The sequence below is a fragment of the Fundulus heteroclitus genome, chromosome 12 (genome assembly GCF_011125445.2).
Source record: "Fundulus heteroclitus isolate FHET01 chromosome 12, MU-UCD_Fhet_4.1, whole genome shotgun sequence".
NCBI classification, from domain to species: domain Eukaryota; kingdom Metazoa; phylum Chordata; class Actinopteri; order Cyprinodontiformes; family Fundulidae; genus Fundulus; species Fundulus heteroclitus.
In genome coordinates this window covers 28,024,317-28,168,495 of record NC_046372.1, presented here as the reverse complement: position 1 = coordinate 28,168,495, position 144,179 = coordinate 28,024,317, and the positions used below count along the sequence as shown (strand labels likewise).

At 41.5% G+C, this 144,179-nt stretch overlaps 3 protein-coding genes and 1 long non-coding RNA gene across 4 annotated transcripts; 3 read left to right on the top strand and 1 right to left on the bottom strand.

Moving 5' to 3' along the window:
• The first annotated feature begins 7,817 nt into the window (after positions 1–7,817).
• Positions 7,818–9,626, top strand: LOC118564943. The gene is made up of 2 exons (XR_004932099.1): positions 7,818–8,191; positions 9,557–9,626. It is a non-coding gene; the product is annotated as an uncharacterized LOC118564943 (long non-coding RNA).
• A 31,562-nt stretch (positions 9,627–41,188) lies between these two features.
• Positions 41,189–95,615, top strand: hs3st1l2 (heparan sulfate (glucosamine) 3-O-sulfotransferase 1-like 2). The gene is made up of 3 exons (XM_012879808.3): positions 41,189–41,444; positions 91,217–91,672; positions 94,337–95,615. Exons 2-3 carry the CDS (start codon positions 91,364–91,366, stop codon positions 95,000–95,002), a joined length of 975 nt encoding a protein of 324 aa, XP_012735262.2. The 5' UTR covers positions 41,189–41,444; positions 91,217–91,363; the 3' UTR covers positions 95,003–95,615.
• Positions 95,616–105,769: 10,154 nt separating this feature from the next.
• LOC105938165 (histone H2A.V) lies at positions 105,770–109,113 on the bottom strand. The gene is made up of 5 exons (XM_012879812.3): positions 108,973–109,113; positions 107,370–107,447; positions 107,115–107,228; positions 106,905–107,034; positions 105,770–106,777 (listed from the first exon to the last, which is right to left on the bottom strand). The coding sequence occupies exons 1-5, from the start codon at positions 108,973–108,975 to the stop codon at positions 106,716–106,718; spliced, it is 387 nt and encodes a 128-aa protein (XP_012735266.1). The 5' UTR covers positions 108,976–109,113; the 3' UTR covers positions 105,770–106,715.
• A 1,294-nt stretch (positions 109,114–110,407) lies between these two features.
• LOC105938164 (transcriptional activator protein Pur-beta) lies at positions 110,408–111,554 on the top strand. Its single transcript, XM_012879810.3, has one exon. It carries the CDS (start codon positions 110,448–110,450, stop codon positions 111,357–111,359), a length of 912 nt encoding a protein of 303 aa, XP_012735264.1. The 5' UTR covers positions 110,408–110,447; the 3' UTR covers positions 111,360–111,554.
• Positions 111,555–144,179: the final 32,625 nt, after the last annotated feature.

The window sequence follows — 144,179 nt, the reverse complement described above, 5'->3', positions numbered from 1 at the left end:
CATACAAAGCTGGCAGTAGACATCCTCCTTAGGCAGTACTGTATGTTAAGACTATTGAAATCTTTCCAGTTCAGCCATTATTTTGCATGAAGTTAAATGGTTACTTGCAATGTTTTGTAATGATTTTTGTAAAACTCTAATTTATATGGACCTTATCTGTAAATACACATATATCATTACACTCCGAGTTTGTGGAAAAATCATGTCATAATAATATCAATGATGGCTTCACCCATATCTATGTCTCTCTATTGTTCTCAGTGAGTTGAATTAAAAAAAAGGAACAAATCTGCTGTTTTTGCTCGAGGTCAATAATAAAACTAAATATATTTAAAAATATCCACCCATGTGCACACGTGTGGATACCAGTCACCATGTTGGATTGTATAATCACATGCTTGGATGTGGAGACACAGAAGCCTTTGTGCAGCTGATTGTCACCAAATCTTTGGATCATTTTTATGTTTTTATGATGTAAAGCACCATGAACCGCCTTTCTGCTGAAATATGTTATACACATAAATTTGACATGACTTGATCAACAGCATGTGCACCTGTTGAGCAACAAGTTCTTATACATCCTCTTGTATCTGATCCTTGCTTTTTTTTTTACAGAACTGGGCTGAAAGTAAAAGAACTGCCAAAGACAGAAATGTTACAAATAAAATATATTTTTTTAAACTTTTCTGAGAAGTAAATCCTTTCAGTGATGAAATTTACTATTTTTTTACATGTTTTTGTTTGTTTTCATTAATATTTAAAGAACTCATGATGTTTGACAACAAAACACCCTGGATACTCAGGCTGCACCATGTTAGGAAAACATGCAATATGTAATTATATAGCTTAATGTTTTCATAATGATATGGTTTGTGATAAATAATAAAATAATCCAAAATAATTCCAATGAACCCTAAATGAGTTGCCTATTCAGCAACTCAAAACAAAACACATTATTATTTCAATCAAGGTTTTATTTCAGCGCTTGGATGCGTGGTACTTAGACAGTTAGTTAACATTTATTGCAGTTTTGTATTATGTTCATTGTGCATTAAGGATACATTTATCATATACTTTACAGCTCGACGTGATACTAAACATGTGAGTAGCAACTAATAAATCCACTTTAAGATGAGCAGAACAAATATTCAAGCAATGCTTGGAAGTTTGTTGTGAGAAATTTGATTTTAATCATGTTGAAAATATTCACATCTTTAATGTAACTTCATGAATATGACTGTGGCTTCCTCCCACAGTCCAAAAACATGATTGTTAGGTTAATTGGCTTCTCTAAATTGTCCTTCGGTGTGCGTGAATGGTTGTTTGTCCTGTCTGTCTCTGTGTTGCCCTGCGACAGACTGGCGACCTGTCCAGGTGAACCCCGCCTCTCGCCCAGTGAACACTGGAGATAGGCACCAGCACCCCCCGTGACCCCATGAGGGATTAAGCGGGTCAGAAAATGGATGGATGGATGAATTTAAATCATATGAAAATGCAATTCTTACAGCAAGTTCCGAATAAACTGGAGGTATCTTAACAGCACAATTGCAGAGGCGTGTCTCAAAGCCCTGAGAACCTGAGCTACTGGTGATGCTGTTGTGATAGCTGAGCTAATGCAGCATCCTGTCATTTTGCTGTGTTTCCTGTAATGAATTGTAAAGGAAGAACCCAAATGTTAGCCGGACACAGAGCTGATGCTTAAAAAGGGGTTTATTAACAAAAAATCCAGGAGGCAAAAAGAGCTGGCTTTCAGGCAGGCAAAAGAACAAACTCCAAAAACAGGCGAACAGAAAACTGAACGGGCAAAACTGACAGGCAGGCTAAACTAGAACAGACAAGGGTGAAGTGCTCTTACCGAGTAGATTGCACGTGAAGATAACACAAGACGTCCTGGCAACAAACAGAAAACTAAAGCGGGCTTAAATAGGCGAACGGAACAGGAGAGCAGGGCGGGACTAATTAACCAAAACAGGTGGAAATGATAAAAGGAGCATACAGACTAATAGACAATAAACCTAAGGTAGAAAACAAGACAAAGACTAAACAGACACGAGCTGAAATAAAAACTAATAAAGACTAAGACAGGCTAAGCATAAATCCAATACAAAACAAGAAAAACAGAAATAAATCCTAAGACAGAAAAGTGGCTAAACTGAAAAAATAACCTGAACCACAACAGAACGTTACAGTTTCCCTCTGAATCTCTAATGTGTATGTGTGCTGAGGATCACTGAATGAGGAGAAGGGGGGGGGGGGGAATCACAGAACATTAGGAGGATTACATTGACCATGCTGACATCACCATGTTAGCTAATAAACAAGAGGGGGATACACAAGCTGTCCTCAAATCCTCTCCGGGCTCAGAGTGAATAAAACGCAAACGGGCCGAATAGATCTCTGCATACGGAGAAGTTACGTTTCCAGGTCAAACTATTAACATCTGCATGCATAAATCTGCTGGTATTTAGTTTATCTCTTTCAATAAAAGTTCACAGTGTTGAGCTCAAAAGTAACATATACCTTCATTATTATGACTTTTGACAAAATAAAGTCTTTGTGGAAACAGACATTTTAATCAACAGCTAGATTTGAGGGTTTTAAGGCCGTCTGGTAAGATCCTCATTTTTATGGTGTTGCTGCTTTTTTATTCTTGTTTACATTTGTTTACCAACCTGTTCCCCCCCACCCAACACCTGCTCCAGCCTTTTCCATTTGTTTCCAGGCAGATTGTCTTTATTGTCAAAATAATCTGTATATCGTCTTTTACTCAGAAAGTTATCACTTTGAGCCACATTCCTGCTGAGTATTGCTGTGTTTGTGGACAAGAAATTGGAAGCAGCAAAAAAGTTACTTTGACTAACAGCCTCATCTTCACTCTGCCTGTTATGTCAACCTGGGCTTTAATGTTTGCATTTTTCCTTTTTTCTTCCCATTAGGTTTTCTCTTGCAGTATTTGTCACTTTTTCTCTTTACCATGAATCTCTTTCATTTCTCCAAACTGTTTGAATTTCAGTTTTCTTTCCTCTTTTCTCATGTTTTATTGATTTCCCTCGTTGGTTCTTTTGTCTGCTTGTTTTCCAGACAGATTTTGTCGTGCCTTTTTTTAACTGTTTCCTATTAATTATTAGATAAATTAATTTCCCCTTCTGTCCCTTATTGTCTTTCTTCTTTTTCCTGTTCTCCTTCCATCATTGTTTTATCTCAACACAACTAAATGTCTCTTCCGATTTTCATTTGAATCTCTTCCATCTTTTTCCAACTTCTTACCCTCCCTCCTTTCAGTTTTTCCTTCCCTCTTGTCCTCCCCCACCCCGGAGGCTCAGAGGGACGTCATCGTGGAGCATCTCCAAGCCCAGGGCTCCAGACACAACACACCTGAAGCTCTCTGCAGGGATGGAGAGGCAGACAAAGAACAGTGTTAGCAACAATTATACGGACACAGGTCATTAACAACCTTATGAGCTATTCTGTTGATTTAAGGGATACATTATCGTTCCCTTTAAGTTGGAACATTTTTTTTTTGCAATCTTACTTGTATTTTTAGTAGTTTGGTAAAAACACCATGGAGACAGTAAAACAGCACCTCTTTTAACATTATTGAAAGAGAGGAAAAGAAATGGCCACATTAACTTTGCTGTTTTACCTGTTTTGACTTGGATAGAGTGAATAATATTTGATTATTGCCATTTCAAAGATTATACAGAATATAGCTATAAACTACCAGAAACTAAAGCATTCCACTTTGGATAAACATCATAGTTTAAAGTTAAAGTTGGTCAAAGCTGGAAGTATGAAGTACGTTTGCATGCAGATGAACATATTACAAAATGTAATATATAACCACCTGGCCATGCTGACTGCTTCTACAAACCTTTGTACCGGTATCATGATAGGATGCAAACTATGTAGAAAGCTGTTAATTTAGTTTTATACTACAACAAAATGTTAGCTTCTGGCCCAAGCATCTGGAGCCAATGGAAAACCACAACAGGGACGGCTAATCCTGAGGTGCAGAGTACAAACAAGTGGCCAACTCTCCAATGAATCATTAACTACGGACAAGCAGAAAGTTCGTCCAGTTATCAGCTGGTTTCAACGTGTATCTTGACTGCACACTAATATTCCTACAGGTGGTCCAGTTCAACAGGCGTAAATCACAAAGATTAAAGTAGGAGAGGTAGGTGAAAAGTATTATTATCAGCATATACTGAATTATTAAGTCTTAAAATGAGTGGTGGTTCAATGCTCTGGCTTTTAACAGCTATATGCCTTGTTCCATCAACAGGACCGAGCTCCTGGACTGAGATGCCAACAAAATGTCAATGAACCCACTAACAGCCTGTGGAAAGGTGTGGGAGCGATTCCAGCTTCCTCCTGGAGACACTTAACCTACCAAGACCTGGGTATTGCTCTATTTGGGTTTGAGAGTGTGATTGGGTGAATGTGGATCAAGTGTTAACCGCTTTCAGTGGTTAGTTGGGCTAGAAAAGCGCTTAGAAACATTCATTTATCGTTTTGTGGAGCCAAGACAGAGGAAACTGTTGAAAGACACATTAAGAACAAGAATACAAAATACAAAAGTGGAAACAAAGATCTGGTAAAAAAAAAACTGTAGACAACCTCAGATTATTTCTATGCATTGATGATCAGATGATGATCCTTTGTGAGAGGAGAGAAGAATGACAGCCCAATGCAAACAAAGCAGGGACAGACTGAGAAATAAAACAATGCAACATAAGATACTATAAAGAGAGGCAAAGCTATTAAAATCTACTGAGAACAACAAAGATTTATAGACCAAGAAATAACAAGTCTCTCTGGGGCTTTTGTTTAAAATCTTTCCGGCTTTCTTTTTCTTCATACATCCAAGGACATATAGGTCATAAAAATCATTATCTTTTTATGTCTTTTTATATTGTTTTATGTCCATGAAGATCTATGTTGTGGATCAAAAAGGTAAAAAGAGAAACACTGAAATAAAAGCTGTAAGTTGGTCTAAAATCTAAAGAATGAGTTTGCTCACTAGACAGCTGGGTATTGATCAGCTCTATGTTTCGGATCCTCATAATGAACTTCCTTCACCAACTGAAAAAAAGTTTATTTATCAAATAATGAGCATCTACTTTGGGGTAAAATCTGGGATTGAATATTAGGTCAGTATCAAAACAAAAATAAATGGTAGAGGTGCATTGTGAAAGGGTTTGTGTTACACCAGTTGTGATTCTTGCAGGAAGGCCATTCTGGGCGACCTCCTGATGATTTCTGGACATATTTATATTGTGATGCCAAATCTATAAGGTTTCTAATTTTATGTGAACCAGACAGTTAGTGTGCACTCAGTATAGAATCCTAGATGGTGAGTCTGATGATGACAAACCCTCAATGTGCTGGAGGAAATAAAGGCTCAGTTAAACAAATTACAGCAGGATTTGACTTAAAGTTCAAGTAGAAAAATGTGGCAATAAATGGATAGAATATTATGATGCAAAGTCCTTCTTTCATGTACATTTTTGAGAAATAATTTATTTATTGATCATTTAATGTTGTCTTGATTTTCAGGTGTGTGGTTTTTTATTTCTTTATAATTCTGTTTTTCCCTGTTTATATTCCACAGGAGGCTGCCATTTTTGGCGCATGCATTTGTTGATTGGGTTGGTCAATTATTTGCATTGTTCCTGTTAGATTTGTTAATTATGTCTTTCCTGTTCAGCACACTTGTGCCTTCAGCTCATTTGTCTCCATTAGTCTCAGCTGCTCCTCATCTCCACCTGATTGCTCTCACCTGTTGCTGCCTTACCTTTCTCCACGCACTCCTCTGTATTCAAGCTTCCTGGTTTTCAATATTCATTGCTGGGTTCTTCTGTTTATTTCACGCTTCCTGTTGCTCTGTCTGATTTTTCAGTTTGTTTTTCTCATGCCTGTTGCTTTTTGAAGCTTTTATTTAATTCTCACTTTCATTATGTGACTTCTGAATTCCTGTCTGTGCTTTGGTCCTGTTGAAGCCCCACAAAACATAACTATTTCCTTCCTCTCAGCTAACCACTAAAATAATGAAAATGTCATCAGATGTCTGCAGCTGACTTTGCTAAAACCTAAAACCCTGTCTTCATAAATGTGACAGGTGGTGGTTTGCCCTCATTTGTTTACAGCTGAAGCTGAAAAGATTCTCCATGGTGCAAACATGTTCTTAACCACATCTCTTGTCATCGGCACGTTTTGTGTTTCCTGACATCAGTCCTATGAGGACGCTACAATTCTGCAGAGTAATCAAAAACCAGTGCAGAGTCTCAACCACAGTCTGTCGAGTTCAGTTTGTTTATGATAGTACAGCATTGGTTGATTCTGCTCTTAGCAGAGAGGAAAGCATCAGGATTTTCCCTCAAATGGCTTTCTGACTGCTCAGTTTTGCTTTTTGAACATTTAATTTTTTCCACTTTAAGCCACAGTCTCATTTACAGTGGTTGACGAGGTTAATTTAGGAAAACTGGAACATTCTTTTAAAGGTGGCAGTGTTATCATAAAAATTAACATATGTAGAAGATTTTAGGAAGATTAGGCAGTAATTTAGTGGGACATCCATCAACACAACCTTGGTGATGACGAATACAGTAGGAATAAAAATATGTTTTGTATGCAGCACATTTGCTACCTCACTTCTGACTTAATGGGGACATGCAAAATCCATGTTTTTAGCCATTAAATATATTTTGTTGTGTACTTAGAGTCTCTAGGAATGTAAAAAATGTTTATTTAGTTTGTTGATTGCTATGCAACTATCTTTCTATTTTGTTTTGGGGGATATTTTTCAGATGTTCAGTTGTCTATGTTCAACTATAGACCTGTTTTCGGCCTCCCCTGGTTCTTTTATCTCATAATGTGGTGTTTGTATTGTAGACTTCTTTAATGTTAAAAAGACTCTTCAAACCGTAACTATATTTTTCCATATTTAATCTAAAAGGCAGAGGATTATTTAAAGATTCAGTAATGCAACCAGTCTCTGAGAACCTGTCATGATGCAGCCTGAAACTGCATTCTTAGCAGTCCCTGCCTCCTCCTTCCCAGCACAGCCTGATTAGAAGCACCTGTCAGGCTGCAATTATCTCATTACTGGTTCCACCTGTTCACACCCCTTCTTAAGCTCACCTCAGTTTGTTCCTGGTTGCTGGCTTGTAAACATCAGTCTATCCAACAGCGTGCCTGTCTGCTCCCGTCCTCCCGGCTTGGTTCCCGTTTGTCCTGTTTCTGTTTGCTGCGCTGCTGGACTCTGTACCTCAGTTCCCATCTTAATGGACTCTGGATTTACTCCCGGTTCTGTAGCAGCGCAGCTTTCCGGTCTCGTGGTCAGTCTCTCGGCTCTGCTCCTGCCAGCCAGCTCCTGCATCCTTCATCTCCGCCTGGTAACAGACTCTGGTACTTCATGTCAACATCATCCACTTCTTGCAATAAACTCTCTTAAAACCAGCTCTGTGTGTGCATGCTGTGTCCGGGTTCATCCAAGACAAAATCATGACAGAACGTCGTTAGTTACATTAAATACCAAGCATGTGTCCACCCATTTAGGGCGTTCCTAGTATAATATCAGCATTCCGTTTATCCCATTAGTGGAGAAATGCAGACGTCCTTGCTGACACATAACAGTCATTCTGTCCAGTCTGAGTATGTCAGACACTTTGCCTTCAGAGTCCGTTAATCTGTAATTTCCATGGCAACCAATTTTGCAGTTCAGTCTCGGTAATCTCAAAATCTCTTACATCTATTTCCTTTTTTTTAACAATTATCTCACAGTATTTACTGCTGAGCTACTTAACGAGATCAAGGACTTCCAGATGAAAAATTATGCAAATCCTCTATTTTTATGGGGGATTTCTTGGCCTCTATTTGGTACTCCAAGCTGTAGGATGTCAATGCTGTAAGTGGATAAGTGAAACTTTTTGATTGTTGGATGCATTAACCCACACAATTCATCACACTGTCCCATTGCTTGCTAGGGGGTGGAGTGGAAAGCTTTGCAACCTGGAGGGGTGTGGGCAGAGCCATAGAGATAAAAAGAGTCGCGACACTCCCATTGGACTGCGTTGTACGCTGTTTGCCGCCTACTTCCGGGGTATGCAGCCTCGCATAGTTCCAAAAAGCCATTCTATGGCGTCGGACATCATTCACTTCCATTGCTGACTGTCGAGTAACTTCTGAGGTAAGTTGATTAAATAGCTACCTGTTTTGAATTGTCAACTGTCTATATTGTATCATAGGCCATTTGTGATGCTTATACTGATCTTTTGTTGTATGTACACAGCGTAATTATATATATATTTTTTATCTTGGTAGACGACCGATTGCCTGCTAGTTTGTTAGCTTGACTTGCCTTCTGTGAAGGTAACGTTATATCCAGGGGTAAATTGATTAAATAGCTACCTATTTTGAACTGTCAACTGTCTATATTTTATCAGAGGTCCTTTATGATGCATATACTGATCTTTATTTGTATGTACACAGCGTAATTATATATATGTTTTATCTTGGTAAACCACCGATTGCCTGCTAGTTTGTTAGCTTGACTTTGCCCTCTGTAAAGGTAGCACTAACGTTATATCCAGGCGTAAATTGATTAAATAGCTACCTCTTTTGAATTGTCAACTCTGTATATTATATAAATAGGCCCTTTATGGTGCATATGCTTATATTTATTTGTATGTGCACAGTGCAATTTATAAATATATTCTTAACTTGGTAGACAACCGATTTTCAGTCATTGCCTGCTACTTTTATCTCGATTTTGCCAGCTGTGAAGAAGGTATCGCTACACCAGAAATTACGAAGTTCATTAGTGAATCTCTGACATCTTTTATTAAGTAAGTTATTGATGTTAGATTACTAGGATCATCAAGGTTGACTAGGACGTTTTTTTAGGTTGTATCTGCTGAACCTGGCGGTGGTAGCCAGTCAGCTGAGTACTGTGTATCTGATGCTAGTAGAAATAAGGTTTGTTACTCAGACAGTAGTGTGACTAATTTGTTCCCCAAACACTGCTGCTGCAGGCGGCTGCTGCTGGAGGCGATGACTGCTTGAGCTGACTGATGTTGCCGAAGGATGGTGATGGCGGCTCCTGCTTGTGACCGCTGCTGATAATGTTGGCCTCTGCTGGTGCTGGCCATGGCTGCTGGTGGCGACTGCTGACTGCTGGAATAAGAGGAGACTGGAGGCTGTGGAGACTGCGGACAGGGTGCCGGGAATGGAGTGGCCGAGTACATCCATGGCAACCAGTAAGGTGTTCGGCAGTGGCCTAGATGGTATGACCTTAGGTGAGGCGGTCTGCTGTGTGGAAATCGCCTTCTTGGTCTGACTCTTGCTGCCAAGGTACCCCTTATTACGGCTGTTTGCCTTCCTCTCAGCTCCGATGCACTTAAGGAACTGCCCTACAGTGGCAGCCCGTAGTGCATAGTGGAACTCCACGGGTGTCGGGACTGAGTTCCTCTGACGTATGCAAGAAAAAGTGTTTTTGTAGGCAGTCCAGAATGAACTGGCTTGAATGAACATATTTGTGCCCCTGTCTCAACAGATCTTGCTGGACCAGCAGTATCGTTGTTGTGGCCATCACAGGTTTCAGTGGAGCGCCCCCCCCCCCCCCCCCCCAAAAAAAATGGTTACGATACCTGTTCTTAACGCCTGTTTACACATTTGTTGTTCTTGTTCACACATACTGTACGTATGTTTGTTGATATTATTCATGCTTGTTCCCATTTTTTTTGTTCCACACTGTTCATTTTTATCTTATGCCAGGTACCTTTATTATTAATGTTGTCCTTCCTTTCAGCCCTGATGCACTCTGAAGCCTGATGTATGTGGAGGATTTTTTTAAAAATGTATTTATAATATTCCTCCCTGTTCCTTCACTTTGTCCTTGTTTTTCCAGTTAGATACACACATTTACACACACACACACACATCTTGTTGTCTCACTCATTATTTTTTATTAAACAATATTTGAATCATTCATCCAAGGTTAATGAGTTATTATTTAATATATTTGATTCTTTGTGCATGGCTTAGTATTAAAATTATCATTGTTGTGTGGCCAACTCCTGCCTCATCAGAAAAAGTGGGTGTAAATGCTGAATGGACTGTTTTTTCTCAAAAAAGCACAAAGCAACAACGGAGTCCAATGTGAGTGTTGCCTGTCACTGTTCTCTATCACTCTCTCTGCAGCTAACCTTACTCTTACTCTGTGCATTAATCCAGAGACGTAGAGAAAAATCTTAATAGCTCTGCACTTGCCTATAGACCCAAACATATAAGCATAATGCTTTTGATAATATGTGAATGGCTTAATATTAAAATTATATTCTTAGTCTTAACATGATCATGTTTCACGTTGTGGTCTGGGGGTGTCCACTTATCAGAAGTGAGCTAGCTGCTAGGCGAATGCTGAATGGACCACGACAGACCTAACGCTACCACGAAGGTAAGCTAATGGCTGAATGGGAATTTATAAGCAAAATCACGGTAATCAATAATACAGCCCAGTCGCCAAAAAATGAAAATCATGAGACATCTGTCATCACATGAATGATATGGAAAAGAAAACTTAAGTTAGAGCCGTTGTAGCCTGTACTCCTGTTCATACGAACATGAACATAAGCTTTTCCCTCCCTAAATGTAAAACGTATCTAAGTAATATACAGCTTTTTGTTGTCACCCTGCCTCTCAAAAATGGAAAAATGACATTAACAAATATGTAATCATGCAATAACAGCTGAAAAAGTAGTAGGGTGTATGTTTATATATATATTTACCGTTAAATAACGCAATCGCTGCTGTCTGTCCCATAGAAGAACATGACAGCCAGCGTATGTTTTGGAACTATAGCGGTCTACACGAACCACGTGACTGCCCTGGCGGTGACATCAAAGAGTGTCGCAACTCTTTTCAATCTCTATGGCGCTGGGTGTGGGGTGTGAAGTGCCTCATTCGCATTTAAAGAGACAGTACCAAAATTAATTGCTCTCACACTCACCTCAGAACAGGGGAAAAAGAAGGGCTGTGGCGCAATAATAATGTTTTCAGACCAAAGCTTTGCAGTTCCACTTTATATAGACCACAACAGAAATATCTAAATGTAAAAAGGAAGGCATTAAAAAGTCCCCATATAACCCCCTTAAATGAATGTAAAAGAATATTGTTTTGAAAATTAATCATGCAAATCAAAGCGTCCAAGAGAAAACCTTTAGGCATTTTTGACCCCTTCCGGTCCATCTCCTTGTTTGTTGATATTAGGGTTATCATAAAAATGTCTCGGCTTACTTTGCATCTGAACTATGTGAGCCTGAACCACAGAAACTGAGAGCAACACCAAAGAGCTGCACTTTTCTTTTCTGATCAACCACATAAACAGTCTCTCTCCTTCTGTATATGTCTGCAGGTTCATTTCTCATGTTTTCTTTTACAAATCTTTCTAATATAATAATGTTATAATGTTGTGTGTTTTCCTGGAGTTAGTTCCGGAACCAAAGCTGAGATTTTCACATTTCTGGGGTAAAAAGTTCACCTCACTTCTGTTTTTCTGGCTGTGATGGCTTTGCTCTGGGACATTTGTCTCTGCCAGCCGTTGCTGCCTTCTTGCCTTATTTATAACACTTAGTTGTTATCTGTAAGATGTGCTTGAAATCACCAAAACAGTGAGAACTAAGAAACATTATCCAACGTTCTTCAGGTTGTATGCAGATATTGAATGTTTAAACTGCAGAGGTGTTGTTTTAAAGCTTTTCTTTGTAAAAAGAAGACACATGATGAGCTAAAACTGTAAACTCTAAACCTTGCTTTGCTTCTCCGCTGAGTGTTTGAGAGCATTTCTCTTTGTTGAAATGTGAATGAATAAGAGAATGTCCCTGAAATGTGTGGTTATGCTGACATTTTCTCTAGGACTTTTTCAGATGAGTCAGCTCAGAGCTTTTATGTCATGACAAGTCCTTTAGGGACCCTGACAGACCTGCCTAGAAATATCTTTCTCATACCAAGAGAGCTTGCAATCTCCTCCAAATATTAAGATAAGATAAGATAGTCTTTATTGATCTCACAATGGAGAAATTCACTCGTCACATCGGCTCATACAAGAAGGTACAGAGTAGGGAAGGTGCATTCAGTTATATACAGTGAATCTTCATATATACAATGGATCAAAAGAATACCAAAAAAATACAAAAAGAAATAGGAATGGGCATATGATGTCTTATTTACATTCATAGTGGTCTATATATATATATATATATATATATATATATATATATATATATATATATATATATATATATATATATATATATATATATATATATACCTACACGTATATATGTGCATATACATCCGTGTATACATTTGTACATACATACATACATGTGTACTGACTTATGTTCAGGTGGTGATAGCAGCAGAAGTCACTACATCAGGATTATTGCACGGGTTGTAGTACAGTGTATTAAATAGATTATTGCACATTAGTTATTGCACATTAATTATTGCAGTTATGGTCACAGTTATAGTGCAGCATTGTATAATCTGATGGCAGCAGGGATGAATGACCTGCGGTAGCGCTCCTTTTTACAGACAGGATGTCTAAGTCTGGCACTAAAGGAGCTGCTCAGCTCCTCTACAGTCTGGTGCAGGGGGTGGAAGGTGTTGTCCATGATGGATGTGAACTTGGACAACACCCTCCTCTCAGCTACTTCCTCCACAGAGTCCAGAGAGCAGCCCAGGACAGAAGTCCTCACCAGCTTGTTCAGCCTCTTTCTGTCCCGCTCTGTGCTGCCAGGAGCCCAGCAGACGACAGCGTAGAGGAGAGCTGAGGCCACCACAGAGTCATAGAAGGTCTTAAGCAGAGGCCTGCTCACTCCAAAGGACCTCAGCCTCTTCAGGAGGTGGAGGCGGCTCTGGCCCTTCTTATACAGAGCGTCTGTGTTATGAGTCCAGTCCAGTTTATTATTGACGTGAACACCCAGGTATCTGAAACTCTCCACAGTTTCTATGTCCTGCCCCTGGATGTTCACAGGTGAGTGAGGTGGAGGTCTTCTCCTGAAGTCCATCACCATCTCATTGGTCTTACTGGTGTTTAAGCACAGATGGTTCTTCTCACACCAGTCCACAAAGTCCATGATGACCGACCGGTACTCCACCTCGTTCCCCTCAGACACACAGCCCACAATGGCCGAGTCATCGGAGAACTTCTGAAGGTGGCAGCTGTCCGTGTTGTAGGTGAAGTCCGAGGTGTAGAGGGTGAAGAGAAACGGAGACAGAACGGTGCCCTGGGGGGCCCCGGTGCTGCAGAGCGCCACCTCTGACTGACAGCCGTGCAGCCGCACGTACTGAGGGCGGTCAGTGAGGTAGTCCATGGTCAGTGAGGTAGTCCATGGTCAGTGAGGTAGTCTATGGTCAGTGAGGTAGTCTATGGTCCAGTCAGCTAGATGTTTGTCCACCCCAGCGTCCTCCAGCTTCCCCCTCAGCAGCACCGGTCTGATGGTGTTGAAAGCGTTGGAGAAGTCAAAGAACATGACTCTCACAGCGTAGATTGTAGATAACAAAAAAAGTTACTTTCTTGCATCAGTAATGAGTGGCAGATATGTGTTTGCTGTGAAGAGGGTTGAAGCTGCAGCTTTTAAAGAGCAAAATGAAAATATGAAAAACGAACCCACTGATGGTTTAAGTTAAAAGTTAAACAGCACTAAGTGGCATCAGAAAACTGCTAAAACACAAAAATATAACCAATCAAACAAACGGCACTACCAGTATGTATAAAGCGGGTGAGTTCCCACACACGCAGAAATATTGTGACCGCTCTTAAGCAAACTTCTTCAGTTTTTGCTTGGGTTGAATTTGGAGCATTTCCAAAAGTATATTGATTGCTGATTGATTGTTTTAAAGCACATTTACAATCATTGTCCTGCATCTATAATTTGCTAAGTTATGGAAACGTTAAACATTTTTAAGGTTGTTTTCCTCCTTTATTATCTCATCCACATTTTGGCAATGCTCCAGTGTGACAGTAACAGAACTGAAGCATGATGCTGCCACCACCATGCTTTACAGTTGGGTCTGATAGTTTAACCCAGACTCCTACAAACATTGCTCTTGTTGTCACTGGGGCTAAATACAGTGGGGCAAAAAAGTATTTAGTCAGCCACCAACTCTGCAAGTTCTCCCACTTAAAAAGATGAGAGAGGTGTGTAATTTTCATCATAGATATACCTCAACTATGAGAGACAAAAGAAGAGGAAAAAAATCCAGAAAATCACATTGTCTGATTTTTAAAGAATTTATTTGCAAAATATGGTGGAAAATAAGTATTTGGTCAAAAACAAAAGTTCATCTCAATACTTTGTATGGCAGATCTTTGTAGGCAGATCTTTGTAGGGCAGATCTCCTCTAGAGCAGTGATGTTCTAGAGGAGATCTGCATGGAGGACTTTCAACTCCCTCCAAAGATTTTCTATGGGGTTGAGATCTGGAGACTGGCTAGGCCACTCCAGGACCTTGAAATGCTTCTTAGGAAGCCACTCCTTTGTTACCCGGGCGGTGTGTTTGGGATCATTGTCATGCTAAAAGACCCAGCCACGTTTCATCTTCAATGCCCTTGCTGATGGAAGGTTTTCACTCAAAATTTGACGATACATGGCCCCATTCATTCTTTCCTTTACACGGATCAGGAACTTGCACAATTGGTGGCTGACTAAATACTTTTTTGCCCCACTGTAGCTCAGTCTTTGTCTCGTGTGGTTTTGAAACTTCCATCCAGAAGAAATTTGGCTTGTCCTTGTGGACAGCTGCAGATTTAATTGCTTGATAGTGTCACTTGTGGAGTAAGGACTTTGTTTTTGTTTTACATCATCTCAGTCTCTTGCTAATTTTATACTGACTTCACTTTGGATGGTCACAGAGATGCCCCAACACCTTCCACTTTATGATAGTCCTGCACCTTGGTTAGTCCTGCATCGATCCTGATTTTTCTCTACCCAATTTTCCATTATTTATTTATTTTTTGTTTCTTTGAGGGGGAGCAGTTTGGGTTTGGTGGATGAAATCTGGACACCGTTTGGTGTTTTCATAAAGACAGTTATCATAAATACCCACAAATTAACGTTTTGGAATGGATACAGCATGCTAACCTTGAGGTAAGGGAACCAAAGTGACAAAGAATTACAGAAAATCTGCAATAGATTCAGACTTCTGCATCCAGTTCTTGATTTTAAAAATTAAAATTAACGTAAAAATTCCAACCGTAGAAAAACAAAAGTGTTTTAAGTGTGACTTTAAAAAGCCCAAATTAATGTGAAAATCTTGCACCTAATGTTTACATGTAGACTTCTCACTTCCTACGTTGCTCTGCAGCTTGAACACTAACCAAAATGCATCACTACAAAGAAACATGGATGAAAACTTCTCCATTCCTGATCTTTACCTCGTCGCTTTTTTAGGTAAATCAGGGCACATGTAGCTCCTTTTTCCAAAATGAGCTCGAGTGTACTCAAAATGTATGTAAATGACTCTCCAACAGAAATTATGAATTTATACATGTTTTGTGTTTGTCTTTGAAGTTTCACAAAAGTGGTGAATAGATTTTTGTCCCCTTATCACATCTGTAAATACTGAACAGGGCAAAACAAATCCAGCATGCTGCACTTTTAAATGAGCGGAAATCTCAGATCACCTTCAACATCCATGACAGAACAAAAATACACCGTCTCTATAAAAAATAAAAGATCACTGCGTTTTCAAAGGGTATATTTAACTTAAGATTTCAGCTCTTTAACACAGACTTCATAAAGCATAATTTTCTGATTTCTTTGTTTTTAATTTTAAATTGGGGTTGTGAGATAATTTTGTCTGCTCAAACATCAGAAAACAAAAAAATTTTGTATTTGTCCAGACTGAGGTGAATTTGCATTTTCTCACAAAGCACAAGCTTTAAGGTAAAGTTTGTCAGTGGGAGATTTTGTTTGATGTCACCATATTTTCAGAAGAGTAAAGATGATAATGCTGCCGGAGAATAATTCATTATGTAATTCCTTTATTTAATTAGCACAATAACGCTATTACTATGTTGGAATTATGACTGGGGTCTGATTTTTTTTAACTTGTTATCTTGTAATGTTTTTGTCACGATGAACCCGGACTCAGACCACACACACAGAGCTCAGTTCAGTAATGTTTATTGCTGGGGGAACAGGAGGCACTGAATTGCTGGAGGTCACTGGAATGCTGCGGTCACTGCGTCGCAGACACGGGTACCTCCAGAGCAGACTTGAGAATCCTGGGACAGGGGAGACAGGATTAGTCCAACAAAGGGAAGATGGGCTTACTTGACGCTGGAAGGTAGCAGGCAGACACGGGGAACTTGGGAGCTCAGCCAAACGTGGGACGATCCTTGGCTGACGAGGAACAGGAGGTTGACACCCAGGAAGACGTGAGAGGATCTCTTTCTGTGCATCAGGAGAACGAAGACGAACCAGCGAGGAACTGAAGGTAGAGTGAGGCTTAAATAGGGAAACTAACAGGTGGAGTGGATTCTGTCTGATTGCAGACCTAACAGGTGTGACTGATTACTAGAGGGTAAGCAAAGTGAGAGGAGCTGAACTCACACAACAAGAAACAAAACTCAACCCTGACAATCTTAACCCATATTTAAATATGATTAATTCATGTTAGCATGATTCCATTGCTGCAATATCAGGTTTTTATATTTCAGAAAAGTATTTTAGTCTAATCTCAATTGTGCAGAAAAACCAAAAAGGTTTTACTCCACCATTCCTTATAAAAGATAGCGAAAAAAGGAAAACCCTACTAATTTGACAAGATTTAAAAAAAAGAGTGTAGCAGCCAGGTTCTGCTAATTACAACATCTAGTTAATAATCATTAGTATAAGCATCTCAATAAAACCTGTAGTCTTTAAAATTTGCTAGTCTGCATCCAGCAGGTGGGAGTTATCTTAATGCCGAGTTAACACAATGCCAAGACAGAATAACATCAGAAATCACCTTAGATAGGCAACTCTTGTCACCCATCAACCTAAGAAGGATTAAAAGGCCAATATGAAACTATTTGAAATGCATCATTCTAGAGTGAAAAGGATTATTTACAAGGCCAGACTGTGCAATGATCTGAGAACTGGTAATAGAAACTGAAGAACTCTTTCTCAGGCCCTTTGGACCTCAGTTTGCACGTTAAATGTTAAAGTTCATGACAGGAAAATTAGAAACAGACGGAAAAAGTTTTACTTTTACGGAAGCGTATTGCATTCACCGAAGAAAAAAAAAATCTGACAGCTTATCTCATAATTATGAGATCTGTATCTGTAATGAATTTGTTAACGTTGAACCCAAAGGTGAGCCAGACACGGAGCTGTATTTTAAAAGGGGTTTATTAACAAAATCCAGGTGGCAAAAAGGCGGACTCAAAAAACTGGAAGGCAAAGAACAGAACAGGCACGGACTGGCAGACGGGCAGGTAATTCACAAAAATAATCAAAGGCTGGAAAGAGCTTACCGCAGGCTGACGAGAGGGATAAACACAAGACGTACCGGCAAAACACAAACAACTAAGACAGGCTTAAATAGGAGGACGGAACAGATGAGCAGGGCGGGACCAATTAACCAAAACAGGTGAAAGCAATAGAAGGAACAAACAGACTAATAAAGAAAAACCCTAAGCAAGTAAAACCAAGACTAATTGACACGAGCTGACATAAATAACCAAGACCAGATGACTACAAGCAGACTAAGCACAAATCAAAAACAACACAACACAGAAATAAATCCTAAAACAGAAAAGTTGACTAACTGAAAATAACCTAAACCACAACAGAACGTTACAGTATCTTGTAATTATGAGATAAGATAAAGTCCACGTAGATAAAGTCCAAGACTTTATGATTTTAAGGAATCAGTATTTGATGACAGCACTACTGTGAGTGACTTGTACACACTGTCAAAATTTGGGATACTACGGTTTTATCTAAACACAACGAGACGGGTAGACCTGAAAGACACAGACAGCGAGATGGACAGACATGGTGCCACTATAGGGGAAAAGCAAAACCAGGCAGATTATTCTGATCAGCCCCAGGAAAAGCCATTTAGTGTGAATGAATCACAAGCAGGACCGTCTACAGCAGCTAAATACAATCATGGGAGCTCCAGTTCCCAGTCAGCTGTGTTTGACCTAGTTGATCTTAGCTCCCAGTCTGATGATTCAGAGGTGTTTATAGGTGGCCTAGTAGCTGTATCTTCTGCAAGTCAGCTGGAGGACACTATTCCAGTTTTCCTGTCCACAGAGGACGTCATCAATAGTGCCGTTTGCACATCAACTCCTGTTTTAGATAGAGATAGTAATGACAAAACTGTCCTTTCAAGTGTTGATGCACCTGATGGTCTGCTCTCAGAAATCCAACTAGGTGACACCATTCCAGTTTTCCCTCCAGCAGAGGAACCTGTCAGCGTTGCCCCCTCCACATCTACTCCTGTCTCACAGAACTACGTTGAACATAACCACCCAAGTTTAAATGCAGGCTATCAGCTACTTACAGTGTTTATCAAACTGCACAGAGTAAATCTGTTAGAGGAAATGATTTGTCAGTTCAAAAATGACATGATTCTTGACTGCCCCTTAACTTACAGCTTTGTTAATGAAAAGGGCACAGATGCAGATGGTGTGGCAAGAGATGTCTATGCTGTTTTTTGGACAGAATTTTTAGATTGTGCAGCAGAGGGGGCAGAAATGAGAGTGCCATCCCTGTCACCAAAATGGCAGGAGGAAGAATGGAAGTCTGTGGGAAGAATAATGGCTAAAGGATTTCTGGACCAAGGATACTTTCCATTACGCCTTGCCCCAGCATTCACCACAGCACTGATATTTGGAGAACATGCTGTGTCTAATGATATACTGTTTGAATCTTTGCTCTTGTATCTCAGTCAGTGTGAAAGAGATCTCATAGCAACTGCTTTACAGGACGATATTGACAGTGATAGTCAGGATGAGTTATTTGATCTACTTGATCGACTTGGAGTGAAAATGGTTCCATCACGTGAGAACCTTAAAGCAGTTCTCCTTAAAGTAGCACACAAACAAATAATTCAAGAGCCTAAATATGCTCTTGATAACATGTCTGCAGTTGCTGGGAAACCCCTGAGGAGCGCCATAACCACAACAACAAAAATGCAGGTCATGTATGGCGACAAAAAAACAACTTGCAGGAAGGTCCTAAAGATGATTGAAGCAAGTCCAATTTCACCAGCTGAGAAACAAGCCCTTAGATTTCTACAACAGTACATTAGAGGATTAGATGAGGTGGGTCTCAGAAGGTTGCTGAGATTTGTAACAGGCTCAGATGTCATTTGTGTCCCAAAAGTTGAAGTGGTATTTACAACTTTGGAAGGACTGGAACGCCGGCCAATTGCACACACCTGTGGGTCAGTTTTGGAGTTACCCTGTACATACAACTCATACCCAGAGCTAAGGGTGGAGATGGAGAGTGGGCTAAAAAGCAACTACTACACTATGGATATCGTGTATTTAGAAAATCCTGTACACACCAGGCAGGGTCCATGTCTTTTGTTTATATTTTGTTAATTGTTGCTAATAATTCAAAACCTCAAGAAGACTTAAACTTGACATGTTCTGTGTCAGAGATTAACAACCAATATGCAGTCAAACTTGCCTATCTTTCTTTTTATCTGTAACTTCTGGAAATTATAGATTTGATTGAAGAGTGTAACAAATGGTGCAACAATTTCCAGATAATCTAATGTTGTGCAGTCTTCCATGTGCTATTTTTGTTTATAAAAATATTGCAAAACAAATTGTGCCTGATAAGGAAATGATTCCAATTAAAAGCCTTGTAGTTTTCAAATTTCAGTTTGAAATAATATTTCAATATTTCTAATATTTGAGCAATGGAAGTACTGTGAGGCTCAATGATTGTCAAGTTGGCCAGCTTGTAAAGCTTTAAGAAAAAGAGAGGGCTTTTGTTAGTAATTGGTGTGAATTTAATTTCTATGACAGAAAAGAACATGTTGTAAAAAAAAGTGATTTGGCAGGTTGTTTCCATGAGAAAAGAGCATTATTAATAATGCCTGTTAATTCCTAACTGTCTTACACTTTTATTTCCACCCCTCCACTTTTATTTCAGTTTATGAGCAAAAGAAATGTTACAAATGTTTTGAAATGCTCTTATGGATGGGCCAATAAAGTTTTGGTGGCTTGCCCCATCAAAATGTTTTTTTTATTTTGACTGTGCAAATATGTCACAGATTTAATATATTCAGCTTTAAAAATTCTGTTGCAGTTACATCAATTCAACCATCATAACAAAAGTTGTGGGAATAAAATTGGAACATAATTTGAATTAAACTGCAATAAAGTTGCAAAATCCACAACAGAATGCTGAGGATTTTCAGGTGCATCAGGGGGAACAGCCTGGAGCGAGAGAAAGAAAGAGACGCTCAGATCGGCCACACCTCCACAACCTGAAACGTTTCTGAAGCAAGAGATTAAACTGATGATCTGATAAAGAGGTTTTCTGATAAAGAGCGCATGAGCAGACGGCGTCATCCCCTTACAGTCAGCTGACTGTCTGCGGTTTTTCTGGCTGCACGTCCCGTTTACAATCCATTCAGACAAATTTCAGACATTCATAATAATACTAGCTTCCTTACCGTGCCACACGGTTTCCAGAGATGATTCTGCTTAGCAGTGTGATGAACCTCAGCGTCTGTTGTTGTTTCCTGCGTCTGTAAATCCTGATTAGACGTTCGTTTGTCTTATCCACGTCCCAAAAGCCGACTCTGTCAAACTATAACATCCTGAATGTTACGGGCGCCGCCATTTTGATTTGCTTGGTCCCGCCTTCAATCCCAGAGAGCGGTAGTACCACAGATCGCCACTAGGAGGCGAGGAGCAACCAAGGAACCGGGATAGCGTGGTGTGTAAAAGGTCGTCTCGGCTTGGTTAACTGATCCAAGCTCAGACTGGTCTCGGCTCGGCTCAGTTAAAAAAGTGTAGTGTAAACGGGCTTATTGAAACGTATTGCAGCTCTGTGCGTGACCATAGTCAAAAAATTGCGGAGGCTGCAGCGGGGGTGGGCGAGTCATGCGCGTCAGTGCGGGGAGAGGTTCAGAGTCACCGCAACATCGAAAGACAGACTGTGTCGCTCAGTTTAAGCTTGTAAAAACTTTTGACCCAATTCAATTGTCCCTCGACTGACATACACGACGTGAAGCGACGAAGGAGTTGGAGAGACATTTATCAATGACATTGACATTTGTCAATGGTTTGCAATTCACTCGTCTCTTGCATCCGATTCCCTGGTTTCAGCCGATTGAGCATATTTGCGAGAATGAATGAAGTAGAGGGCACAAGCTGCTTCTTCTACGCATTGAAGCACAATGCGTAGAAGAAGATAAATTCATATTAAAATGAAGTGTAGAACAAGACTTTTTAAAAATAAACAGATTTTAATGTCAATACATTTTATTTATTTATTGAATTTGCTGTTTTGATTTTAGTTTTCATAAAGGAAATGTTTATTTACACGTCTTTATGGTGTGCGAAAAAAACACTGTCAAACCGCCATTACAGATTTCAGCTCGCGCACCCCGCCACAGTTTGGGAATCCCTGATTTAGACAATTAAGACATATCAGAATATATGTTTTCTACAGAAAAATTTGCTTTGTAAAATACACGTTTAAAAATTAGTAAGTTATTAGCCTTATACCTGCTTGGTGAGACAGGTAGCCTACAGTCAACTATTCTTCTGACTGTTCACTGAGGAAAGTTAAGAAATAGAAACATCAAAACATACTAAATAGGAAACCTTGTAATTTACATTATAGATATATAAATGATACTTGCCTAAAATGTTCTCTAGATTAGGCTAGTTTTCACTAAAGTACTCTTACAGCACTAGTAGCCTGCTTACTTTTACAGGTGAGTATGGATGTAAGCTCGCAGAAACAGGTAAAGCTCAAGTGATTCCTCTGGAGTAGGAGGTGGGTGTTGATGGTTTTCTGCCATTGCAAGGCAACAAATGTCAAAAACCATCTTATGACACGGGTGCGGGCCTCTTGGCAGGCATTCCTCTCTACAAGCTTGTATTTGTTGACTGACAACTGGTCTAAGGTAGTTTGTAGTGCCAAACAGGTGGGAAAACTGCACAAAATCAGTGGTCGTCCACTTGGGGACACGGCATTCCTGAAGTGACGAATTCTGTGGCAGTTCCACAGATGGGCAACTTGCTGCAGTTCCCTTTGAAAAAGAAAGTAAAATTTATATTTACAGGGATAATTCTATGGATATTTTACAAATGTGTATAGTCCTCTGTAAAATGCACTCTAAAGCTCTGCTGAACTATAAATAAGGTTTAAATAGAGAAAGCTGGTGTGTTTAATACTTTTGACAGAATTTTTGTTAGAACATGTCTTCATTGTTCTACTATCTTAAGTGTAAAATTTAAATATGTTTATTTAAATTTTGTAACAATATACTAAACAGTCATTAAATTTGCACAGTTAATTATGGTACCATTTATTGCTAAAATAAACAAAATGTGTATACATTTTTTGTGATGCTGTTGTTAAATTTTTACTATGAAAGAGCAATGCTTAAATAGATCTCTAGGTGGTGTAGCCCAACAGATTCACACAGTATAGATATTTTTCTTTAAGAGGTGTACTAATAGAAGACAGACAGTCCTCAAATTGTATAGCTCTGTTAAACTCTAATTTCAGTTTTAGATTAGGTTAATTTAGGAATGCATTTGTGCAAATAAGGGCAGTGGATTGTGTATTTATTTGACCACATTGTAATTCTGTCAGAAATATTAACAGTAGTATAAGCTGAGGAAAAATGTGAATGTAAAAGTATCCAATAGCTAAACTGCAGTGTGAAGTGACTATTAATGCTTTCCTACAAGACAGACGACTATTGTTCATTGAAGCACATAATGGTTAACAATGAATTTATTAGCCACTCAACCAATTCAAAGTATTATCTTAATTCAACCAAAAAGCAGAAAAACTGAGGCTACCTACCTCAATTATTTCCAGACAGGAGAACAGTATTAGATTTTTATCATGGAAGTCTCCTGAGAAATGGTCCAAGTCCTTTAAATATTGAAAGACGTTCATCCAATATTGTGCATGGTGTTTTCTTAAAAATCCCCACCATTGTTCAATCCTTTGGTCATGATTACTTGAGCCAGTAATGTAACATCTTTCAGAAAACTGGTCTTCATGATTACTTCTTAAAAAGATCTGCATCTGTTCCACTGAACAGTTCTCTGTACCCAGGTCTGACCTGATACGTGTTGGAGTTCCGCTCCTGTTTTCCACTTCATCAATGAAGTACCCAGCTATAACCCTGGGATAACTACTTGTGGAGTAAGCATGCAGCCATTTGACTATACGCGAAAATCCGTCAACAGCTCCATTAATACAGATTCCGTATGGTTTTAGTTTATCATATGAATCGACATGCCACATGAAGTTGGGACCTGGGTTTCTGTAGAGACGTCGTCTTAGGCGATTCTGAAGCCTCAGCTGTACTCCTTGAGGATCTAGGATTTTGAGCAGGTACTGGACAGTTCTTTGGGACACCACCAAACCAGCTTGGATCCATTTCAGATGCATTAATCTATAGCCATGAAGCATCCCGTGCTGGTTTAAGTGCTCCTGCAGGAACAGTGCGACTTCAAACAAGTCAGAGTGGGCTTTTCGCCTAAACAATCCTAAGGACTTAAGGTTCCGGTGCAATGTTGACAAACTAATACTAATTCCATCTACATTGAAGAAACTCAGTATTTCCCAGTAACGCATACCTAAAAGAAAATAAAAGCATATTAAATCCGACAACGCACACATTTTTCACGTTTCTTGTAATGTAGCTCAGCACAATACGCTCCCGTACAATACGGTTCCGTAGCAATGACTGTCCTTCCTGATCTCCTAAGTATGCCATATTTTCTCATAATTATGACATTTTATCTCGTAATTACGAGATACAGATCTCTTAATTATGAGACTAGATGTCGTAATTACGAGATCCGTATCTCGTAATTATGAGATAAGCTGTCTGACTTTTTTTTTCTTTGGTGAATGCAATACGCTTCTGTATTGCAGAGCTGCATCTGAATAAACCAAAAGACTTCTGGAACAATGTGTCAGGATCTGGGTTTTTGTTTTGACTGTTTGTTTATTTTGATCTATTAGTTAAACTCTCCAGCTTTAAAGCTCAGTTTTGGTTTCGGGTTCTTTCTTGTTTGGTTTCTGTTATAGCTTGTGTTCTGTTTAGTGTTAGGTTTAGGTTCTGTTTTGGGTTATGGTCTAGTTTGGATTTTATTGTGGTTTGTTTATTATCACTTCACTTGGCCTGCTCTGTTTACTTCTCTGTATCCAGCCTTTAATCAGTCACTCGGTTCACCTCGTAGACAACACCCTGTCATTCCTCTTCTCCAGTCACCATCCAATCAGTGTCAGTTTTCTTCCAGTCACTTCCCTGTTCCTGATAAGCTCCACCCATGTCAGTAATTAGTCTTCACTCATGTTCACCTGCTCACTCCCCTATATAGTCCTGTCACAAACCTCTGCAATCTGCCAGATCAATTCGAGCCACTTGGTGAGTCTTATCCAGCGTTGTATTTCTGATAGCCCTGTTTGATATCGACCCGATTCCTTTTTTGATTCTGAGCCAGCCTGATCCCTGAACCTGATTTTCTTGCCCTGTATGATTGCTTACCTGTTTCTCTGACCTGGATCTGCCTTGGGATTTTCTGAGTTTGCCTCATCCTTGTCTGTACCTTTGCCTGTTTTGGACTGCCTTTCGTGTACCGGATTTTGGATTGCCTTTGTAAACCATTGAACCTTGCCTGTCCCTGTTTAGTATTAAAATCCAGTTTTTTGCTTAAAACCAGTATTCAGCCAAACCTCTTGTCTGGCTGAATACTGGGTCCATCTGTCTCTGGTTCCTGACACAATGTCCTTTGGTCCAATGTCCAACCGCAAAAACACCATAAAAGTTACAATAGAATTGCTGATAAATAAATAAACCAAAGTGCTGTGACGGCCTAGTTAATGTCCAGTCCTCAACCTGAATTAAATGCTGTAAATGGGCCTTTGGAAAGCTTTGTGGTAACAAATCTCTACAAACCCAGATGAAATACATAGATGAAATCATAAATGCATTTATCATCCCTACCTGGTTTTGTGGTGTTTTTTTTTTTTTTTGAAGGGGGGCTTCTTGCAGCAAGGCAACAGTACTACCAGTTGCACCACTGTGCACCTGCTTAATAAATGATGATGTGCAATTTATGGATGTGCTGTTGCAAAATCGGCGTAAAATGTAAATGGAACTAAATAGCACAGTTTATAAGTTGCCCTGTTATAGTGGAAAGAAAACATCTCCCCGCTATATGTGTCACAGTTGCTTTATGTCCCAGGAAGTCCTGTCCAGCAACAAGCATCAGTATTTTATGCTCTGACAGTTTCTGCCAGACACTGGATCCACTCGAGGCTGTCAGGCAGCAAGGAGTCGTGTCTGCTGCTGAATTCAGAGCAAGGTTTGTGCTGCATGAAAGCTTTGACTGCAAGCTTCCTTCTTGAGTTGTTCCAACCTTCTCACCGGAGAAAGGTGGAGGAAAAAAACACTGTAGCAGAAATTCAGAAAATAGAAGAGAACCATAAAAAAATCATCACAAGTTATATTGTGCAGCAAAATTTGGTGTGTCATTGGAAAATACACTTTACAACTTAGTTTTACATTTTATGATTCATCTTCTTTGCTGTCATTATTTTGTTTTTTGTCTTTCTCATTTAAAACTTCACAACAAGTCCAGAAAAGCTGGTCCTGTGACGTCAGAGAGTTTAATTTCTGACTGTAAAGGATGTTGGGCTGTTTTAAATCACTTCTCAATGGTTGATTTCTATTCTAGGATTCAGCACATCTCACCTCCACCGACGTGCGCTGACAGAGGCGACAAGGTGTCACTTCTGTGTGCAGAAATAGGATCGCGATGGATGTCTTGACTGATTTAGCGCCTCAACACCATTTAGATGTATTTCTGGTGGGTTTTTTTTTCGGATGACAAATATAGAGCCACTCAAAACGTGTAGAAATGTTATTTTTGCTTTTTCATGCCTAGAAAACACAGGAGCTCATTTAGCTGCAGGGAATTTGGATGATTTTACTCTGTCCTTTCTTCTCTGGAGGGTTGTTGGTTTGCTCTGACCTGAGGCTGCAGAAAAACATGGGAATAAAGATTGTTTAAGTTTTTTCTGTTTACAACCTGCCCACGTGGTGTGAAATGAAACACTTTAATGTTTAATCTTAACGGGCAAACTGTCTATCCACATATAAGAGCAGATTGTATTTTAATTTCTAAAAGAATATAGAGATAAAGTCTTAAAGGGGAAGTCCGGTCAACAAGGAAAAATCAGGGGACCATTAGCTATAACTAAAACTAATACGTTTGTGGTTATTTAATGAACTTATCTTTAATCAATAAGAAAATAAAAACATAAATTGTCGTCTGAATCACTGTGTATGGGGGCTGACATTACTGCCCATATTTGGGCAGTAAGGGGCGTTTGACATCACATCCTGGGGCGTGGAAAAGCGGAAGCGGCGACAGCATTTCTCTCCGCTTTCCATGCAAAGTCAATAGGAGCCGTTCTACACAGCTGCGATCATCAATAATTTTTTAGGATTTCCAGAGGACTTCTCCATTGACATTCCCAAGAGCTATTGCTGAAGCATCAATGCCCACGTGCATGGCCATCGGATGTTCCAACACAACTGGTAAAAGTAGAAAAAACATTGCTTATTTCAACTTCCCGATTCATGAGCCACCTGGCTCGTTGCTGGATTGCCAACTTGAAGAGAACGGATTTGCCATCTAACTTCTGGCCAGAGAGAAAACACGTCATATGCAGCAACCATTTTGAAGAAAATTGTTTTGAACATGACATGAGAGCGAGGATTTTCGGTAAGTTATTTTTTATTTTAGAATTTTATATGTAGAATTTGCGGGGATGGTCACCGAGCAGAGGGGCGGAGGGATACCACATGTGATGTGGTATCCCTCCGCCCCAGCATGTGCTGGAACGCTTTTACATTTTAATATTTATACAATAATGACCACCTGCCCTTTTCACTAGAGGCCAAATATATAACTTAAGTCACTCCAGCGATCTCTCCTCCGCTGTGTGTGTGGTTGTGTGCGCTCCGCTGCAGCGCCGCAAAGCCGTGCTGCGGCGGAGCGCCTGCACACACACACACACACACACACACACACACACACACGCTTGTATACATATATACTGTAGGACCCGACTGAGTTTGCACTGGAAATAGGTACGGCTGGATTCCGTCAAAAGTCCGGTTTCTGTCAAGAAACTCTTCTAAAAAAATCCATATCGCTATCAGATGATGATAGCTCCACGGAGCTCTCATCACTGTCACTAAGTACTTCATCACTCTCTGCTTCGTACAGAGCACCAGTCGTCTCCATGTTGGAAAATAGTGCCCCGTGACAAACAGAGCGTTGAAACTTGCTCAACTGCGGGTCCGCCGAGTGACGTCAAAAAATGGGAGGTGACGGTACTATTCTTGACCAAGATGGATTCTTCTACATAAACATGATTAAATGAAAATTATTCATAATTAAAAAAACGTATAATTTTTTGCACAGTATGTAGTAGTTTTATATTTAAAGTACTTTCAGCAGTTTGAATTCTGATTTTGACCGGACTTCTCCTTTAAAGCACCTGAATTTGTCTAGAGAATTTGTTTCACGTTTTCCCAAAATACACAAATGAATGATTTAAATGTACCACACAAAGCTCCCCCACGTCTTACCAACCCTTTGTAAAGACATAAATGTATAAAAGCCTTAACACAAATTCATTTTATAGCATAATTTCACACTTATAAATGTAAAAAACCTAACATTTATTCTAAGTATATTTATAAAGAAGATTTAAAGAAGATTAAGAAAACACTTGGTACCCCTCTTAAATCAGAATAAGTTTTATTAGTCGAGATTGTGTCCACAAATTACTAATTTAACTGAAATGTGTGTTTATACCTTTTTTTGGCTAGACACTACAATCATAATCTCTGACTTTCTGTTTTCCTAGGATGCAACTCAGACACCCGGTTCTCTCGCCACTGGGTCGGACAAGGACCCGTATTTGTCCTTTCACCTTATACTGTGAGGAAAAAGGTTAGGAAGAATAAAAAAGTCTCCCAATCTCAATGTTAGGAAACGGCAGCAAAGAGCGGCATCTTTGGGTCACCACGTCACCGTAGCAACCATCATAAACCATTTAAGTCTGTTGATAAAAGAGTTAATTGTCAGTGTAAATTGGTCCAATTCAAAGATGATTTAAAGATTAGTCAAATCATTAAAAAAATCATGTATGAATGATAAAAATTAAGACATTTAAAGTGATTTAGAAGCTAAAATTCTGGAATAACTTCTGACTCTTGATGTACAGTAAAACCTGGGAGTTATGAACCAAACTCACTAAAAGCTCACGGTGCTTCTTTTCTTTTTTTCACCTTATGAAACATTATGTAAACAATCTGGCTTTGCAGTGGTCAGAACAAATCAGTTAAAATATAACAGCTCTTTTATTAAGCTCAAAATTCACAGTGTTACTGAGGAATAATTTTTACCTTTTACAAACAATAAAAGGAAGAATTCACTGTGTTAAAAAAAGACATTCATCTTAAAAATCTACTTAAAAGAATCCATCCATGCATCCGTCTTCTTCCGCTTATCCGGGGTCGGGTGGCGGGGGTAGCAGCTTCAGTAGGGAGGCCCAGACGTCCCTCTCTCCAGCCACTTGGGCCAGCTCCTCAGGAGGAATCCCAAGGCGTTCCCAGCAGAGAGACATAGTCCCTCCAGCGTGTCCTGGGTCTTCCCCTGGGCCTCCTCCCGGTGGGACGTGCCCAGAACACCTCACCAGGGAGGCGTCCAGGAGGCATCCTGACCAGATGCCCGAGCCACCTCAACTGGCTCCTCTGGACGTGGAGGAGCAGCGGCTCTACTCTGAGTCCTCCCCGGATGACTGAGCTCCTCACCCTATCTCTAAGGGAGAGCCCAGACACACTACGGAGAAAACTCATTTCAGCCGCTTGTATCCGGGATCTCGTTCTTTATGTCACGACCCAAAGCTCGTGACCATAGATGAGGGTAGGAACGTAGATCGACCGGTAAATCGAGGGCTTCGCCTTTTGGCTCAGCTCTCTCTTCACCACAACGGATCGGTACAGCAGACGCTGCACCAATCCGCCTGTCCATCTCCCGCTCCATCTTCCCCTCATTCGTGAACAAGACCCCAAGATACTTGAACTCCTCCACTAGGGGCAGCACATCCTCCCCAACCCGGAGAAGGCACTCTACCCTTTTCCGGTTCAAGACCATGGTCTCGGATTTGGAGGCACTGATTTTCATCCCGGCCGCTTCGCACTCGGCTGCGAACCGCTCCAGTGAGAGCTGTAGATCACGCCCTGATGAAGCCAATAGGACCACGTCATCCGCGAATAGCAGAGACGCAATCCTAAGGCCACCAAAACGGATCCCCTCAACACCTTGGCTGCGCCTAGAAATTCTGTCCATAAAAGTTATGAACAGAATCGGTGACAAAGGGCAGCCTTGGCGGAGTCCAACTCTCACCGGAAACGAGTCCGACTTACTGCCGGCAATGCGGACCAGACTCTGACACCGGTCGTACAGAGACCTGACAGCCCTTATTAAAGGGTCCGGTACTCCATACTCCCGGAGTACCCCCCACAGGATCCCCCGGGGGACACGGTCGAATGCCTTCTCCAGATCCACAAAGCACATGTAGACTGGTTGGGCAAACTCCCATGCCCCCTCAAGAATCCTGCTGAGGGTATAGAGCTGGTCCAGTGTTCCACGGCCAGGACCAAAACCACACTGCTCTTCCTGAATCCCAGATTCGACTATCCGACGGACCCTCCTTTCCAGAACCCCTGAATAGACCTTACCAGGGAGGCTTAAGAGTGTGATTCCTCTGTAGTTGGAACACACCCTCCGGTCCCCCTTTTTAAATAGGGGGACCACCACCCCAGTCTGCCAATCCAGGGGAACTGCCCCCGATGTCCACGCAATGTTGCAGAGCCGCGTTAACCAACACAGCCCCACAACATCCAGAGCCTTAAGATACTCAGGGCGAATCTCATCCACCCCCGGAGCCTTGCCACCGAGGAGCTTTTTAACAACCTCGGCAACCTCAGCACCAGAGATGGGAGAACCCGACCCAGAGTCCTCAGGCTCTGCTTCCTCAATGGAAGACGTGTTGGTGGGATTAAGGAGGTCTTTGAAGTATTCCGCCCACCGACGCACGACGTCCCGAGTCGAGGTCAGCAGCACACCACCCCCACTGTAAACAGTGTTGGTACTGCACTGCTTCCCCCTCCTGAGACACCGGATAGTGGACCAGAATCGCTTCGAAGCTGTATGAAGTAGAAGTACCATTACTTTAAAGGGATCCACGATTAGTTGAACATGTTGGTCTAAATATGTTCTAATTTCCCTATTAACTTAAAAATTGCTGTTTGTGATACGCAAAAACTCATAATTACTTTAAAATTTGTACATACTTTGAAATATTTTTCATCCATGGAGGTTGCCATTTTCTTCACCTGTGCAATGCATGCTGGGTTGATGACGCGGTTAGGTCCTACTGGACTGGAACCTACCGAGTTAAACCCAGGAAGGTTATTTTATCACCCAAGTTCTTAATTTTAGGATCAGTTTGGAAGTCATCCATCCCTGACAGAAATATTTCCCATGCTGCATCTCACAATCACAAGATAATAAAACTCAAACAAGACTTATAATTATTCAAGCAATAACAATGAGTATGAATCTTTATTAGCCGATCTAGTGAGAATTAAAATCTCCACAACTATTGTGTCCTTGTGATGATCTGGTCAGCAATTTAGCCTCCTGGTAGAGGATCCACAGATAGGAGCATTATCCAAACTCCCTTCTCGGACTAAATCAATGAAATAAATTATTAACCTTCAAATTAACTTGACAAAATATTATTAAATATTCATGGGCTTCTATATTTCTATACCACCGGCTTTAACAACTTTTTTTATTATGCTTCTGTTTGTGAAAACATAGGTTGCCTCTTAATAGCACACCTGTTGGCCGTATCCTGTTTCTTTGTGTTAGTGCGTTTATCCTTTCAGGAGGCTGGTTGGTGTTGCAAGAAGCTTGTAGGTCTTGGACATGCACGGGTCCTCTCCAGGTACTCCAGCTTCCCTTCACAGTCCAAAAACATCCCTGTCAGGATATTTGGTTACTCTGAGGCAACCTTAGATTTGAGAGCTTCTCTCTTGGTAACGTGTCTCACCCCAATGACCAGTGAAGAGAGCCACCAGCCTGCTCTGTGAGCCTGCAAAGATAAGCGGGTATAGAAAATGGATAGACCTTCTTTAGGGTGATTATTTTCCATTATAAGATTCTTGTTATTTCGTTCTTACTCAGTTTTCCTTCCTTGTTTAAATGTTCCCAAGTTTTGATGTCCTTGATTCTGCTCCCTTTTTAGTTTGCGCTGCAATTAGATCCTTATTTCCCTTCAACGCCAGATTAGAATTACTACATCATTTTGAAGTAGCTCTCGAGTGTTAGCTGCAATACTATTTATACGTCTTTTTTCCTCTTTTGTCTGCACCCTTTCAGCCTTTCTTCGCCCTCCACGCTGGAAGATGCAGCTCGCAGCGATGGGTCGGGGAGCCGAGGCGCAGAATCAGAGTGCAGAGCTTTGTTCTCGCAGGAGCTGCTTCCTGTCTTGCATTATTAATACCTGATGTTCACAGTTGACCTGCTGCTCACACACTTCCCTCGCAGGGTGATGAATGGAAGAGTGGTTGTTTGCGCGTGGCAAGAGTGAGGAGAGCTGCGAACCTTGCAGGACGGAAACACCACTTGTGCCCATGAAGCGCCTTCTTTTGGCTGCAAATTGCTCCAGAATGGCTTAATCCTCGTCAGCGACCCAGAGCATGCCGAGGTGCTTCACCGCTAATAGCTGTTAGTTCTGTGTGACAAGCTTTGGAAAATGCTCCCAATAATCTGCCTTAGTTCAGATAGACTTGGCGGCTCATTACTTCCTTAAATGAGACCAGTTTTATCTGAATACTCAGCCACTGGGGGGGGGGGGGCAAAAAAAACGTAAAGTAATTTGGATAATTTGCCCTGAAAAGAAGTAGACGGAGCGGAGTGAGCGATCCGTCACCAGGTCCTGTGAGAAAACTTCACTGACAACCATATAATGAGCCTCTGAGAGGATCCCCCACATTTTATTGTGTCTTTATCTTTTTTTCTGTAAACTGGGTGTGTGAGAAGAACCGGGGAAAATAAGGGTCTGCAGGTTGGGAGCAAATTACCCATGCTTATTTATTCAGAGATGTCGCCTCATGGAGCAGCCACCCCCCCCCCCCCCCCTCCCCACCCCCCACGGGTCTTGTCACAGACTGGGGTGAGCGCCAAATCATTCTGGAGAGGAAAAATATAAAAGAAAAAAATAGAGAAAGGAAAGAAAGCTGCTTCTCCAAAGAAGTTTTAAAAAAGGATAAAGAAATAGGATGGAGTGAGAAACAAAAGAGAGGAAGCACAGGGTAAGGTTGACAGACAGCGAGGGATGGAGGGAGAAAAGTGAAGGTGAAGAATGAAAATGACTTAAATAGAAAATGTCAGAAAAACAGATTTCGGGAAAAAGCGATAAAGAACAAAAGATCAGAGAGTTAGTTACTGGATCCTCTGAGGAAGGGAAATACGAGGCAGGAGAGAACGAGGAAGGTGGTGATGAAACAAACAAGGGAGTTGCCAGGGAGGGGTGGGGGCTCGGCTGAGTGTCTCCCAGGGGTCTTAGGTGGAGGAGAGGAGGGTGCCGAGAGCGGCGCCCCCCCTGCAGAGCAACTCAACAGGGGGTCAGCTTTTTGTTTGAAAGGGAAGAAAGAGAAGCGCCTCGGCACCCTCGACAGTAACATGGTGTTAATAACAGAGACGCTCCAGGTTTCAGCTGCTGGAGGAGCTTTGTTAGAGAGATGAGGGGCTCCCTCTAATTCAGACGTCTCCCACCCCCACCGTCGCTTTAACTACACGCGCAAATACGAATGTAGGCCGCCGAACAGCCTGTAAGGATACGGCAGCAAAGTTATTCTCAATTCTTTCAGCTCCTATGGGCCACTATGGATGTAGGAGTAGAAACGTGAATATAGGAAAAGAAGTTGAGAACTAGTTTAATGACAGCATCAGGAAAAACACCAGATGTAGGTTTGGAAACCCAAATGTTCTAAAAGTACATTTTTGTTCTTTTGCCTTTTTTATCTATGTATATCATCAAAGTGCCACATATGTTTTTCTCTTGCTAATTGGCACCATATGGAAAGGCTATCACTGCATGCTTCATCTGTTCCCGTCTGCTGACGATTTTGAGGCTGTGTTATGTTTCTTAACACCACCTAAAAGTGTCACAGGAACAATTTCTTACCTAAAGTAAGGAATCGTTCATGAGGGCGACAGGTGAGTAAGTTGTTTAATGACAAATTAAATCTTTTTTTTCAGTTTGGGGTCTTGGAAAAGGCCTTTTTCTGCTCTACGATCATGTGAATGTGTGGGGTTTCCTTAATGTTGCTGTAACTGTGTCCGTTTCTGCAGATGAGGCCAAACCTGAGCTTTTCTGCAACAAACACTTTGGATGTGTCTGGTGTGGAATAAATGATGAACATCTGGAACATTACCTCGTGCCAACTGATCATTGTGATGGAGGATCTGCTATGCTGTGAATTGGGAACAGTGTTATGCCCTCGCCACCCTGTTGTCTGTCAGCCTTTTGTCTCAACGACGCTGGAAAACAAGATCTAATGGGAAACACTCAATTATTTGACTTTGTAGCAAACACAATCTGTGGGAGTGGTGGCCTGGTGGTTTGAGCAGCACACTTGTACCTGGTTCCATCCCTGCAGACTGCCACTGTGGGTCTCGAAGCAAGACCCTGACCCCGGGCTCACCTTGAATGTGATGCGGGTTGAAGTCCTGATCCAAACCGTGACTCACACTGCTCCTAGGAAAACAGCGGCCAGCTGCGGCTCCGACTGCGGAAACGGCGCTGCCGAGAATGTGGTCCTTTCTACTGCTATCCCTCATAAATGATTGAAAAACAGCCATGGTTTTCATTTTTAGGGCAAAATTCTATCCATGCGCTTAAATATCCCATTTTATCCTCCAAAAGCCCCTCTGTGTCCTCGTGTTTCCGTGTCACCGTTTTGATCACACTAGTCAAGCTACCTAAGTTGGTGTGGTCATTTTTCTCTGAAATTCACCGGAACTTTATCCTGTCTACTGCCCGACGTTTCCTGTTTAGCTCGTGAAATTCAGGAGCTTGAGCCGTGGACCGCTGCAACATCCGGTCAAACTTCCTTCTTGTGGAATGCTTCGCCTTGGTAACCGGACCCCCAACCGATGTGAGTGGACATATTGATGCTGCCATAACCGTAACTGCACCGCATTCAGTGGAGGTATCCCAGATAGCTCCACTGTTCCCTAAGGGATTGGTGCATAAGACAAATTTCATTTAGTTGCAACGACAAATTAGGATTTCTTATTCTAGTAACAACATTAGCCGGCCTGCCACTGTTTTGGGCATGCCGGCATCTGTCTGTCTCAAAATAAATTCACCACAGTAGCACGTAGTGACAATAAAGATTCTTGATAAATTGGACCCAGAGAGCTACAACTCCTACTTGTTATGCATACTGGATATATGAAAACACTGCTGCCAACTCAACACAACTCAATTCACAAGGCCTAACAATAACCTAATAAATATATTATTTAAACTACCCAGATGCCCCCTTGCCCCAACATAGAGGATGCTTGAGACTGGAAGTGGAACCTGTGGCATCGGTGGCTTACTAATCTGGGGAAACACATATAGCATTGCAACTTCATTCCTAGATGACCAGTTGTTTAATATTGAAAGAAAGGACTTTGACATCACAGAAAAATTAAGCTACTCAGACTTGGCGCAGCACAACACTATGAACGCATCATTGATCCCAGGTTAATGCAATGTTCTGAGTAGAAGTGCTTCCAAAGCGACATATACTACAATTACATGGCCAGACTTGATGTTCAACAAACTCTACTCCACTTCTTCACATTTACACCCATTTAACATGGATTTATCAAAACACTGACATAAACTATAAAATAGTGTGACAGCAGCTTACCAGCATGACGTCATGAACTGCTTGAAATACCAGAACTGTAAAAAGAGTTAAAAGCAGGGCTGCTGATTGTGACACTGCTGAATTGGTTAAGAAAAATAGTGTTGGGTGCTGTATTAGAGCTGTGTGTCATCCATCCATCCATCCATCCATCCATCATTCCATCCATCCATCCATTTTCTGACCCCCTTAATCCCTCATGGGGTCGGGGGGGGGGGGGGGGGGGGGGGGTTGCTGGTGCCTATCTCCAGCGTTCACTGGGTGAGAGGCGGGGTTCACCTGGACAGGTCGCCAGTCTGTCGCAGGGCAACACAGAGACAAACAGGACAAACAACCATTCACGCACACACTCACATCTTAGGACAATTTGGAGAAGCCAGTTAACCTGACAGTCATGTTTCTGGACTGTGGGAGGAAGCTGGAGTACCCGGAGAGAACCCACGCATGCACAGGGAGAACATGCAGACTCCATGCAGAAAGACCCAGAGCTGACTTGAGCTGTGTGTCATACTTTGCTAATTTTAACCATGTATATTTTAGAATTCAACCTAAACTTTTATTCTCTGTTCACATTCTTAATAGCAGAAGCAACAAAATAGTTAAAAACAATAACAAGATTTGCTGAGAAGGGATACAAAATGTTTTGTTTCTTGGTTTAGCTCCACCCATCCCATGTGGAAACAATCGAGTTGGAAGATTTTAAACATTTTGATGAGATTATATATATATATATATATATATATATATATATATATATATATATATATATATATATATATATATATATACATACATACATACATATGTATATATATAGTATAATATAATATATATATATAATAGTATATATATATATATATATATATATATATATATAGTATACTATATGTATATATATATATATATATATGTATGTATATATATATACACATACCTATGTATGTAGTATATATGTATATATATATATACATACATATGTATGTATGTATATATGTATATATATATATATACATACATATGTATGTATGTATATATGTATATATATATATATACATACATATGTATGTATGTATATATGTATATATATACATACATACATACATATATGTATGTATATATGTATATATATACATACATACATACATGTATGTATGTATGTATGTATGTATGTATGTATGTATGTATGTGTATATATATATATATATATATATATATATATATATATATATATATATATATATATATATATATATATATATATATAATTAACTTGATATTACTCTGACACAAACACTTGAGTAAAGCGTGTAGCTTAGAAACTTTATAGGGGTGGAAGGTAATGTGCAACCAAAATATCATCTGCATAAACCTAAGAAGTCTTTAAAAGTTGACAGAATGTGCCCAAGAAGTAGCAGAAATTAGAAACGGCCCAGAACAGAACCTTGACCGTATGAGAAGTAGATCTGTACTTTGAAGAAGCTGCAAACATGTATCCATCAGACAAGCATGAAAACAACCACTCTGCACCTCAGCCTGTGGAGCAAGGTCTAAAGGTCAACTTTATCAAAAGTGGAGGTCGGGTCCAGCATGAGCAGCTCACAACATTTATTTTTATTCCCCTGTATCAGAATGTCATTAAAGACTCTTGGAATTGTTTCAGCAAAATAAGATCTATGAAAGAGGCGAAGAATGCTGTGATGCTCCAGAGCAGCTGCTGCGATCTGCACAGTTAAGGCAGCTAAACTGATGCACCGCAGAGTCTCTTACAGTACCTCCCCAAAGGCTAGAATGAAGGCAGAGAACAAGAGCAACGAAGTGTCACCAGCTCCCAAGTTTTGTTATTTCTAAAAACTGACAATGTGTTGATATACTCAGAGCCTGCTGAAAATATGCCCCCTGAAAAAGCGCTGTTTCTTCGTGTTCCAGGCAGGGTTGAAGAAAGTTTCTACCTGCAACCTGTTCTGGTGTAGTTCTTCAGGAGGAAATGTGTGTGTGTGTGTGTGTGTGTGTGGGGGGGGGGGGGGGGGTTCAGATCCACAGCCAAAAAACAGCAGAGAAGTTATAAAGAATTCAACGAGTCTCTGGAAGAAGCACTACAAAAATTATAAGATAAAACTCGTATTATTCTTTACTCGGGAGCTTTGAGCTCAGAAACATTTTATTTTTTTAGACAGCTGCAGATGATGCGAGCATGCATTGAATATTTTATTGATGGAAGTACTGTAATCAGGGACACATTTACTAATGCCTAACCAGTGTGTATGTCGGCAGGGTTGAATATTGAATATCTGAATAGAGAAATGAGGTCGCCTGCATCCCCGTATCAAGAACAGAGGCAGTCATTTGTAGCCTTGGGGGCTTGGGGGGTGTTAGGCTCGAAATGAGTTACACTCCCTACATGTTTACCACAACATGCCGGAATTAAAGCTGGAAGTCTGCGCGTTAACCTCGTTTCATTGTTTAGCTCCACCAACAATGTGTTTTGAGCGAAACCTGAAATTGTGAAGCATAAATACTCGAGCTGAAACAACAACAAAAAAAAGCCCTCCTCTGCTTGGCCTCCTGGGGAGCTGTGGATCTGGAGCAGATTAGTCGGCTAAAGCTGAGCACCGTAATAATTGTGATGGGCTTAAACCAAACCGAGTGGGGGTCTCCTCAAGGTTAAACTGAAGGTTGTCTTTGCCATGCTTTTTTTTGTCTGTGCTCATTTAGGCAGTGAGCTTCAGGTATTGATTTGAATCCATAAACTTGGTGAAGGATGTGGAAGAAGATTAAGCTATAATTTATAACAGAAGGATCCTTTATTGTTCAACAGTGGAGAAATCCAGGTGCACCAGCTGCATTACATAAACATAATTCTGCAGTCATTAATTAAAAAAAGCATACTTAAGAAATTAAAGTTGTGTGCAACCAAGTAGGATGATTTTTAAAAAAATGTGCATAACTTATCTGGATATTTAGGCATAAAAAACGTGAACAGGCTATTTACAGGAATGTAAAAACCCTAAGACAGCAGGGATGTAAAAACTCATTGAGTTTATTGGGAGAAATCATGGATCTTAAGACTAACAGCTGCTGGGAGGAAGGATCTGCGATAACATTTATTTGTGCACCCATGATGCAACAGTCTGGAACTGAAAGAGCACTCCAGCTCCACAAGGGTATGGACGGAGACAAAGTAAAAGTTATTTTTGACTGTCTCCCACCATATGCACCTGGTTGAGGAGGCATCCTAGGCCTTCCTGATGAGCCGGTCTAACTCTTGGTTGTAGATAAGCTGCTGCTCCAACAGACCACACCACACAAGATGCCTGATTCCACAAAGAGTCAAAGAAGGTCTTCAGTAGCCCCCTTGCACTCCAAAAGACCTCAGCCTTCTCAGCAGGTGGAGTCTGCACTGACCGTCCCTGTAAAGACCATCAGTGTTGGGACTTAAGTTGGAGTCCCAACACTGATGGTTCAGGGGAAGAACCAGAGTCTATCTCCATGTCAGTTTCCTGGATGTTCAGTATGGATGTGGTCTATCCCTGTGGAAATCCACCAGCAGCACCTTGATTGTGTTTTAGGAAATTCAGGATGAGATGTACGTTTTGTCAGGGTTCTTTGTTTGGTCGGTTTTCTAACTCTGCTTCACAGGTGGTTCTAGTATGCTGGGGGGCGTGGCCCACACCTGCGGCTCGTTTGGAGCGCTGTTCACTGGCGTCTAAAGGATGACTCAGACAGATGGAAGACGCCAGAGCCTTACCCAGTCGTGGTACGACGTGGCCTCTGACCAGATCTTGGAAACCTGAACTTGTGAGTTTTTTCGGATCTCCTGCTTTTTCTTAGTTTTTGTTTGGACTACTCATCTGCCTTGACTTCTCGCTCGTCGAACCAGCTCCTACGAATCCCTGAAGCTCAGATGTTGTTCTGGCGTTCCCCCTCTTACTCACTTGGTGATACCAAGCCGGGCCTGAGGTTGCCTTCCCTGGATTCTGTTTTCTGTCCCATGTGTCAGTACTGAGCTGGGTAAAAAGGCTTTTGCTTACTCTGCTCCCTTTACATGGAATTTGCTGCAAAATAACTTGAAACTTAGTAAATTGGTTCCTTTGAGTATTTTTAAGCTGAGAATGAGATGCTTTGAGTTGGACTCCCTCACATGTCAATGTTTTAATTGAGATTTCATTGTAAGTGCATATTTGGCTTTTATGTGTGTGTCTTTGTACGTATGTAATGATGTGATGTAATTTTGATGCCCATCTTGGCCAGGTCTCCCTTGCAAAAGAGATTTTTTTTATCAATGGGTATTATCTGGTTAAATAAAGGATAAATAAATAAAAAATAAAAAAAATCTGCTGGCCCCTCTGCACTCTGGTTGCTCCATCTGTCACTCCCGCCTGCCGTGGCTCGCTCCGGATCCCTCGCCGACTTACCATCAGTCCGCCCTCCAGCCGCTAACCACCGTGAGCATTCGGTCTCAGAGTTCCCTCGTCACTACTTCCCCGGTTAGGTTTGCCCAACTAAATGGTAAGCGGCTAGGCTTCTGGAGATTTCTCTCTGGTTCTGTTTTAACAATTCTCCTTTTCTTCCCACAGTTGCTCCAGCACTGACGTTCAGAACTCGACAGATCCCATCATATCATCAGAATCTAAATAAAACATCTTAAACTGCGCATTGTCTTCCGTATTGTGTCTGCATGTGGGCAAAACATAAAAACCATGATACGCTTTCTTTTATTTGATTTTTTTTTTATTTCAGATTCTTATTGGTATTTTTCAATGTCTATTTTTTATATCTTAATATTTAAACAAAATTATAAATTTAGCATGCCTTTCCAAGACATTTAAAGTAATCCATTAAACAAGCCCATATTCTGCCTAAAATATTATGACCAATGCTGGTGAACCCGATATTCAGTCGGACACAGAGTTACGATTTAAAAAGGTTTATTGTGAAGGATGAATCTTGGTAGGTGAGGCAGACAAGCATAGACTTAAACAGATGAGTTATGGAAGCTGATGCAGGCAGGGAGGGATGCACAGGAGAACAGAAGATGCAGGTAAAGACAGACCAGAACAGGCGACGTGGACCAGGGAACCACCAGAACAAGCAGAGCGAGCAGCTGAAACTCACGGAGAAACAGGCAGAACTGCAGCATGCAGACAAAGGCAACGTCCATCTGAAGAGTCCAGCTGGCTGAGCACACAGGATCTGGTAAAGGAGATGAAACGTTCTGAGGGGGATGAGATGGCTGAGGCAGGTATATATGGACAGGTGAACAGAGTTCACTAATTAGTGCAGCAGGTGGATCTGATTAACAGAAAGGTGTTGGCTGGAAGGAGACTGAGCTGATTGGATAGTGGCAGAGAGGTGAAGGCTGATCCAAGAAAAAACAAAAACATAAATCATGACATAAAATTGTTTACAATGTGAAAGATAAACTCTTTACAATGCACAAATAAGAAAAATGTAACTTAGATAAAGAGAAACAAATAGCAATGACTGTTTAAGAGGAGCCTATGAGAAACATTTTGCAGTTCTTTGTAACTTATTTATGATTCCAGAGTCTCAGCAGCAAACCGAAGGGGAGGTTAAACCCCCCTAATCAAGAAGGAGGAATGTTTCGAGTAAAATGCGAGTGTGTGTGTATGTGTGTGTGTGTGTGTGTGTGTGTGTGTGGGGGGGGGGGGTGTTTTGCTCCATCATGAGTCCTTGAAGATGATCGGATGAAAAGAGCAGACCTAACGTGAGAGAGAAAAAGAAGGGGGGGAAATAAGGAAGAAGCAGAGGGGTGTTTCCCTGAAGGCGGAGATGTTTGTGTGTGAACTAATCCCCCCCCCCCCCACACACACACGCACACACACACACACACACACACACACACACACACCCTTCCTCTCTCAGTCACTCAGTCAGTTGCAATAACACACTCGCCGAGGACGGCAGCACAAAGCAGAGACGCTCTCCCTTGTCACCAGCTCTCCCTCACACACACGCCTCGTCTCACCGTGAGGAGCCTGACTGGCTCAGACACTGGACACATACCTTCTCAGCAGGAACCAAAGCAGAATAAAAAGAGGAAGAAAAGCCACAAAAGAAGAAAATAAGAAAAACGAGGCTGGAGCAGATCCTGAGAGAAATTTTAGGAACATCCACAACCAGGTAAGACCTGTTCGTCTTAAGTTTCTACACACTGCGATTGTATCTGGCTTTGTAATAAGAAGCACAGTAAAACAGAAAGGTCTGAGAATGGATAACAAGCATGATATGTTAGAATAGTGCAGCATGTAGAGTATGTGCAAACTACAATCTCATGCAATTACTAGACCGATGAAGCACAAGAAGTTTCCCTTCATCCACACACTTCTGATTTTGTGGCATCTCTTTTCACTTTAAAAGGAAGTCCATAAAAGCAAATTCTAATGCTTGTTTTTCCTTTAAGTGTTCTTGTGAAGGAAGCACATATTACACCATAAGTTTATGGCATTGTAAAGTGACTAATGCAAGGAAATGACACTGTGGAGGTAAAGGATGCTTGCTTTATTTAATGAAAATCAGAGAACAATTTTCAGAGAAGTGAAAGAAGTTTTTCATTTAAATATTATGCAAATACATCTCTATTTTGGGATTGTGGTGGCAAAAAAAAGAACCCACAAAGCTGTTTTATTATCTAATGGTTAGCACTTAACCTTCCCCTGTGTGCAGGAAAGCTTTTGCTGGTTGCATATTAGTGACTTTTGCTGTTATTGCTGGTTTGCTGAAGCTAATATGTTGCTTTACACCACTCTCTGCACATTAAGCACTGCTCGTGCTTCCGGGACGATTGTTCTTTAAACTGCTGTTGTGTACTCAAGTAGGCAAAAATTACAGTTGATCAGTGCTGACTGGGAATGGAGCAAAAAAAAAAGAAGAAAAAGTCAAAGTATTTGGAAACGTCAGATATTTCCCCAAGAGTCAAAGTTTATTTACGATCTACTGTCAACGGTTGCTTTTTTTAATTAGGACTACCGTCATTCAGCCAAGTGACCCTACAGGACTAATCCATAAATCATGTCCAACTGGCAGCAAGATAAACACATTTTATCTACATTTACAACCTGTTTCTGCTGGATTTGTGGTCCCACTCTGCTAATAAGTTAAGTGGCACCAGGAATAAAAAAAAAACCCTGCAGAGTTTGAAGATGATACAAACATGTAGAAATTTAACCAGGACCTTCGGAAGTGGATCCAAGCCTGCCAGCGAACAGACTTGGTGTCCAATGTGCCATCGACCTTCCTCTGTGTTTATAGCCAGATAATACGAGCGGAGGAGAGAGACTGAAGAGGCAGAGGCATGAATGGACTCATTGTCTGGCCAGTGTGTGTGTGCACAGACCAGGGGTGTGTTTTTGTGTGCGTCATAACAAACTAAGAGCAATCCGTGACATTTGAGAGGTTAATGTTTCACCAAAATGTGTCCGGTCTTGAAAACAAAGTCCCGCCACATGACATAGCTCAGAATGAATCACAATGCGTAAACAATTTGGGCGTCTGGAAGCTGAAAGTTTGAGGCACTCGGTGGTATATCGGGGTAAGAACGCCACTTTGATTCGGGGTTCGAATCCCGGTTCCGTCAGGAAGGGCATCCGGCGTTAAAACTCCGCCAAGTCTGTGTGCAAGTTGTAATGACTTGCTGTGGCGAAACCCGGAATAAGGGAGACTCAACAAAGCTGCAACTGCGAGTGTCGGTAACTCATAAAATCAGGAATGTTTCAACTGTGGTCAGTTTTGATCGGAGTTAAAGGTCAGCCTGACGCAAACCAGAAACTCACACAGAAAATCCATCGACCCGCTGCACAAACATGTCACCGCACTAAAAACAGAGATCAGCAGCAGTTGTTTGACTTCATTTAGATCAGAGTGGGGTGCGATGTTTACTTGGCCTTTGACTTATTCCAAAATCTAAACAAACCCAACCAGAAATGGAATGAGTCGTTTATCTGTGGATGAAATGCTGTCGAACAGATAAACATCCTAATGTTCAGTGGTAAACACGAACCTGACTTTCTGATGTTTCATATGAAATAAAAACAACCAAATTCTTCAGCAAAACCCTTTGACTTTTTGTTCGGGAATAATTTTTCCTCTTCTGAGTGACAAATTGCGTACCGGTGCGTTACCATTTTCTCAATTTAGGATTTCCAGATGATCCAAGAATGCAGAGCTCTGCTGCCCGCACACTTTGGCCCTTGCACCACAAACACTCACAGATCTTGGTGGCCTAGATCTGGTTTGCCAGAGGTGAGTCACTCATGGACCGGCACAAACCCAGCTGCAGATACACTGGGGGCCCTGGGTTGGCCCAGATCAGCATAAAGACTCGTACCAGATGTCAATCTAAAGCAGGGGAGTCCAAAGTATGTCCCCTGAACAAATTTTGTGCCGCCCACCAAATGTAATTCAAGAATAATTCTGCCCATCAGCACAGCCAGTTGATGTAGAATAAGACTTCTTCTTTTTAATTAAGGCTAAATTACTCCAGACAAGCTAAAACAATCTTTATATTGAAACATTATTTACTAAATAAAGTATTTGTCTTTTTAAAAAACACATTTCTATTATTCTCTTTAATTTCATCTTCAGCAGGACATCTAGACTTTGGTGCACCAAAATCTGCTTTCAATTATTTGCATCAAATGGGCTAAATACAGCAAAGAGCTACACAAATCCTGTTCTTCATGCTTAGAATATCATTAGAACCAATTGAATTTGAAACCAGAATGAGTCTTTTTATAAGCTAAATGTGCAAAACCCTTTCTACATTTTGGATCTGCAATGATTTACACATCTCTTTCCTACAGAAAAGCACACAAAATGCTGCATTAAAACATTGCATGTTGTCATATTTTCTGGAGAAGTTAAAAACAATCGGCTCTGATGTTCTGGTCTCAAGTCCTTGGCTCTGATGTTCCGGTCTCAAGTCCTCGGCTCTGATGTTCCGGTCTATATATATATATATATATATATATATATATATATATATATATATATATATATATATATATATATATATATATATATATATATATATATTGGTAATTTCTTTTTGCATTGTATTTTTTGGCCTCTGAATACTTTTTACTTGACAGTTTTGTCCCACGTGTCCCCAATATATACTTTAGGCCAGGAGTGTCCCCAATGTTGGGACACTCCTGGCCTAAAGTATACCTTAATCAAGCCATGTAGTAAATCAGGTTTAGCCCAGGTTCAATTTCTAGACATAAAGATTTTTCTGTCAGTGCTGGAGCACATGATGTAGATCTGTTATTGAGTTTAGGTCGATGGTATAACTTTTGAAAGTCTAAATTAAATTAAGAGTTGGGTAAGGTTTTGTGAGGCACTGGTTAAAGGTACAAAAAACGTTTAATGGAGAGACTTCATTCTCTAGGAAAACACGTGGGTCCATGTTGATATAAAACAGATTCAGGCAACATGAGCTGAATCTGTTGACCTGCGGCACGGTCATATGTGGACTGCAGAACCCAAACCACACGCATGTAGCAGCCATCATATGAACAGTGTTATCGTTGTTTGTTGATGAGACACAACTTGCCGTGCACGCATTCGGCCAGCAGTGCCAGCTTGATGCCGGATCTGGCCCGGACCTGTCGGCCTTGCTTGGAGTTTGGGGGATTTCTCTGTTTTCCTTTCCAGCAAGATATATATATATATATATATATATATATATATATATATATATATATATATATATATATATATATATATATATATAAATAAAAAAGGTGAAACTCCGGGTTTATCACCATGGTGGCAGACCCAGTAAGCATAACCTGCTTCCTGATAGGTTTTCTTTAGTTAATGTTCTACACTGATGTTCTGCCATTTTAAAATGAGCTGTCCGACACGGGTTGTAGGATTTATCTTCATAACATCATCTGGAAACATGTAGAACACATAGACTTGTGTTTAATATTAAAGTTGTGTGATAATCTTTTGTAATATACTTAGCCAGATTCTTGTGGATGTTTTCAGGGGCCACAAGTATCCAAGAACAACCCCATCTGAGGTCTATTACTCAAGTGGGGGGGAGTGGTGGACTAGTGGTTAGAGCAGTGCGCTTGCACTCAGAGAAGGATGCAAGTACCCGGTTAGATTCCCACTGCCTGCACTCTGGGTCCCTGAGCAAGACCCTTAACCCCAGGTTGCTCCCCGGGCGCCCCACATGGCAGCCCACTGCTCCCCAAGGGGATGGGTTAAATGCAGAGAACACATTTCATTGTAATGTATGTTTCAATGACAATAAAGATATTACTATTACTATTATTATTACTAAGTCATTCCCTGGTTCCCAAGTGTTGGCTGTTTGTTAATGTAATTTTTGAATAAAATAATGCACTCTTTCAGGAATCATATTTTCAGATTTTATTTTACATTGAACCAGTGATGGACCAACTACATTTTTCACAGTCTTCCCCTGCCTGTTTGTCCATTGACCCCAGTTGTCTTGCTGATTAAAGTATCAGGGACGTCTCAACTCAAGATACCAGAGTTCATTAAACTCGTTTACTCATTCTAAATAGTTTACAGATAGACTCAAAGTTTGTTGAACCTTTCTCCTGAAACACCCTTTAGTTCTTATTTTTAACAAATCAAAAACACTAATTGCTTGTTAAATACATTCCACTGAGGGAATCTGGCATGTGTTTTCTTTTGGACCAGTTTTTTTAATTCTGGTTTATATTAAATACCTTAATACTTTTGTTTATCATTTCAGTTTTGACAAAAAAACGTTTGCATTTCCTTGTAGTGGTGTGTTGGTAAACTTAGTCAGCGTTTGATTCAGGCCAAAACTACTATATGGTCAGAACTTTGGCTTTAATCAAAGAACGACAACTGTGAGGTTAAAGTTAACGGTGTGGTTTTAGTGTGGACAGCCTTTAGTGTGCCTTTTACCAGTTTTAGTGTGTACAGCCTCATGTAAAACAGATTCTGATGCTGTGAATTATTACGTCCTAAAAAACAGGTTTCATTTCTGTTTAGGAAAACATCATTTCCAGTAACAAAAGGCTCTTTAGTTGTTAGGCTGATTGACTAAAACCCCTTTTTACTTAGCAAAGATGTGTATTTTTGGACAGTTTAAAGTAGAAAACACAAATGTGCTTGTTTTTTTCCCTCTTTTTTTAAAAGAATACGTTTTCCTGCAGAAAGTGATGAAAATCTTTCCTGACACATTAATTACCTTCACTGCTAAAGTTGGTCTAAATATTCCCTATATTTATGTATTCCACAAGAACTGGCTGGCGTAAATAGATTGTGATCATTATTACTACTTACTTTCTGTCACTTTGATCAAAGTTATTTCTCGCTGTTCCTACTGTTTAGCACTTGGAGTGTTAAAACCAGCCTCTTGGCCACTTGAGGTTGAGAAAGTCTTGGAGCTGCATAAAAAAAACTGAACATTTAAGTTCCAGAAAGCCGAAATAATGAGCTGAAGTCACTGTACAGCTCAACAGAACTGAGAATTACAAGCCAAAAGAGCTCTGGGAGTTTACAAATATGATCTGTATATTTCATATGCAAGATGTCATGGTATTTTTCTAGGATGAACCCGGACACAGCACGCACACACAGAGCTAGTTCTTAGGAGTGAGTTTTATTGAATGGTGTGGAAGATGGATGATGATGGAACCCAGAGTCTTACAACAGACGGAGGTGTAGGGTGCAGAATCTGGCCGGCAGGAGGCGTGTTGATAGACTGACCGGGAGGAACTCTGGACCCGAAGACTTGAGACCAGGACGGAGCATCTGAGCCGAGGACTTGAGACCAGAACATCAGAGCCAAGGACTTGAGACCAGAACATCAGAGCCGAGGACTTGAGACCAGAACATCAGAGCCAAGGACTTGAGACCAGAACATCAGAGCCGAGGACTTGAGACCGGAACATCAGAGCCGAGGACTTGAGACCAGAACATCAGAGCCGAGGACTTGAGACCGGAACATCAGAGCCAAGGACTTGAGACCAGAACATCAGAGCCAAGGACTTGATACCAGGACATCAGAGCCGAGGACTTGAGACCAGGACGGAGCATCTGAGCCGAGGACTTGAGACCGGAACATCAGAGCCGAGGACTTGAGACCGGAACATCAGAGCCGAGGACTTGAGACCGGAACATCAGAGCCGAGGACTTGAGACTGGAACATCAGAGCCGAGGACTTGAGACCAGAACATCAGAGCCGAGGACTTGAGACCAGAACATCAGAGCCCAGGACTTGAGACCAGAACATCAGAGCCGAGGACTTGAGACCGGAACATCAGAGCCGAGGACTTGAGACCGGAACATCAGAGCCGAGGACTTGAGACCGGAACATCAGAGCCGAGGACTTGAGACCAGGTCGGAGCATCTGAGCCGAGGACTTGAGACCAGAACATCAGAGCCGAGGACTTGAGACCAGAACATCAGAGCCGAGGACTTGAGACCAGAACATCAGAGCCCAGGACTTGAGACCGGAACATCAGAGCCGAGGACTTGAGACCGGAACATCAGAGCCGAGGACTTGAGACCGGAACATCAGAGCCGAGGACTTGAGACCGGAACATCAGAGCCAAGGACTTGAGACCGGAACATCAGAGCCAAGGACTTGAGACCAGAACATCAGAGCCGAGGACTTGAGACCGGAACATCAGAGCCAAGGACTTGAGACCAGAACATCAGAGCCGAGGACTTGAGACTGGAACAGCTCACCAGGAGTTGAGAACAGGAGTTGGAACTTGAGTGGGAACAGGGCTGAGCTGGATCTAGGCAGTGACTGGAACAAAAACAAAGCTGAAGGAAAGTCTTCTGGCTGACTGTAACAAAAAACTAAGCTGACAAGGATTCTGGCAGAGACGGAGCGGGAGTGAACACTATGGACCGGCGACCAGAACCCAACTGAGGTGAGTTTATAAAGGGAGCTTGACAGGTGGCGGGAATAAAGACTAATTAGTGTCCAGACAGGTGTGACTAATAGCTGAGTGAGAGAGAGCTGTGTGAACTGCAAAATAACAAGAAAGAAACCAGACAAAACTTAAACCATGACACAAGAGGCTGGAAATTTAATTTCAGAACTAATATCATGATTGGGTCAAAGCTAACTACTAAATAATGGTTCGCCATCGCCTTCTATACTGTGTTCCCTACCTAAAACAGGGTAGCAAACATTTTTGGGATATTGTGTTTGGGATATACGGTCATAGTAAATAAATTCAGATATTACTGAAAACTTTATTTATGGCAGTATCTATTTGTAAACTCATAGTAATTGAAATCTCATGCAAAAGATACAACATACAGTTTAAATAGTTACAACTTCAATAACTAATATATACAAATTTCAAGTTTAAATTTGGGCTTTACTCTTCATGAACACAAACAGCAGCGGCTGCTTGAGAATACAGATTTTTTCTTTGAGAATACGAATTCTACAGCCCTATTTTATGTGCTGCTGTCATCCTTGGGAGACATTTACAATTTATTCCAGCAAGTATTGAGTTAATAAAGCAACACGCGTCAGTCAGATAAATACAAAACAAATAAATCTTAACCAGCGGTACTACGCACACTACTGGGCCAACAGAAGTGTACCACAGACGGACTAACATCAGCCCTGGCTGTGGTTTCCCTCGGAGGTCTGCTGGTCACTCTGGTACGCTCAACGTTGGACTTTTTATTAAAATTACGCACCAACTATGTAAATAGGGAAGCTTAAAAGTATAATGTTCTCGCCTCAAACAATCTGAAAACGTACTTTTGAAGAACAGCAGCAGAAAAGGGAGTGTTAAACTTACCACTGTGATCTCTGTGCTGTCTCGAATCAAGCTGCGGCCGCGGTGCATTTTGGGAAAGTTGTCAGTCTGAAGAACGCATGCGCGGCTCCTATCTTCGCACTCTGTGCTCCATTAACCAGCCTTGGAAACGGTGAAGTCAGACCACTGTGGTGAATTTGTGTTCTCAAAGAAAAAATCTGTATTCTCAAGCAGCCACTGCTGTTTGTGTTCATGAAGAGATGAACCCGGACACAGCACACACACACACACACACACACACACACACACACACACACACACACACACACACACACACACACACACACACACACACACACAGAGCTGGTTTCCAAAGTTTGAGACAGCAGGTTGTGGATGATGAAAGCCAGAGACTAGTGATGTTACATGATGTGCCGAGGCTTCGAGGCGTGTGTCGAGTAATGGAGGGGGCGTTTCCGTAAAGCGCGTATCGAGGCTTGCTTCATTTAGGGGAGGAGCCAAAAACAATGACGTCTGAAGCCTCGCTGCCCGGCTGTACCACGTGACTGTTTCAGGAAGTGGCTCAGAGTTTGCCAGATGACCGGTCCATTCAGAACCAGTTATGGCTGCACGCTGGATCATAAAACAGTTCTGCTAACCAGATGCAGTTTAAAACGCCACTTGGTCTGTTTATAAGATTTTTTTTATTAATTCTGCATTTTTTAACTACATGCACTGTATTTCTGTGCCTCAGCGCTTGCTCCTCCCCCCCCCCCCTTTCCCTCGGAGCAGGTGCTTTTATCACCGTTCACCAGTCAAAATGTGAATCACTACATTTAATGTCCTCACATCGGTAGCAACGTGTGCCAGTTAAAGTCAATAGGAGAGTTACTAGCTGTGTTTCATGCTATTTTGTTTTTAACAACATAGAATCAGTGGCGCTTCGGTGGGCTGCTGCCTGAGAATGTTATAAACTGTAACAGTCTAGAAGTGCATTGAGCTGAAAAGAGGGAGACATCAGCAGCTGGATCAGCGTAAAGACGCAGCGTGAACCTCTGTGTGCTTCAGTGTTGCTGCTGAGGGGAAGTTGTTGACCATAATCCCCCCCGACCCCCGCCCTCAAAATTAGCATAATCTCACTCGTAACTTTTGATCAAAGTTGAGAGGTCTGATAATTACACACCATGCCATATCATATGACACTATTATTTTGGGAATAATTGCACACAGAGAATACATTCAAACAATATTTTATTATACACGCGTGTATACATAATTTATGTAGACAAATTATTTCGTCCTTCACCTTTTGTGAAGTCATTCCCAAGAGCCATAATAGACAAAAAATCAATGCATCACGTTAAGATACAGCTGGCTGTGATTACACACCTGGCCAGTAGGTGGTGTCGTGTGCACATGAAGCTCCAAGAAATGAACCCTTTCTCGAACCAGTTGGCTCAAGTGGTTCAATGCCTCATGAGGCTTCATCTCACCATCACTACCAGAGACATTTTACCAGACGGAGGTTGCAGGGGTACAGGAACTGGCAGACAGGAACAGGACAGAAAACAGAACAAAAAGCTGAAACTTTTCAGGCGCAGGTACCTCTCAGGCGCAGTAACGTCGGGAGCGCAGGATCCCTTGTCGGCGCAGGAACCAAGTGGACGCGGGGAAGGTGTCGAAACCAATGAGCGCAGGACCCTCTGTAAGCGCAGAACGCTTGAGAGCGCCGGAACCAGACGAACCAGAGGTGCATATCAACACAAGCTGTATGCAACGAAATTTCGTTCTGTACGCACTCTGTGCATACACAATGACAAATAAAGTTTTGTAAGTCTATCAGACATATGCAAAAAATAGATTTTAATACAGAACTGCACATTTATACATGTATTAGGGGTGTAATGGTTTTAAATCATGAGACGAGGCGGCTATAGAAATTATTTGAGATTTGGTTTGACTTCTTTTTTCAAGAAGCCAACGCCAAGACCACCCCTCCCCTCCTGAACAGGATAAGTTAGTATAGCCACTGAATAGATGGATGGATGGATTGATTATACAAAAAAAGAAACACTTGAAAATGTTTTGTAGGATTTTTTTTATTTTTTGTAGAATAGAAAAAGGTTTAAATCCCTCCGTTTTTTTTTACATCATCCAGTGCATCAGCTGTACTTGAATGCACCATAAAAGCACAGGTGTTGTGAAATCCCTTGTAGTTAGAGTAACTCGTCGTCACAAGCATTTCAGCGTGTCGTCACCTACGCAGCATTTTTGGACTGGTTGAATGCTCCTGGCAGCTAGATTTGAACTTTAGCTCTTTGCAAATTTGCACATTTCTTAAAATCACAATTCTCAGTGGCACACTTCTTTAATTTCTTTTTTAATTGTACAATTTTTGATAACTGTTCTGCATTTTTCTCATGCTGCCAAATTGCCCGTACTGCACTTTCTTCGATTCTTATTTCTTGTTTCATATTTCTGCCTTTGTGTGTATCTGTACGTTTACTTGCGTTTCACTTTGCTGTGAACATGTGAATTTTCTTTTACCCAATTATGACAAAACGTCATCTCATGCTACAACATGCAGATGCTCAGTCTGCACTAATGAAGATTTGCTCAAAGTGAAATGTCAAACACTTGAAGCGGCTAACGTGGCAGGGGAGTTTAACCTATTTATCTACCGATAAGCCAATATTTATCTGACCACATGGGGGAGCTCAATGGCTATGCAGATAAAACCTCGACTATAAAAGGCAGATTTGTTTGATACAGTGGCAGACTGTACATTTTACACCTTTCACCTCAATACAGACACACAGTATACCAGCTTAAAGTGCATCATAAATGGTAAACATACTTTATTTGTATTGCTGTAAAAATTATTTGCCCCTTGGTGTTTGACTTTGTTTCATTGTCAGACTTAGATGTTTAACATGATCAAACAAACAAATCTGGCAGCGATAGCCTGACACAAAATACAGTTTCCAAAAGATGATTTCATTTATTAAGTGAAGACAGCTTTCCAAAGCAGCCTTTAAATTATGAATATACTACTTGGGAACTCAAAGACAAAATCGGTGGGCTGACAACAACCACCTACGTTCTTTTAGAAATCACTCTGAGACAGAAAATGTCAAAGTCCAAGCTTACATTGTTTAGTAAAATAGGGCTTTATTATGACTGAATGATTCATAGATCAGTTGAGTGCCTTAAAAAACAATCACAAAACTTTTCTCTCCAAAAACAATCAGGTACCAGTTTAAAAACCTGAGGCACAACAGGTAAAATCCATTTTAAGAAATGTCTTTTAACATGAACAAGTGATGGATAACAGCAAAGTTATGCATCACTTTTACCCTGAATGCATAAAAAGTACCAAAACCCTACAGAGAACATGCTGCTGTAGATGCAGCAGGAGTTAAAGTCACTGTGCGTTTAAGTTTCTAAAGACATTTTTCTAAATAATTCAAATGGCAACATAGTCAGAACATTGGCTGTGAGGTTTCTCCTGACAGGAAAACAAATGAAATCCCATTCAGCCGAAAGCCTTTTAGGACAAAAAGTTATAAACCTGAGTTATTTTACGCCTCAGAAAAGTTTGCATGTTTCACGGAGAGCCGAACAAAACAGTATCACAAACCACTAAAGCAATTAAACCCAGCGACGGCAAACAGGCAGATCAATTAAAAAGTGATTAGGACATAAAATAGAGCCGATAAAGTGCAGACAAGCAAAACAGGAGCAATAAACACTCCGCTTTAGACTGATTTTATGTTCTTTTAGGTCTTTTTTTTTATTTCTCCAAAGGCTTTTCTGTTTACCTCCGAAAGAAATTTGTTTAATTTCCTCTGAAAATGTTGATTAGATTGCCACGTTGAAAAGCTTAATTGCAAAAAAAAATCCAAAGCCCGAGCTCGGTGTTGCAAAGAGGGAACAAGATTTAGAGAGGGGTGAGGAGAAATAAGGAAAGTGCAGGAGAATTGCTAACAAAGTGAGCAAAGTTTGGCTGAAGAATCGTGAGGCAATAAGAACGATTAGGATGAAAGGTGAACTAGATGTTTTGCAGAATTAGGAACAATCTGAGGGAGAGAGATAAGAGCCTGAGACCAGCTCTGACAATGACTCCATGTTGTGTCTCAGGGGTGGAGGGCTGATGTTTCTGTGTGTTTCAGGGAGAGGGGGTCTCAGCCACCTTTGTGTCAGAGTACATTACGGCTGTTTGGGAACATTATGGGGCATTAGCTGAAGGAGCATCCTTGAATAATGCATGGACTTTATTTATGAGCAGACAGCAACCGTCCTCTGCAAAGCCGTAACCCAGGGCTCGCTCAGTCAGTGAAAGGCGACTTCAGACCCCTAAACCATGACCATCATCTTCAGAGCTCAAATCTTACCTTAAATCTGATCTTATTCTGAGTACAGATCAAAATTACCCCCTGAAATCAGATTTTTGATGCCACAGTCTCTCTTTTTGTCCATGAAGGAGCAGTTCGGACCTCTCCGTTAGCAAGATTACAATGAAAACAGAAAAAAATGTAAAAAATATTAACATCTCTTCAACATCTAAAACTCTGACAGTGTGCAAATTAAAAAAAGGGAGCATCTCTTTGCAAGTGTGATCTAACTCCTCCTCGCCATCACAAAAAGTGTGACAACAGATATCGAAGCCTCCCAGGGTTTAACGGGGCAGCCGACGAGCTCGTTAAAGTCTGGCACGTGCTCCCATGTACGTTAAGGCTCAACACTTCTACGTGCCTGCTTTATTATTGCCTCATCTTCTGGATATATTGCAGTTTGCTGCCTCCTCTGCTACATACTAATGTCTTCCCAGAGTGAGATGTAATTTGACGTTCCTCTCACAAATGTGACTGCGCACCTGAAAGTGAGACATCTGGGATCAGGATGAGTGCTTTTTAAATGTTGAGTTGCAAAAAACAGTAGAGCGGATGAAGCTCTACGGTATAATAATTATGTATAATAAACTGCAGCTTACGTTTGAGTGAAGAAAACATTTCTTTGTAATCTTACATTTTATTGCATCCATTTTTTCTCAACTGTATGATTTTGAAACCACTTGATGTCATGCTTTTCGGCATGGGCAGGCCATTGTCCGGCCCGGTGGCTAAATGCATTATCATTATTCAACAAAAAATAAATAAAAATGTCAGTGTCCTGTCTGGCAATGTGGCAATAAGAATTGTTGTCTTAATGCCAAAAAGAGCTCATCAGATTTGATTTTCACAAGTGGAGCAGTACTGCTTTTGCCATAGTGCTCCGCTTGATTTATGAATGTGCATAGTTTTATTATGATTCATGTGGGGAATATCTCAAATGATATGGACACTACAATGGGAAAGTAGGAGAGGAAAGGAAGAACAAGAAGAAAAAAAGGTGAAAGAAGATAAAAGGAAGAGAATGATAAAACAATTATTGAAAAAACATGTACTTCGTTTAATTGAAAATCTGCAGTTCCTATATTGTCCACGAGGGGCGCTGTGTTTTAATCAGCCGATGGTAGCACTAAAGTCCCTTAAATGAAAGTTGCGCCAACTCAGCGAGTGGCGCCATTTTGGGTCTAAACTTGCCACAGGCAGGCGCTTTAACACTGTTATGTTATGCGCGTTTCGCACCTTCTAATACCCTTCAGGCAGGTGTTCTGAATAAAACACAACTGAGTGTTGATGATCACCTACTAGGCATCCAGAAAAGCTGATATTACATTTTAATAAGACTTGAGAGAGACATACTTCTCTTTTCCTGTCTTGAACTCCAGAATTGGTCCCATAGGACAAAAATCAGACACACATTATGCTACAGCACAATGAAATAAAGCAAGAAGTCCAGAAGAAAATTTCACATAAAAAAATCGGACGGTCGGTGAAAATCAAACATGTTTGAAATTCAGTCGGCCGTCGTGAGGTTTTCGTGAGCGCATCCTGTTGTTCAAGCAGAGCTACGAGGGAGCGCCCTCCCCTCCTCTCCGTCCCCGCCAAGGGAGGGAGGGGAGCAGGCATCCCCAAAGCGACCTCCGCCCGGCCCGGGACCCGCGGAGCCCGGACGTCGGCTCGCGGGGCAAGCGCTCCGGTCTGCGTGACGCGCTGGCCGCCTGTTTCGGCACGCCTCCGCTCGCGGGGCGGGCCGGGCGACCTGCCGTGCCGCGCGGCCGCCGGTGCGGTGCGTGAGCTGGGCTCGACCCCCTGCTCTGGGTCCCTGTCACCCACTGTCGCTCGCCTGCCTCTGCCACCACAGCGAGCGGTCCCAGAGGGGGCACGCAGTCCGGTCGTGCCGCACAGATCGTGAGCGGTGAACTTTTTAAACCCCGCGGTTCCATCGTACAGTTTGAGATGTATATTAGTACCACCACTGAAAAACTCGTACAGGGTATGCCCGGCTTAGCGGTTGGGGACTGGCGGGGAGAGACAAGCTTTGCAGGGTTTTTTTTTTTTTTTTTATATTGGCGAGGCGGCCGCCAAACTTAGCGCTGCGGGAAACCCTGACTTCAGAAAAAAAAAAAAAGCCCACATACCTCACACAAGCGAGAGTTTGTTGTAGGTCTCCAAGTTTTGTTCGTCTCTTGGTCCAAGCGACTGACTCGTTGATCCACAATAAACGCCGCTCTTCATCGCTTGGAAAACGGAACATCCGCATCCCTTTATCAGTGCTGTTGCTGCAGCCGTGGGCACAACACCCTGGCATGGTGGCTTATTTTCGAAATAAAGAAATACTCGAAATAATCAGAAAAAATAAAATAAAAATAAAAGAAATCGGTCGCTTGCAGTGTTGTATACGCGCTGAGCTTAGCTGAGCCTAGACCCAAAATGGCCGCATGAGATCACGTGACCCGAAAAAAATGGAACGCCCATGACGCAACTTTCATTTAAGGGACTTTAGGTAGCACTAAGCTTCAGATGTGGAAAATTGATTTTAAATTATTTCTTAATTTTCATCTGTTTGATGTATTTTGTCATGCAGGACAGTGTTTTTACGTTCCAAAAAATGTGAATACATGTTTTTCAACATTGTACAATCACTGTGATCAGTTCTTATGCATAATGCACAAGTAAATGTTTAACTGAGTAAAAGTATTGTTGAAATTGCACATACTTTTCTTAAAAACGTTGGTTATTCATAATATATTGTGCAAAAGTGAAATTAATTTAATATAAAAATCAACAAGTCCACTTTTATTAGTTCTATGTAATCTTGCAATGAGTTAACTCGTGTGGCCCTCTTGAGATCAGATTAAGCTGAATGCGGCCCCTAAACCAAACTGAGTTTGACACCCCTGCTTTAGATGAACCTGAACACAACCACACACAGAGATCAGAGTCTTGACCAGGCTGGAGCAGTAGGCTGTTAATGGCTGGAGCAGGTGGATAGTGATGGCAGGAACTGGCAAGCAGGACGGAGCCGAAGCACAGAGGTAGCAAGACCAGCGACAGGGTGAAGACTTGGAACCAGAACTAGAGCAGGATAAACAGCTCGACAGGGTGAATACTTGCAGGACCAGAACCACAGCAGGCAGGCGGAGATGAAGAGAACTCGGGCTGGACGAGAACAGGATGATGTGAGCAGAGGTTAACAGGAGTAAACAGAACGAACCGACGAAGAAGGACTGAATGCAGGGAGCTTAAATAGTGAGGCTGACAGGTGTGCAGAGTGCTGGCTGATTAGTGGCTGACAGGTGTAGATGATTACTGAGGTGGAGAGGAGACTGAGGTATATGGAGGGTGAAAAGTGCCCTGAAATGTGCATGGAGCAGCAGACAAAGCTGCACCATGACATCTGAACTAATTTGCTGGATTTCTCTCCGCATATAAGATTATTCTCCTGATCACATTAACATGATTTAACGACCCCACATCATCAATAACTTGTAAGGAAGCTGGTCTGGTTGGTGGAACCGGTATTGCAGATTGTCGCTACAATGTTTTTCAACATCAGGATTCATTAGCATGACTTTTCTATTTTTTTAATAGATAGGTCTGATTTTACTCTATCGGTCCAGAATTCCATTTATCAGCATCAATACATTTCTAAAATCAAAATTCAACAGTTTCCAACTATATCGAACCACAATGTGGACATTTGAATACTATCATCTATGTATTTCCCCATACTGTAAAACTCTTGAACTCTGGAGTTAATCACTGATCTGGCAGAGAGCAGATGGACTAAATTACAGCATGTTTGCACCTGTTTTGCCATCTAGACCGACTGATATCTGGTCTATTTCAAAATCAGTAACACGTATCAAGTAAGAACGGGGTAATCCTAAACCAAACACAGAACCTTTAAAGCGTGATTTTTAACATCTTTACCATAAACAAAAGGTTTAATCCCTTGTTTGCATCAATCCAGGACCCCTTAAAGACCACCTGCCACATTCAAATCCTGATTTACAGTAAAATTAAAGGCCAATAAAATGCATCCATCTTCTGTAGCTGCCCAATCACCTAACAATATAGAGAAATAGTAATTAAATTGGTCTTTTGACAGTTTATATATTCATTTTCCTATTACTAATGCAAATAATTATGGTCATTTGGTTCCTAATAGCTTCACACCTTCACACCTGACGTGTTAAAGTTGCTTTAAATAAGTCAAAATAAAGTCAAAGCAACTACAACGTCGCTGATGTTTTTACCAGTCATCCTATTCCAGGATGTGGTTTGTGGTTTAAAAATGCCAAACCTGGAGGTCAGTGTTAACTGTGTTTGCTCAACCTTGTGGTGGGAGTTTATCCGGCTGGCAGCCGCCCACTATGTCGGAGCAAAGCTTTCACAGCGACACTCACACACACACACACACACACACACACACACACACACACACACACACACACACACACACACACACACACACACACGAAACACGAAAAACATGTAGAGCAGAGAGGCCGCCACACTTCATTTCCTCTTTGGTGACAAGAACTCCCGGTGGCAGGCAGATGGAGAAAGGCAGCAAGACCATACGCACAGAAACACACGGTGTTTATTGGCTTCATCTGTTTTCTGGCCGATGTTGCAGAGTTAACCGCCACTGAAAATAAAAGCCTCAGAATTGATTTTCTTACAGTGATCCGGGTTTTTAGGAATAATGCTACTTCACTTTATCACAGTTTGTCATCATTCCTCCAATTCCCAGATGATCAAAAATTGGAAAAAGTGTTTTTAAAAAAACAAAGCAGATACAACAAGATGGCTGTAAAATTTGCAAAAATGAAATGTTAAGGTTATATAAAGATGTAAATGAAGTACAATAAGAAGCTTTTCACATGCTTAGAGAGATGAAAATATGAAGATCTACAAGGCTAGAACAGGTGGGCAGCTCCAGCTGCTTAATATCTCTCTGCCATTTGCTGCAAGGCTGTAGAAAATTACCAAATGTATATAACGTGAATATAAAGGAAAACGTAATAATTTCGCAGATCCTAGGTCATACAGCATAAATTTAACCTCCGTTAATTGAAGCTGGATCAATCATCATTTGATTGGGTTTTCCTTTTCTCCTTCCTCCTCTCAGAGGAGCGCAGAGGTCACATCCAAAGCAGTTTCTGTGGAGCTGCCAGCGTTTCAGCGTCTTGCTCCGGGGCACATCAGCAGGACTGCATGTCTTTCAACACACTGAACTCGAGCCAAAGACTCCAGGCTGACGGATGATCTTCCCACTCACCATGAGAGGGAACATCATCCCTTCAGGAGACAGGAAAACTGATGTAAGCCGACCAGCTGAAGAGGAGAGAGAAAAAAACAAGAAAGAGAAGAAAATACAGTTTTTTAGAACTTTTAGCATTTGAAAGGGTTATCATTTCATTTAATTCCAGTTTTTGGTCATTCAACAAGTCCAAATAATACCAAATATATTTATAATGCCAATTCTTTTATTTCTGCTGGCCATAAACAGAATCAACGTTTCACATTATAACATGAAACATAGTTTTAGCTTGTGTTTTCAGGTGTTTTTAGGTATTAATGACCAGATCTTGTATCCTGAGGTCAAAAACGTAATTTTTGATGAAATACAAACTTTTTTGGACAAGCTAAAAAAAGAGGGAAAAGCTAAACTAAAAATGGCAGGAGTAAAACATAGTCTATTGTTGCAGTTTAGTGGTTTGTTGTCCAACGAGGAGCGGGACAGCTCCTCTGATTCAGAGACGTGTTTCTCAACCAGAGAAAGGCAGATTGCTTCAGTTGCTGGAAGACTTCAAGTATCTTGGTGTCTTCCTCACGACTGATTGTAGGATATAGCTGGAGATGAACAAATAGCGGGGTTGTCTGCAGAAACGTGGGTGTTGCTCTGGTCTGCTTTGTGGTGCAGAACCAATTGGGTCACACAGTAAAGTTCTTGATTTCGTGGTCTAGCCGTGTCTCATCTCACCAATGGGTCATGACCAAAACAATGGTATCGCAGGTAAGAGCGGCTGGAATGAGCTTCCTCCACTGGCTGGCTGGCCTCAGCCTTGGAGGTAAGGCTTAGGAGCTCTGGAGTCTGGAATCTGCTCCTCTGAATTAGAAGGAGTCACGAGGTGGTTGTGATCAGAATGTCTCCTGGGTAAACGATCTGGACGCATACGACGCTTTCTCAAGTCCTGAGGAATGGAGTGTAAATGTGAGTGCCTCACACTCCATTCACACGCTGACAATGGTGAGCTACGTTGTGGCCAAATCTCTCCTGGGCACACTGGCGGAAGAGATACTTCGTCCTATGACCACCGACAGCCGGCAAAGCAGCTTGCCCAAGGACACAGCGCTTGGGTTTGAACTGGCAACCCACTGATTACAGGACGTACTCCCTGGCACTGTCGCCCCACAGCATGTGTCGAACAAGAACAAGCGTCATGAAGATGGATGGATGGATGGGTGGAGCAAGGGAGTTTGTTCTGTAACCGGCAGGTTGTCAGTTCAAGCCCCCGCTCTGAAGGTGTCAGTCGCTGTGCCAATGGGCAAGACACTCCCCGGCTTTACCTGCTGCTGGTGGTCAGAGGGTCCGGTGGCGTCTGTTGTGTGGCAGCCCCGCTTCTGTCAGTCAGCCATGTCTCATAACAGAGATCAAATGTAGGGGCATAAACTCTTTCCACCGCATTCTTAAATCGGGTTGAGGGGGCAGCAGGTACAGGAGGTTCCGTCGGTCATCCCGATACACAACAACATACTTCACCTCCTTCTGGAGGACCCCAAGGCGTTCCCAGGCCAGACGGGATTACAAAGTCCCTCCAGTGAGTTCTCCCTGGGCTCTCCGAAGGAAAGCACCATCCTGATCAGATGCCAGAACCACCTCAACTGACTCCCTTTGATGAGAGAAGCAGCAGCTCTGCCTTGAGATCTCAGGCTTTTGGTCGTGATCTATAGGTCATAAGCATGGGTGAGGGTCGGAATGTGGACATGGGCTTGGATGAGCTCAGCCATGAGAAGCTACAGGATGCCCACCCCCTGCAGAAAGGAACATGTGGATCAAGTTGTGTGGCAGGTGATGGCGGGCGCCTTGGTTTGCTATTTCCAGGCAGCATGATCTGGAGTTCTGATGTCCTGCAAAACCACCTTAATATTCCCCGCATTGACCAGATCTGTACGGTATCTGTGCCTGCTTCCAACAAACTTAGGAATAAAGTCTCTAAGGAAGGCCATGGAGGGCGAAGGGAAGCATTCCAGCGCTGTTTCATATTTGAGGGTGACCTTGATGAATTCCAGACAGTCGGAGGGAGTTCAAATCTGGATGGCATAAGTGTGTGTGGTTAGTGATGGCTCTCATTAATTTCCAGTCGCAGAGAGCCCCTCAGGATGAGTGGGTGTGCTGTGGGAAACAGGGGAGGTGGGGAAGTATGGCAGCATGTGGGGGGGGTTAAGGAGGATGGCAATAAAGCCATTTAGGAGTCATGAAGTGCTTGGTCAATCAAAAGCACCCCCTGCTAAGCTCCTCCTGTCTTCCTCCTTCAGATTACACGCGCACACTTGAATGTGTGCAAGTGCTTCAGCGTGTCTTTGTGTATCTGGGGGAATGAGTTTGTGCATCCATGTGTGTCAACATGCATTAATGAAAACTGTGTGGAAATGTGCACGCATGTGTGCTGAGGGGCTTAGTGAGCCGGTCTGGAGAGGCAGTGGGGTATCGAGCTCAAAGCGAGACAGAGAGTCAGGCAGGAAGACAGACAGACAGAAAAAAACGATGCCCCACCATCAGAGCTCTGCGAAAAATAGAAACAGAGCAGATGAAGCGATTCGAGCGTGACTCGTTTGGAAACATTTTGGAAATAGTTGCCGTATTGGCGGAAAACACACGTGCATGCATCTGTGCCTATATTATGGACCCGTGCGATCAGATCAATCTTCTATTTAATTTGTTACAGGAAGTTTTGAGCTGTGAAGTTCCTGCAAATCTCAAAGACAAAAACCACAGAGACTTCTTGAAGCTCGCTCGCTCGCTTCCTAAACATCCTCATAATCTTTACTCAATAGACTCCTCCATAGACTTATCTTCACTCTGTAAAGTACACACAGGGAAACAACAGTTTATAAAAGCAACTTCTGAACAGGTCTGCCTGTTACAGTATATGCTGTGTGTTCTCTGCTGCAGCTCTTTAAAGTTCAGTCACATGCAGCAGACACAAAGCAGCATCAGCATTCACTGGAAGCGATGTTGCAGCATCTAATAAGCTAAAATCGCTCCTCGGCCGAACCTGCTGAACATACGAATATTTTCCCTCATTAAATTTTTCCATCAGTTGCTTCATGCTGGGCAGGCTTGGAACAATATGTTTGTTGGTTTGCAGCAGCTCATTAGCAATGAGACTCAGCGGCACCAAAACAGGAATTTGTCAACCTATATATATATATATATATATATATATATATATATATATATATACAGAAAGATTTATCCCATTTATTGTTTTGTGTCATCTTCTGAAACAAATCTAGTGTGGTTTTACAAACCATGTCTTTTTATGCGATCACAGAAACAAAGCAAAGAAGAAAAGAGCTGCAGACATTGGTGAAATCAGCGACTCAGCGTCAGCCTTAATAAATGGGCCAAAGCATAGAGAGCCTGACTGAGACTGATATTCAGGATTCGTTTAACTTTAATGCCGCATGCAATTATGTGACTTCATAGTTTGTGTCAGCGACGCAAAGCGAAAATAGTACCTGTACATTATTAATATATGCACTGAAAGCTCCATAAATGCTATTACCATCCGGAGGTGCTGGAGTTGTTTGTTCAGAAAAAAGGGCTGAAATGATTAAAATGTCTTCAGCATCAACATCAAACTCTGCAATGACACTCTATCAGCTTAATGCATGAAGGTCTATGTCCATCACCAGCTGAGTTTAGCAGTATTACCACAATATTACTAAAACAACAGAACAGGCCTTATAGAAATATAAATGTCCAAGTTGTGGAACTTATTCCCACACTCCTTATGCAGTTGGATGTAATTTCAATTTGTTTTTTTTGCTGATTTATTTGAACGTTTTCTCTTGCACGGTTCACTTCTTGAACAGCAAACCACCAAGATTATTTTTTAAACACAGGAAATCGGATTTTCAGTTTCAGTTCGTGTATATTTAAGGTGCCTGCCAGGATGTCCAGGATGCTCGTTTGTCTACAGAATCAACGACAAACAAAAAGCCTGCATTAGGTGATGGAAGTGTCCGTCTTTACTCGCTGAACTCTCTGATGAAGAACTTTACGCAGCAAAAAGGATGAATCCTCCTGCAACTGTGAGTTCTTCACGTAACCTCTTTGCCGACTTGTACAGCTGCAATGTGTTTAAAAAAACAAACAAAAAAACGATGAAAAATCAATAAACGATATGTTCACATGGCTTTTACCCGCCTCAGTGTGTGCAAAGGCAAGGTGCAACCGAGTCAGAATAGCATCATCATCATCAACCTCTCTGCAGGATTGATAATCAAAATGCTGGACGTCTGATAACTGGTGCGTAGAAATGGTCATTTTTTATTAAGTATTTTTTAATTAATGGAGTTAGCATGATAAGACGGTAATGGTAGTTCTCGGTTGCCGATGGCACCTTGGGAACAGCACTATATTCTTTGTTAAGTGACATTAAATCAAATATTAGTTTTTGCTTTTATTTTTCCCTGGGTTTGCTGGTTTCCTCCGTTATGCTGCTTCAGTGCATTTTCCTGCTCCATGTTCTGCCTTCCTTTAACTCCAAGTTAATTTGTTTCCTTTAATGAATTATCTCACTCGCACTGTCACCCACACTCTTCTGCCTGCCTTCTGGTCTTGCAAACAACCCCAAACTATTAGACAATTAGAGGCGACGTGCATTTATTTTTTAGACTGAATGTATAATTTTTAACATGAACATCAGAGAAAAAAACTAAATTGTTCAGTTATTATTCAAATATTCTTTTTGTCAAAAAAACTAAACAAAAACAAAAAGATTAACCCCCTTATAATGCATCATTAAGGGGGCAAGTTAATTTAAAATTCATGGTGTGTATGTAAAGTTCTGACTGGGGCGATATCTGCCTGTCTGTGTCTGTTTTAACGTAGATCAGATTAATTACCCATCCCTGACGCAGGGCAGCATCACCCTGATTTGTTTATTACTGTCGCTGCAGGGTGCAGCTTGGCAGCAACACAACACCAACGGTGGCGTCATCTCTGACCCCCCATTATTCTGATTTTACATCATCCCGCCACCCTTTTCTCCTTCCCTCTGCCCGCCCCGTCCATCCGCCCCAATCTTTAATCCCATGGGTCAACTGCACAGGTGAGAGCGATCTAAACAATCGTGGCCATAGCAAACTTCCAGCAGGAGCCCAAACACGTCTAATGATGCTGGCGGTTTCTCCTCCTCGTGTAACGCTCGCTCTGTGGCAGGCCGTTTTAACATTTATTAGCTTGACTGAATATGTATTTCAGACATCCAAATACATTTCTTCCTAGTCAAAATATACATTTCAGACATCTACAATAACATTCTTCCTATCTAAAATGAGCATTTCACATATGTTGAATATAATTCATACTGCTACAAAAGATGTCACTTTCCCCATTCATGTGAATTGGGCTTTTATTTCCAGATATCTAAAATGACGTTCTTCCTATCTAAAATAAACATTCTGGATGTCTAAAACTAAATTCCGACTAGGATGAAATCTAATTTCAGATTCCGTAATCCAGTTTATACAAGTCATAATTATCATTTCAGATATCAAAAATGAATAAAACATTCTAGATATCCAGACATCCGATTCTTGACATCAAAAATATATTTTTACTAGTAGAAATGTCATTACATATATACACTACTGTGGCAGGCCGTTTTAACATTTATTAGCTTGACTAAATATGTATTTCAGATTTCTTCCTATCCTATCTCTCCTCATCCAGCCATCAAATCCTCTTTTTTCACCAAAAACACCATCTGTTTTCTCGTGTCTCTCATTCCCTTCCTGGTTAGTTGTCCTTCTGCGCGTGCTGTTTGTGACGCCTCCAAGACAAAAACCCAGTTCAGGGCCCGGTTAATATTTGAGCTCGCCGGACCGTGATGATATTGGCCAGACACAACTTGTTCACCCCCCCCCAATCTGTCAGCTCGTCCTCGTTCCACAGGCCCCCATTGGAGTCTGGATCTATAGTTATACATACATATATATATATATATAGATAGATATTGACCTATATATTGACTTATATATGTATATATTTATATTACTTTGTGTGGAATGTTGTAAATATATATATATATATGTAAAAATGTTTGTATATCTGGAGTGTGTAACAAAAGTAATTTCCCTGTGGGATTATTAATGTCTGAATCTGATTCTGATTGCTTGTAAGCGTGACACTCGCGTGTACTGCAGAAGAAACAAGGTTCACCCAAAGAAACATCAGTGCCTCGCCTACCCCCTACACAGAGACGCACAGCATCCAGCGCCCCTGCAGTGTCCCGGTTTTGCTCAGTGACAGTTGGGTTAAATCCACTCTGGCAGGTCAGCTCCTCTCCCTGACAGGCCAAGCTGTCGTTATGAGAGAAACCACATATGCCGCATGTCTATAAATGTATGAGCTCAAACGTGCGTGCTGGCAGTGGCTTAGGGAGAGGAAGTCGATAATTTTTTTGGTGAGCAGGTCTCTGCCAACAATTTCCACCGGTGTATAACAAGAGCGGTGGTTAATTGTGCTATTTTTTTGCTTATATTTATCTGCGATAACATACGGATGTTGTTAACCTGCTTTGCTCTCTTTCCTTTGAATCAGATCTAAAACCTTTTAATCAATGGGAATAGTAAATTGAACTTGACTGCACTGCTTTATGATGAAAATCCAATTGAAATGTGCGTAAGGCTTTAGATCTGAGTGCACAATTATATCAAATTGACTTAACAGTCATAATAAATTAGAATATGTTTTCCTATCAGGCTTGTTTGTTTGATTTAAAGGCCCATTATTACTTGTTGCTCACATTTCTATACTAAATTTTTTTATTACCCTGATGTTCATTAGCTGTAATTGGAAAATCATCATAATTATCAGTAATACATCCTGGAAAACGTCACACTGTGTGTAATTAATGTGTTTCAATTTGTAAAGTATTACTAAAATAGATAAACATTTCAGTAATATTGTAATTTATTAAATATGAATATCTTTCTGTATCTGAACTGGATCTATTTGTCTCACAAAGATGACATTTGTTGGGAAACTGATCTATAAAAATTAAGCTGTTAAATGAAAATGAAAACCTTTATATACTGAAAATGGCCAGTAGGAGGCATTAGTTTGAATTGTTTATAGAAACCTGATTGTCTTTGTTGTTTTTTTTACTTCATAAACGAAGAATGAATTTAAAAATCCTCATCCAGTATGCCATAGATCTGGAAAGCTATAGCCACGTTTCCACTCCCCTTGTTAAACCGAGCTGAGACCAGTCTGAGCTTGGACCAGTTAACCAAGCCCAGACGACCGTTTACACACCACACTATCCCGGTTCCTTGGCTCCTCCTCGCCTCCTAGTGGCGATCTGTGGTACTGCTGCTCTCTGGGATTGAAGGCGGGACCGAGCAAATCAAAATGGCGGCGCCCGTAACATTCAGGATGTTATGGTTAGACAGAGTCGGCTTTTGGGACGTGGCTAAGACAAACAAACGTCTAATCAGGATTTACAGACGCAGGAAACAACAACAGACACTGAGGTTCATCACTGCTAAGCAGAATCATCTCTGGAAACCGTGTGGCACGGTAAGGAAGCTAGTATTATTATGAATGTCTGAAATTTGTCTGAATGGAGTGTGAATCGGGACGTGCAGCCAGAAAACCCGCAGACAGTCAGCTGACTGTAAGGGGATGACGCCGTCTGCTCATGCGCTCTTTATCAGATAACCGGGATAAAAAACAGTCTGAGACCTGCTGAGGAACTGGTCTGCAGTTAGCGAGGTCCAGTTATGTTTAGCACGGTCCGGTTCAGTCTGCTGACCGTTTACACACAAGAGTTATCTCAGTTACCGAGCTCAGACTGGTCTCAGCTCAGTTAAAAAAGTGGAGTGGAAACGGGCCTTATGCCACTTCAGATGTACCATAAATGTCCAGCAGGGGGCACTGCCTGGGGCTGAAACAGATGTAGGCTACTATATTTACCTTAAGTAGTCTCTTAGCGGGTTGGCCAGTAGTTTAAAATGCGGTACCGCGCGCGAGCTATTTTTAGAAACACAACGTCACGATGACGTCACATCACGTGGTACGCAGTGGGGCAAACTCCGGAAAGCTGCCGTTGTTTCGCTGTAAGAGACGTGCGTTAGCCTAGGTTTTACTCGGTAAACGACTGCTTTTTCCAAATCTAAGACCATGGTTTTTAAACATTGTTGCTATGGAACGTGCAACAGCGACTCGAGTTACGCTGATCGGCCGCATATGAAGGATGTTTTCTTCAAGACTGCCAAGGAGAAATGTGTGCGCTTGGAACACCGGGGCGGTCGGCCTACACAACAGTTCAACCCGGAAAAAGTTACCAAATTCAAGTACATATGTAGCAAGCATTTTGTTGGAGGAAAGGGCACAACCGAAGAACATCCTGACCCAATTCCAGCGACATCAAGTCAAGGTAAGAGTATTTTGGTGGCCGACATGTTAATAAAGTAGCGCCTGCTACCATGATAGCATATAGGCTATCATGGTAGCAGGCGCTAACATGATACCCTGCTACCAGGATAGCCTACTCAAAAACATTTCAAATGAGACAAACATTAAACATATACCGATCCCTGGACGGTGATTGCAAACAACAACAACAAAAAAAAAAACGGCCGACGCTGCCATGATCGCCGCGCAGGAAAAAAAAAACAAAGCTTACCGTTCATCAACTCGGCCCGTTTTCCAGTCTTTTTAAGCCCTCGAACCTCAAGCCATCGTTTGAGCTGAAGGTTGGTGTGTTCTTTGACAGTGCGACCAGTAATCCGTGCGCCTGGAACATCGTCTTGGGAAAGTTTAACGGCTGTAAAGTCGGTCATATCTGTTATCCGTGCGTTCTCTCCTGTATGCTTTCTCTCCTGTATGCCCTACCTAAGCGGCAAAAGGGGCGTTGCTCTTGAGACGGTGACGTCACGTGCGCGGTACCGCATTGGAGCAGTGAATGGAAGCAGCTGAAAGTCTCACTTTTCTACACATAATTACTTCTTGTGTAATTCACAAGGTTTTAACCGCACTACAGCAAATTGTTATATAATTTAACTGCAATATTCGACGAGTGACCCTAGTGGTCACCCATCCACTTGGCATATTTAATAATCAGCAATATTACTCTACAGTAAAGCAGATGCCGCTTGTGGTTCTCTTGTGACATCCAAAAAGTGCAATTTAAAATTATGTTTTCACTGTCTTACTAAACTACCTGCAACCCTGCATAAATAGTAATAGTAGTAATAGTAAAATCATCTTTATTGTCATTGAAACATACATTACAATGAAATGTGTTCTCTGCTTTAAACCCATCACCTTGAGATGCAGTGGGCTGCCATGTGCGGCGCCCGGGAAGCAATCTGGGGTTAAGGGTCTTGCTCAGGGACCAGAGTGCAGGCGCTGGGGATTGAACCGGGTACTTGCATCCTTCTCAGAGTGCAAGCACGCTGCTCTAACCACAAGGCCAGCAGCTATAGAATACGGATGGATGCCTATACAATGATTTAATTATTTTAGTGTATTTAAGGTTTTCTGGCACAAAATCTAATGAAACCTTGGATTTTTTTGTAATGAAATTTTGTGGGTGAATAGATCAACAGAGCTGTGGGAAGCTACAAAGCTAATCAGGTGTTCATTGTATTAGTCCACTTCATTCACTGATTTGGCTCAAAATTCTGTGTAATTTTCAAACTAAGAGACCCAGAAAGCAAAGGAACAGACGTTGATGCTGCTGACACTGAATCCAAATGTTTCTCCATTTTTGATGGAGCTGGAGAAGACGAATGAGTTGCAGCTAATTTGGCAAATTGTTACAACCTTCAACCTCAACCAAGGTAACTCACATAGAAACACAGACGTTGTTTGACTTAGTTTGAAACCAGCCCCAGGATTTATTTACATTTTCAACAAGCTCTTTTGGCTAAACTGCAACCGGTAACTTCACAGAACCACGCTTCAAAACCTGAACCAACACTTTATTAGTGGATAAATGATTTGATACATTATAGGTTCTGCCGTTTGAAACCTGTGCTAGTGTCTGAAAGACTTAGGCAGCTACTGCCAGAAGCTTGCTGTTTTGATGTAAGTCTTCACAAAATGTCTTTTCTTTCTGTTTCTGGGTGAAAATGTTTGTAGAGGGATAACTCTTATCTAAACGGTGACACTGTTTCCACAGTGCAGTCACACCAGGCAGTGGATGACTCAGGCTGAGCTTATTTTTAAAGCTGTTGGATGGCGCTCTCGCCGTTTTAGGTCTTCACAGAAAATATGTCAGTCTGTAATTTTGGAAGACTCACTTTCTTTCAACCCATGAACGATTTGACGCTCTGAAATCTAATAGTGATTAAATTGTAACGTGAAATGTGTCTGCATACCATCCACCATGTCAAAACAAGGAAAATCTGTAGTTGCAACATTAAGCCCAGGTTCTGGTTCTGTTTTTCTGAGGCCTTCTGCGTCATTTAGCTTCTGACATTTACAGTTTTCACATCTGGGCTTGACATGAACCAGACTGATGTTAATGAGGACAGGAAAATCTGTTCACACAGTTCTTAGGTCTGGGTTAATGTGCTCAATTATGACCAAAAGGAAGTCCACCCAGTATGAGTCATAGCTTTACGCACCAAATATCATATGAATAAGGCAGTAAATATGTACAGCTGAGATGAACGGGAATGCTGATTGCAAAGAGGCGACCTGTTTTTTATTAGTTTATTTACTTTATTTCAGTTTTTAAATAATTACCCTGTGAAGGGCGCTCTGATGAGGGTGTAACCATTTCTACGTCCAGCCCCGGTCATAAGGGCCGGTGTCCTGCAGCTTCATGTGTGTCCTTGCTCCAACACAGCTCATTCAAATAGCAGAATCAGTACCTCAGCACGCCACTGAGCTCTGCAGCGGCCTGTTACTGAACCAATAATTTGATCCAGGTGTGTTGAATTAGGACACCATATAAAACATGCAGGACAGCCGCCCTGAGGACTAACTTTGGACACCGCTGGCTCATATGTTCACTATTTCTATTATCTGTTTGATTATGCTGCTGCAAAAATATGAATGTTTACAATTTTGGGCTTGGTTTTTCACAGATTCTTACAAATTCACTGCATTAGTTTGTGCATATTGGGCCGCTGGATGAAAGTTAAACATGTATTTTAGCAGCTAAGAATTAAATTGCTGTGTGAGTCAGTTTTACCATAAAGTTTCTAGATGAAGCTGAAGTTAAGGCGGCGCTGTTTATGGAACCTTGCAATGAGAACATGAGGTGCTTTAACGCTTACGAGAAATGTGTTCTCTACCAAAATAAATCACACATTTGGAAGCACTTTAGTCTAAGATATCATAATTTGCTGCTGCAATCAGATTTCTCTTCTCCTGAGGCAAGAGTGGCTGAAACAAAAGACAGAGATGGAATTAAATTTGGTATTGCTTTCTGCTTCTAGATTTTGGCCTCTGCTGATAGCTTACGCAATTACAGCTTAAATGTATTTCAACCCCCAGCTGACGGCGAACATAATTTTGCAAACTAAAAGCCAAAAGCATGCAGAGCGTAGGTGTGTGGGGTCTGCAGGTGTGTGAAAGAGGAGGAGGAGGGAAAAAAATGACAGAAGGGAGAAAACATGCCTGACTCAGGGGATGACCATTCATCTCTCTTTATGTCCCGCCTCTTTAAAGCAGGAACGCTTACGCTGAATCCTGCACCTGCTGGTTTTTCAACAGAAACAACACGCATGCAGACACAACAACAGAGTTCATGCCAGCCGCGGGGCCTTGACATGTAGGCCACAACACCCTCTAATTAGAGTCAAATTTAAACACAATCCCTCCAAGGTCTTCTGTTTGGCTCACACTGTGTTTGGGAAACCATATGCATAAAAAACACACATGACTGTAAAAATGTCTCGCTGTTTTATGCATGTGCACGCAGCCACACAGATCTCTTTGATAAAGCGAATTTCCTAATTACAAATTCTCCCCCCGGTGCAGCAGAGATACGAAGTTCACCACACACAGAACTGAGCACGCCAGAGAGGAGAAAGGAGCCGGCACATTTTGGTGCTTGATATGGTTGACCCAGATCTGGGAGCGTGCATGGCAGAAGATTTAAAGAGGGGGAGGGAGGGGGGGGGGGTAAAGTAAGAGTGGAATAGGGGAGGGGGGTTATCTTGGTGTTCTGTGTGTGAGTGAATAAAATGTTGAAGGAGCCCAGGGGAGGTTGGTGTCGCCCCTGGAAGGGCTTTTTTTTTTCCAAAGAGAGTAATTTGAAAAGCAGCAGGAGGTTCATGAGTTGAAATGAACACACAACCCAAAAGGTCAGCGTTAGCGAGACTTAAACCAGATGCAGGACAAACAAAGAAAAAAGAAAGATTTGGTGCAAAATCTACAGCCTCTCTCTTTTTTTGCCAGCTATGTTGGAAGGCTCTGCATAAATATTGCTTTTGTTTTTTTGTTTTTTTGTTCCCTGATTATCAGCATGCTTGGCAATGAGAAGAAGCCGGCTGAATTATTGAAACTGGCTTCAGCTTGATGATAATCATAAATTATTTGTTCCAAATCTTGAAAGCCTGTTGAGAAATCTGAAATTCACAAGCATAAGTTATTCAAGTAGAATTGGAGTGAAATCACATGAAAATAACAACAGCAGAGTTTTAAAATCCAAGAACAGATATTTAATATTTAGCATGCTTTCAAGTTTATTATTTTTAGGGTGTGTGTGTGGGGGGGGGGGAGAGGAGCAAGCAGCCTCCATCCTTTTGTATCAAAATGGCATCATATGCAATTAAGCGTCTGCTGAAAGGACAATTTTAAAGCTTCTAAAGTCCAAGAGTGTCCATCAATTGCTAACTACTACCAGTAGTGCAAAAAGTTACTCATGTAAATGTAACTGAGTAAATGTAACTAGTTACTACCCACCACTGCAAACCCTGGTAGAATCCAAATAAATAAATAAAGCAAAAGGCACTATTTGGTCATTTTCTTTGATATATTTAACAATGACATCTGTGTTGGTCAACTTTTTTTTTTCAATACTTCATTTGTCTCATTCACAAAGCTAAAATGAGTTTTCCCCCCTTTCAAAATCAAAATGCTGCTCTTTACGTGTAACGCTCAGATATGCAGAGAATCTGATATTCAAACCAGACTTGAATTTGTTGCGCTTAAAAGATTTAAGGAAACAAACAGCAAACAAAAGCTTGGAGCAGGCAGGTTAGAGTCCAGAGATGACAGGCAAAGGTCCGTGAGTTGAACCAGGATCACGCACAGAGAAAGCAGACAGATCCAAAGGATAGGGCAGGAAATGTGGTCAAAAACAGTCCAAGGTCGTGTCCAGAGTCCAAGAGCCGATGAGGTGTTCGAGAATCCAAAACTGGGTCAACAACAGGCGATCCAGACAAGAACGCTGGACAGCTGCTCTCACACAAAGCCTTACAACAATCTGGCAGAGACTGGCTGTGAGAGGCAGGTATATATGGGCAGAGTAGCAGGTGGAGGAAATGCAGGTAATTCGGAGCAACAGGTGCAGCTGCTCAAACAGCCGGGCCCAAAAACAACAAGTCATGTGGAAACAGGGCAGAATCATGGCAGGATGTGGAAACATATCTGGCTTCATTTCATTCAACCATGATTTAAGCCACATTTTGACTCCAAGGCTGACAGTTTGTTGGATTTAACATCTGGTGACAAATTGCAATAAGGTCAAATTTCGACGCATCTCAACCCAAGAACTTAGAAAAAAAAACTATGATGAAAACATTAGAAAACATTTTTGGTGCTCTGCAGAAACTTGTCCATGCATCTTCTTCTCTGGACATAAAAATAGCTTTAGAGGAAGCGAAAGCCTTGTAATCTTTTATTAGTTTGTTTTACACTGATAATAACCCCTGCAAATGATGAACTCAATCATTATAAATAACTATATAATTCTGTTTTTACCCTTTTCTGGAACTCCTGGCTTACGTATGCATGTTTATATAGCATGTTATGTATCTTAGTTTGTAAGATACACAAGATATAAATGATTTCTGTTTGCAGAAATCATTTATATCTTGTGTGCAGATGATGCTGTAATGACAGCACAGTATTATCCAAATAAAATTGATTCAATTTTATTTATAAAGCATCAATTCGCATCCCATCATCTCCAGACTCTTTCCACAGACTCCATCAGATCCTCCAGGTTGGTGAGAAAGTTTCCTCTCTAAGGAAACCCAGCAGGTTGCATCAAGTCTCTCCAAGCAGCATTTACTCCTCCTGAAAGAGCGTAGAGCCACAGTGGACAGTCGTCTGCATTGTTGATGGCTTTGCAGCAATCCCTCATACTGAGCATGCATGAAGCGACAGTGGAGAGGAAAACTCCCCTTTAACAGGGAGGAGAACCTCCAGCAGAACCAGAACCAGGCTCAGTGTGAACGCTCATCTGCCTCCACCCACTGGGGCTTAGAGAAGACAGAGCAGAGACACAGAAAGCTCAGAAGCTCACATTGACCCAGGAGTACTTTCTATGTTAGAGAAGACAGAGCAGAGACACAGAAAGCACAGAAGCTCACATTGACCCAGGAGTACTTTCTATGTTAAAGAAGACAGAGCAGAGACACAGAAGCTCACATTGACTAGGAGTACTTTCTATGGTAGAGAAGACAGAGCAGAGACACAGAAAGCACAGAAGCTCACATTGACCCAGGAGTACTTTCTATGGTAGAGAAGACAGAGCAGAGACACAGAAAGCACAGAAGCTCACATTGACCCAGGAGTACTTTCTATGTTAGAGAAGACAGAGCAGAGACACAGAAAGCACAGAAGCTCACATTGACCCAGGAGTACTTTCTATGGTAGAGAAGACAGAGCAGAGACACAGAAAGCACAGAAGCTCATATTGACCTAGGAGTACTTTCTATGTTAGAGAAGACAGAGCAGAGACACAGAAAGCTCAGAAGCTCACATTGACCCAGGAGTACTTTCTATGTTAGAGAAGACAGAGCAGAGACACAGAAAGCACAGAAGCTCACATTGACCCAGGAGTACTTTCTATGTTAGAGAAGACAAAGCAGAGACACAGAAAGCACAGAAGCTCACATTGACCCAGGAGTACTTTCTATGTCAGAGAAGACAGAGCAGAGACACAGAAAGCACAGAAGCTCACATTGACCCAGGAGTACTTTCTATGTCAGGGAAGACAGAGCAGAGACACAGAAAGGAGAGAAGCTCACATTGACCCAGGAGTACTTTCTATGTTAGAGAAGACAGAGCAGAGACACAGAAAGCACAGAAGCTCACATTGACCCAGGAGTACTTTCTATGTCAGGGAAGACAGAGCAGAGACACAGAAAGGAGAGAAGCTCACATTGACCCAGGAGTACTTTCTATGTTAGAGAAGACAGAGCAGAGACACAGAAAGCACAGAAGCTCACATTGATCCAGGAGTACTTTCTATGTTATTATGAGCTTGTGCAGCAGAGATAAACTTTTAAAAAAGTAAAGACAAATAATGTCCAAGCCTTCAGTGTCAACTCTGTCTGCACTTCTTTCTGCCTTATTCACTATATCTTTAATTTCTAAATGTCTTCCAAGAAGAATCAGATCTCTATCTCATGCACACAGCTTTAGTTGTCGGTTTAGGGAGCATTGAACTCTTCACTCACAATGACAAAGTACCCTGAAGAGGCTGAACTACTTCACTTCAATTGTTTTTTATCTTTTTTTTTTTGCGAAAAAACTCAGAAATCTTTTTATTTCTCGCTCATGTTTCTTTCATCTTTCTGGTGAACTCTGAAAGACCCGTGAGAGGGAAAGGTTTTCTTTTTATAGTAAAGGGGGAAAAATGAATTAAGTGGCATCTTCTGAAGGCAAAAGGACAAAGATGGACTTGAAGATGGTTTGGAGACCTTTTCTATATTCATAAGTCCCAAACCTTTCTGATTCCTGCTGTTTATTGTCTCTTTTTTTTTTTCAAAGGGGATAACGCAGCAGAGAGCGCCAGCGGTTGTCCCGTTCTGGAAGCATGACCGATTCACGTCTCTTTCTCTGATGGCTCCATCTATTTTGATTACAGACTCCCCTCCGAGTGTCGGCCATCTCCTCTCCAGGCGGGTAATGGGAACAGGAAGGGAAATAGGGGCAGCCTCGTTACATTTCCTTTGTTAGTCGGAGAGGCAATCATCTCCGAGTGTGTTTGCTGCAATCAGCATTGGTGATTGGCTGAGAGGAAACAGGGGAGTGTGAGAAATGGTGGCTGTGATGGAAGTTTGGAGGTAAGGATGTATAAATGGTCGGGGGGGAAACGTAAACAGAGTAAAGAACTGGATGGAGGATGGCTGAATGAAAAGGGATGATGAGAGACAGTTTTATCACACTTTTTCAGCCTTTGTGATGCTACAGGCTTGGCAGCCCAAAGCGGTCTGCCATGAAACCCCCTACCAGGAGCAATCTCCTTGCTGCCATACGTACACACTGCACCTCCACCCAGTCTCCTCCTTCCCCACCACCCTGTCTCTTTGTACAGGATAATCCCCCCCCCCCAAATACCACCGCTCAGTAAAAAGATATTTCCGAGAGGTTGGATCGCAGGCAATCACATGCTGTCTGAGGCTCTGCGCCCACATTCGCACAAACACAGGAGGCAGACACAAAAAGACACAACTCGTCCCAAAAAGCAGATGGCAGCATCTGCCTTTCACAGATAATTAAACTCCAACCTTCCTCCTCTTTTTTTTGTTTTCCCTCCATCTTCTTTCCAAGTTTGCATGTTTGCCATTAAGGAGGGTTCATGCATCATTAACAGCCTTGGCATTGTTGTTGTTTGTCCTCTCATTCAACGCTGCCTAATGTGAATCACTAGAAGCTAAAGACGGGGACTCGCTATGACTCATGTGAGGCTCATTGAGCAGAGCTGAAGGGGCCGAACCTGCAGCTCATATGGGGAAAAGAAAGACAGGCAAAGTTTCTGGAAATCTACCAATGTCAGACTGTTTGACCCGAGGGACTTTTTTTTTCTTTCTTTTGATGCTACTGAAGTACGGAAGAGGATTAGGGCCATTCAAAAAAAAAAAAAAGTCTATTCAATCCTGACTTTTTCTCAGAATTCTGAGAAAAAAGTAAGAAGTCCGAGACTAAAGTCAGAATTCTGCCTTTTTGTTTTACAGTCATGATTCTGTTTTAGGAAGGACCCAAACGTAGAGCAGGTAATAAAACTTTAATGTGAATAACAAACAGAACAATGTTGGTACAAAGAAAACAGGTTAACGGAGCAACAGGGAACAGAACTTCACCAGCAGGTGAGCCTACATACTGAGGCAGGTGTGGGTAATGACACGGAAAACAGGTGTCTGTCAAGGGATGTGCAGCAGCTGAGAACAAAGGCCGAGCGGGGAGACTAATTAACCCGGAGGAGCTTAACAGAGGTGGAGGAGAGCCTGGAGAAGCAGAGGTATCCTCTAGAGTGGGGGTCACCAACATAGTAGCCCAACCCCCCCCCCACCCCCACCCCTGAGGACCACATGTGGCGCCAACGAGCCTGTTCTAAAAATGGCACGACACGCCAGTGAGCTGCACCTAAAATTTTACTTTATTCCGTCACTCTTCCTGTTTATTCACTTTTGCATTTATATAGATTTAAACATGACAATATCTATAACAAAGCATGAAAAATATGTTTATTTTACATGAAGTTAAGATGAACTCTGACTCTTCTAATTTAAAGGTCAGTGCAGGTAATCCTTCAGATGACACAACGCCGATGAAGTTGCTCTCCGTGTCAAAAAGGTTGGTGACCCCTTGTCTAGAGAGAAAAAGAGTCAAAGTCAGTGGAAACAAGTCAGAACCTGCCTACCCAGGTATATCTGTGAAGGAGCAGACAGGTGAAATGTGAATCCTGTTCTGTACCTTGGCTCAGCTATTCAAAGCAACAGGCAGTGGTCGAGAAAGAGAGACAGAGAGAGGGGGAAGAAGGAGAGTCCAGGTGGGATTGGAGAAAAGGGTTTACTGGTTTTTATGATGTAGCCTATAGGTTTGAGACGGCAGAGTTAATAAAAAGATTGGAGAAGGAGCTGAAGGCAAAGTACGCGAGACAAGGAGAGGTTTCAGACCTGTAAAAAGGAAGGACCAGTAGCTATACTGGACCAGGAAGTGATGCGGCCTGACAAAGGAGGAACGCAGGTTTCTACCTCAATATGACAACAACACTGTATGGCAGGGGGTCCAAAGTGCAGCCCTGGGGCCATTTGTGGCCCTCAGTGGGATTTCTGCAGCTCTCGACTCCACTTTAAGAATAGCACAAATCGGACTGACAAGCACAGGCAGGTGACAAGATGCAGGGAGCGTTTCTAGAGAAAAAGTGACCCAGACCCTGTTTCCAATGCTAAGAGTATCTTAGAACAGTTGACCCAAAAATACCAGAAACTTTCTGCCTTTTGGTGAGGCAAAAAGTCTGAGATGCTTTTTATATTCCTAAATAAGTAAAGCAATTTTTAAACTCATAATGAAATTAAATTAGCATTTTTATTTAATAAATAAAAATCTACACATGTAAAAAGATTAAAGTTAAGCTAAAAGTTTGGACAACCTGCTATATGGCCTTCAACGTCTCCAGATACCCGTCTGATTAATTCAACAGTTTATATTTGAAGCAGCGCAGATGAACAGACCCATATAATTTACAGAACAACAGCTTATTTAGCGTCCAAATGAATAACTGTTCAATATAACGCATCTAAATTATACAGCTGGAACCCTGGCCTGTCTGGATAAATGAAAAGGATTTTTTTATCATGTTGTACCACATGATTTACCTCCAAGAGAGACAGCAATTTGAAATAAATGCGTATCTTTTGCTCCCATTTAAAACAAAATCATTTTTAATGTCTTCTTAATGACTAGTGGTGGGATTCCCAGCTGATTAAAATCTGTTCAATAGTAAAAGATGCATTGTGTAAACATGATATGTCTTTACATGTGAAAACTATATTGCATTTTAAGGTGAAAAGGTTTATTATCAGGTGAAATCATCCTCATTTTTCACAGCCACTGTGCTTCCCTGTCTTCGGTGTAACTGCGATGCGGTTGTATTTGGGTCAAACATTAACCTTATTTTTTTTTGCTGAGCATCAAGGGCCAATCAGCACTCGCTGTCTGTCTGGGTTTGACGTGTGCATAGAGCCGTTCCTCCTTTCTGTATTCGACTCTTGTCTCCTTTCGTGTTTGTCAAGATTAAAAGTTCATTCAGTCAAAAAATATTTCAGGCCAGGAAGGTGCTGCTTGTGTTTTATTAATGAGCAGCTAAGAGGATGCTGCAGGGCATCCTCCATTAGCATGGCGCTGGGGTTTGTTAGCGGCTCCGCATAAACAGGGCACCATCCAAAACAGTTCAGGGGGAGACTAAATCTGCAACGGGGAAGAAGCAGAAGGGTGTGAGCGATGAGCGACGGAGGGAAAAGGTCAGAAAGAGCGGTGGAGTAAAGGCAGGGGGATTTTCCATTTTACAGAGAAGTCACAAGGGATTCACGCAGCAACTTAACACGAGACAAGTGTCTCTCCATGCAGCGGGCACACACACCAAGCTCCCTAAAGGCGTCTGTCTTTGTCTGAGCTGCTGACACACGAACCGCTCACTCCCTTACAAGATGTTTAAAATAGATTTAATCTCAAAAATATCCCTTTAAATAAATTTATTACAGTACAGGAGCATCTCCATGCATTAAAATATCATCCAAGAGTTGATATATTTAAAAGTAGAATTTAAAAAGGAGTAATTTGTACATTTATGGCACAGAGTGACAGATTTAAAGCTTATATTTCTGTTCAAAACCCTTTCTTTAAAAAAGTGAGTATAACATAAGGCCTATGAAGATTATTGCTATCACAGAAATGTGAGGTTATTGTCCTCTCAATATTTGGGTGGTCTACTGACCTAACAGTTGTCCAGCCCAGAGTCACTGATGGGGGGGGGCACAGCAGATCACTGAAGACGAAGTATGCTGACAAAAGGGTGCAGGATCCAAGCAATTTTGACTTTTTGAAATGTTAGTAACTGAAGTAAGTTAACTTCTAAATGATATTCTAGCTTATTAAAATGCACCGGTTTCTTGGTTAAATATTAATAGATTAAGAAATGGTGTAAACCCTCAGCAAGACTCACTCCCTGCCTGCTGCAGGCTCTGCACAGTAACAGTATCAGCTTTAATGATTCAGGGATGAATCTTCGGTTTATTTTGTCGAGTTTATATATATATATATATATATATATATATATATATATATATATATATATATATATACTATAAATATATATACTATAAATGACAGGTGCCCACAAAGGATAGATAAACGTGTCTAAAGGAAGACCGAGGGAAAATGTTGCAACTGCATAAAAAAGCTAAACGTTGCCATAAAAGTTACACAATCGACAGAAAGTTCCCTTTCAAACACGGTGCGGTCTTATGACTCCGGGGAAAGCGTCTCTCAGCTGGAGTTTAAGTTATGTTCAATGGTTTCCAAACAAAAGTCTCCTAACTGAACCCATAAATGGACTCACTTTCACACGTTCTTGCGCAACACTGAGCCTTCACAAAGCCTCCGCTGCAGGATTACGGCGGTGAACCGAGGTTCTGGGTGGTCCATGTTGTGTCGACGATGACAGCAGTCAGTGCTTCTGCATTAGGCCTTTGCACGCTGGATGCACATGCTTGGTTGACAAGAATTTGAAGCATGGTGCAAACGTCATACCAGCAGCGAGGAAAGTTTATTTAAATAACAGCATTCATGAGCGATCCATGAGCAAGGCAGCAGGAGAATACCAACGCAGGAGCATTAAAACGTTGCAGGCAACAAAACGAAAATACAAATAATAATATGCAGAAAAGAAACGAATATTTCACACAGTAATCAAAAGCAGCAGTGAATAAAAATGTATTTGGTCCTGATTTAAAGCAACAGTTTCTTCACACATTGTGTTTTCAGGGAGTTTGTTTCAGAGCTCAGGAGCCTCCTTTGGTTCTGGTCCCGGGTAAAATAACAAAAACATGTTTCTGAAGACCTGAGGGATCTACATGGTTTATACTGGACAAGCCACTCAGAAATAGAATTTGGCCCAAGCCCCTTTAGAGCTTTATAGACTGGCAGCAGCATTTTAACATCCATCCTTTGATAAGCAGGGATTCAGTGATTCAGTTCAGTGATTTAATAACCTGATATGATATGATCCGTTTTCCTGATGTTTGTCTGGACTCTAGCAGCGGCATTTTGAATGTCCTGCAGCTGCCTGATTGATTTTTTTATTATTATTATTACTATTACAGGGAGCAGTAAAGTAAAGTTGCAGTAATTTAACCTACTGAAAACAAGGCATGCATCAATTTCTAATTCTTGTTTTGGCATCAAACACTTTAATCTGGGTTTGGTTTTAAGATAATACTAAGCTGATTTAATAATGGACTTACCTCCAGGGTACGTTGCTTAAAACATCCGAGATCAAATGACACATCCAAGATCTGGTTAATCCTGATCCGGCTAACTGGGTTCTTCAAACACACCTGTTGTTTTTGATTAGTATCGCTGGATTGAGTTATCTGAAATAACTGCGCGTTCATGCAGCATCAGTTACCAATAAAACTGTAATTATATATCTGCTGATATGTAGGCTAGAATCAAATAACACAAACATGGTCCTGAATAAACTTTTTGATTAGAACATTTTTCACTTCTTTTTAAATTCCACCTTAATCCAGTTCAATTCAACTTTATTTATATAGCGCCAATTCATGAAACATGTCATCTCAAGGCACTTTACAAAGTCAAATCAATCATATTATACAGATTGGTCAAAAATGTCCTATATAAGGAAACCAGTTGATTGCATCAAAGTCCCGACAAGCAGCATTCACTCCTGGGGAACCGTAGAGCCACAGGAAGAGTCATCTGCATTGTACATGGCTTTGCAGCAATCCCTCATACTGAGCAAGCATGAAGCGACAGTGGGAAGAAAAACTCCCCATTAACGGGAAGGAAAAACCTCCGGCAGAACCAGAACCAGGCTCAGTATGAACGGTCATCTGCCTCGACCGACTGGGGTTACAGAAGACAGAACAGAGACACAACAAGAGAGATAAAAAAGCACAGAAGCACACATTGATCTAGTAATCTGTTCTACATTAGATGGTAGTAGCGGGTGAGTCGTCTTCTCTGGATGATGTCACAGTTAACAGAACGCCAGACCAGGTGTACCTTCTATGAAGATTTTTTTACACAGAACAAAACATGAAATAACAACAAGCAATGTTGGAGAACAGTAGAACTCAGCAGAGAGAGAGAATTAGACCCTGATGTCCTCCAGCAGCCTAAGCCTATAGCAGCATAACTATAGAGGTAGCTCAGGGTAACATGAGCCACTCTGACTAGAAGCTTTGTCACAAAGGAAAGTTTTAAGATTAGTCTTAAAAGTAGACGGGGTGTCTGCCTCACGGACCAAAACTGGGAGTTGGTTCCACAGGAGAGGAGCCTGATAGCTAAAGGATCTGCCTCCCATTCTACTTTTAGAGACTCTAGGAACCACCAGCAGACCTGCAGTCTGAGAGCGAAGTGCTCTGTTAGGAACATACGGGGTAATCAGAGCTCTGATATATGATGGAGTTTGATTATTAAGGGCTTTATACGTTAGAAGAAGAATTTTAAATTCTATTCTTGATTTAACAGGAAGCCAATGAAGGGAAGCTAAAACAGGAGAAATATGATCCCTCTGGTTGATTTTCATCAGAACTCTTGCTGCAGCATTTTGAATCAGCTGAAGGCTTTGAACTGCATTTTGTGGACTTCCTGATAGTAAAGAATTACAATAGTCCAGCCTTGAAGTAACAAATGCATGGACTAGTTTAGCAAAAACTAGTAAAAGCAAATTAAAACAACTTGTTAAAAAGTGAACTTGATTGCTGTTTTAAATGTTGGATGGCTTACGGGCATTTGTTTATTTTAAAGGTCCTTATGAATAGCTACTCACCAGTTCATTACAATAGTCCAGCCTTGAGGTAACAAATGCATGGACTATTATTAAAGTTGCAGTCTTCCTGTGGCTGATGAGTTAAATCTCCTCAGGAGAAGATCCTTCTACTCCACTTTAAACTTTCGTCTTAGGTCCTTCTCATAAGCCAGTCTCCTCAGGTTTGCTTTTCGCCTTTTGTAGCACCGTGCGTCTGTGCTCGAAATAAATGTTCCTCAGTGTGGAATAGCTGTTTTTACACGAAGCTGTGACGGCCCCAAATGTCAGGGCATCTTTTAATGCTGCTTGGACCAAAGGCATGGCATCCAAAACAGTGGAATATGCTGAAATAAGTTGCCCAACAGCTGGTGGGTGTAACCATCATCTCAGAAGAGAGGGGGGCATATTTCGTCAGAGGTCTGTTGAGTGAGTTATCATTCTCTCTTTCAATGGCACCTCTCCTTAGTGACTGAGGATCCACATCATCACCAGCAGCCACAGTGCAGCACCGAGGGACCAACTTTAGTTCTTTAAATTGACATAAATCTAAGGTTTTAGCTGCCAAACTGTAGTTGAGTTGACAAAACAACCCTCTGACGTCTACAGGGCAAGTAGGCAGATCATTAGATGCCAAATTAAAACTATTAACATGAGATACTTGGTTTACAAAAAACATTCCTAAAAGAAAACTATTACTTATCCCTTCATATGGAATGGGTGTGACAAGGTAACAGGATAATAGCAAACATAATTTATTTTATTGGAATGCACATAGAGAGTGACACAACGGTAAACAAATCCCCCTTTTTAGTCGAATGTAACAGATATGCAAAATTAATCAAGATAAAGAAAAATGGCATCACATATTCCTGCTTCCTTTCAGACCACAAATAAGGCAAAAGTCAAATAATATCTTAAAAGAAATATTTAACAAATCAATGGTCCACCCCTGCTCTGTCTCTTCCCTGACACAAGGCCTTCTCCCTGGGCTAACTACTACAATACAGGTTAAAATATTTCAGTGATAATGAGAGTTATTCTGAAATATCTGTAAAAACACTGTCCTGATACCTGCTTGATTTCCCCTTGCAGATAAATAAATCTTACTTAGTAAATTGTAGCCTCTCCTTACCTAACTCTCTAAACATGACATACTGCCATGTATTGTCGTCGTTTAGCTAAAGTTATCTGAGACAGCATTACTCAACATTCAGGGTTTATTTGGAAAAAGAAGTTTTCTGCCCTTTGCCGGCTCTGGAAGGTTTGCTGAACATCCTGACATTAAAACACACACACACACACACACACACACACACACACACACACACACACACACACACACACACACAGTGTGATGGTCTGTGATCCATGGTGTTAGCAGAGTTCTCCTATGATCTGTTTAAAACATGTAAATGACGGATAAAGCGGTCGTAGCGTCTGGGGAAAGAAAAGTTAGGTGGACAGAGGGAACATATTCGTGGTGTGGGGATATGTCCCCCTGGTACCCCCCATCAGTTACGCCCCTGGGTTCAGCACCCTGAATGGCACACCAACTTCCAAAGAACTGACATACAACGGTAAACGCAGTCTCATTCATTTCGATCTTTCTTAGGTGCAGTAATGGTTTATTTTTTTCAGGGTTTAAGTTCCCAAGCTTCCATGCAGCCTACTTGTGTTTCTGTGCATTGAAATGCACGGCCATCTCTCCAAGACCACAGACCCTCATCCTGATAAAACAGCCTCCTTGCATCCTGTTTGGTATCCTGTTTGTGACGGCCGAGTGTCCCTCCACCGCACAGTGCTGCAGCGACTCATGTTCCTGCCGCTGTCTTTTGGGGGGAAACATAGTGCCAGCGTCGGCCACACTGGCGGACCAACGTTTTAGAAACTCCTCTTCACACCTCAGATGTGCTTTTGATGAGCTGAACTGCAGGGATGAGGTTGGTGTTTTCAGCTCGGAGCATTTTATATGTGGGAAACGTCAGTTCCGATTCTGAAAGCTTGTGCGTCCCAAAGGCCAGAAGTCTGAATGTCGGCCCTGAAACAGCTTCATGAAGTACGACAGCTACGATTTTCACATTACTTGTTTTCCAAGTGCCAATCTTATGCAGAAATTCCACAAGAGAATGACAGAAACGGTCTCAATGTGTCCAACAGTCTCTTGAGTTTTTCTCGTTTATGCTATGCAGCCACAGTTGGCTTTTTCAGGAATTTGGGTAGCTGACTGCATACAGTGTTGCCAGATATTGTGAGACAAACAAGCAGCCAGCGCTATAAAAACAAGGCCAAAAGCAGCGGTAACTCCAGGGTCCTTCATTTGGCAACGTGATTCAGCCTTAGTTTGTCAAATACAAGAGACAACAAATTAATAGCCCTTAAATTGTGGTTTATGGTTTGGGTTTCTGCAATGTTAGCAGCGCGTAAAAACTCATCTCCAGAACCAATCTCAGCCCAAAATGGTGATCTGCACCGCGTGATCTACTTTCAGCAGTTATCACCAGTTATTGCAAACTGCATAAAATACGGGCAACATTGCTCCCTCTGCAATTACTCCCATCAGCTCCTAGGTCAGCCTCGAGTAGAAAAGACCCGTCCAATATGGCGGCGACGCAGGATGCGCTCCAGAACGTAATGAGGCGTCTAGTATATTTTGTCTATGGGTTTGTGATCACGGAGACATGGAGGGATATTTCAGCCGGTTATACTCGGTGTGTGTAGCGCAGCAGTGAAAGCTGTTCTCTTTATAACTCGTCTTTTATCATCACTTGTTTTAAAGCCCAAATAAGCGACTTCACTTTCTCAAACAAGCCCAAAAAACAGCAACATGTGACTGACAGAATTGACAAGCAACTTTAGAAAAAAACATGCCCAAAGTTGCTTATAATAAGCGGACTTGGCGACAATGATTACATACATCAAAAAAACGCCGTAAACGATCAGCGGGAGCATGTAGCCTGCATGTTTACATATATTTGTTTGAGAATGTTGGGTTTTTCACATACAATGTTAGAAGTGGTAGAAAATGCTGTATTTCTGATTTTTAAACATTAATTGAATTATTTTTAATATATCTATAGTTTTTATTTTTGAGGGGCCGGTGTGTTTCATTTGAGGGAGCAACGGCCTCGTGGCGCCGGGCCTGTCCTGGTCGCTGGGTTCCCACCAGTGTCTGCAGTTTGCTCCTGCAGTTCCTAGTATGATAAGAGCTCACAGAAATCAAAGCTGGACTTTCAGTCTGTTAAAATGATGGCAAATAAACTAGTTTGCTCTCCGTGAATTATTTGTGTTGTAATTAAGACAGGCTTGTAATATGTCATCAGAGGGGAAAAAGATATAAAAAGGCAAATATACCTGTTTAGCTTTGTTAGAAATTTAAACCCAAAACAGACAGGTTCTATTGATAACAGTAAAGAAAAAGAAGAAAAAAATGAGTTTCTTTTTGTCCAAACCAATCAAAAGTCTCGTTGTGTCTTGATAACAGACTCTCTCCTGGTGAATATAACTGTTCATTTCAGGTTTTCCCTCCATTTTTCTTTTTTTTTGCATCAGGGCAGGTACACCTTTGAGCGTACCTGCCAAATGTTTGCCAGGTACCCAGAATGCACTGCAGTGTGACATCTGCATTCCCTGTTGTTAATCACAATAGCAGGTTAAGATGTTCAACCCCTTTGACCAGGAAGTGGACCATTGCACGCATTGATCCAGGATCCTTTTTTTAGCATCACCACATCTATGAGATCAATTTTCAGAGCAGGACAATCAAATGACAGCTTCCTGGTCAAGTGCTTCGGTAAAAGCAGCAATAAAATTTAACGGTTGGTTAAAGCTATTAAGCAGTTTGCATTCATCTTCCCATGAAAGTATTAAGACGCACAATAAATCCGCAACAAATAGTTTGGAGCTGATGCAGCAAAGATGAAACCCATTACTTCCTACTATTAAAAAAAGTGCTGTTGGTTCTGCTCTGTTTGAACCGCCTCGCTGCTGATGTGCGCTACACAAATAAACTTGACCTGGACAACACCTGGGAAAAGAGAGGGCAGAAAATTCATTACTGGATAACAATATTTGTGTCATGATCGGGGACAGAGGGACTCAGTATTCAGCCGGACAAGAGGTACGGTTTTTAAGAAAGTTTATTTCCAAACACAAGTGTGAGCAGGAACCAAGAAAAACAGGCAGGCAAAAATGAAAAGTAAGACAAAAACAAGACTAGTGGTAAATAAACAGTCCAAGGGGGGAAAAGGCAGGTAGTCAGATCAAGCAGGAGAAACATATAACAGGGAACAGGAACTGCTGGACAAAACTCACCCATGGGCATGTGGCCGATTGCAGGGGGCAGAGGCAGGTATAAGCAGGGGAGTGAGCAGGTGAATGGAGTGAAACTAATTACTGGCATGGGTGGAGCTAATCAGGGGAAGGGAAGTGACTGGAAGAAAACTGAAGCTGATAGGATGGTGACTGGAGAAGGGGCGTGACAGGATGGTGACTAAGAGGTGAAAGAATGCTGGCAGGTGAACTGAATTAAGGCTGGTGACAGAGGTGATGGGAGCAGGCCAGAAAAACTGATAACATAAAACAAAATTAAACCACAATAAAACCCAAACTGTTCCAAAACTGATACAGAACCTAAACCTAAGGCTAAACAGAACACAAGCTATAATAGAAACCAAACAAGAAAAAAACCAAAACAGAAACTGAACTTAAGGCAGGAGAGTGAACTAATTAATCAAATAATTAACATAAACCATAACAAAACACAAATCATGACAATTTGCTGACCTCAGCTGAGCCATAATTTAACTGACCAAGGCTCAAAAACTAAACCCAAATACTCAATTAAAGTGATGAATAAAGGAGCAGATCAGCTTCCTGAGGAAGAACAAACGAGTTCACGCCATTAAAGTCCCGTTCAGCCTCAGCTCTGCTTAGTTTGCACTACTGATGCTGCGTTCGCTTCATGTTACATTTCTAAGTGCCATTCCAGTCATTAGAATTAAAGTTCAGTTGTTTTTTGCTTCATTTTTTCCCTTCACAGACCTCCGCTTTGTTCAGGATTATAATTGCTTTATTCACATCAGTTCAATTTGAAAGTATGAATCTATAATTTGCTAAATGTCTTATTCTAGCACAGTTTATTAAAGAAGAGGAATACAGATATAAAGTACATGTCTTAACAGAACACTAACCCAAAAGAAAAGCAAATGGGTTTTTTTTAGTAGTTCATCTGACAATAAACATTATTATTGTGGATTTTCCCCACATCATAAAGTGGAAAATGGAAGGAAATGTTTTTATAATGAGGAAAAGAACATCCTGTGGCCAAACATCTTTTGCATTTTGTTTTTCTTTAACCAAAACATCCACATCAACACCCTAAAACCCCTGGCACTGATGTACGTTGAAGTTCCCATTTGAACCCTCAGTGCGACGGTGCAGGCTGGACGGATGACGCCAGTGTCGCCAGGTCGGGGATAACACAGAAGGTCTAACCCTGCGGTGATGCTCCCTGATGGTGCAATTAGTGCTTCGCTACAGGAAAAATGTGAGACAGGGTCTCTCCTCTGAACCAGAACATTGTTGCACTAATTAATAACTCAGTCGCGTCAAAGCAGCTCTGGTACGGTAACAGCAGGAACAATAATAACAGCAGCGACAGGAAGGAAGGATTTAGGAGTTCACTAAACAAAACCCACAGGAAATGTCTTTAAACTTTTCAATTATTAGCAGCGTATGGATGTGTCATGAGCAGACTGTGAGATTTCACCTGCAGCAAACTGCATTTTAAAGTGTGCAAAAGTTTAAAGCTGAGAGATGTCTCATGCAAACGTGAAGAAGGGGAACCTATGAATCTGACATTAAGGATGCGCAGGGAGAACACGCCCCGGCTAAACCTGAGACCTTCTGCAGCAAGGCAGCAGTCCTACTAACCGCTGAGAGCCACTGGGCCCAAGTATTTATATCCTTCTTTCATTACAGCAATCAAAACCTTATCATACCTGCTGTGTTTCCACTGGTATTTTGATGATTGATGCCTGGTGATGAGCTCCAAGTATTTGAGACAGGATAGGCTCTTGAACGTTTACTGCATTTTTGCACCATTAATATTTTGTACTGCCAACATTGAACTTTTCAAATTAATGCCTTTTTGCACCATTATTTTCTTGCAGTACAAACATTGTTAAACATTCTTCTGCGCACTTTTTTAAAAATACTTTTTTTTTCTCCTGCACTGTTACATTCTAATCACTGCTGCACTTTATATTGTAATGTTCTCTTATTTCAATTGTAATCTCATTGCATTGTCGTAAGCTGTATGCAACAAAATTTTGTTTTGTATGCACTCTGTACATACAAAATGACAAAGTTTGTCATTTTAACCCTTACCTTCTTCCTCTACACATTTGTTAACCAAATTCAAGTCCGGAAACTTTGGCTGAGCCACTCAAAAAACACTGACATTACATCAAGAAAGAGAAAACATCTTTGTAAAACTGAAAAAGTGTTTTAAAGATTTATGGGACATTTTTGGTACTGTCATGTTGGTATATTTGTTGTCACAAGACATTTACAGATTTTTACATGGCTTCATAGTATCTTGTTTTTTTGCCCTTATTGTTGTATACAGTTAAAAATTAATTATATGTTCATTTTTATAAGCATTTAAATTAATGCACAGGTTAAGCAGACGAAATAGTTTATCAGGGTAATGTAACTGAACTATTTAAAGGTAACCGTTTATGAAAAATAAAATTTTTGCAGGGCTAAAAGGACATCCAAATGTTTTTGTGACTGGAAAACCAAGCGTTCCAAAAACCTTCCGATTGCTATATCACAATCAGCGGGCGCTGCACCTCACCTAGTAGCCCAAGCAAAGTAAAACTGTAATATACAAAAACTTATAGCAACACGTTTAACTCTCCCCAGCCATTAGTCGGCACACACGGCCAAATGCCAGAGGTATTAGCATGGTTAGCATTAGCCAACATTTAACTTACCTGTCCAGAAGGAAAGCTGCAACCTCCTTCTGAGCCCCTTTCCTTCCATAAGTCGGCACCAAGGCTCAAAGACATGACCGATGATTTTTGTTTCTTTTTGGTCTGCTTGAATGTGAGAAATGTAAACGCCAAGGAGAAGCGATTTCTCAACGCTATCATGGCGCTACTGTGATCTGGCAACACCTGAGCTCTGTCTCACGTGACTTCAACCTACTATTCGCATTGATGCAGAATCCCTGCGTGTCAACGTTGGCGTCATAACCACAGGAAAATAATTTATATATTTGGGACCTGTCCAAATGTAGAAAAGAATCATGTATATGCTATATATTTATTTTTCAGTAAAATACTTTTATTCTGCAGCTCTCTAGACGTTAACTGGATGTATTATTTTTTTATTTAAAGTTAAGCGTCTCAATGAAAAGGTTGTAGCCATAACCTTTTTAATTTGCATTGGTAATAAATTACAAGATAAACTACGTGGCTCTGAACTGAACAGAATCAGAAACCCAGATGCTTCTCTCACAGTTGGGTTTAAAAAATAAATGAATCTAACATTAATGGTTCAACGTTGTTTGTTGCAGTAATCTTCTGGTTTCTGCTCTTTTATCCCATCTGGTGATGGTGATGATGTGGTTGCAGTTTGGAGCACATGCAGATCGCTGATGGGTGTAATCCAGTTTGAAAGAAGCAGACGTGTCCGGGTTGAGCTCTAGAGGGGATTTATTTTTCCAATCGTTAAAGCCATCTGGCAGTTTCCAGAGCGTCCAACAGTAGCGACACAGCATACACCGACATGCTACAGACAGCGTTACCTGCACTTACAGGAGTTTAAACCGAGCTGCATTTTCTGTTGCATGAGGCCCATTAACTTATCATGCAGCCGCTCTGCCATGTGAAGCTTACAGACGTCACAGTGGCCTAAAGTTGGAGCTGATGTGTGATCAAGCAGCCTTTTGTAAATATAACTCGTGATCTTATTCAAAACCACAGATCACACCACTCGTGATGCCGCCACTTGTACCATCTGCTTCTTGTAAATTTAATCCTTTATTCTGGATCCGGTATCTATGCTGATTTTTAGAGGTTCCTGATGAAATCCTCTTCTCAGTTTTCTCACCTGTCTATGAACAACCCTGTAAATGCCTTTCTTTCATAGTTTATAGACCTTTTCTTTCCAGAAAAAACAATCAGGAGTTGAGTAAACCTAACTAGATGAACATCCCTATGTGGTGAAGACTTTAAACTGATTTCCTCTAGTCAGAATCTATGTACCGCTTAAGTTTGCTGCCGCTGCAAGAAATTTTCCCCTGATATTTGATTGCTCACATATCATGGTTTCTGTATTGCAGATAGGGGTCGCAATTATTCAATAAAATACTTTAAAACTGCAGCTTTTCCCGCAGAAGGCTTCAATTGAGCAGCTGTTCGTTTCAGAGGATTAGAATTAGAACAGTCTTATTGTCATTATGTGACGTACAATGAAATCACAGATGCGTCTCCTGTTATGCATTGTTAAACAATCAACAAAGTAAAATGACATAAAGGATAGAGGAAAACTGTAGATCAGAGTTAGGATAATGATGCCTGTGTCATGCATCAGACAAGACTACTTTAGATTCACAGCTTCAAAAAAAGCAATGTGTGACAGAAAAGCAGAAACCTTTTCATGCGTTTGCAAAAATATGCTTTGTTAGAACTAAAAATGTGTCCAGACAAACTCCTCGTCAGATACTGCGGTCTTTTTACATTCATCTGCAGCTGCATCCTCTCATAAAAGTGGTTGAGAGCGGGCTCAGAGGGAGACCCTGAACCTCACAAGCAGGTTCATTCATCTTCAGGGCATCTCCTCTCTCTGTGTTTTCAACATGGATTAATATTTTAACGCCTTTTGGCCATAATCATATCCCGGCTCCACAGCCTGAGCTCGAACTTTTCATAAATACGCTCCATTAAAGTGGACTGATGAGACTATAAAACAGTTGAATGAGCTCATGTGTACAGAGCTACAGAATGAGAGATAAAAAAAAATTGCACCGTGACTGCACACATATAATCCTAATGGTGGCGATACTCCACTCAAAGGAAAACCCGTGGATGACACTTTGGCAGGAGTGGTCCGGTCAAACATCTGCATCCTGCTGGGGGATGAAGAGCAGCTGCATTATTATACATCAGAAATAGCAGCGTTAAAACAGGGAAAATGTTGAGTTTCTTGAACTTACATGCAATGTTGCAGCTTTGTTGCATCCATTTGTTTTAGAAACTCCTCTGCAAACTTTTTATGATTCAGTATTGACAATAAATGACCAAATGCTTTCTCTCCTCATTTAAAACATTCATGGCTCCAAAGTTCTGACCTGAAAGTTTCAGCACTGCTGCTTTTTTTTTATTACTTATTTGCATTTAAAATTAACGCATTTTGGCTGTGTAACAGGGGGGGAACAAGCAATATGAAACAAGCCTATGTTCAGCAGTGTGGTGGTTGTAAAGAGCCAGGCAGCGAAGGCAGATTTTAACCTTTGCATTTTTCTCCTGTCTCAGGTTGTTAAATTGAGGAGCATCCTCCTGAGGCCCCCTGCTGACGGATAACAAGCACTGCGTGGGAGCTCAATGAGCGTGTGCTCCTAGCCGGCGCTCCACCTGTGTGTGTGTGTGTGTGTGTGTGTGTGTGTGTGTGTGCTGGGCACCATGCTGTGGACCGTGCTGCTGGCGCTGTTGGTGCTTCTCCTGCTGCAGACTCAGCTCTCTGTTTGCTTAAGGGATCTGCGCACCGGGGGGTCCGTTTCGCCTCTTCACTCTCCTCCTCAGTCTTCTTCCTCCTCCTCCTCCTCCTCCTCCTCATCATCATCATCATCATCATCATCATCATCATCTCCTTACAATGCAACCCAGCAGCGGCTGCCTGGAGCTATCATCATCGGCGTACGGAAAGGCGGCACCAGAGCCCTGCTGGAGATGCTCAACCTGCACCCAGACGTGGAGGTGGCGAAGGCGGAGGTAAAAACAGTCCCATCAGGACGAAACTGACAGCGGTGTGCTGCTGCGCGGTTTATGACGTAAACTATGTCAATTTTTAGTCATCTTTAAGTGCGTTCGTCATTTCCAGAAATTGCACAGAGAAATCACAGACAGTTCGTCCAAGATTTTGACCTTTCCTGTGTGTTTTGGCCAGCCTCAGGGCCAGTGTGATAAAAAACTGTGGCAGGCACGTTTTCCAGTAACCAGATGCCAAAGAGGGTCTTATTCATATCTAAAATTATTGGTAAAGCCCTTTCAGTGTTTTTGAACAGGCCCATAGCTCACTGTATTTACTTAATTACTTACCTGAAACGACGCCATGCAAAATGTACACATCTCTGGTCCTAAAGTAAAATCTATAAAAAACTTAAAAGCAGCTGTCTGTAGGATTAGAGCAGCCCTAAAGGCCATATGAGTTTTCTACAGCAGTAGGAATGTGAGCACGCTCCGGTACTGAGAGACCAGTCAGTCCGCCTCCTATTGTTGGCTCAACATGTACACTTTTGACTTAAACTGAATTTATTTATTTGTATAGGGACAAGTCTGTTCATGATACTAACATTTCTAACTCGGTATCTATCCCCAGGATAATATTCTATATTTATTACCATTTTCGATACCACAAGGCTGAAAAAAGACTGATAATTAAAGGCACAAAAAGTATTTCATTATCATGAAAAACTCACCTTTTTCAATCTCAACATGGAACGTGCTTTCTCAACAGAATCACAGATGCTAGTTAAATAAGTGTGCAAATCAATGCTGAATCAATAGCCCACATGTAATCAATCAATCAATCACTTTATTTATTTTGGTAAATTGTCCACATTAAACACAAGTAACAGCAAAAGAAAAAAAGAAAAAAAAACAATAGACAAACCCACAGTTTACCAAAAAAGGAATAGGCCGAAGCAAAGCTTATTCTTGCCTACCCTATTTTTTTACCTTACAACCTACCAGGATTTCTTCAAATTCAAATTCAAGTACATAGTACATATATAGATCTACATAGCAGCGTAAGATTTTATCATTTTACATTTTAAAGCTCTTTTAAAGTTCACCAAGAAAGGACATAACTTAAATTCATCATTCAATTCATTCCACAGTTTCACACCAATAACTGAAACACATCTAGACTTTATGTGACTTTTCTCTTTTGCACACTTGCTTAGTAGCATGCTAGCCACAGCTAATCACACAACATTAATGCGGACCACTGGTCTCGCTAATCAGTAATATCTTTATTAAATTCAATTATGAACGGAATTGATCATGAAGGCCGGGATGTCGGTCCTTGAGATGTTTGGCCAAGTTTGTTGTGCTGCTTGACTTGGTTGTCACCACTTTAAAGCACCGTCTGCTCACAGGCTTGTCCAGATCTTTGAGTTTCACTTCTTCGTTTGCCTCATATGCTAAAATATTTGGTATCGATACCATGGCAACTTATTATTGTATCTGGATGCAGCGTTTCAGTATGGATACTTTTCAGCGTATCAGTATTTTGACAACCCTAAAGGTGCGTTCACATTGGCGCCACAATGATCGCCTGACATTAACGCGGGCTGTTTGCACAATGGGTGACAAGCTAGAAATACAGCAGTACAATGGCGTCATCTAGTGAAACTTTTACTTCCTGCCACTCCTGTCTCCTCACTCACTCTTTCCAGGCTTGATCCTTTCTGGACTTTCTGGACTTGTCTCAGTAGTAACGATTGGTTGAGTCATGCAACTCAGGCCAACCACACATCACCAACGTTGAATGAAAACTTAATCTCTGCTGCAGTCCTTCATCCCACGTCACAGCAACATCCAGTTCCTGATTGGTTGTCGTGGCGCGACAAGACACAAAGGTTCAGCTTTTTCGACTCCAGCAACCGTTGCTTCATATCCCTCGCAGATGTCGTGTCGCTCTGGCTACACTTTAATCACCAAAATTTTGTGTTTTGCGTCGCTAGAATTGCTTCTATGGCCTCCCTTTGCGCCACTTTGGAGCATGTCGCTCCCGTGAGGCACCTGTATCAGGGCTACCATGGAAATGTGTTGCTCAGCCTGCTACATTTACGCTCAATGTGAATGCACCTTTATAGGGACAAGTGTCAAGTATTGACAAACGCTTTACTCTTTATATACGATATATTCAAGTAAAACTCATACACTGGACTACCCACAAACCAAAGTAGCTGTAAACATTTTTAAGTATCACATGCCAAAACAGTCACATTCAAACTTTCCTAAACAATAACCTTGACCATTGTCAAGCGGTTTAATTATTGTGGGAGGATTTTAACTGTCAAAGCCAAACTAAATCTCCAGATAGTTTTATGCCGGCCGCCTTTTGAAAGGTAAACATTCATTTTGCTGAATGGGCTTCATCAGGAGTCGAGTTTGGTTGCGTGATGGGATGGTAGATGGAGGCAGTCACTCAGGACGTCAATCATTCAAGAACCGCAACCAATCAAGCTGCACTTGTCACCGGATGAAAGCTTTTGATATTTTTTTAATGAGATGCAGGATGTGAGTCTCCAGAACTTGTCTGCTTTTTGACACTTTATCGACCCAAATATTGATTTATATCTGTGTCCAGAGAGCTCATGGTGAATAAAAACGGTTTGTTGATCCTCATCTTTTATAAATCTTTCACAGGTGCACTACTTCAACGTTGAGGAGCACTTCCGCCGGGGCCTGGCCTGGTACCGAGCCCAGATGCCCCTCACCCTCCCTGGCCAGCTGACGGTGGAGAAGACCCCCGGCTACTTTGCGGCTCCTCAGGTTCCAGCTCGGGTGTGGGACATGAACCCCGCCGTCCGGTTGTTGCTCATCGTCAGGGACCCGGCAGAGAGGCTGGTCTCCGACTACACCCAGGTCCTTCACAACCGCCTGACGCAGCACAAGCCCTACCAGCCGCTGGAGGAGCTCCTGCTCCACAAGGGCCACATCAACCACGGGTACAAGGCTCTGCAGAGGAGTCTCTACCATCTGCATCTGGCCCGCTGGCTGGAGGTCTTCCCCAGGGAGCAGATCCATGTGGTGGACGGCGACGCTCTCATTCGGGACCCCTTCCCGGAGCTGAGGAAGGCAGAGCGGTTTCTGGACCTGCCGCCCAGGATAAACCCAAACAACTTTTACTTCAACACCACCAAGGGCTTCTACTGCCTCCTGTCTGCTGGACACGATAAGTGCCTGGACGAGTCCAAAGGCAGACCGCACGCTCCGCTGAGCACGCAGGCCTTAAAGAAGCTCTGCCGGTACTTCAGGAAGCCCAACAAGCTTTTCTTTGAGATGGTGGGACGGTCGTTTTCCTGGTGCTGATGCAACAACTCCTGAGGGATGCTAACAATCAGGGACCGATGGAAAGGGAAACTGTCTTTCTAATGGTTGATGATTTCTGAATACCTACTCAGGTGTAAATGCGGCCAAACGTGCTGCACACATGTGGACGAGGGACGGAAAACTCAAACCAAGCTGGTGCCTCCTCAGAAATGACGAAGCTGCAACAACAGTGCCATTAAAGCGTCTTTAACCACTTGTTAGTCCTCGTGTGGGTGTTGTTACAGAAAATGGACAAAAACTGAGCAGATGGTTGCAATGTTGGATTGTTGCACTATGACCAAATTGCATTAAAGTCAATCAGTGTAAATATTCTCAGAGCAGAAGCTCTTCCTCTGGTTTCTAAAATGATGTAAAAATCTTTTTAGCTTTGTAAAACGCTACTTTTTTCATCATGTTGTTCTTTTTGTTCCATTAGTCTAATTAAAGCTTAGCATAGATGGTGTCTTCTAAAAGTATTCTTACCTTTTCAACTTTTTCACATTTTTCACATTACAACCAAAAGAGTGTATTTTAATATGTGCTAAACCAATAAGTACGCCAGTTTGAAGAGGAAACATGGGACATCAATTTTTTTTCTATATAATTTTAAAAATGTTTTAAAAAAACTTAGTCTGGCATTTAGTGCCCTTTTATTCTAATGCACCAAAATTAAATATAGTGCAATTAATCCCATTCAGAAGTCGTCTAATTAGTAAACAGAGTCCATATGTGTGTAGTTTAAGATCCCAATGAATACATATGAAAGCATTAGAGACCAAACAGCACACACCTAACGGGTCAGCTGGGTTAAGTTACTAATTATGTCCCTACCGAGACATGGGCGCCCACCTGAACAGAAAGTCTGGGCCAGGGGAGCATTAATCCCACAAGGAGCCAAGAAGTGCATTGTAACTGGAGGAGCTGCAAAGATCCACAGCTCGGGTGGGAGAACCTCTTGATGTGACAACTATAAGTCATGCGCTCCAAAAATCTGGCCTTTACTGGAGAGTCATGACTAAGAAGTGTCATTTACTGTTTGGTACAAGTTACAAAGCAAAGATACAGAGTAAGGTGCTTTGGTCGGATGAGACCAGAATGTAACCGTCCGGTCTACACCGTGTGATTGGCAAAATTTTAAATGCACATCGTCCTGAACACACGTCCCCACTAATGGTGCTGGAGGCATCATGCTGTGGGGATGCTTTTTATTCTGCTGGTGCAGAAGAAAGGATGGGGGTGCTCAGTTTCTGTAGTTTTGCAGCTATAAAAGCAATAAAGAGTAATTTTATCAAGCAATGGCACTAGATATAAACCTTTTTGCTTCTTTTTTTTACTAAAATAAGCAAAAGCCTTGAATCCGTTTCTTTCTGCTTATAAATTGTGTACTACTTTATGTTGGTCCATCACATGAAATACAGAAGAAAACATTGAAGTTTGTGGTCATAACGTGAGAAAATGTGACAAAGGGGTAGAAATACTTTAGCACAGCATTGTATATATATATATATATATATATATATATATATATATATATATATATATATATATAAATGTGACAAAGGGGTAGAAATACTTTAGCACAGCATTGTATATATATATATATATATATATATATATATATATATATATATATATATATATATATATAGCCTTTTTTTAAACGGTACATTTGCATATACTTCATACGTGAAGGCCATTATGGTGTTATTGTTAGCATCTGTAGGTTATTTTCTATGTCCTAATAAATGCATTCACTTTGCTTCAGTCTCCTGTCTGAGCACAGAGATCAGGTTTAAATGATTTGAACACATCAGGAATAAAGAGCCAGCGACAGGCGAGACGTTACGCTGGAAACACCTCGCTGTCAAAGGAGAGGAAGTCTGACTGTCAGAGTCGGGTCTTTTACATCCAGGATCAAAGCGAGCTCCTTTTCATGGCTGAGTTATTCCTGTTCAAGACTTAAATCAAGTTTCAACAGATCAGGCTGGAATGTAATGAAATAAGCAAAGATGGTTTAGGGCAGAGGATTAAAGGAAGGATGAGCTGTTTACAGCTCCGGCATGACTTCAGTTATCCACTAAAACACGTCCTGCTGGATGCGGGCTTCAATAAAGATATAATGGTTTATATTTAGAGAAAAACTGTAGCTTTGATCAGATTTTTGTGACCTGGAGCGATCCTGGAGTCGGTTCTGATGTTTTTAATGTTTCTATTTGGTTGAAAATCAGTTAACGGAACAAAATGTATCCATCTATCCATCCATTCATATTGCTGGACGTAATAATCTGCCTGATGCCAAGAGTTTTTCACCGTGAAATTACGTTACAGCAATTAAAAGATTAGTTTATCTCAGGATTTTACACATCATCTTCACTCGGGGTGTCCAGGATTGTTGAGGGCGCTGGATAGACAAGGAGAGGAGTTTCTGCAGGTGATCGGGAGGAGAATCAGAGCTGAAGGCTGACCTCTGGCTGCCTCCCCTCCACCGCTCCCAGGAGAAAAACCAGAAAGATGGAGACAAAGGGAGGACGAAGGGATGGAGGGGTAAACAGATCATTCTTGGTCTTTGAAGATGTGAAGCAGCTTCCTCTTTCATGTGCTCCCCTTACAGGTCCTCCCTGCTTAGGACAATACATCTGAAGTCACTTTCACTAATAGTTAGCTTTGCTTGTTTAAATTCACGAGTTCGAAGAAGCTTCTTTACCAACTTTGTGCTGACCTGAGAGAGATTCTCAGACTTTGTTTCTCATTAAAAAGTCAGCATGAACTCAGAAAAATGCACACCTAGAGGAAGAAAGCCAGAGAACCCGGAGAGAACCCACGCATGCTCTGGGAGGACATGCAAACCTCATGCAGAAAAGATTCGAACCCGTGACCTTCTGAGCAACAGCGGTACCAACTGTGCAACCAACAGCACAACTATGTGAAAATAAAACATCATCTGCAAAAATGCAAACACAAAACTGAGCTTTCCAAAGCAGACGACCTCCTTTCTCTCCAGTTACACAATGAGAACTATAAGAGATAAGATAAGATAAGATAAGATAAGATAAGATAAGATAGGCTTTACTGATCTCCCAGTGGAGAAATTCACTTGTCACACATCGGCTTAATGAACAAAAGAAGGTGCCAAAAGGAGGAAAAGGTGCATAAGGTATAAGGTATATACAGTGTATTAAAAAATAAAAAATTATTACAGTTATAGTGCAGCATTGTAAAATCTGATAGCAGCAGGAATGAATGACCTGCGGTAGCGCTCCTTTTTACAGACAGGATGTCTAAGTCTGGCACTAAAGGAGCTGCTTAGCTCCTCTACAGTCTGGTGCAGCGGGTGGAAGGTGTTGTCCATGATGGATGTGAGCTTGGACAACACCCTCCTCTCAGCTACTTCCTCCACAGAGTCCAGAGAGCAGCCCAGGACAGAGGTTACTAAACGAGGGGAGTCCAGAGAAAGTCTAACCCGCACAAAGAACAAGGTCCGGGTTTGTGCCTGAAATGCACACACAGCTCTTGCTTTGGCCATTCAAGGAATCTCCATCAGTACAGAGTCCCAGTAGCCCCAGAAAAAGCAAGAGTAAGGCTAAGTTTGTAAGCCAGGCGTCACCAACATGGGGGGCGCAGGCACCAAGTAGCCCCCGAGGACCACATGTGGCACCCACAGCCTGTTCTAAAAAAATCCACCAGTAAGCTGCATCTAAAACTTTATTTTATTCCGTTACTCTTCCTGTTTATGCACACGTACATTTTATATAGATTTAAAGACAACAATATGTGTATAAAGCATGAAAATTGTGTTAATTAAAGAGCAGCGATCCAGTTAGTGTTGCTCAAAGAATATGTGAAGAACACAAAAGGTAAAGTCCCGAAACAGCCGCTTTCTTTCATTCCAGACTAATGGTAAGAAATTCAACATGAGCAAACTTCTTTCCTAGAAATCCCAATATTTCCCTTTTTCTTTGGCACCGTTTACATTAAAACTGCGTTCATAAAGGTTTGATCATCGCACTTTACAGAAACCGTTCCAGCTTCTAGGCTGCTGAGCTGCAGTCTGTATTGAATAACAAGCTGCTGGATTAAAAGCTTTTTTCAGGGTAAATACAGCAATCTGAAGCTGTGTCCTCCACAGAACTATTGGTGCAGCACTGATCTGACTTTAGAAATGCCAGGCATCCTTTGAGTTAAAACCTCAATGTGTGGTGGATAATTGAACAACACACATCAGATTAATGTTTTATGTTTTATGTGCACTGAGAAGACCAGCAGCGCCTCTGAATGTTGGAGAAGTTTCTGCACAGCTGTTGTTGCTGTCAGGATTTCTCCTTTCTCAGTGTTTGGCTGTTAGCCGCCGCGGATCCAAAGCTTCCGGGTCTCAGAGCCGAAAGACGCTGGAGTCAGACGAGAGGAAACAGATCTTCAGAGGTGGAGCGAATGTTTCCTAACAAGTATCTGCTGCTAACATCTTGATGCTGAAAACCACATGCAGCCTACACTTGTAGGCAGAGAGTCAGATAAAAAGACAACGAAGCAGAATCAGCAAAGCAATAATATTAATTCATAAGTCTTCAAAACATCTTCTATGACCGTTGTTCATCTGTTTCTTGTCTGAAAAGGCGTGGATAGCAGTAAAACTGTATATAATCCCCTTAACTTCATTCCTCTCCTGAAACAAAAGCGAGTTAAAACAATAACAATAAATTAAATAACAGTATACACTATTTCTATTTGATAATCAATTGTTGTCCTCATTCCTGTAGAGATCAAAAAGCAGTTCTGATGCTGGTGTACCAAACCCTGGCTGCTCTGCTGCTTTCATGCGTTATTCTGACCACTACCAGAACCAGCTATGGTTCTAACCCGGTTTGAGCTACAGCAGCTTGTCTGTTGGATCCGACCGCACCGGCCAGCATCGCTGCGTCCATCAGTGAGCCTTGGACCGCTTCTCCACCTTCTGCCATTTTGGAGACGCTCTGACCCAGACTGTTTGGTCAAGAACTAAGTTACAGGTTGTTTTTACATTCCTGATCAAAATCTTAAGATTGGTTAAAAAATGTTTTAATTATTTAGATTTTGCACTGTTGTAAGAAGGTTCTAAGTGGAGCTTCAATCAATCAATCAAAGTTTATTTATACAGCACTTTTCAACAATCCATATGGTGAACAAAGTGCCATACAAGCTAAAATACAAACATGCTGAGACAAAATAAAAACTGAAAAAACATGCATAACAGCACAGTCCAAAGAAGTTTTAAGAGCTACACAGAAAAATAAAACCACAAAATAAAGCTCAGTGATGCATCGTAGCACCGGTGGTAAAATGTTCCACAACTGAGGAGCAAAAACAGCAAAACAACGATGACCCCCTCTTCTGCAGCTAGTCCTGGGAACATGCAGGGTTGAAAGATGAGCGCAGAGCCCTATGTGGCGAAAAGTTAAAAGCTCAGACAAATATGCTGCAGCAAGGGGATTGATGACTTTACGAGCAAAGAGCAGGACTTTAAAGTCTATCCTAAAGCTTTTTTCTTTTTTAAAATGCAAAAAGAAGAAATGGGAACAGAAGACCAAAGGTTGTGACAGACAAAACAACAATTTAAACTCAAGTATGCTGATCAAAAGTTTAAGACCACAGCTAAAAAGAAAAGAAATTAAAGTGTTAAAAACTGACTCAGTAATGCGTAGCTCCATCATTATTGTTGATCACTTAAAAAATGTGCTTTGTCATGCTTTAAGGCAGTGTTTCCAAAAGGCTAGAGGAAATGTTGCTCCAAGCAGTGAGAGATGCGTCACTGTCTGGACCGTATGTCCATTTTAGTAATCCATCCATCCCCAAACGTTCTCAATAGGATTAAGATCAGGGGAACACGCAGAATGAACAAAAAAATGTTGTTCTCCTGGAAACATGTCTTGGTCAGACGGGCGTTGTGAACCTGGAGCTCCGTTGTTCCATTGAAGGAAAAGCCCCCCCCCCCCAGATCCTGATGGCGGCATCTCCTTGTCTTGTAACGCTAGAAGCCATCAAGACCATCAAGGTTAAATGTTTTCTCGTCAGAGAATAAAAATTTCTTCCACATTTCAATGTCCCATGTTTGGTTCTCCCTGGCAAAGACCAAAACGTGCAATTGTGTGGCGTTGAAGGAGAAGTGGGCTTTGCATGCATAAATCAAGTAGAGCACTATGGTGAAAGCTGGTTGCTCCACTTGAGAAAACCAAAATCTGTCGAGATCTATTTGGCATTAAGACATCAATTCTTATTGCCACAGGACACTGGGGGAAAAAAAATAAAATAATAATAATTTGTTAAACTTCTGGAAAAATAATAGATTGGCACATTCAATTTCAATAATTACATTTATTAGGTTATAGTCAAATTTATTGCGTATGAATGGAGTTTCTTTGCCCATAAAAATAACAACAAAACATTGTTTTTCACATACAAAAACTACGCTGGACTAATATAATGACAAAAAACAAGTTATGAACGCTTTTTATTTCAGCAAACAACCAAAACCAGAAAACTTCAGACAAGAAAATAACAAAACTGAAAGTAATGGTAAAACTACAGTAATCACACTCAATCCCCAGATATTTAATACAACATAAAATGAAAGAAAATATTGGAAAATACAAGACAGTAGAGAAATGGGAACAATTTTTAAAAACATACAACAAAGGTTTTTTATATTGGGAATGTGTTTTCTTCTGTATTTTTAGTTTATTATTTTAAATCTTTAAAAGTATTCTTTGCTTTATCTAACATGTTTGCCTGTTGCTGCCCACGCTGTGAGGTTTGCCTCTGTTCTGGGTTCACAGCAGGATGGAGGAACCTCGTGTAGACTTGAACTGGAAAACATGAATGTTTTTTTTTTTTCAAAATGTAAAACAGGAGCCTACCTGGGAGGCTTGGCACGCCAACAGGTAACAGAACAGAGAAATACTCAGAACCCACAGCATCGATCAGGGAACAGCTTGCAGTTTGGATGCTTTATCTCACAGACTTTTCCTTTGACCCACATTCATCTCTGCGTTTAAGACTCATGTCACCTTGCAAATAAAAGTCATATGAAAACCTTTTTCAGTCAGCTTTGATCAGGATTTGTGCAGCTTATGCATAAAAATGGAGCATCACAAATAGATGTGGAGATAATTTATGTTACAATGCATAAGGTCAGTAAAATGTTTCAGGGAAGGTAACATTCCCTTTAAACAGTCGGTCCTCAACAATAGCTTAATCAGCTTTTTCTCCTTTCAAACCTGGAGCTACGGTCCAGAGGTACTTCGGTTCAGAGTGTTGCTCGTGTTTACTTCCTGGTTCCTCAGCCAATCACATGAGAGTTCCCAGGCTTCCCAACACAGAGATGGTATTTTATCTTGGCAAAAGAGCAGCAGACATGGAAGCCAGTAGAGAAGCAGACCAGAAACAGAATACAACATCATCGTTCCTGTCCTGTGGAAGTAAAACTTCAGTGGAGTTTCACAGCCGCACGACCGCCAACATTACCAACATTACCAACATTACTGAACTTTTATAATCCACTTAAATTTAAAAGTACAAAACTGGACGTTTACTGCATTTTTGCACCATTATCATTTTGCACTGCCAACATTAAACATCATTCTGCACACTTTAAAAAAAAAAAAAGTTTTTCTGCTGCATTGTTATATTCTTATCACTGCTGCACTTTATATTGTGATGTTATCTTTTTTCAACTGCAATCTCAGTACATTGTTGTAAGCTGTAACGAAAAATAAAGTTTGTCTAGTCTAAGTTGGCTAAATGGGGGGGATTTGAATCACTAGGTGTCATTATTACTTATAGTTCCTATAAATGTTTCCCCTTAAACCACTCGAGTGTTGCTTTTGCAGGATGATTGGGGTGATTGTCCTGCTGGAAGGTGAACCTCCATCTCTATCTCAGATCACAGCAGCACCGGTTCTGCTCCAGAACATCTCTGTATTTATCACCGTCCGTCTTTCTCTCGGCTCGGACCGGTTTCCTGGTCACTCCTGCAGGAAAACATCCCTGCAGCATGATGCTGCCACCACCATGCTCCGCAGTGGAACACAGCATTTTCCTGGTGGCTGGAAAGTTCAGTTTTAGTCTCATCTGATCAGAACACCTTCCTCCACACATTTGGGGAGTCGCCCACGTGCCTTTTGGCAAACTCAAAATGCATCTTCACAATTTTATTACTATATAATGACTTTTTTCTGGTCACTCTTCCATAAAGTCCAGTTCTGAGGAGCATTCAGCTTATTCTGGTCCCATGGACAGATCCTCCATCCTCTGTTGTGGACCTCTGCAGCTCCTCCAGGGTGACCTTTGGTCTCTATCCTGCCTCTCTGGTGGATGCCCTCCTGGCCAACACTGCAAAAACAGAACTAAAAATCAGTAAAAATGTCTTGAAATTAGTGCGTTTGTCCTTGATTTGAGCATGTAAATAAGATTATCTGCCAATGGAATAAGATGTATGCACTTGAAATAGGAACAACTCATCTCCATCATCTTATTTCAAGTTCAGTATATCTAATTATCTTATTTTATAGGTGAAAATACTCATTCTATTGGCAGATAATCTTATTTACCTGCTCAAATCAAGGACAAATGCACTAATTTCAAGACATTTTTACTTATTTTTAGTTTTGTTTTTGCAGTGCTGTCTGTGAGTTCTGGTGGACGGACCTCTCCTGGCAGGTTTCTTGTGGTACCAGGTGCTTTCCATTTGAAGATGATGATGGATCTGATGGAGCTCCAGGGGGACGTCAAAGATGTCGATATCTTTTCTAACCTAACCCGACTTGTCTGCAGAGCTCCTTCTTCATGGAGTGATGCCTCTTGCCTTGTGGTGCTGCACCTCTGGGGTCTTTCAGGAAAGGTGTTTATACTGACAGGTCATGTGACCCTTAGATCGCACACAGATTTAATTAATTTCACTATTTATGGGACTTTTGAAGGTAACTGGTTGGACCAGTTACCTTCAAAGGGTAGGTGGACATGGGCATACAAATTAAATTTTTCTTTAATTTTTCATTCTTTTTTTTTGTATAAATATTTCTCTTATTTCACTTGACTAAGTCTCTTTTTAGTGAATTCATCACATAAAATGATATTAAAAAACAATTATATTACAGGTAGGGATATAATAAAAAAGGAAAAGAGTCAAGGGGGTGAATACTTTTACTAGGCGCTGTAGACCATTCCCTCTGGGTGCCTGGGTTGTTTTTGTCAGCAGATACTTTGGTATTTTAAGGTCTGCTTTTGTTTTAACCATATTTGTCATTTCAGCTAAATATTCTTAATTGATGCTCTTTCTGAAAAGAATCGGGTGACATTCTGATTTTTGGCTGCCTTGGAAAGAAAAAAAGAAATAAAACCTAATTTTAAATTTAAAGATTTTTGCTTAAATCCTAAAAACAATGTGTGAGACATGCCTTTCTGTCCTAATGGCTGCAGCGCAGGTCCTTGACAACAGGCATCAGTAAGCAGAAGGCATTCCTGCAGGCCTTCAGAGGACCTGCAGGGGACATAAATAAAACCGAGGGAACAACTAAAGAGCAAGTGGAATAGTTGAGCCTTGGACTGCAGACGTTCAGAGAGTAAGTCGTGATTTACTTTTAGCAAATGGCTGAACTGCCCTTGTTCACGCTGGTGAAGCCACAACTAAAGCGGGTGAGACAGAAAACTGCCGTCAGTGTGAAGCATCTTCAGTGCTTTAGTGTCAAACCAGCGGTTCACACTCCTTTGGTTTGCAATTAATGAGAATGTGTGTAAATGAAAATTAACTGCGGCCGGCCCAGACAACAACCACCGGTAATCTTTTTCTCATAATGTCATTGAATAACTGATAAGTCTGATAACTTTTTCTGAGCATTGCAGTCTTGGCTTGGGGTGAATTTACTAGGAGTCTGCTCTTGGGAAGACAGGTAACTGTCCTGAAAGCTTCCCACTAAAATAAAATGTCTTCTCTAAGGTCGCTGCTTGCGGTGCTTCAGCCTTGGCGTTGAGTTAACACACACCGGTCTGCTCCTACGCAGAGAAACGCCATAACTCAAGCTTTTGAGTAATCAAGCGAATTTTATCAGCAACTGGCTGCTTTTGTCTCTTTAAATCTTACAGCAACAAGAAACATGTACTCAGCATTTCCCTTTTCATTTTAATTTGGTTTAATGAATGTTGAGTGTGAGGCATCTATTGTTTTTGTACACTTGAGCAGATATTTTAATGTTTCTGGATGGACCCTCAGTCTGGAAGGGATTGCACTTTCATTTTGATGTACATTATACTCAGTGTGACATAATTATACCACATTTTGTACTTTTTGCTGAGCTTCTAAAGCCCAAATAACTTAATTGACCAGTGAGCTCAACAAATCCACTCTGAGGTCCTCTGGAAATAAAAATAGCCAGGTAATAAAAGTCTTTCACTGGAAATTTTGCTTATTAAAAGTTTTATACTTTGCATTTGTTTTACTGTGCAAAATAAAATGGTCAAACTGTAGAAGAAAAAAAGTTGCTCAATATCAGTATGAGCTTGTGGCCCCCTCTGCTGGTATGATGCGGTATATCACCTGGAAGTGATTCTGCCTAAAGGCCAGAAAAAAATATTAAGTTTGAAAGTAATACATTTCAATTAGTTTCTTTAACCCAAAATTATTGGACTGGATACTAGTTTAGCTTTTATATTATTGTTAATAAACCGTGCTTCAGTTTTATTTAAGTCGCAGCTAAAATATTTAGGAACCATCGAGGTAAAGGTTTGAAACGACGCCATAGCCAACATGTCAAGGGTATTTATTAAAAGATAAAATATGCAGTCATTGTCCTGAACACGCAACTATTAGAAAATGCTTTGACTTGTTAAAAAAATAATAATGAAATGGACATGTGAGGACAGTTTGGTTTGCCAATACATATAAAAAAACTGCAGGTAAATGTTTTAAGCTGGGTTAAAAACTTCACCAGTATGCCTGGCTTCTAGCTGTGCCCTCAGACATACGCAGTTAACAAGCGGCTGGACGTTTGCTGCACAGCGAGGACAAAGAAAACCAACACTGTTAGGTCAGTGTTTCAAGATCACATCTGTCAATATGTATTTTTCAAGTTTAACAAGTTTTTAAACACTGTAAACATTCACAAAAAAAAAAAAACACTGTAGCAGACTGGTACAGTACGTGTTCATTGATACTTTGATGCAAAAACAAAAGAGAAAAATTTCATAACCACTATCTCTGTGCAGTTCTAAAGTATTACAGTAATTAAAAAGGAAAACAAAGCAAAGTGTCACATTTAGCTGCTGTTACCAAATCAACTGTCCAAAAAAACCACCGTCTTTTTAAAAAACAGGTTATAGGAAATATTGTAACTTTAAGAAAAATAACCACAAAACAAGATTTTTTTTATACAAAAAACGTTTTTTTAAACAATTTCAGTATAAAACATCACATATTCCCAAGCCAATCAAACAAATTCACTGTCATGTCAATAATCATGAACTCCCCAGTCAAACGGTCTACAATGACATAAAAAAAAGGGTTTACTGCGGTTAAGGGACTTTCTGTACTTTTAACTATTTACGGGAGAAATATACCAACACAAAGCCTAACAATCACTCTTCGTTTGCTATAATATTAATAATAGAAAAGAACAAATGTGAACTCCTGGTCCAAACAAAGCCCAAGCCCCCAAATGTCTGGTCAACGCGGCGGCGGCGGCGGCGGCGTCTACGCAGTCTTCTGCTGGCCCTTCTTCCCGATGAGGGATTTGTGGATGTGGGGGATGACGCCTAAAAGAAACAGATCGCACTTTAGTAAAACTTCAGTGAAACTAAAGTCACCTGACGGCACCGCAGCAAGGCAAAAACTCCGTTTAACCGTGCACGCAGTAAAGCCTTTGAATAAAAAGCTCCTTACCTCCACCAGCGATCGTTGCTTTGATAAGAGAATCCAACTCCTCGTCGCCACGGATGGCCAGCTGCAAGTGGCGGGGGGTGATACGCTTCACCTTCAAGTCTTTGGAGGCGTTTCCTGCCAACTCTAGAACCTGATCAGATAACGAGCACGTGTCAAGACGTAGGAACAGAAAGAGAGCGACCGACGCGCCGTCACACGGGGAGGACCTACTTCGGCGGTGAGGTACTCGAGGATGGCGGCGCTGTAGACGGCCGCCGTGGCTCCGACGCGCCCGTGGCTGGTCGTGCGGGTCTTCAAGTGTCTGTGGATACGACCCACTGGGAACTGGCAGGAAACAGATACGACACGGTGGTTTGAACAAACCAAGGCAGCTAAATCTTCCGGTTCAAGCAGGGTCGTATTAACACCTGCGGCACAAAAAAACAACCACCACAAACTGCCAAAGAAGAGTGGATTCACAGTTACCTGCAGCCCGGCCCTCTGGGAGCGCGACACGGCCTTAGCCTTGGCTTTCCCGCTGTCTTTTCCTGCCTTGCCACCGGCCTGCAGAGACGAGTCACCTGATCGTTAAAAGCTACACAATGATCAATAAACAGGAGGAAACCTGGCGGGACCGGGCAGAAGATATGATTAACTTTCTGCGTAAGAGTCCATCAAAACAAAGATGTCTCAAGTGGAGTTTGTCGATCATAAACACACCAAAACAATAAGAAATAATGTTTTAAGAAGAGGAAAATGCTGACAATAATAGCCAGATGTCAATAATCACCAGTTAATCTAAACCACTTGGACATTTCAAACCTGATCCGTTTTATACAACAACGATGGACTGTTTAAAGTAAGAGCTTGTGATTTCACAAACCATCGTTTTTCACCCTAAAATTCAAATAGGCAAAGTGTTTTTTACCTTGTGGAATAATTTTAAACTCCTTGAATATGGATCCAACTAGATCCCTACAACAATCAAAGCCAGGCGTGTTTATTCTGCAGCGCTGACAGACTGATTCATATTTTGATGGGAAAAAAAAACTTCTCTTGCTATTTATTTACGTTTTTTAATAATTTAAAAAGACTTCAGATGGGATTCAGCTTAGAGATCCCAACTATCATACTAAGAATAATCAACCTTCATATTCATGTGGCCACCCTAAAAGCTTTAAAAACACGTGTTGTTTACATAATCTCCATTTTCATTAAAAATGAAAATAATTCCAAGTCTGATCATGCGGAGTAATTTAAATTTAAGGTCGCAAAGACTCATTAAAAATAAAAAAGAGAGGTGAAATAGCCCTTTAGTGCTGATTCTGATGCCAACTTCAGGGCGGCACGTTACCGTTAAACACTTTAGCTTTCCCGCCAATCTGAACTAAAACAAACCGAGGAGGAGAACCACGCAGATCAGCCCAGACCGCAAACCTCCAACCCAAATATACACGAACCGAGTGGGAGATTTTACACATTTTCACCGAAACACGCTGCAAAAAACAAACAAAAACACCCCCCCCCCCCCCCCCCCATTAGCTGTCAGACTCCCCGCGTCAAACAAAACAGACGCGCCGACCGGAGGCAGCGAGCGGTCAACTTTTCATTCACCGCATACAAAAGAAACAAAAGTTTCCCCTTCGCCATTTCCGTGAAGATAGTCATTTAAATTAAACTTCCAGCGCCCCCTAACACCGCCAACCGACAGTTAAAGCGCACAAAACGCGTTAACGTAGCCTGCTAACGAGCCCCGGTGCACCTTTACAGGCTAAAACAGTACTTTTGATTATCGAAGCATAAATCCCGGGTGAAGCGGTTAAAAAAGGGAAGCAGTTCCCCGGGGAACGACACATGCAACCCCGTCAACCAACGGCTTTAAGACTCGTCGGGACAACGCTAAGTGACCATGCTAACGCGCTAGCTGACAGCCCTTCCAGCCAAGCTTTCCAATCACTCACATTCTAGTCGAAATTTCCCAGCTTTGATTCAAAGCGCCACTTTCCACCCGCCGCGTGTTTTTACGACCCTGAAAAAAAATCTCCCACCGCCACGGGAACGCGTTCAGCATCAATCGCAGTCTACGTACCATATTTTTTTCTCCGTCTGGAAATTTGATTGAAGAAACTGGGGGTAGCAAACAATTTCAGCTCCAGAAAGCAAAGAAACAATAAACCCTTTCGCAAATCTTTCGCCTGCGACCCCTCGTGGGAGCCCGGCCAGCCAATCAGACGGGACGTTATTACTTCGAATCTCCTGGTCAGCCAATCGCCAAAGGACGTGCAGAAAACCCGCCCATCCCCCACCCGAGGATCTCCGTTGCTCTGTCTTTGCGCACGGAACCAACAAGTAGGCGGGACTCCGCGTGTGTAGAGTGTCCTTCCAGTCACATTCACCCCCCCCCCTCCAAAAAAATGTACGATACAGTCATTTAGTTGAAATTAACAGTTGAATTCTCAGTAGAGCGACATTTATAGCGTCTTTTATACTTTATAACATTGCGGGTGAGAACGTATTGAGGAAGTTGATCTACCATCAGTAAGATAAACCCGCACGTAAGTTGTGGGATGTTCATTTCATATGAATTTAACACAGAAGAGGATAGCTGTCTTAGAGATTCAAGAGTAGACGTTTTACCAACCCCCGGACCCGTACGGCAACGTCACCGCCATGTTGCGAAGGGCATTTCTGTTTAAACGCATGTGAAAAACTCAAGAAGATTCGGTTCCAGGGGTTTTAGGTACAGATGTGACAACTGTGGGGTATTATAAGCACAAGGCTGTTACCTCACTTTATTTATTTATTTTTTTAAAAAGGATGTCATCCAAAACTACGAGGACTTTTTCGTATACTTTATTTCTTGATTATAAGGAATTATAAGTATATAAACATGGTTTTGTAGGTTGACGTCCATGTTTTGATTGTTAGTTTTTGATAAACACTTTGGTGAACTAAATATGTTTGTTGTGGTGATTAAACCTAAATTCAATTGCATTATTTGGTATCTTTTCAGAAGAAAGTTGATCAACGTTTCTGTCCATTTTAAGCACATTGTGTTTTTGTTTGTTTGTTGTATGGGGTGTGGTCTGTTTTTCCGATTTGCTGATCACATTTATTAGTATTAAAACGTTGACTCATTATTGTGTGTGGGGAAAAAAATCCCCAAAATCAGCCAAAATACTTTCTCACTCAGAAACCTCGGGAATATCGAGGATAAAATGCCCGTCCCACTATGGCGGACGCGCTGACGTACAGTTTCTTATGGGGCAACGAACCAAATGTGTCATCTATCCTTCTATGTCTATGATAGGCCTTATGGCTCGTAAATACAACCCAAAGGAACGTCGAATAGAAGGCAGAGTTCCGGGTGATTGGCAGAGAGAAGAACGAATCAAAACGCAGAAACTTTTTCTAACGCTTTCATTGGCAGCAGAAGCAGCCTATCGGAGCCCGGGAAGCAGCGTCCGGTATTCTCCGCTACCTCGGTTGGGCTAGCAGAGGAGAGAGAAGGGGGAGGGTTTGGGGGTCAGACATACGCAGAGAAACGGGCTGCTGGTGGCGAAGATGGCGGATGGGGATAGCGGTAGTGAGCGCGGTGGCAGCAGCGGCGGCGGAGGGGGAGGAAGCGGCGGATTTCAGCATTACCAGCGGGAGCCAGAGACCCAGGAGCTGGCGTCGAAGCGGCTGGACATTCAGAACAAACGGTTCTACCTTGACGTGAAGCAGAACGCCAAAGGCCGGTTCATCAAAATCGCAGAGGTCGGCGCTGGGGGCTCTAAAAGTCGTTTGACCCTCTCCATGTCAGTTGCTGCCGAGTTCCGCGACTATCTGGGGGATTTTATAGAGCACTACGCCCAACTCGGGCCTAGCACCCCGGAGCAGATCGCTCAGTCGTCCGGCGGCGATGACAGCGGGCCTCGGCGGGCCTTGAAGAGCGAGTTTCTGGTGCGCGAGAACCGCAAATACTACCTCGACCTGAAGGAGAACCAGCGGGGTCGCTTTCTCCGGATCCGACAGACCGTCAACCGGGGCACCGGTTTCGGGGTGGGAGGCATCCCCGGCGCCGGCATGCAGTCCGGCCAAACCATCGCGCTGCCGGCCCAGGGGCTGATCGAGTTCCGCGACGCTCTGGCCAAGCTGATCGACGACTACGGGGGAGACGACGACGAGCTGGCCGGCGGCGGAGGCGCCGGCGGCTACACCGAGCTTCCGGAGGGCACGTCTATCATGGTGGACTCCAAGCGCTTCTTCTTCGACGTGGGCTCCAACAAGTACGGCGTCTTCCTGCGGGTGAGCGAGGTGAAGCCCAGCTACAGGAACTCTATCACCATCCCCTTCAAGGCGTGGAGCAAGTTCGGGGGAGCGTTCAGCCGCTACGCCGAGGAGATGAAGGAGATCCAGGAGCGGCACCGGGACAAGATGTACGAGCGGAGGACCGGAGAGGAGTCCGAGGGGGACGACGTGGACGACGATTGACGCGGAGGGGGGAGAGAGGAGAGGCGGCCGCCTGGAGCTGTTGCTGCGCTTTGAGGGGTCGACAACACGGCGCGGAGCCCGGAGACGAACCGAGGAGAGGAGCGGCTATTTTTCCTGCATGACGAACCGAACAGTAAAATGCTAAAACAGAGTTTAAAAGAAAAAAAAAGAAGAAACAAAAAAAACATAAAAGTATATTTGACTGAGAAATTGTTTGTGTAAGAGAAACTTGTCCTAAAGTTTAGGTGGATGTTCTAGCTGAGTGCAGACTGCAGTGGTCAGCCTCTGTATGAGATTCCCCGTTGATAAAACTATTATATTTAAAACAAATATCTATCTATATATATAAAAATATATATATAAATATATCTATATATTGATTGATGACCTCACATGTTGCCCAGCCAGTTAAGTTTGGCAGAGACACAACAGTTGGTTACCTGGACTCCTGGTTGCTATCCAATGGTGAGAGCTCACTCAGTGCTGACCTGTAGTCTGTGATGATGATGATGATGAAGAAGATGATGATGGTGGTGATGAAGAGTAAAATGTGACCTACTCAAACCAGCAGATGCAGAGCAGCTGTGAGGGAGTGCTGGCATCAAGTGATCAGCAGTAAACTGCTTGTCCAGCCAGAGCCACACCTTTGGGGGGGAGAGGGGGGCAGGTATATACACCCTGGTCATGGGGGGAAACCCTCATCTAGCCCAGATTGCAGGGGGGGGGGGGGCGGGAAGGTTACCTGTTGCAAGCACATGACTCATTTGGATCCAAATGAGTCCAAAGTACCTTTCACCCCCCCCCCCCCCCCTACCTGGGCCCCGTCCCCCCCTACCTGGGCCCCGCCCCCCCCTCCAGGTGCTGACCCTTAGCAGCGGAGGTGTGGTGAGGCTCAAACGTGGCTAGTTGTGTCTCAGGGCTGAAACAATCTGAGCGATCCCACATTTCAGGGTTTTTTCAGCTTCCTGTGCCTGAGCACACCTCCACAGGTGATGCTGCCGCCCGTCGTCCGTGGCAACTGATGACGCCTCCTGTGATACGCCGCCACGTTTGACCCGCGTCGGCCTTTCTCATCAGACGGGGAGGAGGGAGGTGCCCCCCCCCCACACCGCTCACACCTCTCCCAGCGAAAGCTTGATGTTGCCGGGCTCGAGCTATTACAATCTCAAGGGTTGTCCTTGTTGATCTTTATTTTTATTTTTACTGTCTTTGGGTGCATCGTTTGGATCCTTCAACCTTGAACTCAGACCATTTGTGACTGGAGCAACGTTCAGTCTGATTGTAACAAAATAAATTAGGTGCTTTTGAAAAAGAAACCCCTCCATGGGGTGTTGTATCTAATATATATAAATATATATATATATATATATATATATATATATATATATATATATATATATATATATATATATATATATATATATATATATAATGTGTACTGAAAGAGATTTACTAACTAAAAAATTAGTATAGATAATTATTTTTAAAGAGATATATTGAAATATGTCTTAGAAATATGAGATTTATTAGATAATGCTGCCTAAAGTGGCTTATTTAAAACACTAAGCTTGGATGCAACAGTCCAGGGTTATATTTCATAATTGCTTCTTTCTTTATTTTTTCCTAATGTATGTTTTATTCCTCAGCGGAAATTTTAAAAAGAGAACAACAGATTGGTAACGGCGTATGTTATAGCAATTTCTAGAGACGACTCCTTTGAAGTGGGTTGTCGACACTCAGCACTCCAGTTCACTTTACAGCTCCACTTGTTCCCTCGTGTCGCTCCACACCTTTTTTCTTTAAAACACACTTTTTGCCGTGTTTCTCTCACCGACTGGCTTTCCATCAGTTGCCATACGACGCAAGCGTGAACACCTGCAACCATCAGCGTTACGTCTTCAGCATATTTTAAATTTATTTTATTTTTTGCATGCCTGCTCTCCGTCGCAGAGCCGCCTTGTGTTCTTTTCTTTTGCATCTTCAGATTGCTGTATTATGGTATTTATCCCTCTTCTTTTTTTCTTTTCTTTTTTTTTTAGAGCGGTTGCAAGTTTTATTTCTGTACTGCAATAGAGAAAAAGTTTACTTTTAAGCCTAACGATGATCTTATAAAGGCCACAGCGTTCCCAGTGCGTTGGGAAACTTTCATTGTCCCACTTCCTTCTGGTGTGTACACTTCTCGTTGAATTTTACGTTCATCCACTCCAACACAGCAGAGAAACGCCATAATAAAATAAAAAAAGAACACATGGGAGCAATAGATTTCCTTTTCCTTTTCTATTGATATATACTATATATAGGATTACACATGGGATTTGAACTACATCCTTCTTCTTGTACTGTGTTACGTGAAATGGCAGCTGTTTCAGTCATGTGTGTTCTGCTGTAATATTCTACCAAGATCCTTTCAACGAGAAATAATAATAAAAAAAAAAAGGTTTTTGCTCAGGAGAGTTGTTGTGTTTTTCTTAATCCTGTCTCCATGAGGACTGCAGTAAATGTATATATGTGTAATAAGTCCAACAAATGTTAGGTTTATTTAACAGCAAGTCATTTTCCTATAAAACCAGGGCACATTTCACTTATTAATGGCATTACTTTACATTCAAGGTCAGACTTTGAAGAAATTGAACATGTCAGCATCAAATGCATATTTAATAGTAAATACAAAAAAAATACATTTAAGCCCAAAATTATAAATCCCCTCAAGTGATGAAGGTGTAAACCAGTTTAAGCCATGTTGCTTTTGACTTATTTTGAGTTATTAAAATGTTTTGGAGCAGCCCAGGTAAAGTTTTACATCCTGTACATTTTGACATCAGCAGGCTGCCACCAGTAACCATTTTAGGCAGTTATCTGAAGCAGCTTAAATCAGCCACAACTACATAAAATATTAAAGCCCGAAGCCTTTTCATATATAATACATGACAGTTTATGACTTTTGATGCTGCTGCATTCAGCATCTTTTATTTTTTCTCTTTGGAACAGTTTTTAATGAACAATTAAGTACAGAGTAGCCCAGTTGTGTGGTTTTTAAAACAAGAGATCCTCCCAGCGATCCACTTTAATATTCCTACACTGGACAAGGATTTAGGGATAAACTGAATATTGTGACCAAATTTGGTCTCTTAGATCTTGTGGCAATCTAATCAAATTTAAAACTGATAAACTTTGTGCAGTCGTAGGTTTAGGTTGCAAACCCCAAGTTGTAGCATTTGTGAAGTTTGATATATATATATATATATATATATATATATATATATATATATATATATATTGAGAGAGAGAGAGAGATTATCAACTAATAACAGCTTTGTTCTTCATTTAAAAATATTTCAACAATAGGTTTTATAATTATAATATAGCTTTATCTGATCTTGAAAATACGAATGTAATTTGCATTTAAAACCATCATATTCTCAATAACCCAATAACAATGGCTGTCCTGCACTGAGGCTGAAATGTAAACAGTAAACACCTTTCATGTGCTGTTTAGTATAATATATCAAATATAATGTATTTAATGTGTTATTTTAAAACATGTCTGCAGTTTTCCTTTTAAACTTGAGTTAAAGCGACTAATTCAGTTCACCTGGTGCTTTGCTGTGTTCCTTATTTTTTGTGTATAAACAGGTCTGGCCGTGTCAGTGAAACAACAGCTACGTGTTTCAGTGCATGTTGACATTTGCGTCGTTTGCACGAGAACTAACTGGAACATTTCTGGTTTATGCTGCCTCTGCATCTAAAAAAATCAGCAGCTTTTAATTAAGCATCGCGTTCATTAAACCTTGTTAAGATCTTCATTTTGTTTATGCTTTAAAGGGGTGACTACTGATAAAATTATTGCTTTATAATCTATGAAGGTGCAGCGCATGCAACCTTGAAGCTCGCGGGCTACAGCAGCAGAAGACCCTCCTGTCAGCTTAGAACAGGAAACCGAGGCCGCAGTTCACACACGGCCTCACCTAAACCTATTTGTCTTTTAAATATAGATTTATTCTGAACCAATAGCTGAGCCCTTTTTCTATGTTTTGAACGTGTCAGCAAATGGTTCAGTTAAATCTTTTGTAGCAAACACATCTGCAGTTTGCACTTCATGCCCTCATATTCCAGATAACCCGATAACACTGGTTTTCAGAACCAGCTTTATCTGCTGGGTATGTGTAGACATTTGACTCTGGATTGTACAATGAGCTAACATATACAATAACGCAATAACACATTAATGTAGGTAAAAAGTCTGCAGCATAGAAAACCCATATGAACATTTTATAAAGAAGCGGATGAACTGAGACGACAAAGCGATGATGCGATGCACAGAGTGGGAAGGATGCAGGAGTAAATGTGGATTATGGGTTTCTGCTCTGAAGCAGAACTGCTGCCACAAACGCATCTCATGCGCCGCTTTGTATACGATGTAGCAGAGTTTACCCTCCATTCATGGTCCTGCTTTCCATGCAGGCTCACATTGGGGCGGGTGTCCATCTCCAGCGAGAGATCCCAGGCCAACACAGAGATACATGGGACAACCAGCCATGCACACTCACACCTAGGGGACATTTAGAGAGACCAATAAACCTAAAAGTCACGTTTTTGGACTCTGGGAGGAAGCTGGGAGTACCCAGAGAGAACCCGCCCATGCACAGGGAGAACATGCTAAAAAAAACCAAGGTAGGATTTGAACCGTGAACTTTCACTGCAGCAAGGCCACAGTGCTACCAACTGTACAGCCAAGGCACAGCAGCAATTTAAAAAATAATGATCATCCAGCACACATTCTAAACGAACATAAAGAGAAAGAAACTCTGCTAGAGGCAGATATGCTGCTGAGTTTTGGGTCAGTAAACTCTGGAACCTGCTGTGTGTTGTGTAATGGGACGCTGCACGGCCGACTTGGCTTTAAAAGGCTGATGATGTCACGGTGAGGCGTCAGATCAGGAAAATGCTGACATTGTGTGAACATGTCTATGAAACGTCATCGTTATGCAACAAAGTGTCGTCTGAGGGGGGGGGGGGGGGTTGGTGGACATGGGAGGGACAGTGACTGCTGGAAGGATGACAGCTGTGATGTAGAGATGCGTAGAGGTGAGACGCTCTAAAGGATTTCACAATCTGGAGTTTACTGAGAAAGGATCACGGTTCTCCTCCTTCCTTTGTGGTTATGGAAAGGAGGATTCATCCTGACATATGAATCAGAACTGATCAGGGTTAGTGGGAGGCTGGTTTAGGCAGTGTGTGGAGGGGGGGGGGGGGGGTTCTGGGATGCTCCTTGTCCCTTTGATCCTGTGTGAGATGTTCATGGAGAACATCTGAAGGTGCTCTCCATGTGCAGAGGAGAACATCTGGTTGGTAATCTCAGGCTTTGCTCTGATGGTTCCTGAGCAGAGAAAAGGTAGTCTGGTCCCTCCAGGTTGTCGGTCAGGTATCTTGGTGTCTAAGCCTGAAGAACATGGATGGATGGAACATTTCCAGGATTAAAGGACTGATGTCCCAACGAGATCTAGAGAAACTCATCCATGCGTTTATCTTTAGATCACTGCAGCGGTGTTTTCACGGATCTGCTAAAAAATACACAATCAGAAAACTGCAGCTGATCCAGAACGCTGCTGCTCACGTTCTCACTATAACCAGGAAGATGGAGAACATGGACCCGGTTCTGAAGTCCTTCCACTAAGACTAAGAACGTAGAGAACATCGACCCGGTTCTGAAGTCCTTCCACTAAGACTAAGAACGTAGAGAACATGGACCCGGTTCTGAGGTCCTCACTAAGACTAAGAACGTAGAGAACATGGACCCGGTTCTGAAGTCCTTCCATGGCTCCCTGCAGCTCAGAGAATAGACTTTAAAATCCTTCTGTTAGTCTATAAATCACTGAACAGATCTTCTGGTTCTGGTCTACTCTGCAGAACCAGAACCAGAACCAAACATGGAGAACCAGTATTTAGTTCCTATGCTCCACAAATCTGGAACAAACATCCAGAAAACTGCAGATCAGCCAAAATACTGAGTTCCCTTTAATTCAATTCAATTCTATTCAATTATATTTATTTAGCACCGATTCATGATTCATCTCGTCTCAAGGCTCTTTCCAAAGTCAGCTTCCATCAGATCCTCCAGGTTGGTGAGAAAGTTTCCTCTCTAAGGAAACCCAGCAGGTTGCATCAAGTCTCTCCAAGCAGCATTCACTCCTCCTGAAAGAGCGTAGAGCCACAGTGGACAGTCGTCTGCATTGTTGATGGCTTTGCAGCAATGCCTCATACTGAGCATGCATGAAGCGACAGTGGAGAGGAAAACTCCCCTTTAACAGGGAGGAGAACCTCCAGCAGAACCAGAACCAGGCTCAGTGTGAACGCTCATCTTTGCAGCAATCCCTCATACTGAGCATGCATGAAGCGACAGTGGAGAGGAAAACTCCCCATTATGGAGCTAAAACAGTGACAGCTTGCAATGACATTGAAAAAGAGATCTGGCATTGAAAAATTAGACATTTAAAAGTCAAACAGAATTGTTAGAAGGTAAAAAGCTATGATGATATTCTCATTTTATGCTGCAGATATGTTGATATGTTTTGAGTGTCGCTGCAGAGTTCCTTCAGCTGGCACTGTGTTAGCTCCATAAAACCACCTGTTGACAGCTGCTTTCTGCCATAACAACAGGAACATTGACCAACATATCTGATATATGACTTTTTATATTGACTTTTTCCTCTAGCGACAATAAGATAGAGTGAGAGACGGATGGATGGACCGGAGCCTCGTCGGCCATAATCTCTGCGCTGTCTGATCTGGTATGGAGAAGAAAAGTTGAGCCAAAAAGAAAATCTCTACATTTACTGATCTGACCCTCATCAACAGAGTCTTCACTTATGGATCATGACACAAAGACTGAGATCCCAGGAAAAAGGGGACGTTGTCTCATGAGGCTGATGCGGAACACTTTGACCTGGTGATTCAGCGCGCTCCTTCCTGTTCACATGCTCACACGTTTTCTCTCCATGAACAGCACCCCCCCCTCCTTCCCCCGCGTTGCACACACCCTCAGTGACGTGTGCGAGCGGCCGGCGATGAGTAGCGCACGCATTGGAGGCGAAACGAAGAGGGATAGAGCGCTAATGTGTCTGAGTCATGGAGGGCACGTGATACCACGCTGAGCCGGGTGTCCGTGGAAGAGAGGATTACTGCGCTTGGCCCTGGTGTCCTGATGGCCTGCTCCAGAAATACAAGCCCTGCTAAGCTGGCCATCCATCAGCCAGAGCAGGTGAGGAGGGAGAGGCTGTGGGTTTGATGAGTCCCAACCAGAACCCTGCCTCCTGGACGCTCAGCTCAATGTTTCCATGCATGTGTGTGAGTTTGTCGACAGCTTTAATGAGGTGAAAAGCTTTAAAGCTGTTAACACTGAGTGTTTACAAAAATAATCTCTCATAAGATTTATCCCCATTAAAGCACACGTCTAAGAACATGCGTGTTAGATAAGAGATAGGATAAGATGGAAGGTGTTCATACCCCATCAACTTTTCCTTGTGCCATAAACTGCATTCTAGTAGGATTTTACCACACAAAGTAGTGCATACAAGAAAAAAATATCATTTTTAAAACTTTTTTTACCAATAGTAATCAATATCTGTGAGTCTCCAGAATGCTAAAAAAAGAAAAAAACAAAAAAGAAAACTGTAACCTTTGTTCATTGCCTGTTTGTTTGCCTTCATTATGTGTATTGTGTGTAATGTGGAGCGGAGTGGCCAAAGAGACATTTTACCACAGTAACACATGTTGACATTAAAACACTCGTGACCTGACCTGAAAATTGTGAAGTGGTGTATTCAGTTCCCTGAGTCAGTTTAGAAACACTTTTTGCTGCGATTTCAGCTGCAGGTGTTTCGGGGTATGTCTCTATTTAAACACCTGTAGAGAAACAGTTGCCCATTCTTCTTTATAAAATAACCCAGCTTCTGTCAGACTGGATGGAGAGTGTCTGCACATTTTTACGTCTTACGTGCCGAGTGATGAGCCATTTATTAATTTATCATTTATTAGTCTGTCATAAAACCACCAGGCTATAACTGTGGATGTTTTCCAGAGGAAGCGTGCTGCTCCCTGCTGCTGTGTCGATAAAAATCCACCTGCAGCTGCAGAGACGGAAGAAGGTAGAGTCATTGGAGAAATGGGTCAAGGGGGGCAAAGCTGATGATAGGAGAGCTGAGGAAGCATGAAGGAAGATAAATGGTGTGCTAGCTGACTGCATACGTCTAATTTGGACCCGAGGGGCTGGGGATACCACGCTCACAGAGCAAACATCCTATAATAGTGAATGAGCTATTTTTAGCTTATGTTGCCATGTGTGATCAACGTTCACCGCTGCGCTCTCAGGCAAACCGTACATTTTCAACACTGCGTCATCCTAGCCCACCAATACGTACTCATCTCAACCCGTAACACATGAATGGAGAACGTGTTCAGCTCATTTTCACAGCGGTGAACAGCAGGGAAGCAGTACAGCGAATGATGAACACACAAACATCCTAATTGTCCTTATTATATTATTATTAACAAGTAAAAAGTCTGACTGTATGTACACGAGATACCATCCGCACCGTACCTCTTAAGAACACCTTCATGGAGCCATGTTGGACAATTCTTCCTTCAATTCAAGTAACTGTCATTTATAAAGTGGCAATTCAAGGCTCTTTACAAAGTCAAATTTGTGAAAAAGTCTTCTATCTAAGGAAACCCAGCAGGCTGCATCCAGTCATTGACTTGCAGCATTCTCTCCAAAAGATGCTCTGTTTAACTACGATCTAGCGACTATGGAGGCCGTTTAGCAGTGAACTCATTGCCATCTTCAAGAAACCATTCTGAGATGGTTTGAGCTTTGTGGCATGGTGCTTTATGCTGTTGTCATACAGGGATGAACATCTCAGTCCATGGTGACGTATATCTGGTTTAAAAGTAAGACATTCTAGAACTACTGTATATGTGTGAGTCTTTATATGGTTAATTTTGTGTGATTTAGAGAAAATGCACAACAAATGCAACTCTCTGCACCAATCATTGAAGCTGAAACATCCTTTCTTGCCTGCAACAATAATAAAAACAAATGAAATGAAGCCTGTGATTACTATGACGTCCGGCCCGATGAGGATGAGAAGGAAGGAAGTTCTGAGTGCAGCTTTAAACGTACAGAACAACAAGATCAGGCGCTTCATTGAAAAAAATGCGTAGAATCCTTACTTAAAGCATACGCCAAAAAACAAAAATGACATATGCAAGCACATGGTTTCGTTTATAAGTCACAGCTGTACTGGAACGTCTGCATAGGTTCCGCCTCATGTTCTGCCCTCCACACACCCAGATTCAACCACAAATGGTGGATGCAAGCACCTCATCAATGTTAATACTTATTTGAATGGGTCAGTTGGTCAATGTTATTTCTTGGTAAACAATGACAAGCGCGGCGTTTATTAAATGTGCAAATCAGAGGTAAAATTCAATTCAATTCAATTTTATTTATATAGCGCCAATTCATGAAACATGTCATCTCAAGGCACTTTACAAAGTCAAAATCAATCAGATTATACAGATTGGTCAAAAATGTCCAATATAAGGGAACCAGTTGATTGCATCAAGTCTCTCCAAGCAGCATTCACTCCTCCTGAAAGAGCGTAAAGCCACAGTGGACAGTCGTCTGCATTGTCGATGGCTTTGCAGCAATCCCTCATACTGAGCATGCATGAAGCGACAGTGGAGAGGAAAACTCCCCTTTAACAGGGAGGAGAACCTCCAGCAGAACCAGAACCAGGCTCAGTGTGAACGCTCATCTGCCTCCACCCACTGGGGCTTAGAGAAGACAGAGCAGAGACACAGAAAGCTCAGAAGCTCACATTGACCCAGGAGTACTTTCTATGGTAGAGAAGACAGAGCAGAGACACAGAAAGCACAGAAGCTCACATTGACCCAGGAGTACTTTCTATGGTAGAGAAGACAGAGCAGAGACACAGAAAGCTCAGAAGCTCACATTGACCCAGGAGTACTTTCTATGTTAGAGAAGACAGAGCAGAGACACAGAAAGCACAGAAGCTCACATTGACCCAGGAGTACTTTCTATGTTAGAGAAGACAGAGCAGAGACACAGAAAGCACAGAAGCTCACATTGACCCAGGAGTACTTTCTATGTTAGAGAAGACAGAGCAGAGACACAGAAAGCACAGAAGCACACATTGATCCAGGAGTACTTTCTATGTTAGAGAAGACAGAGCAGAGACACAGAAAGCACAGAAGCTCACATTGACCCAGGAGTACTTTCTATGGTAGAGAAGACAGAGCAGAGACACAGAAAGCACAGAAGCTCACATTGACCCAGGAGTACTTTCTATGTTAGAGAAGACAGAGCAGAGACACAGAAAGCTCAGAAGCTCACATCGACCCAGGAGTACTTTCTATGTTAGAGAAGACAGAGCAGAGACACAACAAGACAGACAAAAAAGCACAGAAGCTCACATTGATCCAGTAATCTGTTCTACATTAGATGGTAATAGCAGGTGATCCGTCTTCTCTGGATGATGTCACAGTTAACAGAACGCCAGACCAGGTGTACCTACTATGAAGAAAAAAGAGAGACAAGCAATGCAAACTGGAGAGCAGTAGGAGAACTCAGCAGAGAGAAATAGACCCTGATGTCCTCCAGCAGCCTAAGCCTATAGCAGCATAACTATAGAGGTAGCTCAGGGTAACATGAGCCACTCTGACTAGAAGCTTTGTCACAAAGGAAAGTTTTAAGATTAGTCTTAAAAGTAGACGGGGTGTCTGCCTCACGGACCAAAACTGGGAGTTGGTTCCACAGGAGAGGAGCCTGATAGCTAAAGGATCTGCCTCCCATTCTACTTTTAGAGACTCTAGGAACCACCAGCAGACCTGCAGTCTGAGAGCGAAGTGCTCTGTTAGGAACATACGGGGTAATCAGAGCTCTGATATATGATGGAGCTTGATTATTAAGGGCTTTATACGTTAGAAGGAGAATTTTAAATTCTATTCTTGATTTAACAGGAAGCCAATGAAGGGAAGCTAAAACAGGAGAAATATGATCCCTCTGGTTGATTTTCATCAGAACTCTTGCTGCAGCATTTTGGATCAGCTGAAGACTTTGAACTGCATTTTGTGGACTTCCTGATAGTAAAGAATTACAATAGTCCAGCCTTGAAGTAACAAATGCATGGACTAGTTTAGCAAAAACTAGTAAAAGCAAATTAAAACAACTTGTTAAAAAGTGAACTTGATTGCTGTTTTAAATGTTGGATGGCTTCCTCACTGAGCCGTGCTAAGACAAGGAATTAAGATTTTAGATGGCTTACGGGCATTTGTTTATTTTAAAGGTCCTTATGTATAGCTACTCACCAGTGCACGCATGAGTAACACTGCTGTTTTGAATGTTTATGATAAAGTTGATTCATGATTAAAGTCTGTTATGGAGTGAAATTAAACACCTGAGAAGAATCATCATGCAGTTTGTCTGCAATTCACCACTTTACCGTCTGCATTGGCAGTTTCTCCCGTCTCCAAAATTAGCATATGCCTGGGTCAGAATAGCTCCGAGGACCGCACTTTATCCCATCTAGTTTTTTTTCAAAGATCACAACCTTTGCATGAAAAATGACGTACACAGGTTTAAAGCCCTGTCTTGAGATGCTGTATCCTATGAGTTTAAAATTATATTAAATGGTTCAGTTTTGCCATTCTTAAGAAGCGTGAAGCAAAGTGACAAAAAGGCTAAAAATATATACATATCTGATGCCTTTTGTTTACCATTAGGATAATTTATCACATATGAAGCTAAAAGTGGAAATTCAACTGAAGAAACTCTTTGCTTACTTCCATCCAATCGGAGGCTGGTCTGCCTCCGATGCAGCCAATCTGCTTCGGGCCGCACCTCCACGAAGCCCAATCAGCATCCAGCATTCACCTTAAAAGCATCACATCATCTCTCAGCCCGCTTCCCAGCAAGCGCAAGCAATGTCGCACTACGTCGGATTTTGATTCAGACGACCATTTCAGCCCACCTCCATCCCTTCTTCACCATCGTAGCTACGCTCCATCTGGCTTTTCCTCGGTGCTTCTTCAACCTCGCCTTTCCAGAGTGTAGTTCCTCCTGGACTCTTATGGACAACATGGCAGAAGACCGCCATGTTGAGCCTGGTTCTGCCAGAGGTTTCTTCCCAAAGGGGAGTTTTTCCTCTCCACAGTCGCTTCATGCTTGCTCATCATGGACAGTTCATGCAAAACTTTGTTTTTCCAAGTTGGACATTTAGCTCAAGCAAATCACCTTGCAAACCAGCCTGTATGACTTAACCAACTTCTTCTATCTCCACTCCACCACCAGTTTCAGGCCTGGGGGAAACATCCCTGTTCTCATACATCTGCTTATCTACATTAAAGTATAAATCAGCGTTTATGTTTCCTGCCAAGGTCTGTGCGCCAAAGTTTCAATTATTGTATCAATAAATTCTTCTAATCGTTGTTTCTCTCTGTGAGTTTTTCAGATTGAAATGACACTTGGTACATCATGTGATTTAGCTCACCTAAAAATCAGTCTCTGGCAACAGCTTTTGTTGGTGACTTATTTGCAGCTAATATGGACCAAATCTGTTTTGCACATCTTCTCCACTGGGGGCGCAATCTTTACAGATCAGGTGCAACACGTCCACTTATTGCAGACACAGCTTTTTTTCTGTTCACGCAATTTACCGGTCCTTATTGGAAATATTTGAAGATCAGGCCCTTTGTGTGAGAATGAATAATTCAGTCCAAGAGATGCAAAGTTTATGGACCATTGTTGTGATCCATCTTTGACTTCTGTGTTATATTAAGAGACTTTGATATAACGCAGGACTTCTCTGAGCTAAACTCAAATTCAAAAGGTCAAGAACCATGACCTAAAGAACGTGACCCTGGCCGGTTACACCTCAGAGAGACGATGAGAAAGAAAAGAGCTCAGGGGACGAGCGCTGCTCCTCAACAGGTGTCTGCTGAGATGGTTGGGACATCTGATCTCCTGGTGGAGACCCTGAAGTGGAGACATCAACTGGAGGGAGGACACGTCCCCTCTGATCTGAGAGTGTCTTGGAGACATGGATGATGGATGGATGATGGATGGATGGATGGATGATGGATGGATGGATGATGGATGGATGGATGGATGGATGGATGGATGATGGATGGATGGATGGATGATGGATGGATGATGGATGGATGATGGATGGATGGATGGATGGATGGATGATGGATGGATGATGGATGGATGGATGATGGATGGAGGTGTTGCATCGTCGCTCAAACATCTGTAAACAAAAAAAAACTTCCTGCTGTCTTTTTCCTGCTGAGTCAGCGTATCTCATCATATCTTCCAGCCTGGGCTGCAGACGACCATCAAATCTTCTCCAGTGAGTTCCTCATCTTAAGCCGTCATGTTAAGTTCAGAACCCAAACCCTGAATCATGTGACCGTCAGACCAGGCAGCTGCTCCACCACTGCAGCCTCCACAGCTTCATGGAGCAGCAGAGGGAGGCAGCAGTACCACACAGGTGCCACACGGCAGCAGCAGAGACCAACTGCAGCCCATCTCCTCCAGAGAAAATGTCTGAAAGATTCATGAATCACCTGCAAGACAGGAGAGACTTTGACAGAGTGACACTTATCCAACAAGCGCACAAAAAGGCACAAATGACAGCAAGTAGCTCCTTACAAGAACAGACACGACAGATTTGATTCACTTCCATGTCTCCAAGAAATTAAAAACATTATATGTTACTGGGCTCAGTTCTGGTTCTATGATGTCCTTGAAGTAAAATCCAAGGAGATGGCAGAATTAGGGTTGGATCAGATAACTGAAGAAAAAAATGCTGTGAAAGAACCAATTCAGTTCAATTCAATTCTATTCCATTTTATTTATATAGCGGCAGTTCATTAAACACATCATCTCCAGGCTCTTTCCAAAGTCAGCTTCCATCAGATCCTCCAGGTTGGTGAGAAAGTTTCCTCTCTAAGGAAACCCAGCAGGTTGCATCAAGTCTCTCCAAGCAGCATTCACTCCTCCTGAAAGAGCGTAGAGCCACAGTGGACAGTCGTCTGCATTGTTGATGGCTTTGCAGCAATCCCTCATACTGAGCATGCATGAAGCGACAGTGGAGAGGAAAACTCCCCTTTAACAGGGAGGAGAACCTCCAGCAGAACCAGAACCAGGCTCAGTGTGAACGCTCATCTTTGCAGCAATCCCTCATACTGAGCATGCATGAATCATCTTTTCTTTTATACGCTCCACACCAACAGGTGTGTTACTTCAGATGTCTGCAGTGGCGCACACGACACTTTGTGTATTATGGGATGCAAAAAGTTATGTTTTAAAACCGCTGTTCTCCTTTTAACGGCTAGTCACAGCATTCTTGAGGAGGGGGGGGGGGGGGGGGGGGGTTGGGGGGGGGGCTGCTTTAACTCCACACACTGATGCCATTTTTTGGCCCCGATACCTGGCTTTGCAGTATTGGCCGATACCATCCGTGTGAAATTGATGTGTGTATATATGAAGAACTGCGTACTACTGAGGGTAGTAGAACTTTCTATTGCCTGCCTGGAATGGGGGACAATAGTTGGATAAACTTTTGGCTCTCAAAGGCCAAAATAGTGCAACATTGGTGAACTTCTATAACATGTATATTACTAGTCAGGTAGAGAGAAGGCTGCGTTCACGTGACATCCAAACATTTAAATGGTATCAGTGTCTAATTGTTGGTGCTCACCGATACCGATACCACCATTTTAGTGCTGGATCAGAACCCTGGCCCATACTGGTATCGCTATCGGTGCAACAATACTTTTAACCCCATTTTTTAACATCCCTCTCACTCCCTTTTCAGGAGCATTTAAGCATGTAAGTTTATTAGTAAGGGTGAGCTAAAAGCTAAATGTAAGTCTATATAGTCATCAGTGAGAAAGATGAATCCAAGATGTCTGAGTGGAAATGATGCACAGTCACATACCAAGCAGGTTTCTAACCTTAGTGTGTGTGCCTCTTTTCATCCAGGTGTGGGCCATTTAGAAAACTTGCATTTAAACGGCTGAAATTTATAGCAGTCCGCTGTATAAACTCGTAATTTCAAAGGACCTCCAAGTCCTGGTGGAAATGAGCCGTGCTTTGACCTAAGAAAGCACTTAAGGGATCAGAGGAAATTGCTTAAAGTAACTGGAAGGTATGTTCTGATATCCTTAAAGACCCGGCTTTCCAAATATTTATGTCTTGCCTGGAACGTTTGTGCTGAGTTTAATTACCAGAAGGTTTTGGATGATATCTGATGATGATTTTACTTCATGCTCCTGCTTCAGCACGCTTGGACTACAGCAACAGCCTGTTTACGCGTCGACACAGAAAGGTGCAGGCCCGATTACAGCGACACAAAACTCTGCACCGGCCATCCTGAGACAAACTAACATCACCCCAGTTTTCCATGCATCCATCCATTTTCTGACCCGCTTAATCCCTCATTGGGTCACGGGGCACCCTGGTTATATGACACCTAAAAAAGGACCCAGAAAAAGGGTCTGAAGCACTTATGGGACGTTCCTATGGTGTTATTTGGCAAAACAACAGAGAACAGAGATGGACACATTCAGACTGGATCAAAACGACAAAATCTTAATGAAATTGAGTTTATTAACATGAATAAAAAAAATCATCTTTCATTAAGACGTATAATTAAGCAATGACGGTGGGGTTGAAATGTGTTTGGGCAATCAATGGTGGGAAAAAAACTTTTTTCTAAGAGCTGGACTCATAACTTATGTTAATAGATAAAAGAACTGATTGAATGTTTCTGAGGAAATGTATTGTTTGTTGTGGTGGGGCTGTTTATCCAAGTGTTTCTTCTGCTGATGTTGTAAAGATGCTGTGGTGGACATTAGAGCCGGGTCATTTAATGGCCACAGAAATCTACGAAAACAAGTTACTCAGAGTTTAAATTACACATATTCACCGTTTTGTCATTTTTGCTGACGTGATTTACGTAGCAGATAGTGACAAGCATTGCTGTGTGGAGCTTCCTGCCCTGCCAGATCTTTTTCCCAGAGTTAATTCAGCGCCTTATCTCATCTCCTGCGTTAGCCCCTTGAGTTCATCAGCATGTTCTACAGTTGTTCATATCGTCACGTTCGGTCTCAAAGCCTTTATTGAACTCTGATGGAGGAAAGCCATGTCATTTGTATTACCAGATGCAACTTTATCGGGGGGTTGTTTATTAAAACCATCTCATCCATCACCACAGTCTCAGCACATTTTGAAAAAAGATTTGGAATAAACGGTTGCAAGGACGGCTAAAGCTTGACTTTTGTCCTACTTTGAATGCAACAGGAATGAAACAATTTGGATTAATTAAAAGACGTAAAGGGTCACACTGAGTTATATTTCACCCGCATACAAAATGCATTCAAAAGAATACACTCCCAGAAAACAACTTGCTCTGCTACGTATAATCACGTTAGAAAGAAGGTACACCCTCTCCTGTTTCAGAGGTTTTACCTGACCGACACAAATCAAAGAGTCTAGCCTTCTCCAGGCTCTAAAATATTTAAAATCCAACCTCAAATGCTCAAAAACTCCCCCACCAGACGAACAGGTGTTTGACCTCAGATGTCCTTAATGTTTCATAGGATGCAAAAAGTCAGGTTCTACAGCCACTACTCTTCTTGTAATGGCCTGTCACACCAGAGTGGGGGAGATGTGTGATGCTTTGATTGCACACACTTTTCTTTTTTCTTATGTCGTATCTAGGTGGAGTGATAGACTGAGAAAGGGGTTTGTTGTGTTGTTAAAGTAAAAAAAAATGAACACACAAGAAACCAGCTGCAAATGTTCTAAGGAACACCTCTGGCCCACATGCTACATTCTTTAGTTTCCCTTTTACTCCCTTCTTAGGAAGATTCAAGCATACAAGTTTATTAATAAGAGATAGGTCAACTGTAAATATAATCATTGTTTTTTTTCTGGGCCATAAAATCATCAGAGAGAAAGATGAAGCCAAGATGTGTTACTGGAAATGATGCAAAAGCAAGCAGGTTTCTAACCTTAGTGCCTGTGCCTCATTTCATCTGGGTGTAGACCATTTAGAAAACAAATTAGTCAGCAACAGTTATGGCTGCTGCCTCCTCTGTATATACTCATTTGCACATAACTTTAAAAGACCACCAAGTCATGGCATCAGAGGAAACCATAAAAAAGATACAGCAAAAGATGCTCTGATACGTTTGCAAGATCAAGGCTTTCAAAATGTTTACCTCTTGCCTTGGACGTTTGTACTGACTTTAATCATCAGGAGCTTTGGGATGAAAAACTAGTCCATGCATTTGTTACTTCAAGGCTGGACTATTGTAATTCTTTACTTTCAGGAAGTCCACAAAATGCAGTTCAAAGCCTTCAGCTGATCCAAAATGCTGCAGCAAGAGTTCAGATGAAAATCAACCAGAGGGATCATATTTCTCCTGTTTTAGCTTCCCTTCATTGGCTTCCTGTTAAATCAAGAATAGAATTTAAAATTCTTCTTCTAACGTATAAAGCCCTTAATAATCAAGCTCCATCATATATCAGAGCTCTGATTACCCCGTATGTTCCTAACAGAGCACTTCGCTCTCAGACTGCAGGTCTGCTGGTGGTTCCTAGAGTCTCTAAAAGTAGAATGGGAGGCAGATCCTTTAGCTATCAGGCTCCTCTCCTGTGGAACCAACTCCCAGTTTTGGTCCGTGAGGCAGACACCCCGTCTACTTTTAAGACTAATCTTAAAACTTTCCTTTGTGACAAAGCTTCTAGTCAGAGTGGCTCATGTTACCCTGAGCTACCTCTATAGTTATGCTGCTATAGGCTTAGGCTGCTGGAGGACATCAGGGTCTATTTCTCTCTCTCTGCTGAGTTCTCCTACTGCTCTCCAATTTTGCATTACATTGAAATGGCTGTTGTCCAGGCCCGTATTAAGACAATGTGGTGCCCCTGGGCACTATACCTCAAAGCCCCCCCCCCCCTCCCTTACCTGTGCTGTCCTCCGGTCAAAAACATCAGACATAATCAAGGGGATTTCTGTAATGTAATTTACTATTTACTAACTTACACAACTACATGCAGGCATATGAGCAGTGAGCAATATTCAAATATCTCATTTTAAAATGTTAAAAATAAAAAAAATCTTGATTTATTTATCATTTATTATTATTGTGACATCAGTGTTCACAAAACGAATAATGCATGGTCTTTCAACAATTTCAAGTAAATAATATAACAATTTATGAAAAATATATTTTTAAAGCATGTGTCATGTGGTGCCCCCCCATGGTTGGTGCCAGTGGCGGCTGGCCCATAGGGGGCGCTCGGGCGCTGCCCTCCCTAGATGTGGAGGGGAAAAGTCAAAATATATATAGATTTTAAAAGTATTATTAATGTCAGTTTTTACTTAATAGTACGTGGCTACATCTAATAGGAATTATTAAAACACTTCTACTGATTGACTCTATCATTTAACAGTGCATTTCCACCACCAGACGTCTCATTTCTCTTCTTCTACACTTGTGGGGCTGTGACTCAATGAGCCCTACAAGTGTTGCGAAATAACCAATCGTGTACTGTTGCTAGGGAAGATTTATAAATATTTGGCCAATCAGCATCGCCAAAATGAATGGCTTTGGGGCTCCTGGAGTCGTAGCCCTAGCTGCATAGTGATAGGTGCACTTCACGCGTGACGTCACGAGCTACATCCGCGCTACATCCAGGTCACGGTGGTCGGCTAAACAGTACTGTTTTCGCTTACCAGCGTGACAAAACGGGTGAATTAGAGCGTACTTTTAGTTTATTTTTGGAATCTAAACAATGCCTACGACTTGTTGTGCTCCCGGTTGCACACAGAGGCATTCCAAATCGTTGGGTGTACGTTTCTGTCGTTTACCGAAGGAGGAAAGACGAAGAAAGAAATGGATATTTTCAATGAAAAGGATGCAGGCTGCCAATGGACTGTGGCAGCCATCTTACCATGACAGAATTTGCAGTCTACACTTCGTCTCCGGTAAATACAACTTAATTTTGCACTAGTCATTGTTCTACTTAAATCATTATATACCCTCTGGCATGAGTCAGTGAAAAGGATTAATAAAACAAAACCACCAAAATAATCCTTTGTGAACAATGTTTTTTTAATAATTAAATGCTTATTGTGGAATCGTAGTAATTTTCCGACTTTTAATTTAAATGCATGTACTGGGTTAGGCAGGGAAATCTATTGGCCAGCCCCACCAAGATTTTTTTTCACCAGCCGCCACTGGTTGGTGCCCCTGGGCACTGGCCCACTGGCCCTAATGGATAATCCGGCCCTGCTGTTGTTATTTCATCTTTTAACTTTTTGTTCTCTGTCGTTTTTCTCTTCATAGAAGGTACACCTGGTCTGGCGTTCTGTTAGCTGTGACATCATCAGGGGAGGCAGATTATCCACTATTACCATCTAACATAGAAAGTACTCCTGGGTCAATGTGAGCTTCTGTGCTTTCTGTGTCTCTGCTCTGTCTTCTCTAACATAGAAAGTACTCCTGGGTCAATGTGAGCTTCTGAGCTTTCTGTGTCTTTGCTATGTCTTCTCTAACATAGAAAGTACTCCTGGGTCAATGTGAGCTTCTGAGCTTTCTGTGTCTCTGCTCTGTCTTCTCTAAGCCCCAGTGGGTGGAGGCAGATGAGCGTTCACACTGAGCCTGGTTCTGGTTCTGCTGGAGGTTCTCCTCCCTGTTAAAGGGGAGTTTTCCTCTCCACTGTCGCTTCATGCATGCTCAGTATGAGGGATTGCTGCAAAGCCATCGACAATGCAGACGACTGTCCACTGTGGCTCTACGCTCTTTCAGGAGGAGTGAATGCTGCTTGGAGAGACTTGATGCAACCTGCTGGGTTTCCTTAGAGAGGAAACTTTCTCACCAACCTGGAGGATCTGATGGAGGCTGACTTTGGAAAGAACCTTGAGATGACATGTGCTGTGAATTGGCACTATATAAATAAAATTGAATTGAATTGAATTGAATGCTGTATTATATATATATATATATATATATATATATATATATATATATATATATATATATATATATATATTAGGGCTGGGCAACGATTAAAATATTTAATCGCGATTAATCGCATAATTTGCCTGATTAATCATGATTAATCGCATTGTATTTACAAACTCCAAGAATGAATTCAAAAGTAGTGTAAAGAGCACTTTTATTTTAATGTTCTGCTGCCATATGAACAAAAGTGTTGTAACATTTGTAGCACTTATCAGTAACACATATTTAGTGTAAAGCTCAACTTAAACATGTAAAACAAAAAATAGCAATAATAATAAATTAAAGCTTATTGCCACTGACAGGGAATTCTCTTTATGGGGAAAAAATCTACCAAAAACAGGCAATTTCTGAGGTAACAGCAGGGAGCAGCATTACCATTTTATGTTCAATACCAAAGTTTAACTTGGCAGTGGTTACAACTAACTTGTTTCTGTCATATTCCATGCTGGAAGAACTTTAAACTGAAATGCTTGCTAACTCGATATGCTTGCGTTGCTTGCGTTTATTTGACGTTGACACGCGGTTTTTTGTTGTTGCTTTCTCGCGTGGGAAAAACAGGTAAAAACACATGGATACTTTGAAACGAGAAGCGACTTCACCGACGGCGTCGATGCAGACCCCCCCCCCCCCCCCCCCCCCCCCGCTCCGCTCCGCACAAAACTTGTTCCGTTCGCCAACTCACCGCCTCGCCTAAGCAAATTCCTGCGGGAAACACCGCCTTGCCCATGTTGGCTTTGTTTTTTTCCGGCCGGCACCTTTCTTACTCTGAATCCGAGGTTTGGCTGACAGCGAGGTTATTGGCGCATTATCGCCACCTACTGTTCTGATTCAAACCCCTACACCGCAGCAACAGACCTTCACAAAATAAAAGCATGTGAGAAACATGCGTTAATGCGCATTAAAGAAAATATCGCCGTTAATAGTCTAATGAGTTAACGCGAAATTAACGCATTAACTTGCCCAGCCCTAATATATATATATATATATATATATATATATATATATATATATATATATATATATATAGAGAGAGAGAGAGAGAGAGAGAGAGAGAGAGAGAGAGAGATAGAGAGAGAGGAGATTGAAAAAAGTGACCTCCATGTCCAAATCATAAACAAAGGAACTGTAGATGTTCAAGAGCTACCTGCAGAACCTGCTCACGTCCTCCGCTGAAACTCCAACATCTCATGGAAAGTAAGAGAACTGCCTTTCCATCGTCTTCATCAGTTATCACCAAATATTACTTTTGTGTCAATTAACAATTCAAACTTATTGCTGTCCATATTTGCCTGCACACACAAAAACACAGCAGGGCCCTGTGGGTTATGATATGTCAGGTCGTTGTAATTCTAGTGGGTAGTTTTGTAAATTAAAAATTGACAGTCATTTAATTAATTCAGTACTTGTCAGAGAGGGTTTGCCAGAAACCAAATAAGCCTTCTATGTCCATCTAAAGTCCCGGACATAAAGCCTTTAGACCAGTGCTTCTCAAATGGTGGGGCAATACCTGGGGGGGCGCGTGTGACCCTGGGGAACAGGCTTTTTTTTTTTTTTTTTTTTTTTTTTTGGCAGTACTAGTATAAAGTGTAATTGCGCATCCACTACAGTAGGGGCAGTGGCGCTCTCATTGTTACTTTTGTCACGTTTGCGACAGTGCAACATTTTACGACTTACAGGTTTGCCTTGGTTACCAGTGTTGAGTCAACAGAAAGCTCCGTCCGCGTTCTGTCTATAGCCTTCGTTATTGAACATAACAACCCCCAACATGAAAAAGTTTTTAACAGGGATGAAAAGGAAAGCGGAGAGAGACAAAGATAATGAGACAAAAGAAAGTCACCCGAAAGCTAAGACGAGGAAATACGACGAAGCGTATTTAGCGCTTGGCTTCACGGTGACTACAGTTGGAGAAGAGGAAAGACCGCTGTGTTTGGTGTGTCTAAAAATGCTCGCAGCGGACAGCATGAGGCCAAATAAATTAGCGCGTCACCTAAATACGTTACACCCCAATCACGCCGATAAGCCGCTAGAGTTTTTTCAGCAAAAACGTGCTGAATATTGCCAACAGTTATCCCGCTTTGTGAAGGCTACTTCAGTAAACCACCGAGCGCTGTTAGCATCATATAAGGTGGCGCACCAAATTGCGCAGTGCAAAAAGCCCCACACCATAGCAGAGGAGCTGATACTGCCTCCTCATTTTGATCAAAAAAAGAAAGAAAAAATGAGCACAAATTGTTTAATTCATTTTGGTTTTGTAGGTTCAAGTGTTTTATATATTGTGCTCCTGAGTTAATGTTGCTGAACTGAATATATATTAGTTATTTTTTTTAGTTTTTGTAGTTTATTAGTTATTATAATTATTAAATATTTATTGATCTGATTTAATTTTGCAATGGTGTAATTAGTTGATCAAACATGTTTACAGTTTAAACAAGGATTTATTTATTTTTAATTTCTTAAAACACAATTTAATAAAGTTATTCTTTGTAAGTTTGACCATATGTCTTTCTTTTTTTCTTTAATGTTAATAAGGATAAAATGTTATGCAGGGATGGATAGTCACGGTGGGGAGTGGGGCGCGCGAACAGTTTTCTTCTTGCTAGGGGGGGCGTAACAGAAAATAATTGAGAAGCACTGCTTTAGACTGTAAGAGCCGACTCTGAACTGTGGGCGGCTTAGAAAGATTTAGGGAAGACAAATGATCAAAGATCCCTCCTCCGGTATGCCTGACCCCGTGAAACGCTAGAGAAGATTAAAACCCCTTTCACATCTTAATCCCTCCATAAACACACTTACACAAGGCAAAGGGTGTTGGCTTAGGACTTTTAGCTTTCACCTTATTTATATTCATTTATATTCACACAGTTTATTCATATACAATAAACTGTGTGGCCCTAAAGGTGAACGCACCGATCACTGGTCGGCCTGTTCCTAGAACCCTCCGAGAGCCTCAACAACTATTTCTAGTGAAGCTAGCAAAGTCATTGTGTGTGTAAAGAAGCAAAGATCACTCAAATGAGGTTTTGTGTTCCACTGTTTCATCAAAAATTTACTTAAAAGGCTGGCATGTTGCTAAAAATGTGACATAGTTTTAACTCCTCAGCATCTTCAGAGCTGAGGCAGGTCACACCAACAAGCACATCATGGGGTCATGTGACACAAAACCCTCCAGATCAAAGAAACCTTCCTTTTTTTGCCTCCAGCCAAAGTACAACAAACATTTTAAAGCAGTCTTGTAAACATTCAATTTACTCTGAGAAAGGTTCTTTTTTGTGTGTAGCCAAGATTTCTTACGGTTTGGATAATTAAGAGCTTTACATGTAAGAACTGTTTTAGATTTGGCTCTAGTAGGGATTGTTTGTTCTTCTTAGATGTTTTGGTAAAGCAAATAATTCCTGACTGCTCTGATTGGTGAAGGAACCACACAAGATTTCCTTCACCCCCCTGAAGAATTTGAACGTGGTCGTATGAAGGTGATGCCAAGGTAAACCCGACGGGGGGGGGGGGGGGGGGGGGGGGGGGGGGGGTTAACTGAGGCTAAGGCCACTAGTCTGTGGTCATTGCTACTCCAAGGACAAGGTTCTTTGGGAACAGGAATACTAATTGACTTTTTGCTGAGGTCAGGAACAGTGACCCGCTGTAGTATTACTAAACGATAAGATACCCGGCAGAGGAGGATTCTGAGGAGCAGGTGTGAAGGACAAGGGCTGGAAAGCCATCAGGTCCTGTAGATTTATTTTTACGTAGTCTGCTGAACGTTTGTTGCACCATCCTGGGTTCAATAGGTGTCTCATCAGTCAAGTCAGTAGTGCTGAAGGGCCTCCTCACCATCTATAAGGAAGTCATAGGTTTCAAACCTGAGGAAAAAGGCATTAAGTTCATTTGCCTTAGCCAAGTCATCTGTGGTGACCAGTTGTTTCTGGACAGAGTTCATGTTTGCTTTGTATTTCCTCCAGTCCTGTTGTCCATGGACATAAAACTTAGCTCGCAGAGCGGTGCCTCTCCCTTCGTTCCCTCAGGAGGAGATTCAGCTGCAATCACACCCTCTCTGTCCTTTTTTCAGAAAGCCAACTTTTTTTTCTATCTTTGCATGCTTTAGCCTCCTTGGTGAAAATAGCTTGTTATTTGGGGCGTGAAGGTCAATTTTTCAACATAAAACTTAATATAGACAGCAATAGTCTCACTGGCATGGTCCAGCTCCAGTTTATTAAAAAGTCCTTGCTAAGGAAACAGCTTCTCAGTGTCTCCGCTATCTTCGAACCATCGTAACAGAGGTTTCTATTGAAGTTTACTCGACTTGAGCAGAAGATGAACTGTGAAAAGATCTGAATTAGCCAAGGGAAGAAGGGCTGTAGCGTTATTAGCACCAGACATGTCTGGACTTTGGCATTTCTTGTTCTACATTTCATATAAAAACAATTTAAATCTGCACAGGGCACAGTCTATGTTGCAGTGATGAATGTCCCCCGGCCTCTGGAAGCCACCACTAGTGTTCTGAGGGAACGTAATTAGCCACCAGATTGTCAGCTCTGCCTGCATTCCTTCTAGGGGGGATACAGAATATGTGGTGCAAATAATTATGCATCCAGCTTCCCTCTGGGGGTAAAAGGGACATTAAGGGGGGAAGAGGTGAGTGAGATAGTAATTTGTTTACACCAGTTGTTACTTATAAACACATATGTACCACCTTCTTGTCACTTCCCAGATGAGGCACTTTATAAAGTGAAGGAAAGTCTCATTAGTCTGATTAAAGAAATATGGGAGTTTTGGGATTTAAGTTTAACGCCTTCCTAATAAATCCACTTTTTAAACAATTACCTTTTTCAGCGGCAGTTCAACAACCTTGATTTGTTATATTTCCAGTATTGACTTTCATTATTTTTCAGTGATAGTTTAGATTTAACACATTCACTGCTAAGCTGATTGCAAATATGGTTTTGAATGTGCAAAGTTATTTATTGCATTCCTACTGATCACAGGGGACTTCAACCACGCCCCCTGGAGACACTGTAGACAAATCTACAATGTTATTGTTATCCTTCTGCAAAACGTGTCTCGTATTATTTGTGCTTTTTGTGCAAGAGGTTTTTTCTGATATCTCAAACTGTATCCTGTTACAGGATAGTTTGAATTATGTTTTTTACCCTCTCACCTTCCCTTTTTTTGTGGCCTCTATCTTTTCACAGAGTAATGGCAGCATTTCAACTCTACATTATGAATGTAGAATTGTTTGAATTGTGTTTATGTCCAGTGGGTCCAGGGGGCATCCCATACAGAGCTGGACCTCCTAATGAAGCTAGATATAAGATGCTGCTCCACCAGACCACACCACAGATGAAGCCAGACTTGCAGGAGCATCCCCTGCACTCTTATTAACATGTAACAATAAGATAAACTGTTACTTTACTTTATTTGACACTGCTTGTTTTGTTGTTGTTTTTAGAAGTTCAGTGGTGTTACTCCGAAATGCCACAATGTAAAAAAATAATTTGTCAAATGTTTGCTTTGCTTTTTTTCCAAGATGATCAGAGCATGTAAAAACTTTTAATCAGTAACCCATGACTAAATAGCACCTAAATCCATCACAGACTTGTTATCAGGGCATCAACCCTCCAGACCACTCAGGTCTTCTGGCTCCAGCTGAAAGTCTGAGTTCCTTTAAATCAAGATTAAAAACACATTTGTTTAGGATTTCCTTCGACTGTTCTAGTTAAACTGTTTTTACTGAAACATCATTAGTTCAACTTTGTAGTCCAACTGTTTAGAAAATCATTAATATTTGCTTTTAATTTCCATTCTCCCATATTTTCTTTTGTTTCAAGTTTTTACATTTTATTCCAACTTGCTTTTATTCTGTTTCTATTTTCCTGTGTTTTAATCATGTAAAGCCCTTTGCGTTGTCCTTGCACTGAAATGTGCTACACAAATGAATTTGCCTTGACTTGACTGCTTGTTTAATGAGTGTTTATATTAGCATTACATACTCTTCCAAACTGTCAATCGTGTTCCTGTGCTTTGGGATGTCAATCAGACTCAGAATCAGAATCAGACATACTTTAATAATCCCAGAGGGAAATTGCTGTTTCAGAAAAACCGCCATCACAAACATCACAAACATTTCAGGGGGAGACTATTTACTGAGGCCTTGCTGCCAAGGAACAGCCTATTGCGGTGCCAAGATGGTGCTGCCATTACTCTGTGAATAAATAGAGGCCACAAACAAAAGGAAGGTGGGAGGGAAAAAACATAACTCATAATTTATCCTATTACAGGATACAGTTTAAGATATCAAAAAACCTCTTACAAAAAAGCCCAAATAAGACGAGACACATATAGCAGAAGGTAAACATTGTAGATTTGTCGTGTGTAGGTTCATCTGTATTTGTGAGCATCAGTTATGTGTGTCTGTTTGGGTGAAAGTGTTTATATTTCCGTGAACACTCTCCAGAGGCCGTTGTCCTTGATGTTATCAGCCGGCCCACAGTTCAGAAAGCAACCACAGGTGTCAGCGGGGGAGGAGGGAGCGGGGGGAGTTCTGAGCTCTATGCCATAACAATTCAGGAGTTACATTGATAAGGGAAGGCAGTATCCAAATACTTTATTTGTTTATGAGACAAGCAGCACTGACTTTCCTGTCAGCTTTAAGTTTTTGCTGGCTCCAAATAGCGAATCCATTATTTAAATTTGTTGGGCTTTTCTGCGTTTCACTTGCAGAATTTTATCCCATCATCCCTTTGATTTCAACCATTTCAACCACCGAAGCCAGTCTGCGTTCCAGCACAGCCAACTTTTCGGCTCTGCTCCTCCACCTTCCAGGTCTGTCCTTTCACCGCCTTAGTGAGCGCGTCATATGCCCAATGGCTACCGACATCCGCTGTATTTGCTGATACATCAAAAATCCACCAAATCCAATAAGTAGAAATCCAAGTATCCTGAATTCAAACATGCAAACGTTTCAAACGTCCAAGAATGACAAAGTCGAAGGACACACCGTTTTCCATCCAAGAATTTAGGGTGTTCCCCCAAAAATAGTCAGATCGGGACCGGACGGGTCCCCCTGTCGTTGCCTACCCATCAAAAAAATTTATCAATAGCATTGAGAGACCAGCTTACCAGATCCATGTTTTTCAGAGTTCGGTTGATATGAAGAAAGTGCTCAGAAAGACAAGACATAGCAGCAGAAGCAGCAGCAAGAGAGGGTGAGGGGGGGGGGTGAAAGCTGGAGAGGAGAGAAAAGACACGACCGACCTCGAAGAGAGACAGAACAGAAAAGGGAATTTTAGGTGGACAGTTAGACATACGCAGCCTAAACGTGATCAAGTCTCTGCACATCTCCTGTTCTCAAACTTGGACTATCTTTGCATAACAGAATCGTGGCTTCACAGTTGAAGAATTATCAAAAGATTTCCAGCCTATCGATTCTTACAATAATTCATTGAGAGCCGCCTCAACAGATTCCTTTTAAATTAAAGAATTGCCAGAGGTGCCAACAAAAGTTGCAGAAATGATCAATAAACCTCAAATTCCAAATCTAATGACATTTTTGGGACGAATAGCTGTTTTCTTAAAAGATGTTCTTGTCAAACCATTGACACGTCTTGTTAATCTTTCCATAAGAACTATTACATTTTATAGAGCTTGGAAAAAAGCTATAATTATCCCAGTGTTCAAAATTGGAAGCCAAGACTCAATGAGCAACTATTGCCATATATCGATTTTTACCAGTTTATCTAAAATAATTGAAATAGCTGTAGCGACACAACTAATTGATCACTTAGAAGCCAGACAGCTCCTCTACCCACACCAGTTTGGGCTTGGACGAGGTTATTCAAGTAAAGTGCAAACTGTTGTTTATTAAAATGTAAAAAAGTCCCTGGACAAGGGCAATGTGGTGGGAGCTGTTTTTATCGACCTTAAGAAGGTACTCGAAAGCCAACCATAGTTTGTTTTTATTTAAAATGCCAAATTTTAATTTCTCAGATGAGGCAGTGTTGTGGTGTACATCTTATCTTCAGTCTAGAGTGCAGTGTGTTAAAGCTGATCAGGGCATATCTGCACTCTTAAACATAAAAATTGGCATTCTGCCAGTCTCTATACTTGGCCCTTTGCTGTTTAGTCTCTTTATAAATGACTTAGCTATGCTCAGGTGCCAGCTCTACGCAGATGATGCAGTTCTTTATGCACACACTAAGTCACCTGAACAGGCTGCAGCTGTGATGTCCACCAGTATGTCTGACATCCAACAGTGGCTCATCCAAAGTCAGTTAGTTCTAAATCTTTAAAAAACAGTCTCTGTGCGCTTTTCCAGTAAAAAAAAACAACTTGAATTAAAAGAAATATTTAATGTTGATTTACAAAATGAATACATTCTTCCAGTTACAGAATTTAAATAGCTATGGATTAGTTTTAGATCTTCAAATATGACAAGCATACAAAGAAAATTTAAAAAGCAATCCAAAGTAATCTCAACTGTTAAGAGATTAAGACTTTCCTTTTCCAGGTTTAAAGACAAAACCAAAACGGTGCTCATTTTAATTATTGTAAGTGGGTTAGAGTTGTGTATGATATGCATGTTTAACAATTTGCCCATGTTTTTATTTTTTTAAATTGAAGTAGTGTACTATGTAAATTCTATTTCGTATAAAAGCCAAACCAGGTACAAGAGATGAAAATCAGCATTAGCTATAAACTTTACATTCAGCATTTCAGTAACATGCTTTTGTTTTGTCACTATGTTTGTTTGCATTGTTCCTGTCAACTAAAGTTGAAACAAAATAAATAAATACAATTTGACATGACACAGAAGTCCATTTATCTTTTAAATTATGAGTTAAGCCATTCAAGAACAGAAAAACTACACAACACGCCGTTCAAGTAATGCCGATGTGAGGAAATCTTTATTAATGTTTTCAGGCTAGATAACAATAAATGAAAGGAAGGGGAAAAAGTCAGACTTGGTTGTTGTCAGCCCCAGATAACTTTTTGGCTTTCTGAAAGTAAAGTTGTGATGCAAAGTTTTCAGGAAGAGTGTTTCGGTCTGTTAGGTGTGCCGTTCTTGTTTACATCCTTTCAGTATATCTGTCCACAGTTAATGCTCAGCCAAGTTTGAGCTGTATGGTTGACAGTTGAAGGACAAAGCCAAATCCACTTAGAGAAATAACTGGGCTGCCGTGCCAGAAGAGTAACACCTTGAACTAAAGCAAATAATAAGGTCAGCAGTGTAACGCTGGATTCTCTTGGAAGAAGCTTCTTTGTGCAAATCGAAGGCAACAGGAGTCATTTCTGGTCTTGGCTTTGAGCTAGCATGTGCTCAACAGTCATTTAGAAAAGCACAACCATCAGTGACAAGCTTCATATGAGAAGACTTAAAACACAACAAGAAAAACATTCAAAACACAATTAAACAAAATGAAAACCACAGAGATGTAGCTGGAGTGGAGCCAAGATCAACAGGGAAGTTTAGATGCATTGTTCAGACAATCAGTGCGTAAATCTGAGATGAATCATTAAAGCTTCCCTGAAGGTTTAGGAAAACATTCACACCTTCATGACATAAGTTTGAGGAATGTTGTAGTCACCCTGTTTCTTTTGAAAGGTTGACAGTGAATGTGGAGAAATTACTCTGCATTCATCTATTTTTAACGGTGAATTTGGTTACAAACAGTCAGGATCACCTGGTCGATACTGCAGAGACGTCACACCCGCCTTCTTCATCACACTTAACGACGTGATGAAAGAACTCTAATTGACAGCAGCTACCAGATCCTACAAGGTAAACCTGCCGTGCTTTATTCTTCGCATGTCTGAGCGCAGGGAGACTTTTAACGGCAGCTTTGACGTTGAGGTGCGGGTATATTGTGATTGATGGCTCTTTTTAAGGAGTTGTCTGTATGTGTCACTCTCGCCGACAGCAGCTTCTGTTGCAGCTGCTTCAAGGTGTGGAGGTCTGGATTTTCCTGCTTGTTCTCGTTAAAAGAGCTGTAAATACATTATCGGCTTAGACAGTATAAACAAATCTTGAAGACCTAACCGGTTGTGTATGAAGTTGTAAACGAGGTGGATAAAAACCTCTTTGGAATAAAACCTACTTTATTAACTCTGCTGTTGTTTACATTCATTCAGGAACAAAAGCTTTGAGCCTTTCACACCTTTCACATTTGAACCGATACGATACTGATAACTGGTACCTGGGAATCAATACCGGTACTTAATGGTACCTATTTTCAGTACTTTTGTGTGTTCATACAGTAATAAATGTTAGTTGTTTTTCAATTAATAACATATTTATTTCTCAATATATAAACTTGTTTTTAAATAACTTATATATTCTAATACGTTTTCTGAATCCACAGCACATAAAACACTTTTTTTTTACTAAAACAACAGTTCATCAGAAGCACATAGTATAGAGAGAATACTGGACTGAAGCTGTGTGTGAATAAAATTCAGAGAATTATTTCAGTGCAACAGTTTCAGAGAAGAAAAAAATAGATTTTCAAGCGAATAGTTTGATGGGGTGTGCAGTTGTCTAGCAGATGGAAGGTTGTGGGTTTGATTCCAGCTTCCCCTTGTTACATGTCAATATGCCCCTAGGCAAGGCACTTGACCCCAAGTTGCCTACTGAGCTGTGTATTGGTGGGGCTGGATGATAATTCAATAACAATATATATCGATCAATAGATATATATCAATGATAGAAGAAAGTTCAATAGTATAACAGTTTTCTTTCCTTTTCCATTCCAGCCAATCATGTAGGTTAATATTACAGTCATTACATCCTCCAAACCAATCACATCGCAGACCCAGGGACCAAGCCCCGCCCCTTCAAAGAGTTCAGAGAGAACATAATCCTTTTTCATTTTAAAAACTTGCAGTTTTGGTAAAAAAGTGGTTGAATAAAGGGTTGAGTTTGAATTCAGTGTTTGTGTGTTCTTTAAATATACGTTTTGAAGTTGTTGATAATTATCTTTATCGATCAATATGATTTTTATTTCATCGATAAGCTTTTTTTTCTATGTCGTCCAGCCCTGTGTATTGGTGTATGAATGTGTGTGCGATGAGTATTTCACGTCACTGTTGAAGGACTGACAGCCAATCAAATGTTTTTTTGTCAGGCATTAACAGATTGTCTGCAGTTCCGCCACAGCTTCTCAGTCTAATTTAAGAGCAGATCATGACTAGGTCAATGCAAAACATTAAGCGTAACCATCCTTTTAGAAGTGAGGGGGACATATTTTTTCAGAAGCCTATTGAGGGATTTATCATCATGGCTGAGGAACCACATAATCACCAGCAGCCACAGTGCAGCACCTGGCAACCAACTTTAGTTCTTTAAACTAACAAAATCTAAAGTTTTAGCTCCCAACCTCTGTTTGAGTTGACATAATGACCCTCTGACATCTACAAGGCGAGTAGCCAGATCATAAGGTGCCAAATGAAAACACTCAACATGAGGTGTTTGGTAAAAAAAACAAAAAACATTCCCGTAAGCAAATTATTACTTATTGTTAAGATTAATGCTCTGAATCTGCTTTTATTTCCACTGGTCAGTAAGGGGAAGTCACAAACAACACGGGCCATGTTGAGTGCAAGTGTAGCGTGAATTCTTTTTTCTTCTGTCAAAAGAAAACTGCTGAGCACCGGGCCTAAATGCTGCATATCTGCTAACACTTATCACACGATGTGGAATGGGAGTGACAATGTAACAGGGTTACATTCTTATTATTCTTATTATTTATCTACTTCTTATTGCGCCAATAAAGATTTAGTTTAATATGTGCAAAAGCCACAATGAGCACAAGTTCTACACAGAAATTAAAGAGGTTTGTGTTTATTTTCGCCATGAATCAGCAAGGGATGCAACACACAGGTAACAATCGTGTTCTTAGCTTAATATGATGTACTGGAGTATATAAATGAGTCACCGTCTAGCTAACATATGCAACAGCATTACTTAACCTACACGCTTTATTTGAAAAAAAAAAAAACTGTTTTCTGCCACTTGCTGGCTCTGGCTGGTCTGCTGAACATCCTGACACACACACTGTGACACATGTAAAAAACTAATTAAACAAATGTCACAGATTCTAAAGATGAGAAGGGGGGGGGGGGGGGGTTGGCGGTACATGTCCCCCCGTCTGTTACGGCCATGCTGAGGTGGACGTGCTGGTGTGCTTTGGATCATTTTTGAGCTGCATATACGGAATGAAATAGAATAGAAATGTGTCATGTAAGCACGCCAATTAAAATATTGTGATCAGATTAAGCTCAATCGGAATGAAATTGGAGTCCGAATGAGACGGGTGGTTTATGCCGAGCATTAATCCGAACTGCGTCCATCTAAACGCGTGCTCTGATTTTCTGAGTTGCATTAACCTGGCCTGACTGCACATGCGTCTCTCACGCTGTAACACAGGAAGACCAGCAGCATGTGTTGCTGAGACTGCAGCTTTATTAGCGAGTGCATTAACGCATCAACCGTTGTTTCTAGACGCTCAGAAGACAGAACGGACACATTTCACGTTGGTTTGTATAGGATTGGTCAACAAAGTTTAAAAAAAAAATCTAAGCCTCTTCTTCTGTGGTGAGGACTCTGCGCATGCCACAGTGATTCTATACTGAATAAAGTCTGGTGCATGTTAACATGTGTCATCATCTGATTAACTGATTTTGTGCCCATATAAATGATATTTATCTGGATTAATT

What these genes read in the sequence shown, in the direction of transcription:
- LOC105938165 (XM_012879812.3), bottom strand. An exon ending in CCCAGAGGGCCGGGCTGCAG is followed by an intron (nt 107,229 to 107,369) that starts GTAACTGTGAAT and finishes GTTTCCTGCCAG; the next exon opens with TTCCCAGTGGGTCGTATCCA. An exon ending in AGCAACGATCGCTGGTGGAG is followed by an intron (nt 106,778 to 106,904) that starts GTAAGGAGCTTT and finishes TGTTTCTTTTAG; the next exon opens with GCGTCATCCCCCACATCCAC.
- LOC105938164 (XM_012879810.3), top strand. Translation starts at nt 110,448, where the DNA reads ATGGCGGATGGGGATAGCGGTAGTGAGCGCGGTGGCAGCAGCGGCGGC.
- hs3st1l2 (XM_012879808.3), top strand. Translation starts at nt 91,364, where the DNA reads ATGCTGTGGACCGTGCTGCTGGCGCTGTTGGTGCTTCTCCTGCTGCAG. An exon ending in TGGAGGTGGCGAAGGCGGAG is followed by an intron (nt 91,673 to 94,336) that starts GTAAAAACAGTC and finishes AATCTTTCACAG; the next exon opens with GTGCACTACTTCAACGTTGA.